The 120,526-nt window shown below is 62.4% G+C and overlaps 11 protein-coding genes across 18 annotated transcripts in view; 7 read left to right on the forward strand and 4 right to left on the reverse strand.

The window, feature by feature from the left end:
- The first annotated feature begins 2,350 nt into the window (after positions 1-2,350).
- MADCAM1 (mucosal vascular addressin cell adhesion molecule 1) lies at positions 2,351-7,221 on the forward strand. The gene is made up of 5 exons (XM_039248018.1): positions 2,351-2,411; positions 2,699-2,971; positions 3,608-3,931; positions 5,846-6,211; positions 6,869-7,221. Exons 1-5 carry the CDS (start codon positions 2,351-2,353, stop codon positions 6,976-6,978), a joined length of 1,134 nt encoding a protein of 377 aa, XP_039103949.1. The 3' UTR covers positions 6,979-7,221.
- Positions 7,222-8,280: 1,059 nt separating this feature from the next.
- Positions 8,281-14,523, forward strand: TPGS1 (tubulin polyglutamylase complex subunit 1). The gene is made up of 2 exons (XM_039248210.1): positions 8,281-8,660; positions 13,697-14,523. The coding sequence occupies exons 1-2, from the start codon at positions 8,323-8,325 to the stop codon at positions 14,232-14,234; spliced, it is 876 nt and encodes a 291-aa protein (XP_039104141.1). The 5' UTR covers positions 8,281-8,322; the 3' UTR covers positions 14,235-14,523.
- Positions 14,524-18,151: 3,628 nt separating this feature from the next.
- Positions 18,152-25,582, forward strand: CDC34 (cell division cycle 34, ubiqiutin conjugating enzyme). 2 transcript variants are annotated; one of them, XM_039248063.1, is made up of 5 exons: positions 18,152-18,397; positions 21,056-21,142; positions 21,248-21,345; positions 21,976-22,110; positions 23,367-23,980. In XM_039248063.1, exons 1-5 carry the CDS (start codon positions 18,221-18,223, stop codon positions 23,629-23,631), a joined length of 762 nt encoding a protein of 253 aa, XP_039103994.1. In that variant the 5' UTR covers positions 18,152-18,220; the 3' UTR covers positions 23,632-23,980. The 2 variants fall into 2 exon arrangements, with proteins under 2 accessions (XP_039103994.1, XP_039103995.1); XM_039248064.1 differs by lacking the exon at positions 23,367-23,980 and adding an exon at positions 25,054-25,582 and having other exon boundaries at positions 18,160-18,397.
- An 8,164-nt stretch (positions 25,583-33,746) lies between these two features.
- Positions 33,747-42,054, forward strand: BSG (basigin (Ok blood group)). The gene is made up of 8 exons (XM_039248069.1): positions 33,747-33,864; positions 39,154-39,310; positions 40,053-40,135; positions 40,263-40,399; positions 40,474-40,750; positions 41,121-41,145; positions 41,271-41,332; positions 41,445-42,054. The coding sequence occupies exons 1-7, from the start codon at positions 33,798-33,800 to the stop codon at positions 41,329-41,331; spliced, it is 807 nt and encodes a 268-aa protein (XP_039104000.1). The 5' UTR covers positions 33,747-33,797; the 3' UTR covers position 41,332; positions 41,445-42,054.
- A 4,720-nt stretch (positions 42,055-46,774) lies between these two features.
- Positions 46,775-68,533, forward strand: HCN2 (hyperpolarization activated cyclic nucleotide gated potassium and sodium channel 2). Its single transcript, XM_039248096.1, has 8 exons — positions 46,775-47,429; positions 57,747-58,170; positions 58,687-58,848; positions 59,371-59,589; positions 61,030-61,176; positions 64,607-64,847; positions 65,093-65,257; positions 67,080-68,533. Exons 1-8 carry the CDS (start codon positions 46,807-46,809, stop codon positions 67,781-67,783), a joined length of 2,685 nt encoding a protein of 894 aa, XP_039104027.1. The 5' UTR covers positions 46,775-46,806; the 3' UTR covers positions 67,784-68,533.
- Positions 68,534-68,612: 79 nt separating this feature from the next.
- Positions 68,613-82,958, reverse strand: POLRMT (RNA polymerase mitochondrial). 3 transcript variants are annotated; one of them, XM_039248092.1, is made up of 21 exons: positions 82,113-82,943; positions 81,529-81,627; positions 78,489-79,081; positions 75,353-75,483; positions 75,057-75,249; positions 74,225-74,374; positions 73,872-74,036; positions 73,620-73,787; positions 73,210-73,434; positions 72,293-73,081; positions 71,797-71,919; positions 71,413-71,535; positions 70,996-71,175; positions 70,623-70,709; positions 70,418-70,531; positions 70,288-70,340; positions 70,106-70,204; positions 69,236-69,308; positions 68,966-69,057; positions 68,809-68,885; positions 68,613-68,714 (listed from the first exon to the last, which is right to left on the reverse strand). In XM_039248092.1, exons 1-21 carry the CDS (start codon positions 82,198-82,200, stop codon positions 68,665-68,667), a joined length of 3,672 nt encoding a protein of 1,223 aa, XP_039104023.1. In that variant the 5' UTR covers positions 82,201-82,943; the 3' UTR covers positions 68,613-68,664. The 3 variants fall into 3 exon arrangements, with proteins under 3 accessions (XP_039104023.1, XP_039104024.1, XP_039104026.1); XM_039248093.1 differs by lacking the exons at positions 68,613-68,714; positions 69,236-69,308 and having other exon boundaries at positions 82,113-82,948; XM_039248095.1 differs by lacking the exons at positions 68,613-68,714; positions 68,809-68,885; positions 68,966-69,057; ... (3 more) ...; positions 70,418-70,531; positions 70,623-70,709 and having other exon boundaries at positions 71,002-71,175; positions 71,345-71,535; positions 82,113-82,958.
- A 383-nt stretch (positions 82,959-83,341) lies between these two features.
- Positions 83,342-87,457, reverse strand: LOC120242367. 3 transcript variants are annotated; one of them, XM_039248098.1, is made up of 4 exons: positions 86,756-87,034; positions 86,117-86,294; positions 85,796-85,980; positions 83,342-83,913 (listed from the first exon to the last, which is right to left on the reverse strand). In XM_039248098.1, exons 1-4 carry the CDS (start codon positions 86,930-86,932, stop codon positions 83,896-83,898), a joined length of 558 nt encoding a protein of 185 aa, XP_039104029.1. In that variant the 5' UTR covers positions 86,933-87,034; the 3' UTR covers positions 83,342-83,895. The 3 variants fall into 3 exon arrangements, 2 of the variants coding, with proteins under 2 accessions (XP_039104029.1, XP_039104028.1); XR_005531058.1 differs by lacking the exon at positions 83,342-83,913 and adding exons at positions 83,947-84,138; positions 87,287-87,457 and having other exon boundaries at positions 86,117-86,870; XM_039248097.1 differs by lacking the exon at positions 83,342-83,913 and adding an exon at positions 83,947-84,138.
- A 332-nt stretch (positions 87,458-87,789) lies between these two features.
- FGF22 (fibroblast growth factor 22) lies at positions 87,790-92,244 on the forward strand. 2 transcript variants are annotated; one of them, XM_039248068.1, is made up of 3 exons: positions 87,790-88,034; positions 90,541-90,644; positions 90,813-92,244. In XM_039248068.1, the coding sequence occupies exons 1-3, from the start codon at positions 87,821-87,823 to the stop codon at positions 91,005-91,007; spliced, it is 513 nt and encodes a 170-aa protein (XP_039103999.1). In that variant the 5' UTR covers positions 87,790-87,820; the 3' UTR covers positions 91,008-92,244. The 2 variants fall into 2 exon arrangements, with proteins under 2 accessions (XP_039103999.1, XP_039103998.1); XM_039248067.1 differs by having other exon boundaries at positions 90,836-92,244.
- A 104-nt stretch (positions 92,245-92,348) lies between these two features.
- On the reverse strand, positions 92,349-102,868 carry RNF126 (ring finger protein 126). Of its 2 annotated transcripts, none has more exons than XM_039248066.1 (9): positions 102,705-102,868; positions 95,630-95,688; positions 95,414-95,477; positions 94,887-95,131; positions 93,937-94,005; positions 93,792-93,861; positions 93,151-93,244; positions 92,956-93,071; positions 92,349-92,850 (listed from the first exon to the last, which is right to left on the reverse strand). In XM_039248066.1, exons 1-9 carry the CDS (start codon positions 102,777-102,779, stop codon positions 92,701-92,703), a joined length of 942 nt encoding a protein of 313 aa, XP_039103997.1. In that variant the 5' UTR covers positions 102,780-102,868; the 3' UTR covers positions 92,349-92,700. The 2 variants fall into 2 exon arrangements, with proteins under 2 accessions (XP_039103997.1, XP_039103996.1); XM_039248065.1 differs by having other exon boundaries at positions 95,414-95,495.
- Positions 102,869-111,142: 8,274 nt separating this feature from the next.
- On the forward strand, positions 111,143-117,077 carry FSTL3 (follistatin like 3). The gene is made up of 5 exons (XM_039248207.1): positions 111,143-111,338; positions 112,691-112,876; positions 115,051-115,266; positions 115,533-115,760; positions 115,861-117,077. The coding sequence occupies exons 1-5, from the start codon at positions 111,236-111,238 to the stop codon at positions 115,911-115,913; spliced, it is 786 nt and encodes a 261-aa protein (XP_039104138.1). The 5' UTR covers positions 111,143-111,235; the 3' UTR covers positions 115,914-117,077.
- An 868-nt stretch (positions 117,078-117,945) lies between these two features.
- PRSS57 (serine protease 57) overlaps positions 117,946-120,526 on the reverse strand; it is a 4,267-nt gene continuing 1,686 nt past the window's right edge. The window contains exons 4-5 of the mRNA XM_039248110.1: positions 119,294-119,557; positions 117,946-118,226 (exon numbers count right to left, since the gene is read on the reverse strand). Coding sequence (XP_039104041.1) covers positions 118,017-118,226; positions 119,294-119,557 — 474 coding nt within the window. The 3' untranslated portion in view covers positions 117,946-118,016. The remainder of the gene's footprint in view (positions 118,227-119,293; positions 119,558-120,526) is intronic.

Genomic DNA, 120,526 nt, shown 5'->3' on the forward strand with positions numbered 1-120,526 from the left:
GGGGGGGCTGGGACCCTCCATGGGGAGGAGGGGGGGCTGGGACTCTCCATGGGGGGGGCTGGGACCCTCCATGGGGAGGAGGGGGGGCTGGGACCCTCCATGGGGAGGAGGGGGGGCTGGGACCCTCCATGGGAAGGAGGGAGGCGGGACCCTCCATGGGGAGGGGGGGCTGGGACCCTCCATGGGGAGGAGGTTTCCTGCCCAGGCCACTGAGGACGTCCTTCTGGGGGGGCCAATGCCGGGAAGAGGGGAGAGCTGCGGGCAAGCACTGCTGGAAGCTCAGGTTGGGGGCGGGGGGATGGGGAGGGAGGACCTCAGTCCCCACCCAGGCGGCTCCGTGGGCTTGGCCGGCTTCCTAACAAGGAGACCTGACATCCCAGATGCAAGCAGGTGATGCGGTTCAGTCCCCGCTGGTGCGGGTCCTGGGCTCCCAGAGCCCCCCACTCCCTAGGCCCCGGCCCCATCCCTCTCTTCCCCTCCTCCTCCCTGCTCTCCCCCAGCCCCCGGGTTCCAAGTCCTCCTCACCTCTGCCCAGAACCCTCTTTGTCTCATCAGCCCACCCGTCCTTCCCTCTGGGCACCCACATCAGCAGCGATCAGAGCTGTGAGTGCCCCTGGGTGTGAAGGTCTGTCACCCACACAGGTAGAGAGCCTGGAGCTTGGACCGAGCACACGGAGCACTGGTGATGGATGGGGGGGTGCAGCCCAGAGAGCTCGGTCACACCCTCGAGAGGCCTCAGCGGGGAGGGAGGCAGGAAGCAGGGTCAGGGGCTGGGAAGAGGCCCATTCACCAGGCCCACTGCCCCCTGCCTGGGTTAAGAGTCCAGCTTCCCGAGAAAGGCCCACGCCTCCGGCCTGGGGAGGGCCGCACCTCGGAGTCCACCTTCCTGTGCCGGCCTTCCCGGCACAGGGCTGGGAGGGGGAGGGGACCGAGGAAGGTAGGAGTCTGAGCCCCACATTTGGACCCTCACCTCACTGATGCCTCAGTTTCCCCCTGTGCCGCCAGTCCCTGCTCTTGCGCCGCGTTTCCGCCTCTGGCAATTAAGACGCTGAGAAGACACGGGCGCAGGGCTAGAGACTCATCGACACATCACTGCCAGGGAAACCGAGGCACGAGCCACCCTGAGGTCAGCCCGAGGCAAACCAGGGCCCCTCCATTCTTTTCTTCCCCGCATGCCTGCTGTGGGTGGGGTCTGGGGTCCCAGGGAGGGGGCCACAGCGGACAAGAGCCACCTCCAGTAAAAGGAAAATGTGATTTCAGCCACAAGACTTCATTAAGGGCCACAAGGAAATGCACTGGGAGGCGGGGGTGAAGCTGGGTGGGGAGGCCCGAGCAGGCAGCATTTGGGCAGAGACTGAACAGGGTGAAGGCACAGCCCTGCCGAGTGCCTGAGGCTGCGGGACCCTGCGAGCCTCCAGCCACGGCAAGGGCTCTCCCTCTAGGCCCCAGGCAGCCTTGCTGCACCAGTCAGTGTGCTGAGAAGGGTGTCACTCCGGGTGCTGGGTGGCGCATGGCTGCGAACGACGGAGAAAGGAGGCCAGGCTGAGGGGCAGGCCGCACTGACGGCAGCCGTGAGTGGGGAGCCTGGCCAGGGTCCCTTCCCAGGCCTCCCGGTGCATCGCAGCACCCGCGGGGAGCCCAGCCGGGAGGTCCCAGGCTCCCAGCTGCCTCCGCTGTCTTACCTGAGGGGGGACGAGCTCAGAGGCATGTGTTAGGGTCTCAGCTCCATCACCTCCAGGAGACCCTCACGTCTAAGGTGACCACCATCCCCACAAGATCCTCATCCTGAAGGGCCCTTCTTTCAGGAGGCTACACTCCCAGAGGACCCCACCCCAGAGGCCCCTCTCCCCCAGGAGCCTTCCCACCCCCATGGGACTCCCGCCCCCCCAGGAGCCCACCCCACCCCTAGGTGACTCGCACCCCAGAGACCCTGGCTCCCAGGAGGCCCCACCCCGGAGAACCACCCCCCCACCCGTCTCTGCACTCCCTGCGGGAGGGGTCTGCTCGCGGCCGCGCCCCCGCGCCCCCCCAGCCTCACCGGGCCTGGTTCTGATTTCCATTCAGTTGGCCTCACTGCCACCCGCCCGTTCCAGCCTCCGGTCTTCCGGCCTCTCAAACGAGTCCGCTCAGCCCTTCCCGCCCCGTCTGTTCTGCCTTCGGCTGCGAGGTACCCCCCCCCGCCCCCAGTCTCTGGCCCCCTGCCCCTGCCTCGCTGTCGCCTCCAGGGTCGGGGGGTCAGGACGGGAAACCCCCTCGGGAAGCCCCCGGGGACCAGCTGGAGGAGGCGGCGGGAAGGAGCGGGCAGCACTATTTAAGCCCGACCCTGGCGGGCGGGGACCCAGCCGGCGGCATGGACCCGAGCCTCGCGCTGCTGCTCCCCGTCGTCCTGGGGCTCCTCCAGCGAGGCCGCGGTGAGCCAGGGAGGGGCTCCGTCGGGGCGAGTGGAGGAGAGAGAGGAGGGCTGGGGCCGAAGGGGGACGCGAGCGCGGGGTGGGGCTGGGGGAGGGGGGGCTGCCGAGGCCCCCAGGGCGGAGGGCGGAGGGGGTCCGCGGCGGGGGTGGCTGCCGAGGCCCCCAGGGCGGAGGGCGGAGGGGGTCCGCGGCGGGGGGGGGGCTGCCGAGGCCCCCAGGGCGGAGGGCGGAGGGGGTCCGCGGCGGGGGGGGGGGGTTGGCAGGGCTGAGCCGCGCTCTGCCCGCAGGTGGGCCTCTGGAGGTGGAGCCCCCAGACCCGGTGGTGGCGGTGTCCCTGGGCGGGTCGCGGCAGCTCACCTGCCGGCTGGCCTGCGCCGGCCCCCGGGTCCCCTCGGTGCGGTGGCGGGGCCTGGACACCAGCCTGGGCGCCGTGCACTCGGCCGCGGGCAGCAGCGTCCTCTCCGTGCACAACGCGTCCCTGTCCTCGGCGGGCACCCGCGTGTGCGTGGGCTCCTGCGGGGACCTGACCTTCCAGCGGACCGTGCACGTCCTGGTGTTCGGTGAGCTCCCACCCCCACCCCCTGTCGCTTCTGCACATTCCCGCCAACCAGCAGCCCTGCCTTACCTCTGTCCTGATACCACCTTCTCCTGGAAGCCTTCCCAGATTGCCCAGCCATACCCTCCCACCCCCCCACCCCCCACCCCCCACCCCCGCCAAGCCATCATCAGCTCAGCCTGGGTCACTCAGGAATCCATTCCCTCTTCTCCTCGCCCCCACCCCATCCCCCCACCTGACTCCCACCCTTACTGCTCTAGACCCCTCTTCAGTATCTTACATTCTCTCCCTTTATTTTTATTTATTGCTGAGAGACAGAGAGAGAGAGAGAGACAGAGAGAGAGAGTGTGAGCAGGGGAGGGTCAGAGAGAGAGGAGACACAGAATCCGAAACAGGCTCCAGGCTCGGAGCTGTCAGCACAGAGCCCGACGCGGGGCTCGAACCCACGAACCGTGAGATCATGACCTGAGCCACAGTTGGACGCTTAACCAACTGAGCCCCCCGGGCGCCCCAGCATCTTACATTCTCAACATACAAGCTGTAGCTGCTGGGTCTTCCCCTGACCCTCTCACCAGCAGCCCCCACACCCCCTCAAGCCCCCCCCCCGGGGCCCCACTTAGCTCCAACCCTCTGTCCGCAGCGTTCCCAGCCCAGCTGACTGTCTCCCCCGTAGTCCTGGTGGCCAAGCAGGCCCAGGAGGTGGCCTGCACAGCCCACAATGTCACACCCGTCGGCCCGGAGGCCCTCTCCCTGTCCCTGCTCCTGGGGGGCCGAGAACTGGAGGGGGTGCAGGCCCTGGGCCGGGACGTGGAGGAGGAGCCCCAGCAAGGTGAGGACCTGCTCTTCCGAGTGACCGAGCGCTGGCTGCTCCCCCCGCTGGGCACCCCCGCCCCAGCTGCCCTCCACTGCCGGGCGGCCATGAAGCTGCCTGGAGTGGACCTGAGCCACCAGCACCCCATTCCAGGTGAGTCTGCCGGGTTCTGGACAGCCTGCACTCGGGGTTCCCAGGGAGTAGGCGAAGTCACACCACCCCGCTCCTCTGGGCCTTGACGAGTGCAGCCCAGGGGGCTCTTCCGGAATCCTGGCTCCTCCCCTCCCCTGCTGTGTCCCTGTGTGGACCAGTCACAATTCCAATGGCAGGTGGGGATATCAATGCCACCAGAGCGATGCTCCTTCCTCATTTATTCAGTCATTCAGTTGGTTTACTGAGCACCTACCCTGGGTCAGACCCTCTGAGATCCGTCCGGCTTTGCCCACGGTCCTCCAGGACTCCCACCCTCAGGATAAAAACAAAACCAAAAAAACAACCATATCCTCCCTGCATTCAGGGCCCTGAATGACCTGATGTCACCTCCTCCCTCTTCCCCCATCATTCTACTCCAGCCACATGAGCCTCCCAGCTGCTCCTCCGAGAGGCCAGGCACGGGTCCTGCCCCAGGACCTTTACACATACTCCACCCTCCATTGGGAATGCTCTTCCCCCAGCTCTGTCCATTGCTCCATCACTCACTTTTCTCAGGTTGCCCTCCCAGTGAGGCTTTTCCTGACCTGTCTCAAGGGTCAAAGCACCCTTACGTATGTATGTGTACATCGGGTTACTGCCCCTTATATATGTATGTGTACACACATGCATATGCACACACACAGGCCATGTGACTTATTATATATTCTTTGACACCTTTTATCAATATCTGGCATCCTGGTATTTTCTCTCAATTTTTTTCCATTGTCTGTCTCCCCCATTGTTGGCTTCACTGAGACAGGAATTTTTTTTAAAATTTTTAATGTTTTATTTATTTCTGAGAGAGAGACAGCATGAGCAGGGGAGGGTCAGAGAGAGAGGGAGACACAGAATCTGAAGCAGCTCCAGGCTCTGAGCTGTCAGCACAGAGCCCGACGCGGGGCTCGAACCCATGAACCGTGAGATCATGACCTGAGCCGAAGTCGGACGCTTAACTGCCTGAGCCCCCCAGGCGCCCCTTAGATAGGAATATGTTTTATTCACAGCTATGTCCCCAGTGGCTAAAACAGCGCCCAACACATAGTAAGCATTCAAGATACATTCTGAATGAATGGATGGACAGATGGATGGACGGATGAAATCATGGTGCCTGGCACATAGTAGGTACACAGTAAAAACTTGCTGAATGAATGAACAAATGAAAACATTTAACTGGGGCTAAGAACACAGCAGGTGCTCAGTGCATCTCAGACATTATTAATTTAACAAGCATGTCTACTACGGGATGGGCCCTGCCTACATCATGAAGTCCCTGGCAGCCTCTCACTTAAAAAGCACAAATCCCTTCTCCAGCAAGACACCCTGAAACTCATGTTACTGCACTTGGAGTCATCAGGGTGGGTTTAGAGCAAGGGAGCTCCCAGGGGAATCGATTGGAAGGGGTCGGGACAGGGAGGGGGTGGTGGGAGGGCACCCAGAGAGGCCACTGGATTTGAAAGATATTTTCTGGTAAGATGTACAAACCCCTCCTGGAGCCTGGCCTCCCATATCCAACACAAGGAACAGACCAGAAAGCTCCAGCACCCCTTCACCTTGCCTTCTGTCCACTTACTAGTCCTATAATTTATAAAATCCAGTACTCCCGAAGCCCACACTCTGATCGCTCCCCATGGCACCCCAAGGATGGGTGGCTCTCACCTCCTTTGCCACTGAGGAAATTGAGGTGCAGAGGTTCAGAAGCTCACTCGGAGTGGGGAGGGGACCACGACAGACCCTGGCCCTGCGATACCCCTCCATTTGCCCAAGGGGCCCGGGATGGGGCTTCAACAGCTCTGGTCGAACCCTGTGGTCTAAATGGAGAGGCAGGCAGGAGAGGGGGCCCGGGGCAGGAGAAAAAACAATCCCCCTGTTTTCCAGTCCTGCATTGGCTGACCTCCCGGGAGCCCCCTGTAACGACCTCCCCAGAGGCCGCCCCAGAGCTGAGCTCCACCCACAGCCCCCGGAGTCCTGGGGTGAACAGCTCCAGCAGGCCCTGTCGCCCTGAGATCCACCAGGCACCGGCACCGGGGGGTCTGGAGCTACTGTGTGAGGCAGCCTGTGGCCCTGGTCTGTCGGTGAGCTGGACCCAGGCCCCCGGGGGTCTTGAAGCCTACGAGAGGCGGGAGGCTGGGGCCCTGGCTTGGCTGAGCGTGCTGTGGGCCAGGTGCAACCCTGAAGGCTGGTTTCAGTGTCGCCTGGACCCAGGGGGACAGATGGCCAGCCTCTACCTGGTCCCTGAAATCTGTGAGTTCTGGGGGCTAGGGAGGGGGCTGGGGGAGCCTCAGAGGGAGAGAAGCCTTGTGTCAAGACCTTAGACAAGGAATGGTCCTACCCAGCTTCAGTTTCACAAACTGTCCCGTGGGCTTCCCCAGCGTAAGCTCACACTTACCTGGCAGTGCGAGGACTGTACATTTAAGGGACTGTCGATTTCACAGCACTCTGTAAACTCTATAAACTTTATAGCCCACAACAGCGCATAGAATAGAATACAGCCACTTAGGTCATTTCAGATTTTCTAGTGGCCACATTAAGTATAAATGAGACATCCTACATTCTTTTCTTTTTTTCCCAAACTAAGTCCTCAAAACGTGGTGTGCGTTTCATGCTGACAGCACTCTCCATTCAGACCGGCCATATTTCAAACACAGGCGTGGTGGGCGGCCACCTCACTGGACAGCCCATTTCTGACTACAAGGTCCTATGTGCCTTTCAAAAGATTCACTCCAAAGTCCTTTAGATAGTCCAGCAGCTTTTGTACATTTCACAAGACATTCTAAACTGTGAAGTCCTTTGTAAAGTTTCAGGGAACTCAGTAAATGTGGAGGCCCCAGCAGATTCTACTAAGCTTCTCCCCCAAACCCGCCAAGAGGTGTTCAGAGCTCCTGACACTTCCTTCTCCAGGTCCCCCGACAGCATCCGTAGCCCTGTGGGTGGGCAGCGTGGCGCTGGGGCTGCTCTTCCTGGCGTTCCTCACCCGTCGTCTGTGGAAACGCTGCAGGCCTGCGGGCTGACCGCCAAACCCCGGCAGCCCCTCCGGGCCCCCCGCCGCGCGGGGACTGACTGAGGAGGACCGGCAGCGCCCCCCACCCGTGGCCTTCCACTCAGCTGTAGCCAGAGGACGTCTGCAGGGTTCTGGATCCTACACGGTTGAGAGCTGACCGTGACCTGCCCACCCTGACGGTCGGCATCTGAGCTTCCCCTCGGGGGACCCCCGGGGACCCGCCCCGCAGTGGTCCAGAGCCGGGGAATAAAGAGCACGTGGTCTGACCTCCGTGGCTTCTGCGGCGTTCGGGGGGTGCTGGGATCTCCCGCGCAGCTCCAGCCCCCTCTGCCCTGGCGGCTCCGCGGGAGGTGGGGGTGGACAGGCGCCCCGCCCCCACTCGGCCGGGGCTGGGGGAAAGGGAGCAGCAGGGAGCGTGGGTTCCGCCTTCCCCTGGATGCGGGAACCCTGAAACTTGAGAATAACTGGGAGTCCTCAAAACACGTGGGGACAGGCGTTGGGTGCGGGGCGTGGGGTGGGGTGGGGGGAGGAGCGCGAGCAAAGACACAGAAGTGGCTTGTTAAAGAGCATTTTGTTTCGCTCTTGGGGTCGCTTGGGGACTAAGTCGGTGGGGTGGGGGAAAGGCGAGGAAGAGGCTGGAAATGCGATCAGCAGGTGAAAGAACGGCCGTGGATGCCGAGGACTCCGCCTGCGGCGCCGCGCAGCTGCGGGAGTTCAGAGCTCCGGGGGCTGTGGTGTGCGCCCTCTGGTGGCGAGGAGACGTAACAGCATGGGGCGGGGAGACGGAGGCCGTAGTTGGCCCACCCACTCACCCACCCTGGTCGGCGGCTGCCGGGGAGAGGGGACCTCTCTCCGCCGGGTGGGCCAGAAACTCAGGCGGAGACTGGACTAGGCTGAGGCCAGGCTGAGCACAGAGGCAGCGGCAAATCGGAAAACGGGCGGGGGCGGCGCCCAGCCCCGGAGTCGGAGTCATCCCACACACGCTCCGCCGGCTTCACCGGTGACCGAGGAGCCCGGTTGCTAGGGGACCGTGCTAATGAAGGGCTCGCCCGTCACCAAGATGGCAAGCGAGCCAGCTTCAGGCCAGAAGCCATGCCCTTCTTAGAGAGCCATCTTGGAGTCTGGCAAAAATCAGGTTTCACCCTAAGCGTATAAAGCGATCCAGCACGCGTGACGCGGAACCGGAGGGAGAGTGCCGGTTAAAACCCGGGAGGGGAAGTGGATCGCGCCAGTTAGTTGCCAGAGTCGTCCTGCGGGATCCGGGCGCCCCCCTGCCCTTAACCAAGATGGCCGTCCGGGCGCCAGCGCGCTGTGGAACACGGCGGCGCTTCCGGTACCGCTGCCCTCAGCGAAGATGGCGGCAGTGGAGAAGCGGCGGCCGCCGGCGGCCCCCGCGGCCAGTTTCTCCGACAGCGGCCGGCCGGCGGCGCCCCGCGCGGCAGCGGCGGCCGAGAGTGAGGAGGACTTCCTGCGGCAGGTCGGCGCGACGGAGATGCTGCGCGCGGCTCTGCTGAAGGTGCTGGAGGCGCGGCCCGAGGAACCGATCGCCTTCCTGGCGCACTACTTCGAGAACATGGGCCTGCGCTCGCCCGCAAACGGCGGCGCCGGGGAGCCCCCGGGCCAGCTCCTGCTGCAGCAGCAGCGCCTGGGCCGCGCGCTGTGGCACCTTCGCCTGGCCCACCACTCCCAGAGGTGCGGGGCGGGGCCGGGCGGGGCCGGGCGGGGCCTGCTGCCCGCGGGCGTGCTGGGCCCTGTGCCGCACGGCCCCCGGCGCGGGTGCCCCGGGACCGCGGGTGGGGGGCGGGGGGCGCCGGTAGTTCTGGCCGGCTTCGTGTGTTGTGACGCCTTTCCGCAGATGCTGAGTTCCCCTTGCAGCCCACCCACTTTTTAAAAAATGAGGCGAGAGAGGTCCCTAGAAGCAGAGCCTGAGGCAAGCATCCATGCGTGGGTGATTTTATAAGGGGAGTGCTTCCAGAAGAACCCAGGAAGGGAGTGGAAGCCAAGCAAGAGAGTGCGCAAGCCTGACCTCCAGGAGGCCCCCACGTGTGTCGGGCGCCTGCCCGCCTTTGGGCAGCCTCCCAGGAGAGTCACGGGTACAGGCCGAGCGCACAGCACAGAGAAGCTGGGAAGGGGTCCCAGGTGTGGGAAGGGGTCCCAGATGTGGGAAGGGGTGTGGGGGGGGGCATCTGAGAAGAGCATGTATGTGCCCTGAAGGTCTGCAGGGGCTGGGGTGGGAAGGGAGTCCCAGGTAGCCCATGGGCCGTCCGCTGAGATGGGGGATCATTGGTTTGGGGAAAGTGTGCGGGGTTGCTCGGGGACTCTTAAGTCGGCGCCGGGAGAACTTTGTAGCTGGAGGGTAGACAGGCGGGTCTGCGGCCCAGATGGGAGGGCGTCAGGAGAGCCCAGAGGAGCCCAGGACCCAACCTTGCTGGAGCCCCAGCCCCGGAGAGCCCGTAAGAAAGCATGATCAGGCCAACCAGACATGAAGGCGGGAACCAGAAGAGAATGGCATCCTGGGACATCTTCCAAAGAGAAAAAGTCGTCAGTGGCAGGGCCACCATGTACAGTTCTTCAGCGCTGCTTGAGCCCCTCACCTATACACGGTCACAAGTGAGGACACTGAAAAGAAGGCTTTTTGCAGAGCCTTTTCCTAATTCCCACAGAGGCTTCGTGCACTGGCAGAGGCCCTTCGCCCAGTGGCCTGTAGATGAGGGCTGCGAAGTGTCGGTTGGGTTTAGGGCCAGGAGGGCTCTACTCCTTCCCGTGGCTGCTGTAACAAACTACCACCGACTTAGTGACTTAAAACAGCATATCTGGGGCACCTGGCTGGCTCAGTTGGTAGAGCACCTGACTCTTGATCTCAAGAGTTGTAAGTTCGAGCCCCATGTTGGGTGTAAGAGATTCCTTAAAAATAAAATCTTATAAACACACACACACACACACACACACACACACACACACACACACAAAGTTATTGTCTCATGGTTCTGGAGGACAAAAGTCTGAGATCAAGTGTCGGTGACCCAGGGCAGTGCCCCCTCTGGAGACTCCAGGGGAGGGTCCTTCCTGCCACTCTGGCTCCGGGGTCCCCAGGTGTCCCTCATCCCTCCAGGGTCAGCCTCCCTCGTCTTCTGTGTCTCTGTCCTTTCTCTTCTGCGGACTTGGGTTTAGAGCTACTTCATCTCCTCTCCACATCCTGAGTGAGTTACCTCTGTAAAGACTGTACGTATTTCCAAATAAGGCCACTCACAGGTTCTGGATAGACATGCATTTTGGGGGGACTCTGGGCACTGCAGTGCCGGGGCTCTGGGAGCCATTGGCTGGAGGCAGCTTGGAGCAGCAGGGGCACCAAGGGTGCGGCGACCAAGGGCGTGTCTGCCGCTGGCCCCGGGGCTCCCCTGGGCTCCCCAGACATGGGGCCAGCGCAGAAGACCGTGCAGTCAGGAGCCCCTGAACCTTGCTGGACGGGCCAAAAGCAGAAGCCAGGCCTGGCCAGTCCCTGCCTCTGAAGCGGGGCAGCTCCCCCCAGTGCGGATGGGCTGACTGGGCCGGGTTGGGGCTGTCGTCGGCATGAAAGGTTTGGGAAGAAGTCGTCCAAGATCCCCTTGTCCTGTGTCTTGCAAAATCAGAAGTGCTGGCCACCTGGACTGGTGGTGGTGGCAGCGGTGTCTAATCGGCCACCCCCCTGCCAACCTCAAGTCCCCAGGAGCACAAGACAACCTTTATGAGACCTGCTGAGGGACGTGTGGCCACTAAGGGGCAGAGCCAGGGTCAGGTCTGGGCAGGGGCCCCAGGGCCGGCACTGGGGTGGCTGGGTACTGTCTCTGGTCTCCAGCTACCCGGTGGTAACAACCAGAAGTGTCCACAGAGGTCACCAGGAGTCACCTGGGGACAGAATCACCCCTGGTCTAAAGCGAAATATTTCCATGTCTCCTTCTGGAGATACTCTACATGACATACACATCTTTTTAAAACAAACACACTCTTTACTGTGACGTGGATGGAGCCCTTGTGTGTGGCCGGGCTGGGTGGCGGCGGTGGGGAGGGGCTGCCGTGAGGCCAGTGCCCTAGAGATTGGGTGTCACCTTCCTCAGCACCCTGCCCAGAGCCATAATTAACTGTTAGGAGCCATAATCAATTAACTGTTAGCGTGTCTTCCTGCCCCAGAGGCCAGGAGGGTAAGACACACAGGCACCTGAACAGCCCTGGGCATGGCCATGCTGAGCGCAGAACCGGCCTCCCACGTGCAGGGCACTGTTTTAAGTACTTGCCACGAATTCCACCCTGCCATCCTCGTGAGAGCCATGCGATGCAGGCGTTAGGACCCTCATTCTCCTGACCCCAGGGTGGGGTCCTCCCGCCAGGCTGCCACCATTTCTGGGCAGGAGTGAACTCGCTCGAGGGAATTGGAGTCTTGGGCCACGTTGGCGTCAGTCAGGAGAGGCCGCGTCATGCGGCAGTGACAAACAGCCCTGACACGAAGGACTGCCTCTCACACCACAAGGCTGGGGCCTCGAGGGGCTGTGCTCACGGACTCTTGCTCAGTTTCCCCAAGCACGGCGGCAGTGAGCAGACCACGGGGACACCTGGCCGCGTAGCTCCACACACATGGTGGTGAAGACTCCTCATTTCAGGGTAGGGGGGTAGCTGGCCTGCAGAGCCCCCCACATGTCAGAAGGGGGCAGCTGCGTGGGGAGGGCGCACCGTGACCCTGAGACCCCATGGGCCGGGGTGCCAGGGTGCAGGTGTGTGAGCCTTCAAGGGACCCTGATGCTGATGGCAGCGTTGAGAGAGACCCTGAGCCACTGCCCAGTTCCCGACCCACAGACACTGAGGCCATAAATGTTTCCTGCCGTTTCAGGCTGCTGGGCTTGGGACGGTTTGTTACGCAGTGATAGCTAGCTGCTTGGGGCACCAGCAACTGCTAGGCTCGTTCACAGTGGGCCCCCCAAGCCTTTTCTCCTCCTGGTGGGGGGAGATCATGTTTCAAGGCCCTGAAGCTCCCGCAGGGGCCCCTGGGGGCTCGATCGGTAAGCGGCCCACTCTCAATTTCAGCTCATTTTGGCTCAGGTCATGATCTCACATTTTGTGAGTTAGAGCCCCACGTAGGGCTCTGCACTCACAACGCAGGGCCTGCTTTGGATTCTCTGTCTCCCTCTCTCTGCTCCTCCTCCACTTTCGTGCTTTCTCTCTCTCAAAAATAAGACAAATGCGAGGTGGGGGGGAGGAAGGCTCCTGCACGGGGCTGGTTGGAGGCAGCAGCAGCTACCGCGGGTGAGTCGTGATAAAGGAGCGAGCGCCGACAGACGGTACCCACAGCGCTTCCCAGGCGTGGTCTCCCTGACCGTCCGTTCCAGCCCATCGGGAAGCCCCATGAGTGAGAAGAGAAAGCGGTTTGTAGCCAGACAGATGGAGAAGTGAGTCCCAGCTGGGAGAGAGACCTCCCCTCCCCCAGGCTACTGTTCTGTAGCCCCTGGGCCTTGGTTTCCTCCTCTGGAATGGGGCTCTGATCCACAGAGCTAACTGGGTCAGCGCATCCGTCCAGAAGCCCCACACTGTGCAGCCGTGATGGCCATGGTGGCCAGCACATACTGAGCACCCACTGCATACGGGCCAGCATTTGCTGAGGTCCATTGCTTGCTGGCCCGTAGAAAGGTGAGACAACGTGCCCGGGTCACACAGGAGGGGAGTGGAGTAACTGCACCTCCCCTCGCCATGGGGCAGGGCTCCTAGAGAAGATGAGTGTGAACCTCAGGGTTGGCCGGCCCCCTCCTCTCTGGGATCCTTGGCCTGACGTGAGCCGGCACTGAGCCTCAGTACCTACTGGTCGTGGTGGAGATGCTAACGGGCCATCAGCCACGGGAGCACTGGGCCACGGTCCAGGCGCTAGGCTGCTAATCCCGTGAGGGAGTGAGACACAGGGTTAAGCAGCCACGCGGGTGCCCCCTGAGCCCACACCGGGCTCGCCGATCAGCTCGCGAAGCCCCCAGCACAGCCAGGAGAGCAGGGCCAGCCCCTCCTGTACCGGCGATTTCATGCATCAGTCCCCGTGGCAGCCATTCAGCTCTGCCTTTGCAGCAACCACAAGCAACGCGTCATGAGGCCACGTGCCAATAAGACTTTATTTACAGAATAGGCGGGGGGAGGGGGCAGATTTGTCGCACAGGTGTGGTTTGCCTACTTTTGGCCCGTGGGGCTGCAGCAGAGTGGAATAAGTTAACCCGTGTGAAACACTAGTCTCCGCGTTTGGCCGGGAGTGACTACCCCATAAGTGTAAGTGTGATTGTGGGGAGGGCCCTGTGGGGCGATGCCCACCAGGTGACTCAGCACATATCTGTAGTGCACCTGCTGTGTGCCAGGCAGTGCCCTAGGCACTGGGGCTCCTGGGCTGACATTCCGAAAGACATGACGCCTCACTGGGACATCTTATGCTGAGTTGGATGGTGGTAACTGCCATGAAGAAAAAGAGGAGGCAGGGGTGGTCCCCACAGAAAAGGTGACATTTTAGTAAAAACTCAAGAGGAGCTGGAGGAGCCATGGGGAGACCCAGGGGAAGGGCACTCCAGGCAAAGCACACAGTGTGTGCAAAGGCCCTGGGGCTCGACCAGGCCTGGTTTGTTGGAGGGAGATAAATGGGAGCCGGGAGGTTGGGGCCGGCGGGTGGGGGAGGCGTCCAAGGGCTGTGCCGGGCTCTGCTCCGCTGGCCCAACACTCCTGTCCTCCCGCAGGACGGCCTTCAACAACAACGTTGGCGTGGCCTATGAGTGCCTGAGCGCCAGCGGGCGCAAGAAGAAGCCAGGGCTGGACGGGCGCACCTACAGTGAGCTGCTCAAGCGCATCTGCCGGGATGGGGAGGCGCCCGAGGAGGTCGTGGCGCCGCTGCTGCGCAAGATCCAGTGCCGGGACCACGAGGCCGTGCCTCTGGACGTCTTCCGCGCCGGCATGCTCACCTGCTTCGTGCTCCTGGAGTTTGTGGCGCGGGCCGGCGCCCTCTACCAGCTGCTGGAGGACCCCGCCCTGGCCGTGGCTGACCGCCGCGTGGGCCAGGCCGTGCTGGACACCCTGGAGGGGGCCCTGCAGGCGCGCGACGGGGCTGCCACGCCGGCCCGCTTCCTGGAGGCCGGCTCTCGCCTGGGCCCCGACAGCCTGGCACTGGCCATGGACCGCGCCCTGGTGGCTCGGCGGCCCAGCTCCCCCATGACCCGGGAGGAGTTCCTGGAGAAGGCTGCCGCCCTCTTCATAGCCAAGGTCAAGCCGGTGGGCTGAGCAACCACACGTCTGCCCTGTACCCTCCACCCAGGCAGCTGGAGGCACCTCGAGGTGGGAGCCACCTGCCACTGGGCAGAGTGCAGATCTGGGACCAGAACTGGGGGGTCCCTGCATGCAGGGGGAGTGCGAGTGCAGGGAGCCCTCCCCACACCCGCCTTCCAACCTGGAATCATGCCCCAGCGCCTTCAGAGGCGAGGTCGAGGGTCCCAGAGAGTGAGCACCCCCTTCCCCCACCCCCACAAAGGTCCCTCTCCTCGGCAGTAATAAAGTCTGCGCTCAAGGCTGACCTGGTGTACGCGCTCCCCTGCCTCACCTCCACGTCGCTCCAGCCTCAGCTGCTCAGGGAGGCACCTGGGACCCACAGCCCTGAGACCCCGGAGGCCCTGCTGTCCACAAGTGCCCCCCCCAACCAGTTCCTCCCTGGCCGCAGGTTCCCCAGCTGTCAGAGGAACAGTTCAGCTGGGCAGGTAACCATGACAGTGATGATGAGGACAACTGACATGTGTGAGCCCCGCAAGGAAGGTAAACCACCACCTGGACTTCGTGGGGAAATCGAGGCCCAGAGAAATGAAGGGTCACCCTACCTGCCAGCACAGTGCGTACTCCAGAACCCACAATCTCCACCACCTCCATCCCCTGCACACTTGTGAGGTTCCCTGGTCGCTGCTCACCAAGCGCCTGCCGGCACCCTGTCCCCAGCAGGGGACTGTTTCCTGCACAAGGAACTCCTCTGGGAGCAGGAGGAGGGAGTCCGGGTCACATTCTCAGCCCAGAACAGTCGCTGGCCAGTGACTTCACTCCCACGGCCTCAGCCTCCCCGGTAAAGGGGACCCAGGACAGCCCCTGTTCTGATTGAGAGAGACCCCGTGGGAACAGAGCTTAAACCGTTTACAGGCTACTGATGGCAAGGACTGCCTTGTCTCCCTGTTTCCTGTCCACACACGCACACCCCCCCCCCCCCCAGCCCCCGGCATGGGCCGGGCGATCAGTGAACCAGTGAGTTGTGGCCGCTGAGTACGTGTTTTCCCAAACACACTTCCAGAACATCCGTACTCCCCCCCTCAAAAGGCGGATCGAGAGGTGAAACCTGCGTTCTCTCTTGTTGAATCTTGAGTGGCTTGTGTAACGCTACACGGTCTGCATGCCTAGGTCACAAAAGGTGGCTGGCCTGGCCCACTCCCCCCAGCCTCCCAGCGCTCACAGAGTCCCTCGATTCCCTCGGCAGCCGTGAGGGCGGGAGAGAGGGCCACTGGCAGCACCTACTGCAGATCCACGAACGAAACATTGCTTTCAGCCATGAAGTCTTGGTCATTTACTGTGCAGCAAGGGGCAGCTGGAGGGTTGAGAAGTGTTAGCTGGTGTCATGTGCCCACATCCAGGAAACTCTCCGGGAGTTTGCTACCTAGCTACCAGGTGGCCTGGCGGCAGCGGCACAGAACAAGGGCGAGGCTCCTGCCCACACGTGGGCTGCACACAGGGCAGGCGGGGCTAATGAGTGACGAGCAGGGGCACAGAGCCCAGCCCCCGCGCCTCAGGAGGCGCTGATTTGTGGCAGCTCGTGTTCCAGAGCCCCAGGATAGAGTGAGGCCAGTTCCAGCCAGGACCACGTGCCTGCCCCATCCAGCCTCAGCCACTGCCTCCCTGGGTCACAATCAAGCACACTCTTGGGTCCAGAAGTCCCGTTGTTATGACCCTGGCTTGACCTCTGCCAGAGCCCAGGGATGCTGACAAGGCCTTACCTGGCCTCGACCTCACCGCAGTGTGGACCACGGGACACTACAAACCTCCCCCTCTGGAAACACCCCCTTGCCCGCCTTGCCTTGCTCTGCTCCAGCCTTCGAGAGCCAACCACCTACCTATGACTTCCGGAGCCATCCCAAGGACACCCTGGGCCTGCCGTATCTGGGACGAGCCTCCTAGCTGACCTCCCAAACCTGGGGCTCCGCTGGAGTTCGTGGCCTCTGTGGAAGCCCCCTGCCCACCCAGGTCTGGGGGACTGGCTGGATTCCTCCGTGTCCTCAGATGGCCCCTTTCTGGAACAGCAGGTGACTCCTGGATGGCCAATGAGAGGCAGCCCTGGGACTGTTTTCTGAGGCAGCTGAGCTGGAAGGACCTGGTCCGAGGTCTGGAGCCATGATGTCACCACAAGTCCTACGACCCCTTGGGAGTGGGGTAAATTACACAGGGCCCACCCCCCAGGATTACCCAAAATAAGCTCCCCATCTTAAGATTCTATTTTTTAAAAATTTTTTAATGTTTTATCTATTTCCGAGAGAGAGAGAGAGACAGTGTGAGCAGGGGAGGGTCAGAGAGAAAGGGAGACACAGACTCTGAAATAGGCTCCAGGCTCCGAGCTGGCAGGCAGCACAGAGCCCGACGCGGGCCCTGAACCCACGAACCGTGAGATCATGATCTGAGCCCAAGTCAGAACTCAGATGTCTAACCAGCTGAGCCACCCAGGCACCCCCCCCCTTTTTTTTTTTTAATTTTTAAAAGCACTTTCAAATATTATCTCATGTAACTCATTTTACAGGTAGAGAAACTGAGACCTAGCTCAGCATCTAAGGGCCATTTCCAAAGTCATGGGAGAACTTGGCTTTGAATGCAGGGCTCTTCTGTGGCATGTGACAGGAGGCCCATGTCAAACTGACTTCATACGAACGAAAGTAATTTATCAGCTTGCACCTCTGCAGCATTCAGAGGTCAGTGCGGCTGCATCCAGGGGCACACACAGGGCCATCAGGATCCCAGAGTGCCACCTTTGTTCGTAGGGCTTGTGGTGATGAGCTGGCCCCCTAACTCCAGGCCGGGTCCCCACTTTGGCCACCCCAGCCTGTTGTTCTCAGAGAAAGTCCCAGAGCCGCATCTAGTCAGATGGTTGAGCCACATGCTGTTCTGGAACCCAGTGCAGCCAGGGGCCAGGAGCGCTCTGGTTGGGTGAACCCATCCCTACAGCCAGGGATTGGGGGGTCAGCCCAATTCAGACCTTAGAGACTAAGAATGGGAAGCCCCTAAAGGAAAATCGGCCAGGACAGGTGCTGAATCAACACTGCCAAACGAAAGCTGAAAGCGGGGGTGCGCTCATCTCCCAGCTTCTCTGGGGAGCAGCATCTTGCCCATCTCCGGATTCCAGCTCGTCCGACCGAATCGAGCAGGGTGGTTACTCCTCACCTCGACCTCGAGAAACTGAGGCATCGCCCATCGAAGACGAGGTCTGCGGATCCCACGCACCGCTTAACCACCACCCTCCCGCCTCCCACCTCGGCCGGCCGGTCCGCCCTTTCCGCTTGCTCAGACCCTCCCCTGAAGCGAATCCGCCTGCATCCGTCCCTGCCCGGCCAGAGGACGCCGCCCCGGCCCACCTCCCCAATTCCCCGCCCCCGGCCCCGCCCCGTACTGGGACGTCATAAAAAAAGACCCCAAAACCCCGGTGGCCCGTGTCTGGGCAACGCAGCCCAGCTCTGCCCGCTTCCCAGCGCAGAGGCGTCCGCGGTGGTCGTCCAAGCGCCGGGGGGGCGGCGGCGGCCTCCCGGGGGTGGGAAGCGTCAAGGCGCCTGCGCGCTCGGCCCCCTCCCTCCCGGCTGTCGCGCCTGCGCGCTCGGCGGGCCGGGGTTGGGGACTCCACTTCCCGGCGTGCCCCGCGGGCGGGCGCGCAGGTGCAGTCCGAGGCCGGCCGTGGCGCGCAGGCGCGGTCGGGGCCCGGCGGCGGCGGCGCGCAGGCGCAGCGTGGGGCGGGGTGCGCGGGTCGGGCCGAGGCGAGCGCCGGGCGGGCGGCGGTGCCAGAGCGAGTGGAGCGTTCAGGGGCCCCGAGTGGCGGCGGCGGCGGCGGCGGCGGCGGCGGCGTAGAGGAGGAAGGCGGCGGCGGCGGCCCCGGCCCCGGCGCCTCCCCGGCCGGCGCGCGGCCCGGCCCGTCCCGCGCCCCCGCGGCGGCCCCGCGGCCCAGCGCGCCTCCGACCCCGGGCCCCGCCGCCGCCGCCGCCGCCATGGCCCGGCCGCTGGTGCCCAGCTCGCAGAAGGCGCTGCTGCTAGAGCTCAAGGGGCTGCAGGAGGAGCCGGTGGAGGGCTTCCGGGTGACCCTGGTGGACGAGGGCGACCTGTACAACTGGGAGGTGGCCATCTTCGGGCCCCCCAACACCTACTACGAGGGCGGCTACTTCAAGGTGAGCGCGCGGCTCGCAGTCCCGGTTCCCACCGGGCTTCTGTGCCCGCGGCGGACCCCGTCTTTCTCTGCCCCGGCCCTTGGTATAGCTGGTGGATCTCTCGGCTACCCCTTCCGTCCCTGAGAAGCAGTTTCAGGTCCCCGCCTTCCCAGCCGGTCTGCTGGACCCCCGGAGAGGGGGCTCGGGGCGCTGCCTGCCTGTTTGGGTGGGGGCTCGGGCTTATCTCAGTCTCTGGCGGACTCGGGCCCTCAGCTCCCTTCCCCGCCCCCTGCCCGGAGGAGACAAAGAGCCTTCCCAGACCCAGCAAGCTCTATTGTTGGGGAGTACGGGGTTGAGGAAGGGAAGGAGGGAGGTCACGCTGGGGGGGCGGGGGGTGCTGCTCCGCCACTTGCTTGTGTTCCAACAAAGGCTCAGATGGGTCCTTGCCAGCTGGGGCCTGTTTGGAAAGCGGCCACTCTTCCTGATAGCAGCGAGCCGGGCCCTGTTGGCCTCCTCTGGAGCTTTATGTAAGCTGTTCTCTGGGGAAGGTTGAGGCAAGACTCATCACTGCCACCCTCCACTCTCCCTGGGAGCCGCACCTCAGAGAGCGCCCCGATGGACCCCGGACCCTGGCCTCAGAACCTCGGGCCCCCCTCTTGCCCCAACTTGCTTTTCTCAGGTTTTGCTGAGCAGCTGGCCTGTTGGGGCTCAAATCTCACTTCTGGGTCGCTTTCTCTGTCCCCTGTGATAGTTTGTTCCCGGGCAGTTCGTTTTGTTGTTGCTACCGAGCAGGGAGGGAGGAGGTGCTGGCCTGAGACCGGCTGTGCTTCCCACTAGTGTGACAGAGGATTTGAGCCAGGACCCAGGCAGCTTTCTTGACCTCACCGTCTGAGCGTGGCCTTGGAAGGACCCTTGTCAGATTGCAGGGCTTTGCTCTTTGGGCCAGAGCGACAGGGCGAGGGGTCTGCCTGCAGGAGGAGTGGGAGGAAGAGCCGGAGGCCTGGGAACACCCTCCACAGCCCTGCTGAGTCCTGGGGCTAGGCCAGGCTGTGGGGGAGGGGCAGGTGATACTCCAGGACAGATGTCTGCGTTTGCACTTTGAGCTCCTCTTTTCGCTGAGCCTGCTCAGGGGCTGTGAGGGAGCAGCCTGGTCTGCTGGGGTTGTGGACCGGTCTGGGCTGAGTGGTGCATCAGGAGTCCGGCCTCCTCCAGCACCCAAGACGTATTTGGGGTTGATCACCTAACGATTCAACTAGCTCCCTCCCCCAGCCTCTTGTGTGCTTTAGGCTGTAGGGAAGAGAGCTCCCATCTGAGCCTGAGGTGGAGTTCCACCCTGAGGCAACGCCAGGATCTGGAAGGAAAGGGTGTGGGCTTCTGATTTCTGCTCACTAACTGGTTGCGAGGGACTGGGGGGTGGACTCTCCACACTGGCGTTTTGGGGGATTGTCTCATTTTTCTGGAGAAGAATGGACTGGGGACGGGGCACTGCTAGATTTCTAATACATCTGCCATAGGTTGCTCTAAGTTGTGTCCTCAAAAGAAACCAGCTGGGACCCAGCTGCCACCCACCCTGATCCTCCTGTCCGAGGCGTGGCAGGGTGGGAGGCCCTCTCCTGCAACAAGTCTGGAACAGCCGGGCTGGGAAGTGCCTGAGGGCCACCGTCACTTCCCAGCCACGTCCTGCAGTGCCTTCCTTTTCCTTTCTAAGCCCAAGTGAGCCTTTGCTTTGGGCAACGCGGTGTACTGAAGGGGTGCCAGAGAGGTGCCGTTAAGCAGCCTCCTCCCCTTCCTTACCTGCTGTGTGTCCTTGGGTAGGGTACTTTCCTTCTCTGAGCCTCAGTTTGCTCAGTAGTGAGGTCATTTCTGGGGATGCCTGAAATGAGATGAGGTGGGCCTTGGTGGCTGTTTGAGAACAGCTGTCCTCAGGGCCGTCACTTAGAAACCCGTAGGGGAGGTTCTGAGTTCTGGGTTTGCTCTGCAGTCACTGGCTGGTTACCTGCCTCCCAGGCCTCAGCGCAGTCACTGAGAACAGAGGGACTTCTCCTAAATGCCCCAAGTGCCCTGCCCAAGAGGGTGATTCTCCAGCTTTGGCTCCCAGCACACTGGCTCGCCCCCAAGAGCCTGGAGCACCGCCAGGATCCTAGGCCAGACATCCCAGGGTCTGGGGCTGGAGCTTAAACAAGCAAACAAAGCCCCTTCACCTGCTGAAGCCTGAGCAGCTCTGCCACCTGGGCAGGCGGCCCTCCGCAGGCTGCCCCAGGACCTTCCCGTCTACCTTCCTGGCCCCCCGTGGTGGATACTTGTGGGCATAGAGCCCATCCGTCCAGTGCTGACTCATCTCCTCCCACAGGACTCGGCCCACAGTGGTGTCGGGAATGATTGCCGAGTGAACACACAACTATTTTTAATCTTCCCCACAGCCTGGAAACTGAGGCCTAGGAGTCACCGCCCTGCTGGGGTGCACAGCTCCCTGGGCCTGGCTCTTGGCTCCTCCACAGGCCTGGGCTGACAATGGCCTTGGAGTTGTTTCTCAGCAGCAGGGTGAGGGCCAGGATCGGCTCAGGCGGCCCTCCCGTGATGGGGTGTCTGTCCTAACATCCTTGTTTGTGTGTTGGTGGGCACAGTCCCCAAGCAGTGGCCGGCACTGGCTGAGCGCCTCTGCCGTCTGCCCCTCCCCAGGCACGCCTCAAGTTTCCCATCGACTATCCCTACTCCCCGCCGGCCTTCCGGTTCCTGACCAAGATGTGGCATCCCAACATCTATGAGGTGAGCCCACGGGCAGGCCGCTCCCCGCTTCCCGGTAGTGGGAAGGGCACCGCACTGCCTGCTGACAGTGCTGTGGCGCTGACCCCTCTCTCTGTCCCCACACAGACGGGGGATGTGTGCATCTCCATCCTCCACCCCCCAGTCGATGACCCCCAGAGCGGGGAGCTGCCCTCAGAGCGGTGGAACCCCACCCAGAACGTCAGGTGAGGCTGGGCCAGGCCCTGTGTGAGGGGCTGGTCGGCAGATGGACCCTTGTCCCCCAGCAGCATTCCTGCCCTTGCTCCTGTGGGGCCTCCTTGGGGCCCCAGGACCCCAGGACCGATTCTGTGGCCTCTCCTCGCATTTCTTGGTGCCCCCTGCCCCTTCCACCGGCAGAAATGGCCTCTGGGAGCCTTGGGTCTGTATCTTCCCTCCCACAGTCTCTCGGCCTGTCCTGGGGGTCTCCCCTCCTTCCTCAGTCCCCCACCAAGCCCAGTTACCTCCCTCTCAGGGCAGAGCTGCTCACCCTGAGTGGGCTGGCCTGCAGGGTGTCTCGGGCGTAGGGACACGTGGAACAAAGGTGTAGTAGCTTCAGCTGCCCCCACACGTCTCGTCCTGGGGTCTGGGCGGGCAGGCAGATGGTCTGGGGGGTCAGACCCTGCTGTTCTTGGGGCCTGAGACCAGCAGAGGCAGTGAGAAGTCCAGGCAGATGACGCCCGCGGGGTTGGGCCGGTGCTGACTTCAGGGTGTCCGGAAGCTCCCCGTGACTCTTGGGCCTGGGAGTAGTCGCCCAGCTCCTAGGTGGGGCCGGGGGGCCGGGAGCACCTGCACCTGTTGACTCCGTGCTCCCCCAGGACCATCCTGCTAAGCGTCATCTCCCTCCTCAACGAACCTAACACCTTCTCCCCGGCGAACGTGGATGCCTCTGTGATGTACAGGAAGTGGAAGGAGAGCAAAGGCAAGGACCGGGAGTACACGGACATCATCAGGTGAGGAGGGCTTCTGGGCAGGCCCGCGCGCCGCCACACGCTCTTCCCGTTGGTCTCTCTGCTCCCCACCCCGCCCGCTCTCTTTTTTTTTTCTTTTTAAGAAAATGGGTGTTTTCCTTGTCACATTGCAAGGTGCCCCAGCGTTTATCGCGTATGCGTAGCTTAACGCACGTAAGGTGTGTGTGTGCACGTTCAGAGCACACATGGTGTACGTGTGTCGTACCCAGAAGCCCCTGAGTGTTGACTGCCGGGCTCCAACAAGGTTTGAGTGCGTTTTCTTTGCTTTGAGACTAAGATGGCAGAGATCTTCCTGGTCCTCCCTCTGCCCCGCCCCACTCGCCTCCCGCCCGCGGTCTGTCCCCTGACGCCTGTCTAGCAAATGGGGGGGACGGGGCTCCAGGACCAGCGTCCTAACAGAACTGGCTCCTGACATCAACTCTGTTCAAACTGTCTTTTTGGGCGGAACCTATGTTTCATGTACTGCGGAGGCCTGGTTTGTGCCACATTCTATCTCTTCTGCTTATTGGTTTTGCTGTGAATATCATTTACGGTTGTAATTTTGAAACTTGGAATCATTTCCTAAAGGTAGAAAATGATCACAATACTAGGGAATTCAGAAAACCGCTATCTTTTCTGGAAAATAAATCTTTTGCTGCTTAGGGATCGGCCAGGACCGATCCTCCACCTGTCGGAGTGGTCATTTTCAGTGCTCTCCCTTTAGGAATAAACAGGTGAACACTTTGGAAAGAAAGCTTTGCACAGAACAAACGCACAGCGGTGCAGGGGCGGGACCAGGGTCGGAACTTGTCCTGAGGCCCCGCGTGTACACGGTGTCCACTTAGGGCCCAGAGCCGCTTGACCTCCTTTTTCTCTCTCCCGTGATTTGTGGCATTGTGTGAGCTGCTCTGTGTCCATTGTCCGTTGTTATTTCTTAATGAGAGTTTACTGACTCATTTCATGACAGACTTAACCCTTCGTTAGGTTTTTCCCAAATACCTTTGCAGTTTGTCATATTTTAAGTTTTATTTAAATAATCTCTACTCTTAATTTGGGGCTCGAGCCCATGACCCCAAGATCAAACATGCTTTTCCAACTGAGCCAGCTGGGCGCCCCCTGTCATTTACCTTTTAATTAAGAAATTGGATAAGTCACACACCTGCATTAGGACCCAGCCACCTGACGTCTGAGTATCTACCCAGGAGGAACCGGGGCATGTGTCCACACCAGTACTCACACGAACGTTCGGAACCATCTAGGTTTGCCAAAAGCCGCCAACAACCCAGCTGTGCAGCCGCAGGCCAGGAGGGAGCAAGCCGTGGCCTGTCCACGCAGCGCCAGAAAGCACGTCGGCGTCTGCCGGACAGAATTGAAAAGACACAGCAGAACCTCTGGGGGGAGGGTCAGGGTCAGTGTCCAGGACACCCGTGGGTCAGAACTCCCCGCCGTGCCCTCTACGCTGGCGTTTCCCGCAGACGCAGCCACAGAATCCACCTGTGTGCTGAGGCGTCAACCCGCTCGTGACAGAGGAGCACGCACGACCCACTAGGAGCGGAAAGGGAGCGCTGTAACGTTGGCGCCTGACGGGTTTCGTGTAGCCTTCCAGACCCCCACCCACCGCTACCTCCCTGGGCCACCACTGATCTTATGTCCTAGAAACGTGGAGAACAGCGCCGTCCACGTGCCTCACACACTATTCCCCGTTGTGGGTGAGTGCTCCCTGCCGTCCACACTGCATGGCTTCACACCGCATGGATGCAGGTGTCGTTGGGGAGTCCACATATGTAGCCACAGGCCTTCCGTCTGGAGGACCCGTTTCTGTTTATTTTAGTTCTCTTTTTTCTGAGTAAAGTTGTGCCAGTTTTCTCCTGTAGACCTGGCCTGTTTTTTGCTGCTTCTGTGGTATTTTACGTGAGCAGGATTTTCTGAACAGTTTCTGCGGTGTCGCCCCCAGTACCACACACACGGCCCCAGGGTGACCCGTGCGTGTGCAGGGCAGCCCCTTCCCACATTTGTTTATCCCCTTGTCCCAGGTCAGCGGACCCCAGATGACGGGCGGGGTCAGAGCCTTAGGTCTGTGGAAATGAGGAACTGAGCTGTGCGCCACTGCAGGTGATGCTGGTCCCAGGCCTCGGTGCTGCTGGGCGGGACCCTCACGGGGTCATGGGGCGAAAGCGCTGGGCTCAGCACCTTGGGGGGCCCTGCCCACATGGCCTGCTCCTCGCCCCAGTTTTTCCCAGCACCTCCCACGTGGTGCCAAAATTAAAGCCAGACTGTTTTTATCCCTTAAGACTCCCTGTGGGCTGGCTCACATGCGCCCACGGGAGCAAGGCTGTGATGGGTGTTCCTGCCCGCCTGCCCCCCCACCTTCCCTGCCAAGCTGTGTTCCCTGCGCGACTTGTAGGGCGACGGGGCAGAGCCCCGGCTGACGTAGAGGACACGCTGTCAGGGACTGACGCTGCAGGGTGTCCAGTTCGGGCGCCATTTGTGCCAGGACCTGGTTCTCGGCGTCTGCGCTGTTCCTGAGGGGTGCTCCGTGCTTGAGTCCCCAGGAGAGCCGTCTGCTCCGTCCTGGGTGCGAGCCATGGCAGCATTCACCTCCGGGGCTCCCATCCGTCATCCCTGTGGGCGTCCCCCCCCCCCCTCCGCGTTGGCCTCCTTCTGTCTGCTCCACCCCGTCTGTCCAGCCAGCCGGGCATCCCTCCGTGGGGGAGGGGCGGGGGGGAGCGAGGAGCACAGGCACCAGAGATCTGGGCACAGCCCCTAACCCCGTCGCCCCTGGTGGCTGACGTCCACCAGGTTACACAGCGCCCGTGGCTGGCGCGGGCATGGCTGTGCCGCGGTCTCAGGACCCTCTCTGGTGGCGCAAGTCTGCGCTCCTGCACACGCGGCGCCTGGTGCCGGCCCTGAGGGGACAGCCACGACTGCGGCCCGTGTCTCCCACAGGAAGCAGGTCCTGGGGACCAAGGTGGACGCGGAGCGGGATGGCGTGAAGGTGCCCACCACGCTGGCCGAGTACTGCGTGAAGACCAAGGCCCCGGCGCCCGACGAGGGCTCCGACCTCTTCTACGACGACTACTACGAGGACGGCGAGCCCGAGGCCGAGGCCGACAGCTGCTTCGGGGACGACGAGGACGACTCGGGCACCGAGGAGTCCTGACAGGGCGAGCCCGGGAATAAACGCACAGATGTTACCTCAGCGGCCCCGGGCCTTATGGCGTATGGGTGGTCCCTCCCGGGCGTCGCCCTCCCTTCCTGCGTGTGTCCTGGTCTTTGGAGCCCGCTGGGTGGGCGGGTGGGGCGAGCCTGGGCAGCGGTGGCCTGAGGGACGGGGACCCGCCCGTGTGCGCGTGTGGCTCCTGCTGGCCAGAGCCAGAGACTTGGGCTCGCGCTCACGACGGATTCACTCGTGGTCACATCTTCTCTCTGCTTTGGTCTGTTTGGAATCTAAATAAAATGACTTTATGAGAAGCTACGGAACCAACCTGTCCTTGGCCTTCCCGGAGGACTGCAGAGAGCGGCGTGTCACCAGGCGCCCTGTCCAGGCGGGGGCAGGCCCCTGGGTGCCTGCCCAGGGCCAGCCCATCGGGTGGGGCCGCTGCCGGGCAGAGGGAGCCGTCCTGACCGACACCCCAGCTGTGGCCTGCACCGCGCTGGCTGTCACAGCGCCACAAGTAGTCCTGGGTCAGGCTGGCGGCACCCTGTCCTGGTGGCCTCATTTTGGGGTAACTGGTAAGTCCAGAGTGGCCTGGGCTCAGGGTCAGACGGCATTAGGACGAAGGCCCACGTGAGCCCTGGAGGATCCCTTGGGTCAGACAAGCACACGCTCAGCCTGGGCAGTCCCTGCAGCTGGGACTGGACCACCCCACACAGGTGGGGACGGGCCAGAGGGGCAGACACATCCATGGTGAACACGGTCAGACCCCCACAACGGCCCGCACACCAGTGTGCCCACGGCCCTGTGCACATGCCTTTCACAGTCAGCCCCCACGGTCTGGTGGCGTTTCAACCGGAATGATGTTTCTCCATTAAAATGTGGAAGGTTTCACTCCTCTTCATCTCTGGCTTTTCTTAAACCTGGAGGGCTGGATGTGCAGGGCGGGCCGGGCCCCTCTGGAGTCAACCGCCGTTCTCGGCAGGCCTGTGGCAGCCCCTCCTGCACCCAATTCAGGCGTGTAACCCTCTCCCACGTGCTCAGCAGGGGCAGGGCCAGGCCAGCAGCTCATGTTTTTAACCTCTGTGGGGTGCTGAGGCCAGGCTGGGCCCTCCTCCACCTTTTTAGCCTAGAGGCATTTCTGGGGAGCAGGGCGGGGGGTTGTGTCCCATGAACCGAGCCAGGGACTGGCAGCCTGCACAAGGAGACCCTGATGGAAGTCTGGAAGTGGATGGCGCAGTCGGGGGGCCAGGGACTGTGCCTCCCACCTGGCCACATCGGTAGAGCTGACCCCGGAGGGTGGCGGAGTCAACACTGAGGGAACCTGGGTCGTGCACGCCACGGTGAGGCCCCCAGGTGAACCCACCCTGGAGCCAGTAGCAGCCTGACCGAACTGGGTCGGGTAATCAAAAGGCCCCTGTTGCCTCCTGTGATTGCAAAGGACACAGGCAGCAGGCACAGCTGGGTCCCAGTGCTCACGTGAGATCCTCATGAGCCTGTCCGTCTCGCAGCCATGGATCAGGACGGCTTTTCCAGGCCACCCCTTGGGTGCTGTGGAAAGAGCTTGTTTCTCCAAAGTTCCGGCAGTTCCCAGGCCAGTGCTGCCGGACCCAGCCCAGGTCTCGAGCGAGCCTCTGGACCCTTGCTGGCTAAGGCAGAGCCCTTGCACTGGACGAGGCCAGAGCCGCTGCTGAGGGGATCCCAGCCACCTTCTAGAGGGTGGGGCAGCGGTGGGGACAGGGGAAGCCTGGCCAGACAGGAGCCGGGCGAGGGGCCGCAGGCTGCGGGGCTCCCCCAGACACACCAGCAGCCTCACGTGCTGCCTCAGGGCAGCGGCCCAGCGCCCAGAGTACAAGCTGGCCCCCAGTCTGGAGAATACCCTCCCTCAAGATGCTCAAGGTGCTGGGGGGCAGAGGGGAGGGATAACAGCTTGCACCCCGGGACCGCACCCCTTCCCCTAGCTCTCCCATCCCCCAACCCCCCATCCTGTCACCTGGAGCAGGGCCACGGGCTCCTGGCCTTGTCCCCGTGTCTGCAGGAGCACAGAGCAGCATGGCAGGCTGGGGGCTGACCTACCAGGGTGCTTCAGGGCCAGACCTGCAAATGCTGGACATCCAGACATGCGTCACGAGTGCGTAATTCAGTGGGCATTCGTATGTTTATGGGGTTGTGCGACTAGCACCCCTGGAACATTCCATCTCCCCAAAAAGCAACTGCGTCCGCACGCAGTCACACACCCCTCTCCCCAGCCCCTGGCCCCCACGAACCCCTTCCCGCCCGTGGAGGAGCCTGTTCTGGACGCGTCACGCACGCGGACTCACACCCGCGTGGCCTCCCGTGTCTGGTTCCCTCCCTGAGCTTCGTGTGTTCAGGGTCCGTCCGCGGGGCGGCGGGTGGGGGCGCCTCGCTCCTGCTCGCGGCCGAGGGATGTGCGCGTGCGCGGTGGACACTGTGTGTGTCCTGACACCTGCCGATGGACATTTGGTCTGTACCTTGAATCTCGGCTGCTGTGAATTGCGGCCTGTCGTCCCAGCCACTTCCCTGCACTGAAGCACTTGCCTGCCGTCACGCGCGCCCACCAGCAGCCAGGCCCCTACTGGCTTTATCAGGAAGCTGTGGCTTTTACTGTTCTTTGACAGACAACCTCAGGTGAGATTGTGTTTAGAGCTGTGCCCAGAGGCACTGAGCAGCTCCCTTCCGGGCCGGGGCCTCCGGCCTTGTCAGGGGTCTGGTGAGTCTCCATTTGGCTGCAGATCAGAAGAGGCCAGGCCTGCTGCTTATGTCCCCGCCTGGCTGTTCCGTCCTGGCCCAGCAGGGCTCCCCCCACCCTCCAACGGACCCCCAGGTGAGCGGGAGGCCACCAACAGGAATGAGAAGTTGCCGCACCCTGCCTGGAGACTCAGAGCACCCGCCGTGGCCGTCTCTGATGGTGTGACAACAAAGCCACACAGCAGGCACTCAGAACAATGGGACTCTATCTTCCCACTTCTGAGGCCAGAAGTCAGAGATCAAGGTGGGCAGGTCTCCCTGCCTCCACCGGCTTGGGGAGGGGGGGCGGTTCCTGCCTCCAGCTCCCGGAGGCCCCAGGTCTCCTTGTGGCCATCTCAATCCCACGTCTGCCCCCACGGTCACATGGCCTCTGCTCTGGGTCTCTGTCAAGGGTTCCCGTTTTTACCAGGACGTCAGCCATAGGATAGGGCCTGCCCTGCTCCAGTGTGACCTCATTTCACCCCGATTACATGTGCGAGCACCCCACTCCAAGAGAAGGGCTCATTGAGGTTCCTCCGGACATGGACTAGGGGTCCTCTTTCAGCCCAACATGGGCATGGATGCTTGTCAGCCCACTGTAAACGCCAGCTCCCCTTCCCCCGTGTCCTGTGAGGGGCAGGTGGTCCTCGACTCTGGGAACAAGGCCACGTGTCCCAGTGGGAGGGGCCGGCTGGGGACTGGAGCCCGGGCACGGGGCATGACGCTGAGAGAGCCTGGCCGCCTGTGGTGTGTCCCAGAATGATGGATGCGAAGCCCCGGACAGCTACCTTCGGTGTGGGGCCTGCCCTGGCCCTGGGGTCTGGCTGGGGCCTCTGGGGAGACCTGACCGTGCTGCACAACGATGCCGATTTGCCGCCACGTGAAGCTCGGCTCTGACCCTGAAACTCAGTGCCAGGTCCTGGAAGAGGATGCAGAGGAGAGAGGCACAGAGCGGGCAGGAGGGGAATGTGAGGAGCCCCCCCCAGGGGGGTCCAGGCTGAAGCACAGGTAGGTCGAGAACTGGCCAAAATAAAAGGCTGAACAGCAAAGAGCCTTCCTGTGACCCCACTATGGCGGTGACACCAGCAGACCGGGTGAGGGAACCGTGAACCACGCAGAGCTCTCTAGGGTAAGAGGCACCCTGCCTCCTCCTGAGGAAAACCCTAGTTGGCCAACTCAGAATGCATGGAGGTGGGAGGGGGCCGCAGCCACTTGCTGGGCCTGGGTCCACACCCACAGGAGCCCCCCCCAGCTCACCACCTGCTGGGCACCCTGGGTGGCCCAGCACCTCTACCCCCACACCCACCTCTGCCCCTCCCCCGTCCTCCAACCCTCCCAACCTGCCTGCACCTATCCCCACCTCACTCCCATGCCTCTACCCCACCCCTCCCCACCCCTCCCCTCCCCGCCCTCCACTGCCTTCACCCTCATCCCGCACCCACCCCCACCCCGTCCCCCCAACCCCCTCACACTTAGCTCCTGAGGCGGAGGGAACAGAGTGCCCCAAACTGGATGGCTTATAACAGAAATTATGTTCTTCCCATTCTGGGGCCAGAAGCCCAAGATCGAGGGGGGCTGTGCCCGCTCCAGCTGGAGGCTCTGGGGAGGGGCCTTCTGCCTCTTCTAGCTCCTGGGACAAGGGGTGACGCCCCTGCACCTGTGGCCACATCCATCTGGTGTCTGCCTCCCTCTTACCAGGCTGTCTCCCCGTGTCTCTGTGTCTCTGTTGGTGTCTCTTAGAAGGACACCAGACATGGGATTTAGGGCCACCTTAATCCAAGAGGAGCTCATCTCAAGCCCCTTTCTCCAAGTGAAATCCCATTCGCAGGACCTGGGCGGCGCCAGTCAACCCACTGCACCTCCTGGCTGCTGGCTGCCCCTCCCCCCTCTGCTGCCGGCCCCCCCAGGCCCCTTTCCCCTCGCAGCTCAGATGTCTCCCCAGAACACAGCAGAGGACTGACCGGCCTTGCTCAAGCCCCTCCCAGGGCTGCCTAACACCCGAAGAATAAAACCTCAGTCACTGCCTGGAGGGGGTGGATTTCAAAGCTTCCCACTTTGAGAAAAACGCACATAAAAAAACTAAGCTGAAAGATTTTAGCAGTGGACAGATGGGTAACAGAATGAAAATCTGATATCATCTCCTCATCTGTGAGTTTGAGGGTTATTTTTTTTAAGTTTATTTAAGTGTCTTCTACACCCCAAGTGGGGCTTGAACTCATGACCCTAAAATGAAGAGCTGCACGCTCCTCTGACTGAGCTGGCCGGGTGCCCCTGAGAGGTTTTAGAAGAAAAAGTAGAAGGCAAACGAACCAAAGCAGACGCCCTGTCCTGTGATGGGGCAGGGGTGGCGTGCTGGGGATGAGGTCCTAGAGACAGGCTGCCCAGCACAGTCTGCTGATTGTTGTGGTGCCGGGTGGGAGCCGGACACCAGACTCCCAGGTAGCACGTGGGCCAGTGAGGCCTGAGGGGCCGCAGGGGCAGGGCCTGCGGGTGGCTCGGCCGCTGCACACAGCAAAGCTGCAGAAACAGGCCAGAGAGCAGGGCTGGGTCCCTGCCTTCGTGTCTGCGGAAGTCGTCCAGATCCGGAATCGGGGCCCCTCCCAGTGAGGGTGCAGGCCTAGAGGCCAGGGGTGGGGGGCCGCTTGAGGAGGGTACCCTGTGGTGTGCAGGCGAGGTCCCCTCTCCCCGCCGGACACGAGGTGAGAAGTGACTGGTGCAATGAGGGAAGTTACAACGGGTGATGGAACTGGGCTGCTTTTGAGCAGGTCAGATATAGAACGGATACATTTTAGCATAACTCCACCCCGGATACTGCATGGGATAGACTGATACTTCAAAAATCGCTCATTTTTTAAAAAATCTGAAATCAAATGTAACTCGGTGTCCTGCATTTCTATTTGCTAAATCTGGTAATGGAGTGGCACCAGGTTTCTCCTGCCCCAGGTGGGGCCAGGACCCAGCAGGACAGGGATCTGACCAGTAGGAGGGAACAGGGAAGACTCTCCAGAGCGCCAGAGTGGGGACCAGAAAACTGGGTCTTGGAGGGGACACAGCTTGATTTTATAAACAAAAGCAAAGACTGCCTGGTGGCCCTAATATTTCCCACGAGATCTGTCCTCAGCTCGGCCCAGGGAGGGCAGGAAAGGAGGCCGTGGAATTCCACCCAGGCCAGAGGGACTTTGACGCCAGCTGGCTGCTTTCCACCTCATTCTGCACGTAGCTCTCCTCCCCGTGCCTGACTGGCTGTTCTCAGACTTGCCACTCACCTCCCCACACATCGCAGCCTTCCAGAAGCTGCTCCAATCTGAAGCAGCCCTCCCTTTACCCAGATAGGGAACAGAAGACTTTCCCTTCTTCCCTTCTAGGTACTTTGGCTGGTCTAATAACTAAATGGATGAGTGGGAGAAAAACAAACACAAGCTTAATAACACATGTCCTAAATGGAAAACAGCCATGAAAGCTGAGTAACACTCAGAAATTCGGAAGCCATCACCTTATGTGCCATCTTCAGTGAAAGCCGAAAGCCGACAACACTGGGGTAGGCAGTGTGTTATGGGGAGGTGACCCAGAAATGCACAGTAGACAGGGTGAGGCTGCAGCACATTCAAGTCTTCACCTGCTCCCCAGATACAGGTTTCTGGAGGGACACACCCTTACATGGAACTTTCCCTTGTAAATGTAAATGACTCTTGCAAAAGGGTAACTGCTCCTGGACTCTTCAGAGCGTCCCTGGTATCTGCAGGTCTTAAAAAATACCCAGTTGAAAACAATCAGGATGCAGACGGGGCACCGCATGCAGCCACGAACGCTGGTATGCAGGCTTCTGTTAAGTTTTCAGTTCTCGGGAGGGATGCTGGTCAGATGGTAACTCTGTTTAACCTTGTGAGGACCTGCCCGGTGTTTTCCACAGCAGAAGCCCCATCTTCCCTTTCTATCAGCAGGGTGTGAAGGCTTCAGTTTCTCCACCTGGCCAACACCAGCCATTTTCTGCCCTTCTGACTGCAGCCATGTCAGCGGTGTGACCTTCTCTCCCTGATGGTGCGATGGCGGGCGTCTTCTCGTGGGCATGTTGCCCATTTGTTGGTCTTCGGAGAAATGTTGCATTCAGATCCTTCATCCATTATTTTTTTAATATTTATTTTTGTAAGCGGTGGGGCGGGGGGACAGAGGGTCTGAAGCAGGCTCTGCACTGACAGCAGAAAGCCCAAGGTGGGGTTCGAACCTACAAACCGTGAGATCACGATCTGAGCCGAAGTCAGATGCTCAACTAACTGAGCCATCCAGGTGCCCCTATTTGTACTTGTTTTAAATTGAATTGTAAGTACTCTTTATATATTCTAGATGTGAGTCCCTTATCAGAACTATGATTTACCAGTGTTTTCTCCCATTCTGTGGGTTGATTTTTCACTTCCTTCTTGGCGTTCTTTGGAACACAAAGTTTTTAATTTTGATGAAGTCCTGTTTATTGATTTATTGTTGCTCAGGCTTTTGGTGTTACAAGTAAGAAACCACTGCCTACCCAAGATCATGAACATTACACTACCTGTTTTTGTTTGAAGTTATTTTGTCATTTAACAAGGTATTTGTTGTAGGGGCACTTGGCTGGCTCAGTTGTAAGAGCATACGACTCGGGGTCATGAGCTTGAGCCCCACGTTAGCTGTGGAGATTACTTAAAAATAAAATCTCAAAAAAACAGTCGCACCTGGGTGGCTCAGTCCGTTAAGCCTGAAAGGAGCCTGCTTGGGAATCTCTCCCTCTCCCTCACTCTGCCCTTCCCTGCTCGTGTTCTCAATCTCTCTCTAAAAATAAACAAACTTAAAAGCATTTTTAATAAATAAATGAAATCTTAAAAAGTTAAAAAAGTATTTGCTGTAAAGCATAGGGATGGGGCGCCTGGGTGGCTCAGTTGGTTGAGCAGCCAACTTAGGCTCAGGTTACGATCTCGGGGTTCATGAGTTCGAGACCTGCATCAGCTCTGTGCTGACAGCTGGGGGCCTGGAGCCTGCTTTGGATTCTTTGTCTCCTCCCCTCTCTCTGCCCCTTGCCCACTCTGTCTCCTAAAACTGAATGAACGTTTTAAAAAATCTTATAAATAAATAAAGTCTAAAAAAAAAAGCATGGGGAGTCTCAGGATAGATTTTCGAGACAAAATACAGTACAGCCAGTTACTGTGAATTTCAGATAAATACAAATGTTCTCCTTGCATAGCTATATCCAAGTATTGCACGGGATACTTACGTTTAGAAATTACTGGCTCTCCACCTGAAATTCACACTTAACTGCCATCCAGGTATTTTTATTTGCTAAATCTGGAAGCCCACCCGAGCCCAGGGTATACATCCCACCTGTTCATAGGGATCCCTACCGCCTCCCTTAATGCTTTTTTTCTTTTGTGTATTGTGGTAAGATACACGAAACATAAAGCGAATATTTTAATTAACTTCTTGGGAGCAAGCACGGTCCGGTCATCACACTCCGAGAGCCTGAGGAAACAGGCGGGGCCCAGCCCAGTCCTCGCAGGCCCCGCCCCCGTTTCCTAGCAACACAACCACGCCCCAACCAGTGGGCGTGACCTACAGGGTCACGTGGCGGCGGCGCGGGCGCCCGCTCAGGCGGCGCGTGCGTGCGTGCGTCCGCGCGCGTGCGCAGGGGGCGACTGGCGTGCCGTGCGCGCTCCTGGCCCGCCCCCTCCGCGACGTCGCCCTGCGCGCGCGCGCCCGGCCCCTCCCGGTTCTTATAGCGCCGCGGGCAGCGGTTGGCGGCTGGGACGGCACGGACGGGGGAGTTATGGCGGCACGGCAGCTCGTGGTCCTGGCGCTGGCGCTGCTCAGCGCCGAGGGCGACTCTGGAGCAGGTGAGGGTTCTGCCCGGCGCGGGTGGAGGCGCAGCGGGGCAGCAGGGGCCCGCCGGGGCGGCCCTGCTGGTGGGGTCCCTGAAGCCCGGCGGCTCGGGGACGCGAGGAGTCCGAGGGCTGGCCTGACCCCTGGGTGAGGGGACCTGGGGAGGGCTCTGGAGGCGGAGCCCCGCCCTTCCGCCGACCCCGCGTCCGGTGACGGCGGGTCCCCCCGCCTGCGCCGTGCCTGTGCCGCCGCGGGGTGCAGTGGCGCGGTCTCGGGGTCCCCGGAGCCCTGGCGAAGCTTGTGTGGCCTGGAGCGGTGGCCGCCTCCGCAGGCTCTCACGTGGACGCGGACCCTAGGGCTGAGGAATGCCCGCCCCAGAAGCCGGCGGGCTGTCTGGCCCTGGAAGGGATTGTCATTCTTCCCAGGATTTAGGTCCCGTGTCTGGCTCGGGTAGGCACCTGCCCCCTGGTGTTTGCCCAGACCCTGAAACCCTCGTCGGGAAGCGAACACGCTCTGCTTCTTTGATTTTGTCTGATTCCAGGCCACAGAACGAGAAGGGTCTGGTCCACCCTCTCCCTTTAACAGGAGTGTAAACTGAGGCCCAGGGCGCGAGGGGACTGTCCCAAGGTCACTGTGAGGTCGCTTTGGCAGCCCAGTTCTGAGCAGGACGTGTTGAGAGGGTGTATTTTAGCAGAGTCTCCAACAGCACTTATTTCTGGGAGCTCTGCACAGGAGTGGGCAGTGTTTGGGGGGTGGTGTCGAGAAGCTCAGGGAAAATGGATGGAAGCGTGTTTTTCAGGGGAAAGCAGGATAGCCTTTCTTTGCCTGGTAGAAATTTTCTTCCTCGAGTGGACTTCCGTTTCGGTTTGGGTTAAAGATTTATAGTGATGGGCTTGCAGAGAGCAAAGTGCAGAAAAGGGTCTGGGGAGGCAGGAGCGCAGGGTGACAGTGTCTGTGACCAGGTCTGGGAGGGGCTGCCTCTTGCAGAAGCTTCACCCACTTACTCCTGACCCACTTCAGGATCTCAATTGGCCTCTTTCCTCTTCCTTATGATCAGAATGACCCTTTATTGAACGCCTGTGGGCAGGGGCCTTGGCCGCAGGCGGGCCCGCAGATCACCATCCGCCAGCAGGTCTCTGGGAGCCCCAGACAGGAGCCCGCAGGCAAGACGAGTGCGGGCGACTTGCTGCTGTTTCTGGCTGGAGCCCGTGAGGAATCGCTCTTCCTGGCAGGAGGTGGCCACGGACCGCCCGGCGGGGAGGAAGTCCCTGGTCTGCTCCTCCTGTCGCGGGGGGAACCCTGGGTTAGCGCTTCTCTGCCGTGTCTGAACCCACCTGGGACCTTTTCACTTCTGTCACCTTTCCGGGGGACTCTCACAAATGCCATGCGTCCCTTTTCTGGCCGGGACACATGGATTAGTGACCGTGTTCGCCTCTTGGGGCTGGGTCAGCGAGCTCCCCAGAAGCAGTGCAGGAGGTCTGCAGGAGCCTGTTTCCTCACCTTGAGTGGCAGGCGCCTGGCGGGTCAGCACCTGGGTCCGCTGAGGCCCCAGCACAGGTCTTCTGCCAGGAGGACCCCCGCTGTCCCGGCGCGCCCCGTTGGGAGGGCACATGTGGGCACCAGGTTGCTAGCCAGGTCCTGCAGGTTGGTGATTCGGCCTGAGCCTCAGGTGAAGGGAGCAGGAGCAGCCTCCTGGCCAGAGGGAGGGGAGGGGAGGGCGGAGAGGCCCAGAACCCTCAGCTGGCATCCCAGAAATGTTCTCTTGCTCCTCCTACCTGAGCAGAGCTGCTGAGGCTGGTGGGGAGGAGGGTGGGAGCTGGCGGCCTCATCCCCTAGCTCCTGGGCTGTTTTCCATAAAGCCTGCCTGGCCCCGTGCCCTGCCCAGCTGCCTGAGGTCAGGGAGGAGGGGCGGCTGTTTTTAGATGAAGGTGACCTTACTTGAGAACATGGGTCACAGTCACTTGGCGAAAATTGTCTGGGGGAGCCGAGTATTCTCCCTCATTTCTCCTTCCTGTCCCCATGGCCTTTGAGGGTCTGTCCCTGTGAATCCCTCGGTGCCCTCCCCTGTCAGTCTTCTGGGCCAGGTAGGACCTGTTTCAGTTCCCTGCTGTGTGTGACCCACACACAGGACAGGGGTGTTAGCCTGTGGTTGTTCAGACATGGGCGGGGGGAGGTGGGGTGGGGGTTCCGTGCCCTGGCCCGTCTCTGAGAGCAGAGACCCTGCGCCCCTGCTCCCTTCTGTAAGTGGCCCTTTCAGGCCTCTGGCCTTTGGGCCCCTTCGTTCTCCCCGAGGGAGGCAGAGCGTAGCTGGGATAAGATCGGGCTGACCTTTCTAGCAGCCTCTGGGTGAGGGGACAAGGGCACAGATGCCTCCAGGAGGAGGGCAGTCGCTGGCTCCACTTCCTGCCCTGACTCACCCTCCCAGCTCTGCACCCGGCTGTGGGTTTTGCAATCTTGGGAAATCTTGACTCCGGAGAAATGTGGGTTGCCAGGGGGTGATCCTTCTGGAGAGACGGTGCAGCCACAGGAGGGTTCGGTGCAGGAGTGGACCCCCCCCTCCCCCCCGCCCCGGCTTCAGCCCTCTTCCTGCCTGTTGTCATGCCAGTGGATGGCCTCTGGGCCGCCCCAAGTGGGTGGGCATGAGGGTCCACTCGTCCCTAGGACCTTGGGCCATGTGCCATTTTGCTCCAGAGCAGCAGCCTGTGCCTTCCCACACAGCCGTGAAGCTGTGAGTGTGTGCACTCATGTGTCCCTGCATGTGCATTTGCATACACTCATGGGCCACATATGTATCTGAACCCGTATGCCCACACGTGCATACATGTGGTGCTGCGTGTGCATGCGTGCCCGTGTCCACCCCTGTGTGCGCTGTGTGTGCACCTCTGTACCCATGTATCCACACGCACATGCACGAGGTCCTGGGTGTGTGCGCACACGCCAAAGGTAGGTAGTGCCCAGGGCAGCAGAAGGGAGCCTCCCCGTCGTTCCTGTGTGGCCGGGATGCCTGCCTCCCTTTTCCCCTGCCGGGCTAGAGTCCTGAGGCCTGGGTCCAGCCTCTTCCACACACAGAGGCCGCCCCTCCCCAGACTGGGAGTGCCTGCCTGTGGTCAGTCTATAGAGGGACAGGGGAGGGGAGGACTGAAGTGATCTCTCTCCAGTAAAGACCACCTGCTGCCTTTTTGGGTCTTCAGGTTAAATTTTCATGACTGACTGGGTCTCTGTGTGGACGAGAGCCTGCTGCTTGCTGCTTGCTTAGCACTGTGGCTTTTCCAGATACGGCCTCACGTTCTGATTTTTCATCCAATTTTATGCTGTAGGATTCTCCATACAGACTGCATGGAAAAGAAGCTTATTGCCAATAGCCCTGGGATGGATCTCTGCGCCTAAATCCTCTGGGCGTGGTCTTCTAGAAGGGACGCCTCTGGGGCACATGAGCTTGGGGGGTGGAGTTGCACTCCCTGCCCTGTCTGGGCACCAGCTTTGTCAGGTCACCGCCCTCCCCGGGGAGGTGGGTTGGGGATGGTGTGGGCAGCCGTTGGGCGCCCTGGGTTCCAGGGAGACCTGATGGGAGCGTCCCGGGGACAGGGGCGGCTTGCTGCCCCCTGGGTGGTCGGTGTCTGGTGTAGAGGGAGTCCTGGTCCATTCTCACAGCTCCATGCCCCTCTCCTTCCACCCTGGGGCCCCTCGGCGCCTGGCAGTCTTCCTGCCTGAACTCTGGCCCTTGGCTCAAGCCTCCTTGCCTCAGCAGGCTGCTCTCCATTGGGTTCTAAGTGATTTTTGATTCCTAAAGAGAATGTCTCACACCAGTGGGGAGTTTTGCCTGGTTGGAAATTGAATGGAAGGGCGGCCGCTGGGAGTCTGGCAGCAGTGTCTGGGTCTTCAGAGTGGAGCCAGGTCCTGCCCGGCCCAAGTGGAAGATAGCGCGTGGAGTATGCTGGTCCCCACTTCGGATGCCCTTGCCTTGATGCGGGGGAGCAGGTCTGCAGGAGCATCCAGTGAGGGAATGGCGGCCAAGACAGTGCCAGATGCAGCTTATTTTAATTTTTTGTGTGTGTGTCTTATTTATTTTTGAGAGAGAGACAGTGTGAGCAGGGGAGGGTCAGAGAGGGAGGGAGGTACAAAATCCGAAGCAGCTCCAGGCTCTGAGCTAGCTGTCAGCACAGAGCCCAATGCGGGGCTTGAACCCACAAAATGAGATCATGACCTGAGCCGAACTCAGACGCTTAACCAACTGAGCCACCTAGGTGCCCCGCGGACTTTTTTTTTTAATGTTTATTTTCAGAGAGAGAGAATCCCAAGCAGGCTCTGCATTGTCAGCACAGAGCCTGACTCGGGGCTCGAACTCCTGAACTGTGGGATTATGACCTCCGCCAAAATCAAAAGTCAGACGATTAACCAACTGAGCCACCCAGGTGTCCAGTAGATTTATCTTTTCTTTTTCCATTTCTTTTTTTTTTTTTTTTTTTTTAATGTTTGTTTATTTTGAGAGAGAGTGAGAGCATGAGCAGGGGAGGGGGCAGAAAGAGCCGGGGGAGTGAGAGAATGCCATGCAGGCTCTGTGTTTTCAGTGCGGAGTCCCATGTGGGACTCAATCTCACCAACTGTGAGATTCTGATCTGAGCCAGAACCAAGAGTTGGAGACTTAACTGACTGAACCATCCAGGCGCCCCTAGATTTATCTTTTAAAAGAGGGATTTCAGAGGCGTCTGGGTGGCTCAGTTGGTTAAGGGTCTGACTTCGGCTCAGGTCAGGATCTCATGATTCATGGGTTCAAGCCCCGTGTCAGGCTCAGTGCTGACAGCTCAGAGCCTGGATTCTGTGTCTCCCTTTCTCTCTGTTCCTCTCCTGCTCGTGTTCTCTCTCTCTCTTTCTCAAAACTAAACATTTACAAAAATTTTTTTAAATAAAGGATTTCAGACTGCGCTAGGCCTGGACTCAGTAGCCAGTGTCTTGGTCCTGGTTCTGGGACCCAGGATGGTCACTGGCTTTTGTTTCCAATATCTGAGGCCCAGCTGGTTAGAACGTTTCCCAAAAGAAACCTGCCATCAAGCCCTCTTCTCTGCAGCAGTAGCACTTCAGACCCGGGGCTCCTTTAACTCTGCGGAAGGTGTCCTTCCAGAAGGAGCCACGTGTGATTCAGGACTCCTCTCCTCTGGGACCGCTTGTCGCCAGTGTGGACGGCCTGGAGTGTCTGGGCCATTGCAGGCTTGCCATGGGGATGAGTGGGCAGGCGGTTGAGGGTCCTGGGTTTGAGTCCTTTCTTGCCCTGACCTTTTGCCATTGTTCTTTCCTGTGGCCCTTAGGGAGCGGGATCTGGACATCTGTAGATGATATCGGCTCCAAAACACGCCTTACCTGTGCCTTGAACCACAGCACCACTGAGATTGTCGGCCACCGCTGGGTGAAGGGGGGCAAGGTGCTGAAGGAGGATGCGCTGCCTGACCTGAAGACGGAGTACGAGTGAGTGGGGCCCGGGGTGGGCGCCGCAGACACCCTGGACCCCATTTCAGCCTGCAGGTGTCCCCCCCGGGCCCCCTCCTGCGCCCTGCAGGCTCGGACACCTTGTTGCTGCTCACAGCCTCTCTGGTTGGTCAGAACTAAGGTCATAGTTGTGGGCTTGCTTTGGACAGACATTAGACACGAGCCCTGCTCAGACCCCTCAGTTGTGAGAAGCCCAGGTAGGGATCGGAGATGACCAAGGCCTGGGATCCAGCGAGGGCCCCGGGGCTGCTAAATGGAAGGCTGGCCTCCAAGACCCTTCCCTTCTTTCTCTAGGGTGCTGGCTGGGGAGGGCGGGCAGACCTGGGGTCTCCCGGCTCGGAATCCCGGAGTGCCCGGCTCACTGAGGTCTCAGGCTCTCTGTGCCACCCTGCTCCGCAGCCTGGTCCTAGGCGGTGCCCGAGGCAGCTCCAGAGCCAGGGTCTGCTCTCAGAGGTGACTGGGCACAGAGGCTCATCGGTGCAGGAGCCGGGTCAGTTGAGGGGATCAGTTCCGACTGCTACCCCACACCTCGCCTCTCCTTGATGGGAAGCGGGCAGCCTGTACCCTCCCGCCCTGCAGGGACCCCTCAGTGGAGCCACCAGCTGGGCCTTGCTCTGGCCCCTGGTGGGGTCCCCTGCGGCTCGCAGAGGTTTGAACTTCACTCGGGACAGGATGGTGCTCCTGCCACGTGCCCTTCTCATTGCTGCGCGTCCGCCTGCAGGGTGGACCTGGACGCCCGCTCCGGCGAGTACTCCTGCATCTTCCTCCCCGAGCACGCAGGCAAGACCAGCATCGAAGTGAAGGGTGAGCTCCGCCGGCCCTCGGGCACGTCCAGGGCAGGGGCCAGGGCCAGCAGAGCCCCCCAGGGAAGGACAGCTCCTTCTCCAGGGTCCTGGGCTCAGACTCCTGCCTTGCTGGGTCGCCCCTGTAGGGCTCCCCAACATCAAGGCCGTGAAGAAGTCTGAGCACGCCACTGAGAGGGAGTCCGTAGTGCTGGGCTGCAAGTCGGACTCCTTCCCTCCGGTCAGCGACTGGGTGTGGTACAGGGAGGACAGCTCCGGTGAACAGGTGAGGCCCACGCCCGCCCGGGGAGGAGCCGGCCTCCGCCTCCTCGGTCCCTACAAAGTCCGCCCCCGCCCCAGGTCATCAGCAACAGCTCCCAGAACAAGGTCTTCGTGGTGTCCTCGGAGACCAAGACCGAGCTGCACATCTTCAACCTGGACCTGGAGACGCACCCCGGCAAGTACATCTGCAACGGCACCAACTCCGAGGGCACCAGCCAGGCCGTCATCGTGCTGCGCGTGCGAAACCGCTTCGCTGCCCTCTGGCCGTTCCTGGGCATCGTGGCCGAGGTGCTGGTGCTGGTCACGGTGATCTTCGTCTACGAGAAGCGTCGGAAGCCGGACGAGGTCCTGGACGGTGAGCCGCACGCCGTGTGCTCGCTGGGGTGCAAGACCCCGGGGGGCTGAGGGGTCCCTGGCTAGAGGTCGGCTCGCCCCCCGCCCGCCACCCTCCCTCAGTCAGCGGCTCTGCCCCCGCCTGTGGCAGCTGCTTGGGGCCCAAGGGTTGTGGCACCAAACGTGCTCAGACATCTGAGCTTGGCGCCTGCAGGCCGCATATGAGGGGAACGGGCAGGGCTCCCGGGCGCCCCCTGGGCCATGGCTGCGGACAGCTCATTTTGAGGCTGCACGTGCTGGCGGCCGGACTGGCGCCAGCCCATAAGGGGCCTCGTTTGGGGACAGTCCTGACCGCCTGTCTTCTCCTTGCATGTGGCCGCGCGTCTGCACAGATGAGGACACGGGCTCTGCTCCTCTGTAAGTTGTGGCCTTGCTGGGCGGGTGGGCAGGGCCTGGACAGCCTCCACTGTGTGTGGGGGGAGGTGGGGGCAGGGACGCTGTTGTGTCCTCCTGAGCATCGTCAGCCCCCTGTCCCTCCCCAGGAAGAGCAGTGGACACACCAACGACAAAGGCAAGAACATTCGCCAAAGGAACGCCAACTGAGGTGGGGGGGGGGGGGGGGGGGGGGGGGGGGGGGGGGGGGGGGGGGGGGGACTGCCCTGCCCGGCCCGGCCCGCCTCGGGCTGGAGTCTGAGCATCGCTCCTGCCCCGCACAGGCCTCCAGCCTCTGTCCGGAGCAGCTCAGCGTCTGCTGGTGGCAGAGTCCACGTCCTTTCCTGCAAAAGCAGACCACACCGTGGGTCACGTCAAATTTTTTTCCTTTTTTTTAAACTAAACTAGGGTTTTCTACATATAGGATTCTGTTTGTTAGAAGTTTTGTTTTTCCTTTGTAAACACCTTGTGAGCGCCTTGGGGAAGCCATGAGCTTCCTGTGAGACTCCCACGTCCTCTGTCCCCTCGCTGCCCCCCATCTGTCCCTGCCATCCCCCCAACACATCCCCTTGTCATCCCAGCCCATCATTGGGGTTGTGAAGGGCAGACTGACCTTTTCCTGGGGCTCTGCCTCCTGAGGGTGCTGGGCCTCTTTGGGACCCTTTGCGGAAGGTCAGGGGTTGTGCGAGTGGCCGGCCTGCCTGCCTGCGGTCCGTGCTGACGGGTTGCTTCCAGTCTGCTGCTGTGTGTCGGGATGGCTCAGGCCCTGCCTGCCCCTTACCACCCCTGCTGTCCACACGCCCGGCTGCGGAGGAGCCGCGGGCCCCCGCCCAGCGTCGCAATCCACCCGCCACCTGCCTGCTCACCAATAAAGGCTGACCCGTCACCTCTCCAGACTCCCGTGTGCGCCGGTCCTGGGTCTCAACAGGAAAAAAGGAGAGGGGGGGGGGGGGCGCGCGCCATGTGGTGCTGCGTCCAGACGGGGTGCACTGGGAGCAGAGGGTCCGGGCCTGGGAATGCGGTACTGACCAGCTGGTTCCTCCAGACAGCAGCCCTTGCCTCTGAGCTTATTTCCCACCTTCAGAAAGGACTAGACAGGGGAGCCTGGGAATCCTTCCCGTGGGCTCCCCTGGAAAGCACAGGCACCCCACCCACAGCGGCGTGGCACCCTCCTGCCTGGGCAGGAAAGCCCCCTGTGGTCTGAGTGAGGTATGATGGGGAGGCTGCCCCTTGGGACTTTGCTGCGGCTGAAAAGGGGCCACCGAGGCCTAGAAAGCCCTGAAGGGCAGTGCTGTGGGAGAGGTGGCCCTTCTAAGGCTGGCCCACAGGAGAAAGAGGTCCCGGTTTGCGCTGCACAGCCTGACAAGTGCAACAAGCGGGGAGACCTGGACGGGGCAGGAGGCACGGCTTCGTGAGCCACAGCCTCTCCAAGCCGGGGTGCCCTTGCCCGTGCCATCTAGGCCTCCTGCCTGGTGTGAGACGGGGAAACCCCCAAAGAAAGAAGGGCTTGTGCAGGGTGACCCTGCAGCACGCCTCCCCTCTGGGGTCAGGAGGAGCCAGAGGCCTCGCCCCCAGCCAGCCCACTCTTCCCAAGTCTCTGGAGCAGCCAGAAGTCAGGGCTTGGATGTGAAATCCTTAGTTTCCACCGCGGGCAAAAACTCCAGCATGATGACGCCACAAATGCTGAAGACAGGCCTGGCCACAAGCCTCCAGTTTGAGACTCCTGGGCTCTGAAAGGGAGCCGCCCTGGGTGGCAGGGAGGAGCTGAGCCGGCTGGAGCGGTGGGCCCCGCCCTTCCCTCGGGCTGTCAGCAGAGGGCGCTCCGCACTTGCTCCGGAGCCGGCGTTAGGGGGCGGTGGAGCCCCTCCCTCACAGAGGGCTCTTGGGGCCGCACCAGCCTGGCCCTGGACACGCCTGGCCCACCCTCCCTACGACCGGGAGCTCGTTGGGGGCACCCACCACTTACACTTTGAGGTTTGCTGGGCACCCATGGCGTGGCTGGGCTGTGTTGGGGGGGGAGGTGGGCTGGCCCCTTGCTGGGTAGGCCCCGGGGCTCGGGCTCGGCCTCCCTCCTCCACCCGAGGTCAGAGGCACACGGGGGCATTGGGTTGCTGGGGGTCTGTGTCCCTTGGGAGGCCAGGGCTCTGTCCCTGTGCTTCGGGCTGCGCTCTGCGCTGGGTCCAGACAGGAAATTCGAGGGCTGGGGCAGGAAGAGCCTGGGGCATGATGGGTGGTGTGGGGAGTGAGGCTCGGTCTCCTTAGCTGACCCGCACTGGTCCTCCTCGTCCAAAAGACCCTCCCCTCGTAGATGCCTCTCACGTGGATGAGTAATTAGCGAAATCGGGACCACTCACAAGCAGCTTTGTAAGCTTTCTTTTGTAAGTACTTAAGTATTCATCCTTCTACCTGTGAGCATTTAAGGAGCACCACAGTGTGCAGCCCTGTGCTACTGGAGTGTTCTTGTTAACAGCCTGCTGAAGCCTGCCTCAGTTTCCCCAGAGTGGGATGAAGTGATAGCAGCCACTATCTCCATACTTGGCAAGTGCTTGGGGGCTCAGGAACCAATGTCTCGGGGGTCCCAATCTGTGGAGGGCACAGGAGGGCTGTCCAGTAGACGAAACAAGGGCACGTTCCGGGTGCCACTCGGAAGTCACCCATGGGCATCTCTGGCCCCACGGACGGGGGTGCCCATCCTCTCCCTGGGACACCCCACCCCGACTAGCCTGTGATGGAGCCCCAGAGCACCTCCCCCAGGCACACCGAGGTCTCACACTGGTTGGCAGCAAGGGAGGGATATGGGGTCTCGCCCAGCAGCAGAAGACGGCTGACACGAAGTAGGACAGACGTGCCGGGGGGTCACCTGGTTTGGCTGTCCTGTCCCATCCTTGCATCCACCGAGGAGAGTGATCTCTGTGGGGAAAGGAAAACCCTGCTGTGCCCTAGGTCAGCAGACCTGGGGACGTCCTCGCTGCAGACGCCATGAAGTGAGGTCACTGGCCACTCTGGGAGGGACCCCCCAGAGCACAATGGTGTTTGCACGTGTGGCTCTAAGACCTCGGACACGCCGCCCTCTCTTTCCTAACCCTGACACCCGTGTCTTATCGGACATCTCCGTATTCTTTGAGTCCGGCAGCCCCTGAGGCTGAAACCGCAGGACCGTCGCGGGCCCGGGGCCTGCCGCGAGCGCTGGCCTCATTTTGTCTTCTTGGTCTTCAACTATTTTTCACGCACGGGTGCGCAAACCGTATGGGCTTCAGGGCTTTCAACCTGGACTTGCCCCAGCTAGAGAGGAAGCAGGCTTGTGGGTGGAGGTCCGAAGATGGCCCCCAGAGTCTAGGCAGGGGGTAGCGGCAAAGGAGGTACCCGGGGCTCAGTGTGGCAGACACACTGTGTGCAGAGTCCAAGAATGGTGAGGACAGATGGGGGGCAAACTGGATGGTGCGGAGCCATTGGGGTTTCCTTCCAAAGGCACTGGGGAGTCGAGAGCAGTTTTAGGCAACAGACCCGTCCACACGGTAGCCCTGCCCTGCCCCACTGCTGTCTCTCAGCGCCCTCATCTTCAGCCACCCCCTGGCTCCTTGGTACGCTTTCTTCTCCCACATGCCAGGCACCATCCTGCCTCAGGGCTTTTGCACGGACCATGCCACCTTTTGGACGCTCTTCCCACAAATGTTCACATGACAAGTGTCCAGCCCTCCCTCCCTTCTGGTTTTCCCTCGGACATCACCTCCTCCAGGCCTCGGGACATATCGCACCCCTCCCCCCCAGCACCTTTTTCCTCCCTTTCCTAGCCTGAGTTGTGTAGCACTGGTCACCTTCTAATTATCTATTAAATGTAATGTTTATTGTGTTCACTGTCCCCTCTGCTCAACTGTCAGCCCCAGCAGGGTAGGGGTGGCCTGCGAGGTTCACTTCTAAATCCCGGCCCCTGATCAGGTGCTTAACGAAGATATGTTGAATCAATGAATTGAGTGAATACTAAGAATACTCTGTCCTGGGCAGGTGGTGACGGGGTGGGAGAGGCACGCTGGTGGCCATCTGGCCCCCGGGGGGGGGGGAGTCTGTGGTATGAAGAGTCATCAGGACCTGCGGACAGGGTCCTCAAGGCTCAGGAGGAGCCTGGACCCCCAAGGTCCAGGCCTGCCTCTTCCACCGCAGGCCTGGTGGGTCCTCAGGCTGGGCCCTGGGTCGGCCTCCTCCCTGCTCTCAGCGGCATGCCCCGGGGCTCTGGCGGCCTGCCCAGACTGACATGCTCCCAGGGTGAGCATAAAAGATCCCCCTTCAGCTGGAACACACATCTGCCTGGGGCGGGCTGCAGCCTGGCACTGCCAACTCTACTGCCCGCCCAGCTTCTCTCTCACCCCCTCAGGACAGAGAGCGGCCCTGCCCAGCTGGGCTGCAGGTCTGGCCAAAGGCAAGTGGAAGTGACCCCCTGGGAGGCCCGACCTGCCTGACGGAGCCACAGGAGTCCCCGGGGCTTGAGGCGGGCGGCCTGGTGCGGGCTCAAGACGGCCTGGCTCAGCCCCTCCCAGTGAGTACCCACCGTACGCAGGGACAGGTTACATCTCTGCTCTCACGGACCCCACACACCAGCAGATGGATGTGCCCACTGAACAGTGCTATGAAGGTGGGGGGCTCCTCTGTCTCCATCACCTGCCTCTCAGGACACCCACCCCCCCGACCTCTGGTTGAGCCCAGAAAGGGACCAGGGGCAGGGACAGGGTCTTGGGCCCGTGCTCCCATGTCACCTAACACCACATAACTCCCTAACCTGGCTCTGGGCGCTGGCACAGAGCCTCAGGTGTCCTTCCGAGGGTGGGGGCTGAGCCCAAGGGGCAGAGAAATGGGGCACTCCAGTGGGACTCCCATGTGGGCATCAGTGGGAAGCGGGGAGGGACTCTGGGTCCCCCCTATGATCCTGGGACCCACCAGCCTTCCAGGAGACCCCAGCCCTCCACTGAATTTTAGGGCACCGCTTGAGGGGTAGGTGCCCACAACTTCGGGAGGCCCTTCCTATTGGCCACAGTTTTCCTTACACGCAGGAGGCAAGAAAGACCTGGAGACTGGCCTCAAGGACTCCATTTTGCCCCTCTGCACACGACACATTTCCGAGTCTTTCCAGGGCCCTCAAATTACAAAACAAGGGACCTTTTGGCCTTTAAAAACATCCTTTTATTACGGAAATTCTAACTTACAGAAAAGAGAGAGGCTGACACGGGGCGCTATCACTTCCCCCGCCCTGGTTGCCCCCTTCAGGCAGGTGAACCCTGGGGACGGGAAGGGCCCCTGGCCAAGGTGGCACGCGGAAGCTCTGGCCCCGCGGCGGGGCTGTGACCTTGGGCGTGTCCTTCCGCCTCGTGGGCCTCAGTTTCCCTTTCCAGAACGAGGCCCGAGCAGGTCTCCAAGGCCTTCGGCCGCGTGACCTTGGGCGGTCACCGACCCCGCGGCCTCAGTTTCCAAGGCGCGGGGTCTGGGCGCGGCGCGCCGGGAGGGGGCGCGGGCAGAGGCGGGACCCCCACCGCCCCTCCCCCCTGGCCCCGCCCCCGGGGCCCCGCCCCTGCCCAGGCCCCGCCTCCCCCCTCCCTCGGGCTCGGGCCGGCGGCGGCGGCGGCGGCTCCGCTCCGCACTGCCCGGCGCCGCCTCGCCATGGACGCGCGCGGGGGCGGCGGGCGGCCCGGGGAGAGCCCGGGCGCGACCCCCGCGTCGGGGCCGCCGCCGCCGCCGCCGCCCGCGCCCCCCCAGCAGCAACCGCCGCCGCCGCCGCCGCCCGCGCCCCCCCCGGGCCCCGGGCCTGCGCCCCCCCAGCAGCCGCCCCGGGCCGAGGCGGCGGCGCCCCCGGAGGCGACGGACGAGGGCGGCCCGCGGGCCCGGCTCCGCAGCCGCGACAGCTCGTGCGGCCGCCCGGGCACTCCGGGCGCAGCGAGCACCGCCAAGGGCAGCCCGAACGGCGAGTGCGGGCGCGGCGAGCCGCAGTGCAGCCCCGCGGGGCCTGAGGGCCCGGCGCGGGGGTCCAAGGTGTCGTTTTCGTGCCGCGGGGCCGGCGCGGGGCCGGGGCCGGCGGACGAGGCGGGCAGCGAGGAGGCGGGCCCCGCGGGGGAGCCGCGCGGCAGCCAGGCCAGCTTCATGCAGCGCCAGTTCGGCGCGCTCCTGCAGCCCGGCGTCAACAAGTTCTCGCTGCGGATGTTCGGCAGCCAGAAGGCGGTCGAGCGCGAGCAGGAGCGCGTCAAGTCGGCGGGGGCCTGGATCATCCACCCGTACAGCGACTTCAGGTACAGCCAGCGGGAGGGACCGGCCGGCGCGGAGGGGGCCCCGCGGGCGGACGCGCGCGCGGGGGGCCGTCCTTGGAGGACCTCGGGGAGGGCGGGGCTGCGCGCCCCGTGGGTGACCTCGGGGCCCCTCGGTGACCTCGGGCGCGTCCGAGACCCGCCCCATAATGGCCTGGGCGCGCGAGGCTCCGCCCCTGGCGGGGGGGGGGGAAGCACCGGGAAGCGCGCGCAGGCTCCCGCGGTGACCCCTGAGCGCCCCCTCCCACGCGCCCTGACATCCGCCTCCCTGCGGGATGGGCGCGCGTCATGAGCCGCAGGACCAGGGTCTGAGCGCGGAGGGGCGGAGGACGAATAGAGGGGAACGTGGGCGCCCGGGAGGCGGCAGAGCGGAAGGAAGGCGGAAGGAAGGGCGCCCGGGAAGGACGTGCCCGCGAGAGGCTGGCGGAGAAGGGGTTAAGGGAACATGGCTCGCGCCCAAGGTCTCCACCTGCGCCCCACACCTCAGGGAGGCGCGTTCCGGTCCCCGGGCCTGGGTGTTGCGCGAGGAGAGGGCGCTGTGCGTGCTGGGGTCCCCAGGCTGTCTTCCCTGAGCCGCAGCAGCGGGAGCCACTGGGTGGCGTGTCCATGTGTCAGTGGGTGTGTAGACGTTGATATGTATTAAAGCGGTTGATAGGTGGAAAGGCTCAGAGCAAAGCCCAGCGCAGGGTCACGGCCTAGTGTGTGTGTGGTTCTTGCTCGTGGGTGCGCGCCCTGTGGCCTGCAAGTGTGAACCGTGCACATCACTGCAGGCTGTGTATGTGATCCGGAGCATGTGACTGCAGGGGGCGTGGGCCCTTGGGCCGTGGGCCGAACGATCTAGGGGGCAGGCGGGTCCCTAGGGGTGTGTGTGTGTGTGTGTGTGTGTGTGTGTGTGTGTGAAGTTGTGTGTCCATGAAGGAGGTGTGAGTTGGCACGCAGAGGGTCTGCGGAGGGCCTGCCCAGGTCGCCCGGCCTGGTTCTCCGGGCCGGCGCGGCTTCAGCACCACGGACAGCAGCCCAGGAGCTCCCGCACCGGCCGGTTTTATCAAGCCCCGTCTCGCCCGGAGCCTGAGCCGCCCCCGCCCCCCCCCGCCCCCCCACCCCGAACCTGCTCCGCACTTGCTCCGGATCTGCAGAGCTGGGAAAGGGGGCTGTGGGATTCTCCCTTGTCCTAGCTCTTCCGCAACTCCAGTGCTTGACAGCTTGGGAAACTGAGGCCCCAGGGGCACGCAAGTCAGGGACAGAGACAGGGATTCCAACTGCTTACTTTTCAGACCTTCCCTGGGGGTGTGTGTGTGTGAAAGACACCCTTGACTAATGGCTTGAGTTTGGGGAGAGGCCAAGGGTGGGGGGGATCTGGGGTGTCCGAATGAGGTGCATTTGGATGGTCTTGACCTGCACCGGGGCTCACCATCTCGTGTAGGTGGTCCAGGCTGGAAGAGCTTGGGTCAGTGCCTCTGCTCGTGTTCCAGCAGCCTGGCCAGCTGGCCGGGAAGGGACACCAGGAACATGGTGGGCAGGGAAGGTGGCCGAAGAAAGTAGCCATTGCCCTGGGTCTCCTCCACACGTCTGCCTGCAGCCAGCCTCTCCCCTCCACCCCCCACCCCCGCCCACTGCCAGCGGTGGGTGGCCCTGGGCTTCCTCTTGGCTGCAGAAGGGGCAGCTTGTGGCCTGGGAGCAGGGATGCCAGGGGGAGGAGCCAGGCTTCCCAGCCCTTGTGCCACTTGGAGATAGTCACCTGTGAGAATCTGTGCGGGACACGTGGTCCAGGCTGGGCAGATAAACTGCAAAGCAGGGCTGAGCAGGCAGGGGGACGGTGAGTGTGTCCTGACCGGGGACTAGAGGAGACATTGTCAAACTGAAAACTTAGGGTATCTCCAATCTGGGATGCAGTGGAGCTTCTGCAGCCGCCCCTGTTTCAGTGGAGGGCTGATTCCGATGGGGACAGCCACCGAGCTTCCTGAGGCCCTTGGGCTGGGTGCCGTGGCAGCACCTTACTCATACTGCTTCAGTCATGTCGGCTGTGAAGTGGAAAGGGAACACGGAGAGGCTAAGTCACTTGCCCAAAGCTACGCAATGAGTCAGGGGCAAATTGGGGGTACGCACCAGGCTGGCAGCCCAGCCTCTGGCCGCATCCCATCCAGATCAGGGAGATATGGGGAAAAAAAGGCTTTCTGGGGATTGGTCAAGATACTGGGGTACCCGAAGGCGGGCTGTGGATCATCGCTATGCTTCTAGGTGTGTGTGAGTTTTCATAAAACTACTCAAGGAGTGAGTAGTTTTAAATCTGACCCAGGGGTGCAGACGCCATCCTCATTGGTGCCTGCGTCCACACACTGTGAGGGACTTAAAGAGGAAAGAGATTTTGAGGTGCAGGCCCCCGGGTTCGGTGCCCAACATCACAGTGTCTCCACTTCCTTGAGCTCTGGCCGTTGCTTGCCTGTGAAGCCCTTCCCGTGCCTGGCCCGGCCCCCACCTGGCACGGAGAACGGGACAATGAGTGCCCAGTGAACTGGAATCACCCTGGCACCGCCTGGCCGCGCGCAGGCCACGGTGCGCCTTCCAGCAGGGAGGGGTGTTTGCGGAGGCTTCGAGGAAGGGAAGACACGTGCGGATGGACAGTGGAGGGTGTCCGGGAGGAGAGAGCGTCCTGGGGAAAGGCCAGAAGGCAGCGGCTCTGGAGGGAGCCTGGGGCCGTCTGCAGAGGCCCCTGTTGCCTGCTGCTGGCCTGAGTCCTCTCTGGGCCTCCCTGCCTTGGTTTCCCCAGATGTGAGAGGTGGCGGTGTGAGCAACAGGGAGCGTGTGACGTTCTACGCCACGCCGGCCCTCCTCCCTGCTTCCCCGGGGTGACCAGCCTTTGCACACGCTGTGCCCTTGGCCACAGCCGCCCTCAGCCCGGCTCCGGCCCATCGCCTTCCTGCCGCGCAGGCGCGCCCCACATTTGTGTCCTTTTCCACTTCGCGTTGCTTGCTCGCCTCTCAGCCCCTGCCACGTCCTGGGGTCTCGGGGGTGTGTGAGCCCGCTGCGGGGCACGGCCGGGTGCTGGGCAGAGGTCGTGCCCCTGACGCCCATCCCTGGGCTGCTTTGGACCAGCCCAACCCTTTCTGAGGCAGTTTCTTCACTTGGAAAACGCAGGCGTGTGGGTGGCACCGCTGTTCCGGGGCTTCCACGGGGGGCGGGGGGGGGACAGTGGAGAAGCACGTTCAGGGGACAGAGGGAGCGGCTGGGATTGCTGTCCCTTCTGGGCACCTGCCGTCCGTGCCTGAGTGGCAACTGGCGTCCAAACAAGAGTGCAAAGCAGGGAGGCCCCAGTCACAGCCAGCACCTCACGGGGCCCCCAGGGGGCTTCTGCCCCTCCCCCCCAGAACAATAGGGAAACAAACAGGCAATTCCTGTTCCCTTCACCTGGACCAGCACTTAACGGTGGGCGGGCTGGGGACCCCAGGAAGGGTGGGTTGTTCGCGTTTTCTGCCGCCTCCCGCCACCTTCTCACATGACTGTCACTCGGGTACCAGAGGCAGCCCGGGCACCGGGGGCCTAGGCAGGTCTAGAGAGAAAGTCTGCGCCGGTGGCTTGCAGCCTGTCCCTAAGTCTGTAGGTGCCTCTGAGGTCTGACTGGCTGCCACTGACTTTCTGCGCAAGGGTCCCCAGTTTTCCGCCGCTGGGAGGCCTGGTGCGAGGGAAAGAGATGAGCCGGTCCCTCTCCTGCCCCTCGGAGGCATTTAGACAAAGCCAGGACGAAGGGACGCCGGCCTGTATTTGTGTCACACCCCCTGGAGTCCCCAAGGGACGGGGAGGGTGGAGGGGATGGTCTAAAGAACCGGGCGGGACTGGAGGCCCCTGTCTGCCACCCCAGATGGCCTGGTGGATCCGAGGGAGATGAGGGTGGGAGTGCTCCATGCAAATCCCTGCATTAGCTCACGGGAATAAATCCTGCATTATCCGGGGGGGAGGGGGGAGCAGGGGTGAGACAAGGGTTTCCCTGGCTCCAGACCTAGCACGGAGGCACGTGGGGTGGGGACGGGGGACAAATCCATTTCCCCAGGTGAGGGTTGAGGCCCAGGGCCCACCTGGTGGAAGGAAGGAAGCTCCATGGTCCATATGAAGGGTGAGGGACCATCTGTAGCCGAGGTCCCCCCCCCCCCCAGGAGCCTCCTGCCAGAATTTGGAATTTCTGGTCCCTGCTTTAAAAACTCCATGTCTCCTTGCTTCAACATCATGGGGCCTGGGCATGACCCCAGGGGTTCAGGGGAGTGCTTAGGGCAGGGAGGGGCCTTCTCAGGCCAGACCCTGCTTCCTTATCCCACATCAAGAAACCAGCCCCAGGGGCGCCTGGGGGCTCAGTCTGTTAAGCTTCTGACTTCGGCTCAGGTCATGATCTCACGGTTCGTGGGTTCAAGCCCCGCGTCGGGCTCTGTGCTGGCAGCCAGCTCAGAGCCTGGAGCCTGTCTTCAAATTCTGTGACTCCCTCTCTCTGACCCTCCCCTGATCATGCTGTCTCTATATCTCTCTCAAAAATAAGTAAAACATTAAAAAAAGAAAAAAGAAAAAAAAAAAAAGAAACCAGCCGCAAATCCAGGCCACTCCATCTCCCTCCTGGACCCTGCCTCCTGCCCCCCTCCTAAGCTTCCCACTGCCAGCACCGTCTTCTTAAGGTACATTTGTCCGTCTTACCTCTCACTTAAAGCCTCCCGAGGCGCAGCAGAACCCAGCTCCACCCTTGCCCATTTCCTTTCATGCCTACTCCAGCATCAGGCCACCTGGCCCACCTTGAGAGGGAAAAAACCCCACTGCAGCCACAGGACCTTTGCACTTGCTGCCTCCTCTGCCTGGGGGGCAGGGTCCCCTGAACTCTCTCAAGCAGCTACTTCTCCATTGTCTGCCCAAGTGCTGTGCCCTCTGAGAAGCCCTCCCTACCAAGTCTGAAGCATCCCACTCACTTATCTGTGTGGAATGCCTGTCCCCTGCCCAGCCTGGGGCTCCGAGGGAGAGCTGGGTCTGTGGAGTCACCAAGTGTCCTCCCGGCCTGGCACACGCCCTGCCCCCACAGCCTGCCGACTCGGGCTTATCCGGAATCCGGTGATCTTTCCGGGAGGGAGGCGTCTTCTTCCTTTCCTAATCCCTGACACTCAACTTGGATCTGTAACCCCACATGGGAGGGCTCAGGCCCCTAACCCTCCATCCCCTGCTCGCCCTTAATCACCCATCTCTCCGGGCCCTAATCCCTTCAGATTTGCCGGATTTGTAATTCCTGGACTGCTGCCTGCCAGGTTCTTAGCGCTGGGATCCTGCGGGGGTGGGGGGGGTGGGGGGGGTGGGGGGTGGCGGGCTGCCTTTGTTCACCAGCCCTTATCTGGCCTGGAAGTCTGTGCACCTGGGTTCTGTCCCTCAGGGTGGGGGCCCCCACTGAGTCCCAGGCTCATGTGGGTGCACACGGGTTTATCTGGGACAGGGCTCCGGGACCTTCTGCCAGCTGGGCACTGGAGCTGAGACGGCCTGCGGCCGGGGCTGGGGGTCATTGCTGCTGAGCTCCGCACTCCCTGGGAGAGCCTGCATCGCCCGTGTCCCTCGGGGCTGGGCCTAGCTCACTGTGAACGAGGCCGCGGCCCTCCCGGGGCTGGAGACAGAACGAGGGGCCCTTGTGTTCCCACAGAAGCAGGGCCCCACTGGGCCTCATTGTTATTTGTTAGGGAAGATTTTATTTATTTTTTAATGTATTTTGAGAGAGAGAGACAAAAACCGTGCGAGCAGGGAGGTACAGAGAGAGAGGAAATCCCGAGCAGGCTCGAAGCTGTCCGCACAGAGCCTGATGTGCGGCTTGATCTGACGAACCGCGAGATCATGACCTAAGAGCCAAAATCAAGAGTCCGACGCTTAACCGACTGAGCCATGTTAGGAAAGATTTTTCTTTTTTTTTTATAGTTTGTTTATTTTTGAGAGAGAGAGAGACAGAGCGGGAGCAGGGGAGGGGCAGAGAGAGAGGGAGACACAGAATCTGAAAATGCTCCAGGCTCTGAGCTGCCAGCACAGAACCTGATGCGGGGCTCGAACCCACGAACCGTGAGATCATCACCTGAGCTGAAGTCGGATGCTTAACCGACTGAGCCACCCAGGGGCCCCAGGAAAGATTTTAAAATATGGGATTTAATTATGGTCATTGAAGGCCCCGAGTAGCTGAAAGCTGACTGTGAGCCAGGCCTCTGCTGGCTGCCTGGGGAGGCCCGTGCAGTCCCTGGGCCCCAGCCCTGCTGGCGTGGCCCAGTGAGGGAGGGGCTGCCAGGATTGGGCAGATGAGGCACTGAGGCTCAACGGAGAGTGAGTAGTCCCAGGCCACTGCGGCCCAGGAGGGAGGTCAGGGGAGGGGAAGAGGAGGGGTCTGGGGGAAGACCTGGGTGGCTCCTCTGCCTCAGTCCTCACGTTCTCCTTGGTCGGTGTATACAGGGCCCTCTCCCTCCCTCTGTCCCCTTCCAGGGGGCCAGGGGGCTGGCGAGGACAAGGGTCAAGGCCTTGGGCCCCTTAGGGGCATCCTGGTTGGAGCAGGCGGGTCACCCTAGTGATGGACCTGGGGCTTGGGCCACTCTGCCCCAGAGCTGCCTCGAAGCCCTGTTCTCTGCGGTCTGACTCCTCAGTCCAGGGGACACCACCCAGCCTGGAAAGACAGGCTGAACGGAGTGACAGCGCCCAGGGGCGGTGGACAGGGCTCCAGGCCCGCAGGAGGAGGGCTAGCCCGAGCCCCAGGCGGGCAGGCGGTAGTCCGAGGACAGGTTCTGGGAGCGCCAGGCCTGGGTCTCGGCCCTTTGCCCCCACTCCCACCCCAGCAGTCAAGGGAGAGGATGTCTGTGAAGAGTCACCGGTGAAGCACCTTACACTCTGCCATTTAGATTGTTTCCAGGCCCCCCTGGTGGTTTCTAGGCGCTTGAGCCTTCTCAGGCACTTGGTCCCAAGGCCTGTGCGGAAGGCGGAGGGGGGGGGGGGCAGGCCTCAGTTCAGAGAGGGTGTGGGGGGATTAGAGGCTGTAGGAGGGGGGCTGGGGGTTGAGGATGGGGGGCAGGGGCAGCAGGCAGGTGGGGCCCTCATCTCCCCCCCCCCCCCCCCCCCCCCCCCGCCCCCGGCACCTTATCTAGATTCAGGCAAAGGAAGGTCTTGAATTTTTAGCAGCCATTTGATTTGGCCCTTCACACCCACCCCAGGTCACTCAGTCCTTTTAGCTCTCAAGGTCCTCAGGTCTTCGAAGCCACCCCCCAGCCCCAGGCCCTCTAGTCACAGCCCAGCTGGGGCCTCGGAGCCCGAGAGGAGGCTCTGCAGTCAGGGGTGGGTGGACAGGCTCCCGGAGGACCCTCGCAGGCTGCCGTTCCCTGGCTCGTTCCTCCCTGACGGAGAGACAAGCTGGGGTCCCTGGGGGCTTCCGAACTCGCCCACGGCCACACCTGCCAGCAGGCCAGAGGACTGGGTGTCAGCCCGGGTCTGGCTGCTGCCACTGAGGTGTTAGACGTTGGGTGCCTTCCAGCCTTTGGCTCTCGAAGACTGAGTGACTGTGAACATCTTGGTACAAATTGCTTTTTAATTTTTTTCTCTTCCTCTTGGACAGTTTCCTTGGAATCCCTTCCCTGAAGTGGGGCGCCTGGGCCGCCCGGCACCCGGTGCTAACTGCTGCCCCCTGCAGTGCTGCCCAGAAGGGAGCTCGCTGTGGCCTAGCCAGCGCTGCAGCTTCCAGCTTTTTTTCGTTTTTTTTTTAAGATTGTTTGTTTTTATGTTTATTTATTTTGAGAGGACAAGCACGTGTGTGTGAGCCAGGGAGGGGTAGAGAGAGAGGAGAGAGAATCTTAAGCAGGCTCCTTGCTGAACATGGGGCCCAAAGCGCGGCTCAATCCTAGGACCCCAGGACCATGACCTGAGGTGAAATCAAGAGTCAGACGCTCGACCCACTGACCCCGCAGGCGCCCCTGGATCTTACAGCTCTGTCTTTATTTGTGCTAATTTGGGCGAAACCTACGGCCCCGGGAACCGGCTCTGCTCCTCCAGCCAGCCAGCAGGCCGAGCCGGGGAGCGGCAGCCTGGCGGTCCTCGGGCCGTCCTGCCCACACCTGACAGAGCCTTCTCTAAATGGATGGGGGACCCAGCCATGACGGGGGCCGCACGGGCCTGCGGGAGAGCCCTGCACGAGCCTGCCTGCGAGGGTGAAGACCCCGAGAGCTCACAGGGCTGCTCTCTCCGCGGTGTTCAGTAAGCGAAGAACAAAATAAAATTCGAGACTTCCTTCACCTGGATCTAGACAGGATGTGGGGACCCAGACCCCAGATCTGGGGATTCCGATCATCACTGAGACCCCCGGCCCCACCAACCCGTAGCCTCAGAGTTTTTTAGAAGCCTTTTTCTTTTCTTTCATAGTGTCGGCATACATATAACATAAAATCTGGCATTTACTCATTTAAAAGTGTACAATCGAATGTCATTAAGTACATTCACGATGTTACGCAGCTGTCACCACCATCCATACCCAGAACTTTCTCACCTTCCCTAAAACCCCCCCGCCCCCGCAAGCCCCTCCCGCCCGTGGAGGAGCCTGTTCCGGACGCGTCACGCACGCGGACTCACACCCGCGCGGCCTCCCGTGTCTGGTTCCCGCCCTGAGCGTCGTGTGTTCGGGGTCCGTCCGCGGGGCGGCGGGTGTGGGCGCCTCGCTCGTGCTCGCGGCCGAGGGGCGTGCGCGTGCGCGGTGGACACCGTCCTCTGTGGACGTGCGCGTGCGCGGTGGCCGCCCCTGAGGGACGTGCGCGTGCGCGGTGGACACCGTCCTCTGTGGACGTGCGCGTGCGCGGTGGCCGCCCCTGAGGGACGTGCGCGTGCGCGGTGCATACGGTGCGTATATCCAGTCACCCACTGAAGTTTCCACCTTTGGCTTTTGTGAATCGTGTTCCTGTGAACGTGCGTGCGCAGTTAACCGTTTTCAGTTCGTAGGGTTCACACCTAGGAGTGGAATTGGCGGGCCAGACCATGAATCTGTGTAATTGGTTTTTTTTGGTTTATTTATTTTGAGAGACAGAATGAGACCATGGCGGGGGGGGCGGGGCGGGGGGGGACAGAGTCCCAAGCAGGTTCCTCGATATGAGCGCGGAGCCTGAGAAGGGGCTTGATCATGACCTCAGCCCCCTGAGCCACCCAGGCGCCCCGCTTCTGTTTGGGTTTGTGAGGAGCCAGCGGAACGGTGATTCCTTGGAGTTCTCGGCCGCCGCTGCGCTGGGCATCCGTGGAGCTCACGCCCCGGGGCGCCGCCAGCGCGTGCTGCTGGGGCGGACGGGCCTTCTTCCCAGCGAGCGCTTCCCGGGTGGAGCTTGGAGTCGGCCCCAGGGACTTGGGAGCGGAATCTGCCAGTCAGCACTTTTTCAGGCGAACTTATCCCATGAAAGGTCCTCTCTCAGCCTCTCCCAGCGGCCCCGCCCCCCCGCCCGGGGGCCTAGGCCCCTGCCTCCCACTCCCCAGGGTGCTGCCCGAGGCGGAACTTGGGCCAGGAACCCCTTCTGGTGCCTCACACGAAGCCCAGCTACTCAGGACGGGGTGCGGCCCTGCTTTCCCGTCCCCACCCTGCCCCCAGCCCCCGTTGCCCCCACTGTGCCTGCCCCCCCCTTGCATGCCCATTGCCCCTTCCTCCAGAGCCCCCTCCTCCCTGCCACCCAGCTCCTCCTCACTTGTCTCCCCTTTTTTTCATACAGAATGTTTTTTTGGACGCTAACCCTGTGTTTTGCACATTGGTCCTTTTTGGTCATGGGAAACAACCAATTTTGGGGGGACCTTTTGGGCTCTGCCAGGTCTCCCGTTTGTTTTTTTTTTTTAATTTTTAAAAATATTTATTTAATTTTGAGAGAGAGAGAGAGACAGAGTGGGAACAGGAGAAAGGCAGAGAGAGGAAGACACAGAATCCAAAGCAGGCTCCAGGCTCCGAGGCTTGAACTCACGAACTGTGAGATCATGACCTGAGCTGAAGTGGGAAGCTCAACCGAGCCACCCAGGCGCCCCTGTCCGGCTTCTGCAAGGAGGGAAGGTTAGAGCTGGGCCAGCCGGAGGAACCCAGGCTGTGGGAGCCCAGCGGGCAGTGGGGGGCCGTCAGGGGTGGTAGGGCTTCCTGGAGCTGGGGTACACACTGTGATTTGGGGCCCGGGTCATGGCTTGGAGGAGGCGAGACCCAGGCTGGTCCTTGAAGGCTTGTGTGCGTGTGTGTGAGAGTGCGGTGGCGATAGCACGCCCCGCAGCCAGGGCTCTGTGGGCAAAGGCCTGGAGGCGTGATCGTCCATGCTTTGCCCCCAGGTTCTACTGGGACTTCACCATGTTGCTCTTCATGGTGGGAAACCTCATCATCATACCTGTGGGCATCACCTTCTTCAAGGACGAGACCACCGCCCCGTGGATTGTATTCAATGTGGTCTCGGACACATTCTTCCTCATGGACCTGGTGCTGAACTTCCGCACGGGCATCGTGATTGAGGACAACACGGAGATTATCCTGGACCCGGAGAAGATCAAGAAGAAGTACCTGCGCACGTGGTTCGTGGTGGACTTCGTGTCCTCCATCCCCGTGGACTACATCTTCCTCATCGTGGAGAAGGGCATCGACTCCGAGGTTTACAAGACGGCACGCGCGCTGCGCATCGTACGCTTCACCAAGATCCTCAGCCTCCTGCGGCTGCTGCGCCTGTCGCGCCTCATCCGCTACATCCACCAGTGGGAGGAGGTGAGCCCCGGAGCAGGTGCAGGCGGGTGCGGCCGAGGGAGGCCTGCGAGGGGCTTGGGGGGAGGGGGGCGGGCATGGCGGGCACGGAGGACACGGGCCCTCCACGCATTCGCGCCCCCTCCCTTCATTCTGCCCTGTAAGAGGGGGATCACACTGCTCCCCTGGCAGCAGGGAAACTGGCCCAGAGGAGCGAGGTCACGCCCCTCTGCTCCGATGGGACCCCACTTCCGGACTGGCCTCTAGCCCGCTGCCGGCTATGTTGCCCCCAGTTTCGGGGGCTCTAGCAAGGCTCTGAGAGTGGCAGCAGGTGGGGGAATGGGTCTGGGGAAGAGGCGGCTGACCTGGGCCGCGCGCTTGCGTCAACCCGAAGCGCAACGGGGTGGGGGTGGGGGTGGGGTGTGTGATGAGGCGCCCCCCCCCCCTCGCAAGTCTCAGGGCCTGGGGTTCTGCCCGCCCCGGGGCGGTGGAGGGGGGGCGTCTTCCTCCAGCTCCCCCTCGCGCCCGCCCCGCCCGCAGATCTTCCATATGACCTACGACCTGGCGAGCGCGGTGATGCGCATCTGCAACCTCATCAGCATGATGCTGCTGCTGTGCCACTGGGACGGCTGCCTGCAGTTCCTGGTGCCCATGCTGCAGGACTTCCCGCGGAACTGCTGGGTCTCCATCAATGGCATGGTGGTGAGCCGCCGCCTGCTGCGTTTGTCCCCACACTGCCCCCCCTCGGTGCCCCGCCGGACCCCCAGACCCGCGCCGGCACCCGCGGCGCGCAGTCCCCCCTTCAGCGCCCCTCTCGGTGCTCTGGCAACTTTGAGCCCCTCAGACCCCGGTCACGGAGCACCCCTGGGACAGCTTCTGGCACCCGGAGATAAAGTCACCTGCTTGCAGTTTTCTTCTGATTGTTTCCACTTTTCATTTACGTACATTCTGTAAAAGACAACTTCATCGCGCCCAACCCTGAAATGGGGAAGCCGTATCTCGGCCTTAAGAAATGAGAACGCACTGAGGGAGGACGCAAGCACCTCTGTGTGGATTCCTGGCTGAGATGCTGACCGTTAATACGGGCGAGTCTCGGGTGCCAGACAGGCCTAGGTGGCAGGATGGGTGGGTGGCGGGGAGGGGCCTGGGCTCAAGGGACTCCCTGGGGGAGGGGGGACGAGCTCGGCCCACCTGCCCCCCCGCCCCGGCCCCGTGGCTTTGCAGAACCACTCGTGGAGCGAGCTCTACTCCTTCGCGCTCTTCAAGGCCATGAGCCACATGCTGTGCATCGGCTACGGGCGGCAGGCCCCCGAGAGCATGACGGACATCTGGCTGACGATGCTGAGCATGATCGTGGGCGCCACCTGCTACGCCATGTTCATTGGCCACGCCACCGCCCTCATCCAGTCGCTGGACTCCTCGCGGCGCCAGTACCAGGAGAAGGTCTGAGGGGAGGCAGCGTCTGGAGGTCTGGGGGCCCACCCCCCTGTCCCTCGGCCCCCTGTGCTGTGCCCAGGACAGGAGCCGGCAGGGCATGTGGGGGCTGAGGACACTAGGGGGGGTCTGTGGCTGCGGTTAGGAGGAGTTAAAAGGTCCCCCAGGCGGTGAGGACGCTCAGGGCCCTTCGGGAGGAGGGAGGTCTGGAGCCTGGGTGGGAGACAAGGTGGGTGGGTTGGGGGAAGACACAAGCTGAGAAGAGGATGGGAGCCGGGGGGGGGGGGGGGGGGGNGGGGGGGGGGGGGGGGGGGGGGGGGGGGGGGGGGGGGGATGGTCCGAACACAGCAAGGCCGGTCCATGGGGCGTCAGGGAGCTCCCGGGGGCTGGAGATGCTGGAGGGGCTGCCTAGGAAGTGGGGTTCACCCCCAGGGGCCTCTGGGCCAGCTTGGGAGGGGCCAGAGCAGGGACAGCACAGAGAAGAGCCCAATGATCCTGGGGTCGCTTGCGGACATGCTAGGTGACTGAACCCACAGAGGAGGCCCCCAGAGGAGCCGAAGGGTGTCTGGCCCCTCAGACCTGGCCTCTGGGTGGGAACAGCCTCCACAGAGCCAGTCCTAGGGCTGGGGGTGGGGGGTGCCAGGGCCAGCTGGGGGCCAGGAGGGGCAGAGGGAGAGTGGGCGACAGCCGTTGTGCTGACCTTTTCTAGAGTTGCCCCCTGCCTTAGTGTCCCCTCCAGCGCCGAGGTGTGCTCGCCTCTCCTGGACACAGCCCAGCTGCCCTGCCCTGCCGCCTAGTGGCTGGTCCTGGCTGGGCAGCTGGGGTGCCCCCCCAACCTCCCAGCAGTGCCGGCCGGGTCAGTCGGGTCAGCTGGGCCGGGCGCCAGGCTCCCCGGCTGTCCGGAAGCCACGGCCCTCACACCCAAACATGAGCTGGTGCTGCCACCCGCCTGGCATCACGGGTTCCGCTGAGCTCAGGGCAGCTGTGTCCAGGCGGAAACGGGGCTGGGGGCAGCCTGGGGGCACTGTCCTGGGGACAGCAGGGCCTGGCACCCCTGTCCTGAGCAGGGTGGGGCTGAGCCGGCGGTTTCTGGAAAGATCTCTGGCGGGGGAGGGGGCAGGGCCACCGACAGAGTCAGTGCCTCTGGGATGGGCTCTGGCATCCTGGGGGACCGAGGAGTCTGGCCCAGCCTGCTGTGAGGGCCAAGAGCCAAGCTGTGCACCCATTTCCCAGATAAGACTTAGGCCATAAGGAACAATTTCTCTCTGTATAAGCATGTGCCAAGTATCACTCGGGTTATCGTTACAGCTTTCTGCTGTTTATTTGAAATTCAGATTTAACCAGGCACCCGTGTTTGTGGTCATTATTGAGCCTGGCGGCCGTGTCTGGGCTGCAGCAGGGGCCCTCGAGGTGGCAGCCGCTGACCCGGGCCCCCACCCCGTTATGTAGTACAAGCAGGTGGAGCAGTACATGTCCTTCCACAAGCTGCCCGCTGACTTCCGCCAGAAGATCCACGACTACTACGAGCACCGGTACCAGGGCAAGATGTTCGACGAGGACAGCATCCTGGGCGAGCTCAGCGGGCCCCTGCGGGAGGTGAGGCCCCTGCGGGAGGTGAGGCCCCTGCGGGAGGTGAGGCCGTGCGGGAGGTGAGGCCGTGCGGGAGGTGAGGCAGCCTCCATGGGGCCTTCCCTCTGCCAGGCTGCCCATCCTGGGGTTGAGCGGGGACGGGCCCAGCTCTGGCTGGGGCACTCAGCAGGCGCCCCTCGGAGAGCCTTCACATACCGCGCCCCCGCCATGCCCCTCGACGCCCCAGACACTCCCCTTCTGCAGAAGTCCTGGGCTCCCCCCGCAGCCCCTGCCTGATCCCACTTACCCCGTCTGGGGTCCGTGCTGGACACAGGGGAGGCGGCTGCAGCTGCCGAGCCCAGGGTGGTCGTTGGCCTTTGCTAAGCACAAGAGCCCTGCCGAGCGCCCGCATGAGGCACGAGCTTTGCCTGTCACGGCCCGTGTGACTTCGGGCAAGGTTCCGGGCACAGTTGTAATCAGCTCCCGCCTGCTGGGTGGCTCAACACAACAGAGATTTATTCCTTCATCTTCTGGAGCCTAGAAATCCAAGATCCAGGTGTGCCAGGGCCATGCTCCCTCCCGAGGCCCCAGGACGGGGCCCTTCTTGCCTCTCCCAGCTCCTGGTGGGAGTCCTGGGTGCCCCTCGGCTTGCAGCCACCTCTCCCCGATCTCTACCTCTGCCATTACGTGGCCTTCTCTCCTGTGTCTCTCCTCCTCTTGTGTGTGTGTGTGTTTAATGTTTATTTTTGAGAGAGAGTGTGAGCAGGGGTAGGGCAGAGAGAGAGGGACAGAGGATCCAAAGTGGGCTCTGTGCTGACAGCAGAGCCTGACGTGGGGCTCGAACTCACAAATCGTGAGATCATGACCTGAGCCGAAGGCAGACGCCTAATTGACTGAATCACCCAGGCGCCCCTCCTGTAGGTTTTTTTTTAAGCTATCTTTGTTTAGTTTAAGTAATCTCTACACCTGATGCGGGGCTCGAGCTCACAACCCCGAGACCTAGTCGCGCGCTCTACCCACTGAGCCAGCCAGGCGCCCCACGGTCCGGTAGTTTTTAGTGTGTTTACAATTGTGTGGCATCACCACTATCTGGCCCACCGCACCCTCAAACGCCAGGGCCCCGCTGGCTGCTGGCCGTCACTCCCCATCCCACCCCCCCGGCCCCTGGCAAGCCGTATTTGATCAGTATTTGTTTACACAGTTTCAAAGTCAAATTTATAAAAACACGTACATTCAGACGACTTCTGGTCTCTATCCTGTGCCCCCTGATTTCCTCTGGCTGCATCTCCCATTTCCGTTTTCAATACGCAACAAGGCACACCCTCTGCTTTCAGCTGCCTTCACTGGGCTCCCGCTGCATGGTCCTCTGGGGGCCCTCCCTTCTCCCTGAGCTCCACGCGTGCACCCCTGGGGCTTTGCTCGTGCATTTGGGACGGGGCTGTGGGGTGAGGGCAGGGCCTAGTCCCCCTCTGTACCCCCTAGAGCTCTGAGCACACCCCGCCCCAAATGACAGGGTGAGAGGGGCGTCTGGGGTTCGTAATGTGATCAGAAGCTGTTTTATTTGTGTATCTCTTTCTGTGGAGCAGCTACGGGGTTTGTTTTCTGTGTTTCTACAGCATGTTTTGTTATTTCACAAATCCTTTATGTGATACGAATCTGCCTCGCGATGGCTGTCCTTGAACTTTGCTTATTGTGGGGCTTGTTTTGTTTGCCACGTGGGACTTTCATGCTGCATGAGGGCTTGCTATACACAGTAGGTGCTAAATGTGTGCCCGCTGCACAGAGTGGGTGTGCAGTGGTCAGTATCTCTCTTCTGTACACAGCAGGTGTTCCGTCTGCTTCTTCTACACAGTAGGTACTGGTACCTAATTGCTGCAGACAATAGGTGTTTAATACCTACTCTCTGTATACAGCAGGTGCACAGTACATACATGCCGTATGTAGTAGGCCCCAATACCTGGTTACTGTAAACACCCAATTTGGGGGTTCGCCCACGCTTGCTTACTGCACTTCTGCAGTTTCGCCATTTGGACTCCTGGAATATCCTGTGAGGACGGGATTCGGCCTCACCTCCTGCGGCAGGGCTGAAATGTCTGGTTTTGCCTCGTAATTTGTGGGCAGCCTTCACCTTGCTGCATCGGGCCCGAGCACATGTCTGGCCTCCCCGTGTGCCCCGCGCACCGAGCCCGTGGAGGCCGCGCAGCGCGTGTCAGTGCGGAAGCTTAGCCGCCCCTTCTCCTCCTCCCTGCTGCGGGCTTTCCTGCTAGTTTTGCTCATTTGTTCTAAATGACCTCGCGTAGTTTCAGTAATTAAAAAGCAAACCTGATGGTGTTTTCTTTGGGAGCGTGTGACGTGTAGATGAATAGGGAGAACGGATGTCTTTGGTCCTCGCGATGGTGAGGCCCTCTGCCCGACGACGGAGTGGGCCGGCCTCCCATGTGCCTCCCAGGGGACTCTCCACGTCCCCCGCCTCTGGGTCCGGACATTTCGTAGCCTCGTGCCGAGCCGTTTCACTCCGCTCTCTGTGCTGGTGTCAGTGGGGTCTTCTCGTCTCTGGGGTCTTCCTCTGAGTGGTTTTTGTTTGAATACATAAAAGCTGTTGATTTTACTTTTAAGGTTAAGCTTCCTTTTTAAATGAAATGTATCTTAGAGAAAAAGTTTCCCCCCGTCGTCAGGGCTCACTGGCCGGACGAGAGTAAGACCCTCACGTAGCCCCTGCTCGGGTGGAAGGTGGAGCAGCTTCCCCCGTCGGAGATCATCACCCTGGTCTCGGCCGCCACTTACTCAGTTTACAGTTCTTGGGTTTTTATGTTGATATTTTTCTTTTTAAATGGCTTGCTAGTTTCATCCTTATTAACGTTGTGCTCTTACGTGGAGTCTTTTGGGTTTTCCAGGTCGTCATATCAAAAAAGACAGTAAAGAGATTTAGTGTCACTTTTTCTTTCCCGGTTCTTATGTCTCCAATTGCTTTTTCTTGCCTGACTGCGCCGGCCAGCGTTGCTGATACAGAGGTAGAGGCAGTAATCACTGCACGTGTTTTCTGGCTCTTGTCCTTGGCAGCAAAACCGTCCAGTGTCTGCCCTGTAAGTAAGATGGTGGCTCTCAGGCTCAAGTGTTCAAAACTCCTTTCATAGGGGCGCCTGGGGGCTCAGTCGGTTAAGTGTCCGACTTTGGCTCAGGTCATGATCTCGCGGTTCGTGGGTTCGAGCCCCGCGTCGGGCTCTGTGCTGACAGCTGCTCAGAGCCTGGAGCTGCTTCAGATTCTGTGTCTCCCTCTCTCTCTGACCCTCCCCTGCTCATGCTGTCTCTCTCTCTCTCTCAGAAATAAATAAGACATTAAAAAAATTTAAAAAATAAAAATAAAACTCGTTTCATAGATGAAGAACCCGAGGGCCTGGAGGACGAGATGGAAACAAAGGCTTGCGCCCTGTGTCACCCCTGCTTCCCGCCCCTACAGGAGATCGTCAACTTCAATTGCCGGAAGCTGGTGGCCTCGATGCCACTGTTCGCCAATGCCGACCCCAACTTTGTCACGGCCATGCTGACCAAACTCAAATTCGAGGTCTTCCAGCCGGGTGACTACATCATCCGCGAAGGCACCATCGGCAAGAAGATGTACTTCATCCAGCACGGCGTGGTCAGCGTGCTCACCAAGGGCAACAAGGAGATGAAGCTGTCCGACGGCTCCTATTTCGGGGGTGAGCACCTGTGGGGACCAGCGGCCGGCGACAGAGCGCGACCCCCTTCCTGGGACTGGGGCAGGCAGGGAGCCTGCAGGGGTGATGCCGTGGGCGCCAGGAAGGGCCTGTGGAAGGGCTGTCTTGGCGGAGGGTCGGGGGCTGGGCGGGCCGTGGGGACGGACGGACGGACGGGGGGGGGGGGGGGGGGGGCAGGGGCGGCCCAGCAGCTGAGGCCTCTCCCTTATCTCCGCGGCCGCGCGCAGAGATCTGCCTGCTGACGCGGGGCCGCCGCACGGCCAGCGTGCGCGCCGACACCTACTGCCGCCTCTACTCGCTGAGCGTGGACCACTTCAACGAGGTGCTGGAGGAGTACCCCATGATGCGGCGGGCCTTCGAGACTGTCGCCATCGACCGCCTGGACCGCATCGGTGAGTGAGCCGCTCTCAGCGGTGGGGGGGTATCAGGCTGGGGTGAGGTCGTGTGTCCCAGCTGACCCTCAAGTCCCCTTCTAGTCCCCAGACCAGATTCTCAGACCTTCTTTGTCCCTTGGCCAAACGCAGTCCTGATCCCCAAGGAAGAGCAAGCGTGGAGGGTTTCCAGTTGTGCAGAAATTCTGTTCGCTCGGCAAATGATTGTGGAGCACCTACGGTGGGCCAGGAGGCGTGGGTGCTGGGCCAGGAGGCTGGCTCAGAGGCCACCCTCAGGCTTGTGTCACAGAGGAAGGGGCGTAGGGGCGACGGGGGCTTCCCCGCGATGCTGAGTAGAGACCAGGCTGAGTGGCTGTTGCCAGGTACATAGGGATAGAGCGTGTTCTAGGGGTGCACGTAGCATGTGCAGAGGCCTGGGGGTGGGAAGGAGGGCCTGGAGCCCAGGGGCCTGGAGAAGCTGGGAGGAGGGAGGCTGGGGGGACCGGCAGGGACCAGGCACACGGGCCCTACCACACGGCGGAGAGAGGAGTTTGGACTGTACATCAGGAGCAGTAGGGAGCCATGAACGGTTCAGGCAGGGGAGGACCTGATAGGGTTTGCACTGTATGACGCTGGGTAGCGTACAGGAGAGAGACAGTGGCCCGGCCTTGGGTGCAGGGAGAGCCAGAGGGTAACCTCAGCAGTGGTTGGGAGGTGGGGCCCTCCGCACTTGCTGATGACTAGACACAGGAGTCAGGGAGGCGGTGGCCCCTGTTCTATTTTTGGAAATAAAGACACCCGGAAAAGGACTGGGTGGAACGCAGAGGTGTTGGAGGAAAGACTTCCCAGCATACAGAAAGCATTCATGTTTACATACAGCAGGCACTCAACAATGCCCTCTATACATAGGTGCTCAGCATATCTGCGAGTGACAGGTGCTTAGATGTACTTGCGATATACAGTAGGCTCTCGACACATGCTTGCTCCATATGGTGCACACTCAGCACCCGGGCTGCGTGCAGGCGAGCGTTCTAGGTGTGCTGCTGTATACTGCAGGTACTCAATACATGGATCACTGTACAGGGGACGTACATTGCACGCTTGCTACAGTGTCTCATACCTGCTTTGTGTACACAGCAGGCACTTTAAGTGCTTGCCTAGACTGTGGGTGTACATGTCTCCTGTATGCAAGAAGTGCCCCCGGCATGCTGAGAATAGACAGTAGGTGTCCCATGTCTGCTTTGCCTGTGCAGTAGGTGCCCTAATGTGCTTACTACACACAAGTACTTGATGAATAGCATATACAGCAGGTACTCCATACCTGCTTGCTACATACAGCGGCAGGTCTCGCATGCTTATTATATATAGCAGGTGCTCAGTTTTGCTTGCTACACTATACATAGCAGACAGTTGGTACCCATTCGCTGTAGGCAGGAGGGGCTCCATGCACGCTTGCTGTATACAGAGTGCTTGTATGCAACAGTTTCTTGATCAGTGTGCCAGCTGTATACAGTAGGTACCCAACACCTGCTCGCCGCTCTACATAGCACGTTTTCCGTGTGCTTGCTCTATACAGCAAGTGTTCAATACATGCTCATGTGCACAGCAGGCGCTCAGTCACAGGCCTACAGTTTGCAAAAGATGCTCCGTGCCGTTTGCTCCCCCAGCAGGCAGGTAGGTACCGCAGGTGCGGGTGCAGAGTGGGCGCCGACAGCTGTCGCGGTGCAGGCAGCGGTGTGCGCGCCGGATGCACAGAGCAGGTGCCCGGCACCGCGGACGCACACTCCTCGCCACCGGCTGCCGCAGGCACTGCAGCGCCCCTGACCCCCTGCCCCGCCCCCAGGCAAGAAGAACTCCATCCTGCTGCACAAGGTGCAACACGATCTCAACTCGGGCGTGTTCAACAACCAAGAGAACGCCATCATCCAGGAGATCGTCAAGTACGACCGCGAGATGGTGCAGCAGGCAGAGCTGGGCCAGCGCGTGGGCCTCCTCCCGCCGCCGCCGCCGCCGAAGGTCACCTCGGCCATCGCCACGCTGCAGCAGGCCGTGGCCATGAGCTTCTGCCCGCAGGTGGCGCGCCCGCTCGTGGGGCCGCTGGCGCTCGGCTCGCCGCGCCTCGTGCGCCGCCCGCCCCCGGGCCCCGCGCCCGCGCCCTCTGCGGCCGCCTCTCCGGGGCCCGCGCCCGCCGCCAGCCCCCCGGGCGCGCCCGCCAGCCCCCGGGCGCCTCGGACCTCGCCCTACGGCGGCACGCCCGGCTCCCCCGCCGCGCCCCGCGCTGGACCCGCGCTGCCTGCGCGCCGCCTGAGCCGCGCCTCGCGCCCGCTGTCGGCCTCGCAGCCGTCGCTGCCCCACGGCGCGCCCGGCCCGGGCCCCGGGGCCTCGGCGCGGCCGGCCAGCAGCTCCACGCCGCGCTTGGGGCCAGCGCCCGCTGCCCGAGCCGCCGCGCCCAGCCCGGACCGCAGGGACTCGGCCTCGCCCGGTGCCGCCGCCGGCGGCCTCGACCCGCTGGACTCCGCGCGCTCGCGCCTCTCGTCCAACTTGTGACCTTCGCCGCGCCGCCCCGCGGGCCCCGGGCGGGCCGGGGGCGGGGCCGTCATCCACACCAAAGCCATGCCATCGCGCGCTGCCCCGGCCGCCGGCCGCCCGCCCGCCCCAGAAGCCATAGAGGAGTCCTAGGTAGTTGTAGTCGGACGGGCGGGCCCGGGGCGGCGCGGCGGCCCCCTCCGAGACCCCGCCGTGCCCGTCATCGCCCTGCGCCCACCCACATCGTCCTTGCCCCCAACCCTCCCCGGCGGCGGCCTCGCCTGCCTGCGAGCGTGCGAGGGGGCTCCCTTCACCTCGGTGCCTCAGTTCCCCCAACTGTGAAACTGGGACGGGGACGGCCCCGTGGCCGAAAGGAGATGGCTGTGGAGTCCTGCCCGCCCCCACCCTTAGGTGGCCCGTCCGATGATTCTGTTTTTCAAGTGCAATATTTGGCCCGCCGGCTTCCTGCTGCCCCCATCGCGCTCACGCAATAACCGGCCTGGCCCCCCCCACACCCGCCCTGTCTGCGCAAGCGTCCGCGGTGACCTACCCGAGCGGGCACACCCCGCCCCCTCCAGCGCCCAGGGGCGGGCAGTCCTGGCTGCGCCCGGGCACAGGCACGGGGTGGGGGGGAGGGAGGGGTAAGGCCTGAGGCCGGGCCGCCCTGGAGATGAATGTACTCACGGCCGAGGCAGCAGCGCCCCCACCGCGCTCCACACCCCTAACCCCCACACCCCCATTCCGCGCAATAAACGACAGCATTGGCGTTCAGCCTACCGGCTTCTGACTGCTTGGTGCCAGGTCCCAGGTGGTCAGGACCCCCGAGACCGGCGGAAGACACTCGACCCCCCACGGGTGGCAACAGCTTTATTTACACTATGGTCCAGGGTGGTCCAGGTGCATCAGCTGAAGAAGTAGGTGGAGTTCTTCACCTGCTCCAGGTCAAAGGCCCCTGTGGAAGGCCCAGGGGAGACTGTGGGCAGGGCCCTGGGCTGCATCTCCCACCCCACCCCCTCCAGGGAGCCCTCAGGGTGTCTGAGCCCTACCTGTCTTAGGCACCGACTTCAGCGTGTCCTGCAGCTTGTCGATCAGCATGCTCTTGGAGTGCACTGGGGACCTGAGGCTGAGGGCAGGGCAGGGGTGAGGCCACGTGAGGCAGGGAGGGGCGGTCCCAGCCGCACTGGGGGAAGGGGGGCCCTTCACCTGGCGCCAGAGCAGAATCGGTTCATCAGGAACCTGGACAGGTCGTGCAGGATGGGCTGGCTGTGCAGGCGCACGAACTGCTCCCGGCACACCTGGGGGCAGGGGCGGCGGGGGCGGGGCATCAGAGGGAGAATGGGGTGGGGAGGGGGTCTTCCCAGGTCTCGCCCCAACCCTAGAGCTGATGGCCCAACTGAGGCTGCCAGGTGCCCCGTGCTGCGAGGCCGGGGCGTGGGGTCAAGGGGGCCTGGCCGGGCGCGGGGTGGGCAGCACCTGGTTCATGACCTCCACGTCGGCTGCGTGCGTCCAGAAGCAGTCGTGCACGGAGACGAAGGTCAGGCCTCTCCTGCGGAGCAGTAAGGGCCTCCCGTGGGGCGGGCTGCCCTCCCAGCTCCCCTGCCCGCCTCGAGCCCCCGCCGCTGGTGGGACCAGCGCCCTGCCGGTCGGCTCAGGTGTTCTCGGTCCAGCCTCACACACCCTCCTCACACCTCCCAACCCCCCACGTCCCAGCCACTGACTGTGCCCCGTCTTGTTCACACAGGTGAAGGGTTCTCCTCTTAGTAAGAAGACCCTGTCCCACGTCGCTGCCCCCGCCCGTCCCCAGCTGCTGCAGCTGATACTGTCCCCCAACCCCCACTGCAGCGCTGTGGAGGTGGGCACAAGTGTGGTATGTCCGTGAACACGGACTCCTTTCTAACACACCTATCCACACACCTGCCCTAACTGCCACGCTGGTTACCTCCGAGGGGCTCAGAAGAGAAACCCAGACACCTCCCCGACCAGACCCACGAATACGTCAGGACCGACTACTCACCTGGACGGAACCACAAGCACTTTTCAAAGCAATGACACCTTTCCCACCGGCCAGCCAGCTCCTTCCCCCTCACGCACGCCTCGCTGCCTCAGGGCCTTTCCATGTGCTTACGTGTGGTCCTTGGCTGGGCACCAGCTCCAACACCCCAGGCGACTAGGGTCCTCACCGGCTGTAGGCCTCTACCCTGGTCCCCTGACCCTGTTTGACTCAGCCTCACCACCTGCCTTTGCCACTCTGCGGGTCTCCACTGTGTCCCCAACACCGAGAAGAGGGTGCGCACACAGAAGACGGCCCGAGAGCACAAGGCGCGCTGCAGACGCGGGGCCCACCTGTGGCAGTGCAGGGCCGTGAGCATCATGTGGGAAGAGTCCAGCGAATGAATGAAGTTAGGCGGAAAGCCGTTCTTCTGCTTCAGCGTGTTGGGCTTCCTGGGGAGAGGGAGGGCTCAGCCGCCTCGAGCCTGGCCTGACCCGGGGGCAGCCCCCAGCCCGGCACCGCGCCCAGCACTCACTGGCTGGTGTCCCCACTGTTGCTGAAGGTGAGGGTCTGGATCCCACCGCTGATCTGCAGGAGTGGGGTGGGGAGGGTCAAGAATCCCACCCCGACACGGAGCGGGGATGGCGGGGCGGGGCTGCACGTACCAAGACCTTGGAGTCGCGGTGGTAGGGCTGGATGATGGGGATGCCCAGGGGCGTGACCCACTCCACAGCCGAGCCCGCGTGGGCAATGAGCCGGGCGCTCTCAGTCAGCCAGTGCTGTGGACACAGGGCGCGGGGCTCACTCAGGCGGGGCCCTCGGCAGGGACAGCCTGGCGGGCCCGGGGAGGGGGAGGGGGAGAGGGCACACCTGGATGGCCCGGGTGCCCGAGAACATCTCCTGGAGACTGTTGAACACCTGGCGCACCAGGTAGTGAGAGGCCTCCCACACGAACTCCTGGAGGGGGTGCGGGACGGCGGTCAGCGGGGGCACGGGGGGGGGGGGGGGGGGGGGGGGCAGCACCTACCCACCTCCTCCCAGGACAACGGCCTCCCAGGACCGTCTAAGAACCCGGAAGCCTGGCACCATCTCTCAGAGGGAGAAACGGGAGCCCGAGGCTGGGGGGCGGGGGGCCCACCCCAGGGCTGCTCCTGCCCAGTGGCCAACTGTTCCGGGGAGTCGCTGGGCCGGGGCCTGTGGAAATCCCGACATTGCCATGGAGCCAAGCGTCCAGCAGGCGCACCTGGGGGAAGGTGCTGAGCTCCCGCAGGCGCCTCTCGATCTGCAAGCGGCCCCCGTAGCGGGTGACCCCGTACACCACGGTCATCACCGTCTGCTTCACCACCTTGCGGCTGATGAAGCCCTCGAGCACCTGGGCGACCCGCACGCCCCGTCTGGCATCCTGTTTGCGGAACACCTCCACCTGCGCAGGCGTCGGGGTCAGCGGGTGGGTGCGCACACCCTCCCCCTCCCACGCCGCCCGGCAGCCCCTCCTCCTCCCAGGGACCCCACAGGTCCCTCTTCTGACACCTCCTTCAGGGAAGCCCGCCCTGACTGCCCGGTCCCATCACGGGTGATAGGGGCCACGCGACCTGCAGATCCAGGTGTTCACAGGACAGAGGCCCTGCGCGTGAGGCCGGGCGGGGGACGCGGCGCCCACCTGTGCGGCCACTCCGCTGTACACGTCCTGCGGCACGTCCGATGGCAGCAGGTTGACGGAGGCGGCCCCGATGCTGTCCCGGCCGAGGGCAGCGTAGTGCTGCAGGCCATTACAGGAACCGTCCTGGGGCCGACAGGAGGGTGAGGGACCCCGGGGCTCGAGCGAGTGCTCCAGGGTGCCCCGGGCACCGCTCACAGCACCGCTGAGCCAGGTCACACTGCAGGGCCAGACGCATCCATAGCCCGGCCCCCGCAAGGGGATACCAGCCAAACACACGAGTGGGATTTGCAGAGAGGCTAGACGCCCGCACTTCTGCGACCTCACACCTCCAGCTGAGCCACCCTGAGCCAAGCACACCCCGAGGCAGGGTCCCCGCTGGCTCACCTGGTGGACCGGGAAATGGGAAACGTAGGCAGCGGGGTCGGGAGCGCGCACGGCCCGAGCGATCTCCATGCAGCAGGCCAGGGCTTGCCAGGGCTCGTCCACCTCCATCCACCACTTCCGGCCCTGAGGGAGGGCAGCATGAGGCCGGGGCCAGAGTCCCCGAGCCTGGTGGGGTCAGAGTGGGGCTCAAGCCAGCCTGGCTAGGGCAGACAGGCTGGGACAGAGCCCCCCAGAACAGCAGGGGCGACAAGAGCCATGGGCAGGGAGGGACGCCCGGGAACAGCCCTGAGTGAGCAGGACAGGGATGGGGAAGGTTCTGGAAGAAGAGCTAACCTGGAGAGAGAGGCGGCAGAGCCGCTGAGGGACTGGGGCCAAGGAAGGACGATGCCAGGAGTCTGTGCCGAGGGAGGGGCCGGGGTAGCCGGCGCAGGGAGCAGGCTGGGGGAGACAGAAACGAGGGGGAAAGGGCCCCAGACACCGCCCTCCCCACCCCTACCGTCATGGGCCGGTCCGCAGAGTCCAGGATGTCCTCCATCACCTCATTGGCGAAAAGCAGGCGGGCCCGCAGTGGCTCGTGCTTCTTGAGCCCAGTGAGGTTGACCAGGTGGATCTTGAGCCAGTCGAGGCCATCGGGGCCAAGCGGGCGGCCCTGGGCAAACTCCAGCAGGGCCCGCGCCAGGTCGCTGCCCAGGTGGTTGAAGTGGGGCGGGCAGGGGTAGGTGCGGCCGCGGAAGTCCATGTTGTGGGGCAGCCAGAAGACGCGGTGGCGCAGGTGCTGGGCCAGCGAGAGGCGGTACAGCGCATCCGACCGCAGGCTGTGCATCTCCCGCGCCACCTTCAGGCAGCGGGCCAGCTCCCGCCGCAGCTCAGCCTTCTGGGCAGGTGAGGCACCGGGCGGCAGGCGGCCCTCGGGCGGCCGGGGCGCCTCAGAGGGCGGGGCGGGCACACCCAGACGGGGACAGCCCTTGGCGGTGAAGAGCTCCAGCACCAGGTCCAGCACACGCCCGTTGACGCGCCAGGCGCAGTTGCCCAGCTGGGTGAGGGCATCCAGGGCGCCGTGCAGCTCAGCGGGCGGGCAGCTGTCCAGCAGGCGCTGGTGCTGCGTAGTCCCCTCCAGGGAGCGCATGAGCTTCGTGGGACTCAGCAGGAAGGCGCCTGTGTACGGTGATGTCCAGGGCACTGGCGGGCACAGCATGGGCACCTCGGCTGCCTCAAAGGTCAGCGTGTGCTCCGCTGCGGTCGCCAGCAGCTGCGTGAAGGCTGGGTGGGGCTTCAAGATCCCAATCTGGGGGCAAGGTGGGCACATACAGATAAAGAGGTCGATCGCCCCAGTGGACGCACAGTGGGCAGAGGGCACCCCAAGCCCCGGGAATCCCGCAGCCCCCAGAGCCCCCAGCCTCCTGCAGGGCCCACCTGGCGGAAACTACGGAAGGAGTACACGTGATACAGCACGGGGATGAGCGTGCAGGAGCCCTGGGGGGCGGCCAGGCTGCCGGGCATGCGCACCACCTCTACCAGCATCTCGGCCAGCTGCTTGCCCAGCTGCACCAGCACAGGCAGGGGCCAGGGCTGCTCATGGGGGGCCTCAGGCGCCCCCAGCGTCTCCCAGTACTGCCGTGGTAGGCAGGGCACCGCCACCTGGGGATGGGGGAGTGGGTCAGGGGCTGGTGGTAGTGGTCCAGCCTCGCCCTCCCCCACGGCCCTCACCTGTGGTTCCGAGGCCCCCCGGCCCCCCGCGGGCCTCACCTGGGTGTCCGAGGCCCCCCGCTCCCCCGCGGGCCTCACCTGGGTGTCCGAGGCCCCCCGCCCCCCGCGGGCCTCACCTGGGTGTCGGACGCCAGCAGGTGCAGGTACTGGTAGTAGCGCTGCTGGAGCGCCTGCACGTGACGGAGCTGCTGCTTCTGCACCGCGTGCCGGTTGAAGACGCGCAGGCCCAGCTGCTGTGCCAGCGAGAGGAGCGACTCTCCCTGCGGGGGCAGCACCTGCAGGGTCTGCGGGCAGCACAGTGAGCCGAGCCTGCCCGGAGCCCCACCCCCCGTGCCCCGGCCCCCGCCCCATGCCGGTCCAGGGCCCACCTGCAGCAGCAGCTGGGCGAGCTCCTCCTCGGTGAGCAGGCACAGGTAGGGGAAGAGCGTGGGGCGGCCGGCGCGGGCGGCGCGGGCCTCACTGGCCTTCATCTCCTGCAGCCCTGCGCACAGCGCCTCCACCCACACAGCACGCAGCCGCGTCAGGGTGTTCCTCTGGGGGGGGTGGGGGATGCGGGTGTCACCACCCCTCGGGGCCCCGGCCCCCGGGGAGTGGGGGGTACACCCCAGAGGAGGGCCTCTCACTCTCCCGGCAGCAGTGGGCGACCCCACGGGCCGCCCCACGCGGGCGGCCAGCCCACCTCCCACACGCGCGGGGCTGCGATCGGCAGTGGGCTCCTTACCGCCTGCAGGACCTCCGTGGTCAGCAGCTCGGGCTTCTCCACCGACTCCACGCTGACGGTGGTGGCCATCTCCACACGCAGCTGCTGCTGGAAGAGGGCCTTCAGCTTGTGCAGAGGCAGGTGCAGCTTGGGATAGGACACGGGGTCCTCCTGTGGAGGGGGGCAGGCAGGTGGCAGGCCCCCCACGCGAGAGCAGCTGCTGGCCTGCGCTTCCAGGACCTCCACCCACCCGCGCCGGCAGAATCACATCTGCTGCTCGAGTCCCCGGAAGATCGTCCCTCCGAGAGGCTGGGAGGTGGCGAGGTGCCGAAGAGCACGTGACAGCTGCCCAGCATCTGCCTCACTGGCAAAGGGGGGGGGGGGCGGGGATCGCCTGGGGAGACAAGGCTCAAGTCCCTGACAGCGAGCTTTTCTGTTTAAACTGGAAACTGTGCAAATCTGTGACCCACCCAAAGACAAACCGAAAACTGCAAAACACATGGCGCTGAGGCACACACAGGTCCTAATCACCGAGCAGGGGACAGAGCCCTGGCCTTACTGCCCGCTCTGCCCACCTGCCGCCCGAGGCCAGCTGGGCATGGGCTGTCTACACCTGGCTCTGTCCTCAGGGTGGGAGCGCAGCAGCATGGCCGTGGCACCTTGCAGCTTCAATCTTTTGGGTTGGGGCCCTGGTGGGGGCTGGACTTGCCAAGTCTGGCTTGTGTGGCCTCCAAGGGCGATTCGGAGAGACAGGCAAGGAGGGACCGGGACCAGGGAGACGCACAAGGGCAGGGCGGTGCGGTCTCACCCCCAGCAGGACGCGGCCCTGCCTGTGGGTGTCGGGCCCTCTCACCTGGGCGTAGATCTCCCTGAGCAGGGGTGAGGTGTTGACCTGGGGCTCAGGCTGGGGCCGCGGTGGGGGGCTGAAGGCGGGCTGGGCCTTGCGCACCGCCTGCAGGAGCGCAGCCTGCTCCTCCGGGCACAGCGGCACGCTCGTGAAGATCTCCGGCAGCTGCAGCCCGTCCTGGGCCATCTGGTCCAGGCACCTGGGGGGCGCAGGGCGCCTAAGGGTCGGGCAGCCCCGAACGCCCTCGGGTCCCAGCCCCCAGCAAGCGCCAGGCTGCCCACCCGTGCCCGATGCCCACCCACCTCTGGACGGTCCTGGCGCCCTGGTCCAGCCGTCCCATGCACTGGAGCGCAGCCGCATAGGACAACAGGTCTGGGGTGAGGCCGGCGTCTTTCACCATGAAGAACACGTACACCAGCTCTTTGAAGGAGCCCTGCGGAGACCAAGTTGGGGTGAGGGTCCGCGAGTGGCCGGCCTGTCCCTCGAGACCTTGCTCTACAGCCAACAAATCAGGGAGGAAAAGGCTTGCTGGCCAAGTGCAGTATGGCGCTTGGTGGCACCTGGGCAGGACCGGGCGGGGTCTGGGTTCCCGACAGGGGCGGCGCTCGTGTGGACTCGAGCGTGCACAATTCCAGCTGCTACAAGGGGCCCCTTGGTGTCTCCACGTCTGTCCGCCGACTCTGGGGTCGGCCTGCCTCTTCTCCATTTCCAGAAGTGCAACCCCTGTCCCCGATTTGAGTGCAGCCTCTCTCACACAGGCGCCCCGGCCGTCAGTCTCCCTCCGACGCCACCCCCCCACTGGAGGCCGGCCCTGTTCACACTTCCGTTCATTTCGGAGTAAAGGAAAGCCTTGACTTGTGAGCGTTATTTGTGACACGCTTGAAATGCAAAACGCTTGTACGTCAAAGTGAATTTCCCCATAAGAACTAATGGAAACTCACAACCCAAACGTGTTCACATAAAAATGATTACAGGGGCACCTGGGGGGCTCAGTGGGTTAAGCGTCCGACTTCGGCTCAGGTTATGGTCTCGCGGTCTGGGAGTTCCAGCCCCGCGACGGGCTCTGTACTGACAGCTCAGCGCCTGGAGCTGCTTTGGATTCTGTGTCTCCCTCTCTCTGACCCTCCCCTGCTCACGCGCTGTCTCTCTCAAAAATAAACAAACGTTAAGAAAATAAAAATAAATAAAAATAATTACAATACTGTAACATAAGATAACAAAAAAAATACTCAGTATAAAGGAAAACACATTAACCTGCACTTATTTTTGAGACCCTCCCCCGGGTGTGAGGGGACCAGAGAGAGGGTGACTGAGGAGTCCAGTGTCACTGAGGGAGTCGCTGCTGTCTCTCGGCCCGACACAATCTTCCCCTCTCCCTGCCGCTTTAACAGGGAGCCTCTCCAGGGACACTTGCTTCGCTTCCTGAGGGTTTCGCGGAAATGGGACACTGTGTTGTCGTTAAACACAGTTGCTGCTCGCATTGCTACAGCCTTATTCGGGTGGTGCTTTTCTACAAACTTTTGCATTGCTTCCCACCTTTTACACATCTCCCTAACGTAATCTGAAGCAAGGGGTCCCCCGCCTTTTCTCTGCCTCCCTGCCTCCTCTGCAGACAAGGTACAGGAGCAGACTTCTCATAAAATCTTGCGCGATTTCGGCCACTCGCATTCCTCACTTGTGCTTCTCGATGATTTCCTTCTCGACTTCCACCGTAATGAGCTTCTTTGTACCCGCTTTCTTTTCAACTTTCTTCTGCGTGGGGGCCGCTGTATGAGCTCGCACAGATGCCGACTCCAGTACAGTACTGATGAACTCGTCTTGGGCTGTGTTTAACGTAACTGACAACGAGGCAGCAGAAGAAAGGCTGTCTGCAGGCAGCCTGGCCCAGAAGGAAGCAAACCATTCCTAAGCTCGCTCTTGGATGGAAAAGCAAAGGACTGTCCACAGGTGCTTTGAAGGGACAAAAAAATACACCAGTGCGAACATTCTGAAAAATCACTAATTTCTGCTAAACACAGTGGCCAGACACCAAGCATCGAGCATGGGCGACGATCACCCAATCCCACAGAGACCCACTGGCTCGGCCGTGATCACGTGACAGTCGCCGTAGACCTTGTTCATTTATCAAGTCAAGGAGATCAGGAATGTCCGCCCGCCTTGCAGACACTCGCAGCACAGCGCCCTCGCGACCCCAGGTTCTGCCGCACGAGCCGGGGCCCTGGAGGGAGGTCTGTGCCGCTGCAGATCCGTGTGTTCCGTGCAGCGCAGAAGGGCAGGCCTGGGGGTTAGTGCCGCCCCCAAGCCCCCGCCTACTCGGAGCCTCAGACCAAGGCCCGGGTCGGAAACAGGAGCTTTGCTAACGGAATGGGTTCGGAGGAGGCCGCGTGAGGAGTGTGACGACAGGGGCTGCGGGAGCAGGAGGAGGCAGGAAGGACGTCCCCAGAGCCTCCGGAGCGGGTGTGGCCGCGTCCCACTTTGAGACGGGACTGAGACGATAACTCTCTGTCACTTTAAGCCACCCAGGGTTTGGTCATCTGTCCAAGCAAGCGCAGGAAGCTTGCGCAGGTGCCAATGGCAGAAACATCCGGCTGTAACGGGCTCTCCGCGGCGGGGCCTGGAGGGCTTGTGACCTTGGGTGGGAGACCACCACCTTCTGGTCTTCACTCACTCCCTGAACCTAGCGCACGAGCCGGTGATGAATTAACTGCCACCTGTGGGGACCAGGCATCTCCATGTCACCTCACGTCACAACACGGGCCAATGCTGAGGTCAAAACGATGGTGGCCCCTGGGCCTGCTGTTCAGTCCTCGGGTGAGGCCGGTCCGTGCCCACCACAGCCCTCCCTCACGTGCCACAGCCTCGGTCCCCGCACACCGGTGTCCGGCTTGGGTCTGAGCGCCAACCCTTCCCCGCGGGTCTCCAACCAGGGCTGCGGATGCACAGGGAGGGGGCGAGGAGCTGCGCCCCTGCGCAGACACGTGAAGAATACTTGAACGACCAGCCAAGAACACCACAAGGGAAATTAAACTACTTGGAAAGACACAGGGCACGGCTGGAGCAGAGCCTGTAGGGAACCCCGTGGCCGCGAACGAACGCCCACGTGAGAAAAAGGATTGAGAAGCTCTAACCTAACGCCCACCAGGAAGCCCCACCAGAAGTAGCAAAGTCACTGTCCAGACAAGGGTCTGGAGGCTTCCTTGGAGCCCAAAGGACCCCTCACACCAGGTGAGAACAGAGGCCCCAGTCGAGGCGTCCAGAAGGAAAGGCACGAAACCGTTTGGGGGGAGGCCTGGGGGGCTCAGTCAGTTGAGCATCCGACTTCGGCTCAGGTCATGATCTCACGGTTAATGAGTTCAAGCCCCGCGCTGGGCTCTGTGCTGACAGCCGAGAGCCTGGAGCTGCTTCGGATTACACCCCGCCCCCAGGGCCAGCACTCACCTCGCGCGCCCAGCCGAGCATCACGGTGTTGTACATGGCCAGCGTGAGCGTCCGCCGCTGCCGCCACCTCCCGTGGCAGGTGACCAGCACGTGGTGGGCAAGAGGCAAGTGGCCCGAGAGCAGGCAGCACTCCAGGAAGGCCAGGAGCCTCTGCTGCTGGGTCTCCAGCCGCACGGAGGCGCCCCGCGACTGGTGGGCCTGCTCGGCCTCGCAGCTCAGCTTCCGCGGGGCCTCCTGCAGCAGCCGCTCCAGCTGCTCCTCCCACGGGCTCCTGGGGGTGCCCTGCTCCCAGCGCAGCAGGCGCTCCGCCAGGGGGGCGCTCAGCAGCTGGGGCACCCTCCGCAGCCGGTGCTCACAGGCCGGCTGCTGGGCCCGAACCTGCGGCTTCACCTCCAGCCGCTGCTTGCGCCCCTGCAGCGTCCACCTGTCCTGGTCCAGTTTCTGCGCCCAGCGGCCAGTGCCCTCGCCCCCCTTCTGGGCCTTCCTGCGTGGCTGGAAGCCGGCCGCTTCTGGGAGTCGAGCCTGGCCGACCCTCTTCACGGTCACCTCCGACACACACTCGGCCTGCAGCTGCCGTACTCGCGCTTCGAGCACTGTGGGGACAAAGGGCGAGGATGTCAGGGGGACCCCCGTGCGAGCACCAACCTCTCCAGACCCTGCGGCCCCGGGGAGCAGCTGGTCCCGCCAGCTCTCGGGGCCTTGGTTCTTTTTTTTTTTTTTTTTTACTGTTTTTTTTTATTTTCGAGAGAGACAGAGTATGAGCGGGGGAGGGGCAGAGAGAGAGGGAGACACGGAATCCGAAGCAGCTCCAGGCTCCGAGCTGTCGGCACAGAGCCCGACGCGGGGCTCGAACCCACAAACCGTGAGATCATGATCTGAGCCGAAGTCGGACGCTCAACTGACTGAGTCCCCCAGGCGCCCCTCGAGGCCTCAGTGCTGGATGTCCCCCAATCTTCAGGGGCCCCACCCACTCATTCAGCACAGCCTCCCTGACTCAACTTCCCAAAATCTGCTCCTCCAGGTCACTGTCATCATGGTCCTTGCAGGCGCTCAGCCAAAACCTCTAGGGTCGTCTACGTCTCTCTCCCTCTACATCCAACCTGTCTGCACACCCTCAGGGGTGTACTTCAGACTCAAAATCCATCCTCGTGCCTGGGGGGGCCCCTCCCCCCACTCTCCCCCACGCTGCTCACTGCGCTGCAGCCACAATGGCCTCAGGGCCTCTGCACATGCTATTCCTGATCGCTATGATCAGTATGACCGGACTTTCCTGCAGAGCCAGGTGGCCAGCCCTGCGTCACAGCGACTTCACAGATCACGGCAGTCCCCGACCGATCAACACGTAACCTTCTTCCATGTCCCTGTGTTTAAGATGCCTTATTTCACATATATTGTTAATCTGTGAACACTGAGCCCAGAGCCAACAGCGCTGTAAGTGTATACGAACACGTACCTTTGGGGCGCCTGGCTGACGCAGTCGGTGACGCGTCTGGACTCTAGATTTTGGCCCAGGTCATGATCTCCTGGCTTGTGAGTTCGAGCCCCGTGTCGGGCTCTGTGCTGACAGTGTGGAGCCTGCTTGGGATTCTGTGTGTGTGTGTCTCTCTCTGTCCCTCCCCCATTGGCGCATGCATGCTCTCTCTCTCTCTCTCTCCCCCCGTCTCTGTCTCTCTCAAATCAATCAAGTAAACGTTAAAAATATAAAACCGCGAACGTGTATTTTCCCCCAAAGGCACATCACAGCCTTCTCAAGTTTAGGACACTGGAAAACACCTTTGTACCACGCTTGGAGGCCACGTTAAACAGCAAAATCACCAACAAAAACCCCCAAAATGCAAAAACGTGGCCCTAAACAAACCTCGAGAAGGACGCGCTACAAGAGGCCGGTGTCGCGCGCTCCAATCCCGGCTGGGACAGGACAGCGGCAACTCCGGTACTCGCTGCACGTGTCCACAAGTGACTAGGGTCTGGGGTTACGGACGGAGTTTAGTTCGTAGGCGTCCGAGGGCAGCCGTCCGCCCCGTGTCCGGCCTCGCCGGCGAGAATGTCGCCTGACAGCAGGGCCGGCCTCACACAGCGGGGGCCCAGTGAAGACTCAACGGGCAGGGCGGCCGTGGCCCTCACAGGAGCCAACACGTGGGACGTGTGGTTGGGATACACAGGTCTGTGGAGGAGGTGAGGCCGACACAATGTGGCCGTGCGCACACTTTTCTCCCTGCGGGGGCCACAGCGCCTTAGGCTGACAAGGCAAAGGCCACAGGGATATGTGACCGGGGGGGGGGGGGGGCAGGGGGAGGTATGCGATTATCTTATGCTATAAGACAGAGTTGGCGCAGTTTTAGGCTGGAGAGTGATGTAATGTGAGTCAGACTTCCAGAACCTTCCTCCATTGAAGGTATGATACCCGGGCTTTCCTTTAAGATACCGAGGTGGTGAGCGAGGAATGAAAGAAGGTAGCTGCTGGGGATGACGGTGCTCTACTTCTCTATGTCTAGAGTTTCCTCAAATAACGGTTTCCTTCTCAGACTCACACTGGAGACGTGAGGCAGTGGCCACGGTCCAGAGGCTGCAGTGACAGGTGACACATGCCCCCACCTCCCCGTGCCAGGCCAGGACTGGGCCATCCTTCCCACGCTGTGAGGACGGCAGGACCCCGACTGGACGCCGCGGGCGCCTGTGCCCAGAAAGCCACGGAATGTGTCTCAGTTCAGGGTTCGAACCCTGACTCTGACGAGCAGTTCGTGCAGCCTCGCCAGCTACCACGCTGGGCCTCAACCGCCTCACGCGGGAAGTAGGAGCGCCTGCCGGGCTCAGGAAGCGGGGAGCACGGCTCTCTGTGTACGCACATGCTTCCTGTCACCACCTGCCCGAGGGCACGGAGGGGAGGGAAACCGTTCAGGTACCCTGCTTTGCAGAATGACAGCACTTGTCATCGGGTCCCTGTGAGGAACGGGCAGGTGACCCCCAGCAGAGTGCCTGAGGCTGGGAGGGGACAGAGAGGAAGGGCTTCAGGCCCCGAGCCTTGGGGGTCCGGGCTCACCCTCCAGCAGCTCCGCATGGCCCCAGTCCTTCTGGCGGTCTTGCTCACAGGGGCTGGCGGACAGGCTCCTTCTGCGGCCCCAGACACCGCTGCGGGCCCCTGTGGGCAAGAGAGAGAGGCTGAAGGAGGCAGAAGGAGGCCCCGCGGCCTGGGGGCCTGGGAGGGCCTCCTGTGGACAGAAATCGCAGGACCCTGGGGCAAAAGAGCCCTGAATTAACAGGAAACCTTCAGTGGTCACGGGCCTCCCACTGGAAAGAATCCAAGAGGTCAAAGGTGAAGGGGAGCTCACGGCTAAGAAAATTTGGGCGTGGGATTGAACGCGAAGGGGTCCTCCAACTAAAGGTGCTGGGAGAGTTCAAAGATCAAGGGCCCTAAGTCGGGTCAGGGGGCTCAAAGGGAAGCCAAGGGTCAAGCGTCAGAGCGCCGTGCCGATCTCCGTCGGGGGAACGGCCCACGGGCGAGTGAAAGCGGGGTCCAGTCAGGGGGTTCCCCAGAACTACACAGGGCAAGGGGCGCCTAAAGGTCACGGCCGCAGGGAGGGGGGCAGCGGCAGCGCTGTCGCCCCCGGGCCTCCCCCACGTTACCTTCCTCGGCCAGGAGGCCGGGGCGGCCCGCACGCCATAAGACCCTCCGGAGACCCGACGCGCCGCGGCCCCAGCGCAGCGCCGACATTTCGCACGCCGACCGCCGCGCCGTCCGCGCTGCTCGCACCGCCCACACCGCGCCTGCGCCGCCTGCGCCTGCCGGGAGTTGTAGTTCCAGAGGCTACGGCGGCTGTGAGGGAACCGGACGGCCAGAGGAGGCAGCCGGAACCACAATTCCCAGGGAGCAGCGGGGTCCCGGAGGCTCCGAGGCATGCGTCGACGGAGCCCTCTAATTGGCTCACCCTTCCGTCAAGGAGGGGCGGGACAGAACCGTTGCTAGGGTAACCCGGGGTGACTCCAAGCTACCTTTGGGAGGGCCGGGAACCCAGGCTGGTTTGTTGTTTGTTGTTTTAAAGGAATGACCTCCGAATAATTAGGACAGCGTTCTGCAATTTAGAGATTCCTGTCTGCGATCTTCATTGCTCCAACTTCGACTTTGGAGCGCCAACTATGACTAGCCCCAGTTTATTGCAGAGGAAGTTGAGGCTGGGGGAGGTCGAGCAAGTTGCCACAATATTAGGGAGACCGCCGCGAAGGCAGAGCCCGGTCTGACTCCCAGCCCCAGAACAGAGGCAGCTGGTCCGTCGTTTCCAGGACGTCTCCCTCGTCCACTCCCTGCAGCCCCAAGGACAGGAGCAGAGCCGGGCGCGAAAAGCAGAGCAACTTACTAAATTGATTTGATGACGAATGGAATGAGCCTGGAGCCTGGAGGTTCCCAGCCCTGATCTTCAGGGTGGTCCCATTTGCGAGTAGTCAGAGCCAGAGCTTTAGAATCAGACCAGGAAGGTGCTGGGGAAACTGAGGCGGGGGAGGGGAGCATCAGCTGCCATGGAAGGATGAGACTAAGACTGTCTGGGGTAACTGTGTTCCAGGCAGAGTTCACAGCAAGTGCCAAGGCCCTGAGGCAGAGTCAACTGTGGGTAGCTGGAGACAATTGAGCAGAGTGGGGGTTAGGACGAAGAAGCAAAGTCAAAGCTGGAGGAATTCATAGGGGCCAGGCCAGTGGGCCTTATGTACTTCAGCTCAAGCTGTCACCTGCCCCTGGACTCTCAGATTTGGTTACTCCATTAGCCCAGAGTGGAAGCTGGACCTGTGCTCTAGGAGGGCCAGTCTCCTCAGCCTGGCGGCCTCTTGAAAGCACATTCCAGACGCAGCTGCCCACGCGGGCCTGTGCGTTATGATTCCAGCGGCTGGGAATGTTTTCAACAGACAGCCGCGTCCTCTCAAAACCTGCCCCAACCCACTCCAAGATGCCCCAGGGGCCTCGACCTCAGATTTGACTCACACCTGGGATGGCCTTCCTGGCCCTGGGGGGCTGAATCAGTTAGACCTGGTCTCCCCAAGACCTAGAGACACCCCCTCGAGCCCCCTCAGTCTGGCAGAGCCAGGAACCTGGCTGGAAGCCCAGACTTTGGAATTTGTGTGCCTTTCTTCACGCCTCAGTCTTCTCTTCTATTCGATGGGGCATCAGATGCCCTAAACCAGTATTTGCCCCGGAGCCAGGGTCTGGTAACTTAGCAGTGAGAAAGTTCTTTCTGCTCCCACTCAAGCATGGGAGGTCTCACTGAGCACTGCCTATATCTGACTCCTACCTCAGCTCTCTGGCTGTGATCCTATCGGTCTGGGAATGTGTCACATGGTCATCTCCTCAAAGTGTTTCTTTTTATGGCTTATCGTCATTATGTCTGCGTATGGTTCTGGCTTTCCACTCCTGATGGTGACATCAATTTTCCTTGTAAAACTTAAGTAAGAAAAATACAAATTTACACAGAAGACAGGTGGAGACAAATGTAATTAAACAGGGAACACAGCGTCAGAGGTTGGAATTTGGGCAACACCGTGTTTCAGAAGCTGTTTGCTTATGTCGGGTTCAGACCCAGAATGTTTTGTCTGATTCATGCCCTGAGATGTTCAGATGAACCTGGGTTGTGTCCGTGTTGAGAAAGGTAGAGAAAGGCCGGGATCTCTAGATGGAAGGAGATGGTATCAGATCCCTGGGGCTGTGTGGACTTTCAACAACAGAAAGTTATTCTCACATTTCTGGAGACCGGAGGGTCAACATCAGGAGCTGTGGGCTGAAATAAAAGTGGGGCGGGGCCGTGCTCCCCCTGGAGGCTCCGGAGGAGGGGGTCCTTTCCACCTCCTCCAGCTTCTGAGGGCTCCAGGCGCCCCTTGGCCTGCGGCCGAGCCCCTCCAGCCTCTGCCTCTGTGGTCACGCGGCCTCCTCTGTGTCTATGTCAAATTTCACTCTGATATTTCTCTTATGAGGACACTTGTGACTGTATTTGGGGCCCACAAGGACGATTTAACTGTATCTGCCAAGACTCTTTTCCCAAATGAGGTAAAACTCACAGCTGCCTGGGGTGAGAACATGGACCTTTCTTTGGGGACCATCAATCAGCTGATCAGAGACTACCCTGGGTTTGTGATCAGGGGGAAAAAAAAAAAAAAAACTATTGAAGGACACTGTGGTGACAACAGAGGCCATCTGAGCGTGGATGGTGGATTAAATTGCAGCTTGGTTATGACAGATAACCTTGCCTTTGGAAGATACAGCCACATGTTTAGAGGGTAAGTGGCACCATCTCTGTGGCTTATTCTCAAATACTGACTTACATAAAAAGATTACGTGTGTGTGTGTGCGTTTTGAGGCATAATGTCAACAATGCACAGGTCAAGAATATAGCTCAGTTTCCACAAACTAAACACATGGGTGTTCCAAAAAAATGCGCAGCACCTAAAACCGCCTCACGATCTCTGGCGCTGGCCCCAAGAGTGACACCCCCATCCTGGTGCCTCGCCCCATAGTTGGCTGTGCCCTGCTGTAGACCGTGACGCAGACGGCCCTCCTTGGGTCAGGCTGCTTCTGCTCAAGTCCATCCACATTGTGGTGTTTCTGGGGTAGAGAATCCCCAGTGCATATATGCTACGTGTATGTACCCACTCTCCTGTTGATGGGGAGCAGAAAGAAGATAGAGAACTGGGGAAGGCAGGAACATGGTGCTCCCTGCACTGGTTTACAACTTTTCTGTAGCTCTGAGGTCTTTCAAAAAACCGCAGTGAGACACCACTCTGCCCCCGCCTAAGATGGCTGTAATCAAAACAATGGACAACCGCCAGCAGCAAGAGGATGTGTAGAAATCAGAACCCTCTGCACGGCTGGTGGGACGCAAGATGGGGCAGCCACCGTGGAAAACAGTCTGGCAGTTCCTCAAAAAAACTAAACATGGAATTATTATATGACCCACTAATTCTACGACACATATACACAGGAGAAATGAAAACACATCCACACACAAACCAGTACACCCACGGCCACGGGGACATAATCCACAGCACCGAAAAGAACCAATGGGGCGCCTGGGTGGCTCAGTCGGTTAAGCGTCCAACTTCGGCTCAGGTCATGCTCTCACAGCTCCGTGAGTTCGAGCCCCACATCAGGCTCTGTGCTGACGGCTCAGAGCCTGGAGCTGCTTTGGATTCTGTCTCCCTCTGTCTCTGTGCTTCCCCAGCACACACTCTGTCTCTCTCTCTCAAAAATAAATGAACACATTAAACTAAAAAAAAAAAAAAAAAGAAGGTGGAAACAACCAAATATCCATCGATAGGTAAATGGTACATACCACGTGTCCACCACGCATGTCCCTCGGCCTCGAGCAGGAGCGCGGCGCCCACACCCGACGTGAACACGCGACGCTCAGGGAGGGAACCAGACACGGGAGGCCACGCGGGGTGTGAGTCCACGTGCGTGAAACGTCCAGAACAGGCTTCTCCCCGGACGGGAAGGGGGCTCGTGGGTGTGGGGGGGCTGGGGGAAGGGAAGTTGAGGCGAATGCTAATGGGGCCGCCTTTCTTTTTAGGCTTATGGAATGTTCTGGAACTAGATAGAGGTTCTAGGTGATGGCTGACAACTGTGTACTGAAAACACTGAGTTGTGTACTTACGTGGGTGAATTGTGCGATGTGTGAACTGTATTTCAATGAAGCTGTTATTAACCTCCATCAACACCCGGGGCAGGACGGCTTCCTGGGCGTGGGTCCCACCCCCGGCACACGGAGCCCAAAGACTGTCCTCCTGGGGGGGAGGGTGGGGACACTCCAGGAAGGGAAGACCCAGTTTTGCCTGGTGGGAAACAGGATGTTATTCCAGGTTTGTGTAATGCGCCCTCTGCCCAGCAAGGTCGTGGATTACCTCGTTCCGTCCTTACAGCCTTCCCTTGCTGGCCCATTTTCCAGAGACACTGAGGCCTGCGGACGTGATACGATCGTGCAGGGTCCCTCAGGCGCTGGCCTCAGGGCTCCGAGTATGGAGACATCCTCTCCCATCTGGAGAGATGCACGGGCCCCCCGGGGCCTGGAAGAGGGAGCAGGGATTCCCCAGAGCTGGAGGGAGGCATCCCAGCTTCTGGCCAGACCGGTTACGCTTCCAACAGGTCAGGCTTATCACCTTGTCTTCGCCCGGGTGCTATTTAAAGGTGCCAGCGGGGGCCCTGGCTGCAGGACCGGGTCTATAGGAGCAGAGGGACAGGGACTGGAGCCCTGGGATGTGGCCTGTGTGGGGCCTTGGGGAAGCTGCTGGCTCACTCGGCCTTGGTTTCCCCATCCGTCAATCCTCTCTGGGCTCTGAGTCTGTGAAGGTTCACTGTGCTCTTCCCAGGATCCAGGGCGCAGGGCGGCTCCCAGTGGGGCTTGGGTGTGTCTGTGTATGAGGAGCAGGTGTGGGTGTAAATGGAGCCACACCATTCCCACCTCCTCGGACATGCCGCTCTGAACGCAGGGGACAGGGTGCTGGCCTCGGTCACCACCCAGGCCTCCTGTCAGCCGGCTACAGACAGGCTCATGTGTCCACCCACCCTCAGCCACCTTCCGGCCCGCAGCTCTCCACCCGCCCCCGCCCCGGCACCCCGCCCCGGCACCCCCGCCCCGGCACCTGTGCGCACAGGACTCCCTAGGCGTTCGCTTGCTTCCCCGCCCACATGCTTCCCCGTGCCCACCCCTCAGTGCAGACCATGCGCCTGCGCCTCTCGCAGAGCCCGGCCTGGCTGACGCGCGCCGGCCAGAGCTCCCCTCCCGGCCTCTGACCCCTGAGCCGCCCCGTTTCCCCCGGTGTCTCACAGATCGCTCGCGCTGCCTGTCCGTCTCTCTCGGCTGCCTTCCCTTGTGTGCCTCAGCCTCCGTCTCTGCAGCTCCGTCGGTCTCTCCCCGTGCTGTCTCCCTCCTCGTCTCTGCAGGCGCGCCCCTCCCACACCCACACCCCCGCAGCCCGCGCCGGCTGGCCCGGTGACTCACGAACGCGCGCCGGCCTCCCCACCCCGCACGACAGGCGCGCGCGGAGGCCGGAGGGTTTTCCCGAGTGGGCCCCGCCTCGCTCCCAGCCCCGCCCCAGTCGCCTCGCTGCCCCGCCCCCGCCCCTCTTGCCCCGCCCCCGAGCCGCCCCATTGGCCAGCCCCGACCTCCCCATTGGTCGGCTCCTTGGCCACCGCCCTGGCCCGCCCTCTCTCCGCCCCACTGTGGAGCGGGCCCCACCCGCGGGGCCCCCTATTGGCCCGCGTGGGCCGGCCCCTCCGGGCGCCCCGCCCCTGCCCCGGCGCCGGCCCCGCCGCGGACGCGCGGGGAAGCAGGAGCTGGCGGCGAGCCGGGCGCGGGGACATGCGCGGCCGCCTGTGGCTGAGCCTGCTGTGGCTGTGGCTGGCGCGGGCGCCTGGAGCCGCGGCGACCGCAAACAGCCCGCGGAGACCGCGCAGCTACCCACACCTGGAGGGCGACGTGCGCTGGAGGCGCCTCTTCTCCTCCACCCACTTCTTCCTGCGCGTGGACCCCAGCGGCCGCGTGCAGGGCACCCGCTGGCGTCACGGCGCTGACAGTGAGTCCGGGCAGGGGGCGCAGGGCAGACAGGCCGGCAGTACCAACAGGGCGGCGTGACAGCGACGATGAGCCGGGCCCTCTAGCGCGCATGGGAGCGACCCAGAGGCTCCTCTGGCTGTGTGCTGTTGGCCAAGTCGCTTCCCGTCCGGAACCTCAGCATTCTCGACTGTGAAATGGGCCCAGCCCACACGGTGGGAGGGTTGGACAGTTAAAGTAAAGGTCACCGAGGAAGCTCCTGGTTCTGGGCCTGGCTCAGCAGCACAGAAAGGTCTTTGCAGAATGGTTGGGGCTGGGGTCACTGGGCCCATTTAAAGAAGGGTGACTGCTGCTCCTGGAAGAGCCCCGGGACGGGGGGGCAGTTAAAATAATGCAGTAGAGACAGAGCTGGGGTCTGGACTCTGGACTCCCCACACTGCAAATCCAAACTCAGGACCTGCCTGAGTTAGGGACCCCTCTATTTCTTCCCAGACACCCTTCTGGTAGATGAGGAAACTGAGGCACAGAGAGGGGAAATGACCTTTCTAGGGTCACACTGCTGGGGTGGGGTCGGGGGTGTTGCTGGGGCTCCTCAATGCCCAGAACCTTGTCAAGTTGGAGTCACCGTCCCTGATGCCCTGCTCAGCAAACGGTAGGCACTCGGTGTTTGTGGAATGCGTGAGGGAAGAGGAAGAATGTATGGGGCAAAGCGAAGCAGGAGCCAGAGATAGCTGGGGACCTAGAACAGCGACCCCACGGGCCCGTCCCAGTCTCTGGAGAGCTCTGAGGCCCAGGTCAGGGAATGGGGTGGGGGGGGGTGGCTAATCACTGGCCACTGCCTGAATCACCACCATTAGGGATAATCACCCCCTGCCCTTCCAGTTGCTTTCATCGGGCTCCCAAGGCTCTCATTAGGTTCACTGGACATGGGCGATGACAGGGGGACTGGCTGGGCCGGTCGATCAGTGGTGGGCACGGGCAGGCAGGGTGGCTTCAGGATGCGTGTGGGGCGTGGATCTGCCGGGTGATTGGCACTGTCACTGCTTCTGTCTGAGCCGCACTTTCCCATCTGGGCAGCAGTGGCGGTGACATGGTTGATGGCTCCATGGGAGGGGGGCGAGGGGGGAGGGGGGAGTTGGAGCTCTTCTCTCCTTCATTAATTCCGTGGTTATTAATTGGGTACCTATTGTATGCTGCCTTGGGCACAGGGGACATAACAGTGATCAGAACAGCCCACCTTCGTGGGGTTCCCACAGCAGAGAATAAAGCAGTAAAACAAGTGAACAGCTAATATGGTAGTTTCACAGGAGGCCACGGAGGGTGCAAAGAAAATGAAAACAGGGTGATGTCCAGGAAATGACTGGGTGGCAGCTTTATCTGAGAGGTCTGGGGCCTCTCCAAGGAGATGGGCTTGAGTTGACTCTCATATAGAGAGAAGAAGCTGGCATGGTGACACATGGGACCACACAGACCCTGTTGGAACACCCCAGAGATGTGGGGTGACCAAGAGGCAGGAAGCACACTCGAGCCAGTGTGAAGGCTCACCCTGGCCCTGCCAAGTGGGAGGACGTCAGCAGGGACGAGGACCACTTTCCTTCCTGACAGAGGAAACAGGAGGGACACAGGCCCCATGCGACATGGAGTGAGCTCCCCATCACCCCAGGCATCCAAGTCCAGGCTGAAGACCAGAGGGCAAGACCTTGACTCCAGATTGGGGCCCAGTACACAGGTCAAGGGTGTAGGCAGCTGCTCATCCCACAGTTCTACCTCACTAGACAGCAGCTCAGAGTGGGGCAGGGCTCATCCAGGGCCACCCATCTGCAGGCCAAAAACTGCCACCCAGTGGCAGCCCAAAGCTGGCTCTGCCACTTCCTAGGCTCGGTTTCCCTCTCCAGGAAGTGGCACAGGAGGCACCTCCCACCCGGGGTTGATGTGTGGGCTTGGTGTGGTGCATACAGTGCTGGCCATACGGTTGGCGCTCAAGCAGTATCAGGGCTGTGCTCACGGAGTTGAGCACAGTGTGCTACGGACACCCCGTGCCCCGCCTCCAGGCCTTTATCTGGACCACGCCTCCCATCTGGAGTCGTCTCCCCGTAACCATGGAAGACGGGGCAGGAGGCCAATTTGGGGGTTGACATGCATCACGTCCGTCACTTGTTCTGACATCATGGCTTGCCCTGGCCGTCCCCTGCCTCCTCTGGGTTGGTTTTCTCAAGCTTGACCTAACTCAGTGCCCTCCTGAGAAAGGCCAGCCCTGCCTCGCTGACTTCCTCCCACTTGGCAGGCGCAGTCCTGCCTTGAGCCTTCACACTGGCTCGAGTGTTCTTCCCGTCCCTCAGTCACCCCCACATCTTTGGGGTGCTCCTGCAGGGCCTGTGTGGTCCCGTGTGTCCCCACACCCAGCACAGGACCAGGCACACAGTAGGTGCTTGGTAAATGTCACCTGAATGAATGAATGAATGAATGAACGGAGAGTGCACAGGTGAGCCGATGGTGGCCCGTGGGCCCTGACTGACCCCCGCCCCCAGGCATCATTGAGATCCGATCCATCCGTGTGGGCGTTGTGGCCCTCAAGGCTGTGCACACCGGCTTCTACGTGGCCATGAACCGCGGGGGCCATCCCTACGGGTCGGTGAGTGCACAGTGTGTGTGGTGTCGGGGGGCAGGGTGTCCAGTGGGGGGGACGGTGTCTGGGGAGCAGGTGGGGTGTCTGGTGGGGGGTGGGGGGTATCTGGGGGCGGGGTGTCCAGTGGGCGGGCAGGTGTCCAGTGGCCTGCCTCACACACTCGACCCCCCGAAGCGGGTCTACACCACCCACTGCAGGTTCCAGGAGCGCATCGAGGAGAACGGCTACAACACCTACGCCTCCCTCCGCTGGCGTCACCACGGTCGGCCAATGTTCCTGGCGCTGGATGGGCAAGGGTCTCCGAGGCGTGGTGGCCGGACACAGCGGCACCACCTGTCCACCCACTTCCTGCCCGTCCTGGTCTCCTGAGGACCCCAGGGGCCACAAGGAGCGGCTGGACGGAGATCCCACAAGATGCCTGAGCTGCGTGCCTGGGGGCCGCGGAGCCCCGGGGCCCTGGCCAAGCACGTCTGGTCCCTCTTCTCCACAAGCATTAACGGGTGTGTGCAGTGTGCCGGGCTGGGGACACTGGAGGACCCCCACAGATGCGGCCTGACCCCCGGGGAGCTCTGGGCTGAGTCTGCGGGGCGGTGGGCGCTGAGCTGAGCACAGGCCACAGGTGTCTGTCCACAGGCTGGGGGGCATGGAGGCCCCACTCGCCACCCCGGCTGGAGACCGAAGGCCCGGGAAGGGCGCTCCGGGCCGGGACACCGCCCAGGGCAAAGGCTCTGAGGCGGGAACCCACTGGTGTCCAAGGCAGGGGGGGATGTCTGAGGGCCAAGGGAGACCGGGCGACATGGATGTGCTGCGGGTCGCGGGTCCCTGTGGCTTCTGTCACCTCACGTGGCACTGGGGACCTTGTCAAGACCTCTGAGACGGGGTGACCCTGGGTTGGGGGGGAGCTGCGTCGTCATGAGGTCCTCAGGAGAGGGAGGCAGAGAGACAGGCAGACCCCGTGCTGCTGGCGGAGAGGACGGAGGAGGGGCCGCGGGCCAAGGGGGCTTCACGTCAGCGTCCTTCGGGGGCTCGGGGGCTCCAGAGCAGCCGTGCCTGCGGCCCACCCGGCGCTCCTGAGCCCTCACCCCCAGCTGAGCCCCCGCAGAAGGAAAGGGGCGGAGCTAAGAGCCCAGGTCCAACCCCCAGCTCTGCAGCCTTGGGTCAGGGGGCCCCACCCTGGCCGCTGTGGGCCGCTCTGCTTGGGGAAGACCGTCCCCAGAGAGGGGGCATGTGCGGACTGGACGCTCCCTGGGGTGAAGGCTCCCCCCGCCCGTGGCCACCCAAACAAATACGCAGTCAGCCGCGGAGCGGGCAGGGGGCTGGGTGGCGCCCCGACAGGCCCTGCCTTGGCTCTCCTTCCGTGACCCCGTGAAGCTGCCGCCGGCCGCCGGGGTCCCGGGGCCGGGCCTGCGGCCGTGGGGCCCGCCAAGGCTGGGGAAGCTGGGCCGCCTCCAGCGCCGACGCAGAAGGAAAAGACGCCAAACTACCTGCTTCTCTTTCTAAGTAGGTGTATTTTTAAATAGCTTTCAAGATACACATATTTTTTCCTTTAAAAAACGTCTGTCGGAGCAGTTTTGTTCTTGTTTGGCTGGTCATCCTGTGGTCCCGAGCCCCCGGCGCCTGGGTTGGGGACTGGCGGCCTGTCCAGGCGTCCCGGAGACCCCGGCCTGGCGGCTCCACCCGGTCTTTCCACAGATCATGCAGGGCCGCACGTGAGCTAAAACGTCCATTTATTTCAAAGCAGTAATAATTTAAAATTATAAAAACCTTTCCGCCGTTGACTGTAGAGGGTGAGGTTAGAGACGAACGGGTGGGGGTGGGGGGCGACGCGCACCCAGGCCCCTGCGGGAGACGCTCCGCGGGGACGGCTGAGCTGGCTCCGGCCTGGCGGCGGCGGTCCCCAAGTCTCAGCCGGCGGCGCGGGGGCGGCGCGGGAGTGGGGGCAGGCGTGGGGGGGCCCTCCAGGCTCCAGCCCCGCAGCGCCCCGACCCCCACCTCCCCCCCACAGGGGGGCCTGGCGCGGGCCGAGGTCCTGGGCCCTCTCTGGGGGGCCGGCAGGGGGCGCTCAGGAGTTGCCGGCTGGGTTCTCGTTGCTGGGCGAGCTGGATGACGATGAGGACGAGGACGACGAGAAGCTCACGCCCGTCAGGCCCGGGGGGTTGGTGGCCGTGTTCTGTCCCGTGAGGCTCTTCCGGCACACGGGGCAGCTGTCGTGCTGTGTGGGGACAGAGGAGGAGGCTGGCGGTTGAAAGGCGGAGCGAGCAGGGTGGGGGTGGGGGTGGGGGGCCCTGGGCCGCAGCGGGGGAAGGGGGCAGCTCACCTGCTGCAGCCAGGGCACGATGCAGGCGTCGTGGAAGAGGTGGCTGCAGGGCAACTGCCGCACGCGCTCCCCCAGCCCGTAGTCGTCCTTGCACACGGGACACTCCAGCCCGGAGCCTGCGGGGTGGGGAGCCGGTGACAGCCAAGACCCGGGGGGACCCTGCCCCCGGTCAGGAAAGGGGGGAGGGCCACTCACCTACGTGTTCCTCGGTGACAGGGACGGTGGGGAGGGCCTGGATCTTCTCTTTGTCTGCAGGCGGGGGGCCCGTGTTTTCAAACTGATTGAGGAGCTGAAAGACAAGAGCCAGAGTGCGGGGAGCTCGGCAGGCAGGCGCGGCCCCTCGCCCCGTGCGGCTCTGAAACGCGAGCCTGGGTTACCTGCAAAAGCACCAAGGCTGCGTTCTCCCGGGTCCCTGGACACCTCCCTCTCCCTCCCCCGCCCCGCCGCTGAAGCTGAGCCCCCACACGCCTGCCCCCTATTCTGCTTGTTCAGTCGGGGTCACCTGGCACCCAGCGCGGAGGCTCCCACCCCGCATCCTCTCGTCGGCCAGACCAGACCAGAGAGCTGGGCCCAGCTTTGGCCAAGTTCACCACCAGTTCACCAGCTGAAGGCCACAGAGGTGGCAGCATTCCCACCTCGCTAGGGCCACCAAGGTCATGGTGAACACCCCGTCCCCGGGACAGCTCAGGAGGAGAATGTGGAAATCCACACGGGGCGCCCCAGCCTCAGACTGGGAGTTATGGGGAGCAGGGCATTCACACAAGGGACATCCTTGTCCCCAGAAGGAAGATGGCGACACCCCGGTCAGTGCCCGCCTCCGGGAGGCCACCCCGTACCTGCGTGATGATGGCATCCAGGCCGTTGGCCCCCCAGGCGTAGTCCATCGGGTTTGAGTGCAGGACACCCCTGGGCAGAGAGGTCTGGGGTTCAAGTGGCGGAGGGGCCGGGGCAGGGCGCGAGGGGACCCGCCCACCTACTCACCAGGGGCCCAGGCCCAGGCTGGGGATGCTGGCAGGAGTGATGATGCCATTGACCAGCTGCTGGATGATCCTGGAACAGAGCGGGGCCAGGCCTGTGGTCAGCGCCCTCCAAGGCTGGGCACCCCCAGGGGAGGCAACAGAGGACACACGTGTCCAGCTTTGAAATTCATGATGTTTTAAATGTTGTGTTTTCAACCAATAAGATTTGCAATCAAACGAAGACCCAGAAAAGCGTCTACCTTGCTGATTATCGGGCCAGCTCTCCCCAAGGCCCGGACAGTGCCCGTCAATGTACGGCCACACCTGCTATCTATTTTATAATTTGGGGGATGGGGATCCCCAGCCCTGCTGTTTGCAGGGGCCCCCCAACGTGCCGGCTGAGGTCACGGTGAAGCCAGGCGGGCGGGCGGGGGAGGGCCCGTTACAGGGCAGCTCACGAACACGAGACACCTGGGCCGGCGGGGCAGCCCAGGCCACGTCCCAGGCACCGGGCAGAGCAGAGCGTGTTGGGCTCCCTGAGACACAGGCACTTCTGCACACGGCCCAGTCCTATCTGTGACGACGCTGGAGAAGCCTGGCCCTGTCTTCCCTGGGGAGTGGGGTCCTCAGAGGAATGTTTCTCTTTTATCCCAAGTCCTTCTGAACAAGCCTCGGGTTACGGAGAAGCTGTTTGCGGTGGCGACGCCGACACAGAGGGGGCTCGGGGCTTTTCGGTGGAGCAGGGGGCCAGAATGGAGGGCACGAGTGGACGAGAGGCCCCCAGACACCCCTGCACACCCCCATTGGCATGGGGGCTCTGGCTGGATGCACAGGGGAAGCGCCATGCCCACAGGTCAGCCCAGAGATAGCATCTGCCCCTTCGTGCCCACAGAACCTTCTGGAAGGGCAGGTGGTCAGGCTGCCTAAGTTGGGGTGGGGCAGGCTGTGCAAGACTCTCAAGAGCACCCTCACCCTTCCAGCGTGGGGACGCCTTCGTGCCGCCCGGTGGCTCGTCGTGCGGTGAGGCGGGCGCGAGGCTGCCGGGCGCCGTACCGGTGCCGGGAGTGCTGCTCTCTCTCCCGACGGCTCTCGGGGTCCCTGCCCTCATCGGCCTGCACCCCAGGAGGGAACGTGGGGATCTCAAAGCTGTCGTCGAAGATGCCGAAAGCAAACTGCCCATAGCCCTGTGGCAGTGTGAACAGGTGCTGGTCCACGTTCTGTGGGGAGGAGGACCGTGTGACCACGGGTGGGGTCGGGAGCCCTGAGCGGCCACCTGGGTCCTGCTCCACCCGGCCCCTTGCTGGGACCCCACGTCTCCTCCGTGCACCACAGGGCACCGTCCCGGGGACACAGCAGGGGAGCCTTGGTGTGTGTGTGAGAGAAAGGAGGAAGGGCAGGCTCCGGTGGCCAAGGGTCAGGTGGGAAGAGCAGTCCACGTTGGGAGGGAGGGGAGGGGTGAGGAGGGCAGGGGAGGGAGGGCAATCTGGGGCCTGACTCACCTCGAATGGTGGCCTGCTCTGGTCCGTGGGGGCTGTGGAGGGGGCGGAACCATTCTCCGTACTCCTGGGAGGACGGGGTGTCCTGGGTCAGGAGAGAGGGAGGCCCTCTCCACCTCTCACCCCTGCCCACCACGGCCCGTCCAGGCTCTGCCTGCCCACAGCCCTGCCCATCCCGAGGGGCCTGGGTGCTGCCGGCATGTGCCTGGGCTGCGTTACCTGGTCTCTTCTGGAAGCTCCTCAATAAAACCAGACTCGCATCTGGGGCAGATGTAATCCTGCGGAGGAGAGGGCGGGTGAGTGCAATCTCGGGGGTCCCGGCCTCTGTGCTGTTAGCAGTGCCTGTGGGGTCCCCGGACACCCCCACCTCAGGCTGCACCGCAGCTACCACCTCTGTGTGGTATTGACTGGAGCCACCTCGACCTGCCCCTCGGTGCAGCCGAGGCCTGACTCGGGTGACGTCCCTGCCGTGCCTCAATGCTCCTGTGCTCCTCAGGTGACGAAACTTACCGAGGTTCCAGGCCTCCGCTCAGCCACTCAGCTGCCGAAGGCTCTGACAGCACCTGCACCACACAGGGCAGCTGGTGTGGGTCCACCTAGCAGTTCCCGACTTGTGCGGATGTGACAACACTGTGAGTGACCCCCTTCTGCACGTAAAGGCGCCTGCCCTAAGCTCCTGGGGGTACAGGACGGGCTGTCACCCAGGACTATCGAGGCCTCAGCAGCTCAGCTCCCAAGAAGGAGGTCACTGAGGGCAGGAAGCGCCACCTGGGCCAAGGGACCAGCCTGTGGGTGTCCCGTGGTGGCGTCTCCGGAACATTCCAGTGGCCCTGGGACAGGCCCTGTGGCCCCAGACTGCAGCGTGACCCCACCCCCCGGCCATGCTCCCCCAAGCCCACCAGTCAGATGGGAGAGAAGTGACGTCCCGACTAGAGACTGCAAGACGGGCCCTGTGGGCCACAAGGTGTGCGAACACCAGCACCACACCTGTGGGTCAGGGGCTTGCACAAGTGTCCAAAAGCCACACAAACAGGAAGACACAAGACACAAGCGCAAGCTGTGCTTCTACCTAAGGTGACGTTTCAGAAGCACTGTCCCCACGTGCCGAGCAGGAGACAAGGAGGGGTCGCCCACGGCCCCGCGGGAGCCCCCACCAGGGCAGTGTGGCCGCCGCAGCATGTGCCGTGGCCTCCCCGCTTCCCCTGCCGCCAAAAGCAAAGGAGGGGGTCTGGGGTCAAAGGACAATCTGAGTCAAGTGGGGGGGACAGGAAGGAGCTGCACCAACCACAGCGGCTGGCAGCAGAACACATAAAGAGCTCTAAGAATTCAACAACAAAAACTCAAACAACCCAGCTAAAAAATGACCAAAGAATCAAAACAGTTCTCCAGAGACCTACAATCGGCGACAGGCCCGCAGAATGACACTCGACGCCGTCGGGCAAAGGCAAACCCGACCCGTGAGACACCGCCTCACGGCCGCCAGGACGCCAGGCTCAGGCGACAATGGTTACGCGTCCCTCGCGAGGTGGAGGAACCAGAAGCCCCGCCGCCCGGGGGGCACGAGGAGCGGCGGCCTCTCTGGACGGCAGGCCTGCGGGCAGTTCCTTGTCAGACCAAACCCGGGGTCACCGCACGACACTGGGACCCCACCACACGGCCCTGGCACACACCCGGGAGAAACGGACACGCACGTCCACGCAACCCCACGTGCACAGATGACAGTGCCCACCGCGCACGCGCACGTCCCTCGGCCGTGAGCACGAGCGAGGCGCCCCCACCCGCCGCCCCGCGGACGGACCCCGAACACACGACGCTCAGGGCGGGAACCAGACACGGGAGGCCACGCGGGTGTGAGTCCGCGTGCGTGACGCGTCCGGAACAGGCTCCTCCCGGGGCGGGAAGAGGGTCGTGGGGGCGGGGAGGCAGAGGGGGAGTGCGGGTGAATGCTAACGGGGACAGGACTTCCTTTTAGGGTGAGGGAATGTTCTGGAAGTGGATAGAGGAGGTGGGTGCAGGGCTCTGAGTGTATGGAAAGCGCCGACTTCCACACTGTGACAGAGGGACTGTAACTCGACAGCCACCAGGAGGCGCGGGGACAGCGACCCTTGTCCTCCCAAGTGGGGACGGGGGGTAACGGGCAGCCCTCGGACTGTTCGCCGCAGTGGGAGACGGCCGTGTGAGGGTCTGTGGACAAGCCAGGGCTCTCACCGCCTGGTGCAGCCCCAAGAGGGCGATGTGGCTGCAGGTGTCTGCGATGGTCTTGGTCAGGACGCTGGGAGCCAAGCCCTTAGCGTGGCCACGTCACAGACGACAGCAGGAGTCTGCCCAGGGCTCCCCTTGGCTCAGGGGCGGGGGAAGGTCCCGGCCCCCCGTGGACCCTGCTGGAGCCCACCCCCGCCCCCGCCCTACACATGAGCCGTAAATCCGACGTGCGCCTGCCCTCTGCAACCAGGATGGTGGCGTTGGGGGGGACCTTCGTGAGAAGCGGTCCCTCCTTTCCTCTGAGCACGCCGCCTGCCCCCAGCCTCCGCGCTGCCCCGGGCAAGGCTGGAAGAGCCCGCGCAGGACTGGTGAGCCAGGCGGCCTCCGCCTGAACCTCAGCCAGACCTGCTGGAAACACAAGCTCTTCTCCCGCTACCAAGGCTCGGAGGCCCAGCCCACATGGCGCACCAGAACCTCATCCGACTGCCTGCTCTGCACTCGCTCTGTGGTCCGCTCCGAACACCCTGGCCCGCCCACTCCCACTTCCCTGCCCCGTCCAGGCCGCCGCCACCTGCCCTCTCTTCTCAGGGCCTGCACGCCATCCCCCTTGCCGGAGCATTCTCCCCCAGATAGCTACCTGGCTTGCCCCCTCTTGGAAGTCGGGTCTCTGCTCAAACGTCACATCCTGGCTGCAAGCCTCGGTCTCCCCACCTGTAAACGGAGGATGGCCTCAACCCTAGGGCTCTGAGATCCAGCAGCCACTGAGGACGAGAGCCATGGCTCAGCTGCTGGCTGCCGGCAGGGCCCTGCCTCCATGCTCTCTAGCCCCATGCAAGGCCCACGCTGAGCCACGGGCCACCTGACACCTGGGATTTCAGGCAGGGCTCCGGCCTCGGCTTGTATGCAGCGGGGAAGGGACCAGATCTGGGGGTGTCCCAATGCTCTCCTCTCCTCCAAGGGCACACCCTTCTGCTTCCTGTTAAATCAGAGTAGCCAGGAAGAGCAGCCTGCATCCAAGCAAGCAGACACCGGATGGACGTTTGCCTCCCACGGGGCAGAGCCTCCGTCCCGAGCCCAGGTCCAGGCGGTGACAGCCCCGCTTCCAAGATGCTGGCTGGCCCTAACTCGGGAGCGCCTGTCTCCGGCTGACGGCTCCTCACCATGAAGTAGTTACTTCTCCTCCTGGGAGGGGGAGAGGGAGCCAAGGGGACCGCGCCAGCATCATCAGCAGTGCCAGAGCACCAACGGCAGGACAGACAGACACTAAACTCACTGAGCACTTGCTCCCTGTGCTCGGCCCCAATGACTTGGCTAGGAGGTGTAATTCGGCCCCTCCTCGGTGACAGGGAGGACACGGGGGCTCAGACCAGGGAGTGGCCTGCCCAGGTCCCCCAGGGTCAGCCCTTGGGAGCAGGCGGCACCCCTTATTCAGGTACGCCTTCACACCACGGCCAGGCTAGAAGGGTTAAATCAGGGAAACCTGGGCGGGGGGTAGAGAGGTGGCTGGCCCCACGGCATCGCCTCTGGACAGGGACCCAGACCTTCGTGGGCCCCAGCCCCTCTGGGCCCCTCCAGGGGAGGCAGAACCCAAGTGCAGAGGTGCATCCAGGGGCATGGACTCAGCCCCAAACACAGACCTGACGGGACACCCAGGCCCCAGCAGCCCGTGGACCCCAGGAACGCACTCGCTGCCCCACACAGCCCTCCTCAGCTGCCACTGGGCAGAGAGGTGCCCAGAGCCCACGGAAAGGCCCACTCTGCTCCCACCACATCCCACATTGACCCCACCTGTCCCCCAAGCGTCCCCACTGGAGGCCAAGGTGCAGAGCCGAACCAGGACCTGGCAGCGTGGGAGGCCCGCTGGGAGCCAGTGATGCTTCCACACAGAGCCCAGCAGATGTTTCAACCTTCCTGGATCTTCCCAGGGTGCTTCTGACACCACTGCTAGGGACGGGGACCCCATGTGACACAACACGTGTGCCCACGGTGCTGGGGGCCCCCTCCTCACTTCAGCCTCCCAACAGTGCCATGTGACTCAGAGGCCTGGGCGCCCTCGGACATGGCTCTGCCCAGCATCCGGCCACCTCTTTGGGGCTCAGCTCACTTCCTCCCCAGCCAACTTCAGAAGCAGAGCAAACGCTCCCCTCCCCGAGCACCCACTGTGTGGAGTTGCAGGGCGGGGTCTGTGTCCCCCAGAGGGGCAGCCCACACATCGGGGCACCTAGGTTTCTGCAGCAGAAAATAGATGGTCGGTCACGGGGCGGGACCTCGCCGCCACAGCGCACAGCCTGCAGCCCATGCACACACAGCCGTCAAATGGCTGCACGGTGCCTGGGGAGGCAGGCCTGGGCCCAGGTGCCCCATAGGGAGGACTCCACTTATTCTGCTAAAAATCGGGGGCCAGGACTCCTCGATGCCCCTCGAGGGGCAAAGAGGACGTGTAGCCTGAGGTGTGAAGAGAGCAAGGGCAGATGCCCACGGCCACTGGGCGCAAACCACGGGCTGGCTCCCCTCCTTCCAGCGCCTTCCAGGTCCACCTCCTGCCCATCACACACTCGGGATGTTTCTGAGAAGGACACCAGTCACCAGCAATGAGACGGCGGCTGGAGTAGGGCCATCGGAGGCACCACCTGCAGCGAGGAGCTCAGGACGCAAGGACCATGGCTGGCGGGGGAGGATGCAGCCCGGACTCTGCCGCCTGCTCAGCCCACCTGCTGGGAACCTGTACCTCCTAGGAGTCGGCCCGGGACGGCCCTGCAGTCACCCCACACAAACCCGAACACCCAGCGCATCGCGAGCGCTGCCGTTTCCTGGGCAGGATCGAGTCTGGGCTTGTGCACCTGCCTCCGAGGCCCTCAAGCCAGCCGGCCCGCCTGGGTCCTGCTCCCACATGCCCTGCTCGGCTCGGCCGCCTCCCGTTCCCGCGCCCTGGGAGGTGCGCCCTGGGAGCACGGGGCTCCCCTATGAACGTGTACTCCCACAGGGCCCCACCGAGTGGGCACAGGTTATCTCGTCAAACCCATTTTGCAGACAGGAAACGGAGGTCCTGGGAAGGTGAGCACCTCACCCAGAGCCTGCCGAGAAGCACCTGGAAACCAAGCGCGATCTCAGTGCCTCACAAGGTGACAAAAATCAAAGGTAAGAACTGCACAGAAACCAACCCCAATGCCCTACAGCAGACTTGACCCTAGAGGGGACCGCCCTACAGCACACCGGCCCTACAGCAGACCAAAGTCGGCGCTACCTTCCCATGAACAGAACACGGTGCGTGCTGGCTGGGACCTTCCACCGCTACCAGGTTAGGAGGCAACCTTCCCGCTCCCAGAACAGCAGGTGTGCCCTTACTGGTAACCAGCCACCCTGTCTACTGGGCCGCATGGAATCCTCCTTCCAACCCACAAACAGGCACACAAATAGCTTACTGCCGTTTGCCTCCGTAGAATTTACCAGCATTCCTAACTGAACATTGGCAATCACTTATCCAACACTGGCTCCCTGACCAGCCTATAAACTGGGAGGACAAAGGTCAAGGACACCTTGTCACCACTGGATTCTGTGCTGAGGAAGGTCCTCCCCAATCCAGTGACAGCTGCAAGAGGTCAGGGTGCTCCGGGTCCAAGGCCACATGGCCAGGAAGTGGGCACACCTGGTCAGGCCCCAGGAAGGGAGGCCCAGAACAGGCCATGCAGACTGCCCAGCCCCAGGCCCCCCTCGGCTCCAGGCAGGCCACCCTGTGGACAGCCTGGGTGCCAGGGCCTGTCCTGGGCTCACAGCAGCCACAAGGGGCTGCACGCAACTAACTTGGGCTGGCGAGCTGTCAGGCCACCAGCCCCCTCCTGCCGTGGTCGCGGTAGAGAAAGACAGAGCTGGGGCTGCAGAGAGCCGGAAGAGGCGGGACTGGGGCAAGTGTCAGCTCCCCCAGCAGGTGCTCACACAGCTGAGGTTTCATTTTATTCCTCCCTCCTCCTGGGGAGGAGGCAGCCTCTTGTTTCTGGAAGCTGCGCCTCCCTACCTTTTCTTGCTTTCTGGGCCTACGCACTGCTCTCTACTCCCAGCCTGACTTTAGCCCGCTTCCTTCCTCTGTGGTTGGGATGATCCTCAGGATCCTTCCCCTGGCCCCCTCCTCCCAAGGGTCCCCACTGCTGGAAAAGGCAGAACTGAGTCTGACTCTGAGATGAGAACAGCCTCCACCCACCACCCAGGCGACTGTGGGGAGCATGCGGGCCAGAGATAAAGTACAAGGAGCACCTAGAAAGCGCTCGGTAAATCCTCCCCACCTGCAGGACCTCCCCAATCCCGTGCCTCCCTCCTGCCGCTCGGTGGGAGCGGTGGGAGCGGGCCCTGGGGCAAATGTCAGGGCGTCAAGGCCCCGGCTGCCCTGCCCTGCCCGGCGCTTCCCCTGGCTTCATTTTTCCCACCTGTAACGTAGGAGACGGTCCGACGAGACCACCGCTTTCCCGGCGGCCTGGAGCAGGGGGGCACGGGCCCCAACCCAGACCTGGACCCGCTGATTAGGCACTTCTGGGGTGCGGAACCTGGAACCCCTCCCGCACCACACGGTTTGGGAAACGTTGGCCTGAACGAGCAGAAAGCAACACCTGGCCGCAGGCGGGCCTCAAGCCGCCCCTCACCCCCACCCCCGACTCCAGGGAAGCACAAGAGCGCAGGCTCGGTCACAAGTCCGCCCGGGGCCGTCAGGCCCGGCCAGGTACACAGTCGTCCGGCCTCGACCGCGGCGAAGCGGGCAGGAGGGCTCGGCGGGGCGGCCCGCAGCGCCGGCCACGCGCGCCGGGAACGGCCCCCGGCGACACCCCCGGGGTCCGATTCCGCCACCTCCCGCCTGCAGGGCGACGCGCCGAGCGCAGGTCACGCGGCCTCGGCGGGCCTCAGTTTCCCCGTCGGGGACCCAGCGGCCTCCCCGCCGCGCATCTGGGATCATTCGCCCCACTGCTTCCCCGGGGGCGGGCCCGGCCTCCAGGCCCTCCGCAGAGACCCGGGCCAACGCTGCCCAGGCCTCAGTTTCCCCGTAGGGGCCAGCTCGCCTCAGGCCGAGGGAGAGAGCCCCCGCCCGCCGCCCCGGCCCGGGCCTCACCGGCAGGCGCGGCACGATCTCGACCGAGCAGCAGTGGCAGAAATACCGTCCGGGCTGCGGCGACGCCTCGGCCATGGCCACTGCCGCCGCCTCCGCGCCGCCCGCCCCCCGCGCGCGGCGCCCGCCGCCCGCCGCCGGCCGTTTGCTGCTCCCTTGCCGGCCGACGCGCCCGCGCACGCTCACGCAAGGCACGCAAGGCACGCACGGCGTGGGGTGGAGGAGCGCGCGGGAGCGGGGCGGGCGGCGCGCGAGGCAGGCGCCTGCCGGGGCGACGGTGGTCGCGGAGGGACAAACTAGGTTACGGGCGCCTCTCGCACAGGGCTCCGAGTAAGGGGACCCGAGCCAGGCCTGGAAGCCCAAGGACGGCGCTGGGAGAGGCGGGGCCGAGTCTCCTTGGCAACCCGGAGCGGGGAGCGGGGGGTGTGGCTGGGGGGCGAGGCCTGGCGCCGCGGCCGCGGGGAGGCCGAGGGGCGGGGCCTGCGCGGGGCGGGGTCGAGCCCCTCCTCTCCGAAATACTGAAGGCCTCCACTTCCCTCCAAGCGTCTTCCGTCCCAAGTGGCACCTTTGTGGCCCCCCCCGCCGTCCTCACTGGTTCTGGGCACCGGGCGCACTCTCACCTCCGGCCTTTGCACTTGCTGTGCCCCCGCCGGCTGCGCCCCAGACACCTTGCGTCACTTTCTTCCTCATTTTCTTCTTTCCACCTGGCGAACCGGAGGGTCGGCTCCACAGTGGAAGGGATGATCTTCGTGTCTTGTTCCCAGCTGGGCTCCTAACAGCGCCTGGTGCGCAGGCAGTCCACAGACACGCGTTCAGTAAATGCAGCGGCCGGTCCTGGGTCCTGCCCTCTGTGCTTCAGTGTGACCCCTGGGATAAGGCGGTGCGAGGCCTACGGGGCGTAGCCTCGGTTTTGAGAGCGAAGGGAAGCTAACCACTCCCCTCTCCAAAAACTTAATCAGCAAAAGCTGCATTATCACCTGGTACAGGCCCGGAACATTTCTGAGGTCAATTCCAGCCCAATCATGCACTTGCTTCTTTTATCTACTCAACAAAACGTTCACGGAGCACCTGCTACGTGCGACACTTTGAGATGGGTGCCACAAGGACACAACACGGAACACAACTCAACAGGCAAAGAAAGTGGCTCCGTGGCGCAGGGAGACGGAGCTGGATGCAGACACCTCAGCCCCATGAGACTGAGCCAGAGGATGGGTCCCTAAGCTGGTACTGGTTCTGCCTGGGGAGACAGACAGGGTTTCCTAGGGGAGGGGGCATTTGAGCCAGGGCTTTGAGGAATGAATAGGAGTAGGTTGGATTTGGGCTTTCCGAAAAAGGGGGCACAGGAACCAGAGTGTCAAGGAATTAAAAATTGGAGCCTGTATACAAAGGATCTTGAATGTCAAGAGGCTAGGGACAGGGACTTCTCTGACAGCCAGTCTTGTCCCCCTCAAGGTTCAGGGGTGATTCCAAGCCATTCCTGCTCTGACCACTAGAGAGCATGTGGGTCCCATCACTGGGAACCCAGGAAACCGCAGGTCCAGGGAAGGCAGTTCATTTCAGGCCGCTCATGCCCAGTGCCTAGCTCATTTCATACCACCAACATCATTCATGCATGCATGCATGCATGCATGCATTCATCCTGTACAAGCTTATGAGGTATCCAGTAAGAGGCCTTACGTGCCTGTGTTCAAGTCCCACCAGGTCATGCTGGCTGTGTGACCCTGGGTAGGTCGCTTAACTCCTCTGTGCAAACGGCAGAACCCACCTCCCGGGGTTTGGGATTGGATGAGGCTTGGAGCACACATGGGCGCACACAGCACCTCCTCGGTCCTCACTGGGCCCTGTTGCCTGCCCTGAGTTCACCTGCCCCTTGCCCACCCTCCCCTCGCCCAGCCTCACTGGCCCCCTGGGGTGGGTCAAGCTGCATCCTACCTCACCACCCATCTGGTCATGCCCTCTGCTGGGCACACCCTTCTCACTGTCCCTTCTGTTTCCTTGCTTCTGTGTCCACTCCCTTCCTGAGGGAGCCCCATCCCATAGGGCACCTCGCTGCCTGGGACCCCGCTTCTCCCACAGCTATCCCCAAATGCATGACGCCTGTACTCAGCATGTAGTAGATGCCCCATAGATTTTTGAATAAATGAATAATTAGTGAATGCCTGCTGTGTGCCAGGCCCAGGCAGGGTTTGTATACTAGAAAACTAAGAGCTAGGTATGTGCCAGGCCTGAAGTTTAATTTTCATGTAAGCACCATGACGTGAGGAAAAGTAAGACCCCCCATTTTATAGGTGGGGAGACTGAGGGCTCAAACATGATCATGCAGCAGGGCCAGGACTCAACAACAGGCCCCTGGACCTCTGTGCCCACCGCATGGGCTCTTGCCTGCTGGCCAACCTGGGACTGTGACCTTAGCATGCAAGCACTCAGGTGGCGTCTGCAAATGACCCAGTGTCTCTGCGATTCTGGGGCCCTCGGGTACCCACTTGTGGCCCAGTGACTACCTTGCTGTTGCTGCTGCTGCTGCTGGGACAGGCCCGAGAGGGCGCTCCAACTGCTGGGCACAGTGAGACACAGGCGGCACCTGAGGGTTGCCCAGCACTTCCTTAGAAAAGCTTTGAAAGTGGGTTAAAGGGGTAGGCGGCATCTGGACGCCCACACATCCCGAGGACAGGGCCACGCCTGCCTCCTCAGACCTCCCACGACACGGTTGTGCTTCCCCCCAGACACCGCCGCACAAGGACCTACAGCCCCTCCAAGACTCAGTCTTTCATCTCTAAAATGGGTCTTCGTCCCACCTCCCAGGGAGGCTGCCTCTGCAGACTGTGGCTGTGATTATAGTTTCCCAGCTGTCTCTAGTTGCTAGACCTTTCATGCCCCTTCCCCTGTGCCTGGAGCACCCTTTCCTTCCGCCACTGCTGCCACACTGAGGCGGGGGGCCTCCGGGGCAGAGGGGAAGTTGCCCTGACGGTGCACACCCTTCTGAGTCCCCACCTTGGGCAGGTGACTTCTGCTCTTGCTAGGTTTCCTCGCCTGTCACCCAGGGGATCCGTAGCTTTATCCTCCATGTGGGGAGATTTCGGGAAGTGGAGCCTGTACAGGGACAGGAGACCCCTCCTCCCCTAATCCTCCGCCAGGCTCACTCTGTTCCTTTTTTTTTTTTTTTTTGTGGCTTTGTAGTGTGTTTTGATCCTGATTTGGGGTAAGTGACCATGTTCGAACTTCTTTCCTATCTTGTTTATTTTCCCAGATGAGTCTCAGAACAGTCTGGAGTCATTCTCTCCGGTGGGACACTGCCATGGAAATTTTGGTTGGAGCCACATTCAACTTAGCGAGCTGGTAGCATTAAGGGGCCCGTCCTGACCAGGTGGCCAGGTGTGCCCTCATGTATTCACCTACTTTGTTTAAATCAAGCCTCAGGGAGGAGCCTTTGGGGGCTTCGGGGCTGGAGAAAGCTGTTAACCATGCATGTTGCAGGCGAGAGGCTGAGGCGCCGAGCAGGGAGCCCACTGCCCCAGCAGCCAATACTCCTACGGGTGTGAATATGCCGCCGTCTGCCTGTGCAGTTTTTGTCTTTTTAAATTTTTTATTTGTGTATTTTCAGTTCTTTTTTTCCATTTTAAAAATTTCATTTGAGAGAGAAAAGAGAGAGAGAAAATCCCAAGCAGGCTCTACACTCAGCCTGACTCCAGGCTTGATCTCATGACCCTGGGATCACGACCTGAGCAGAAATCAAGTCAGGCACTCAACCGACTGAGTCGCCCGGGCTTCCCTTCCCTTCTCCTGTATACTTGTTGGTGTGTACTTTCTGTTTCTTTTTTCATTTTACTCCTACACACCCAGGTGTATCTCTAAAAGCAGGCTCCTTGCTTACCTGAACCAAACGCACATTTACCAAAAACACAGCCAGAGCCAGGGCTCATCTGCAGCCTCATCCAGGTCTGCGCTCGTCCCCGTGGTTTCGTCTCGGTTCCGCGTCGGTTCTCCCACGTGGGACGCTTCTGGGCCTCGATCTCGCACAGGGCACGGGCTTGGCTGCGGCCAGGCGGGTTCCGGCGCTTTCTCTCCCCATCCGCACCCCAGGGCGCTGCGCACCTGAGCTCACGCCGACGACGGGCCAGGGTGGCGGATGGCGACTCGGGTGGGGCCACGGGGGGGCCCGACCCTGTGGGACCCCGTTGTGCCGGTGAGGGGTCGCTCGCGGGCGCCCCGGGGGCGAGGACGCAACGGCCCCCGCGCAGCGGCGAGCGCGGCGACCCCGGGCGCACCGGGTTTGGCCGCCGAGCGCCGCCTCCGAGCCCCGGCCCCGGCCCCGTGAGGCGGCGCGTTTGCGCGGCTCGAACTGCGGTCACTCGTTAAGAGCAGCAAACGGGACCCGACACCGGGCTTCGCGGGCCACGTGCGCCCCGCCCCTCCAGGCCCCGCCCCGGAAGGCTGTCTCTCCCACCATTGGCCAGATCTGGGTCACACGGTCAGGCCTCATCCAATGGCCAGCCAGAAGCGGGGGGGGGGGGCTACCTTCAGTTACAAATAACACGGCCGCTCCCCGCACAAGGTCTCGTCGCTTTGCAGGGACGGGGTGCGGCCGGGGCGGGGGGGGGGGACGGGGAAGAGTCGCAGCGGGAATTGCACGGATGGAACCCAGGCTGAGAAGTCCGGGCTTCATCCCGCGGCCATGGGGCGCCACGGGTGGCGCTTGGGAGGCGAGGGCACATCCGATGAAGGCGTCGTGACGCCCCCCGGAGCACCCACCTGCCGGCGTCTTCAGCTGCTGCCCGGTCACCGGCATCACATGCCCTGTTACAGAACCCGCAAGGCCTCGAGGGTGTCGGGTCCTCGTGCAAGAGCTGTGGACGCGAAGTTACGTGGAGTCCATCACACGCCTTCTGGCTTGAGGAGGGTGAGGAGGTGGGGGAACCCTGAGCGCTCTGGACCAGGCTGAGACCCATATCCTGGAGCCAGAGGTCTGCACTTCGGGGGGGGGTGTGATTCCTATAGCCCCTGCGGACCCCTGCTCCGGGTCCTCAAGGCTCCACTTGAATGAAATGTAAATGGGCTTGTTGAAAGCTGGTTTCGTCCACTGTGAGCGACAGAAACTCATCTTAAATGGACTTCATCTTATTGGGGTGGAGGGGTTCAGGCGCAGCTGGATCCAGGGAACCTCTGCTGCCCCCTCTTCGCTCAGCATGCCACTGGACTGGCCTTCCCTGGCCATTGGTAGGAGCCACGCTGCGCTCTAGGCTCACACCCTCCAGCTCAGGCAGGAAGAGGGTGTGCCTATCCCAGAAAAAAATCTCTTCTCGGCTTGCTGAATGTCAGATGATCCTCACTGGTTGAGCGTGGGTTGGTATCCATTCCTGGGGTCATTTGGAAACACAGGAGGTGATTTCTCAAAGGAAAACCCAGTGCTGGGACCAGGAGGAGATGCCAGCCACAACCTGGGGGCTGGCCCTCATTGTCCAATCCAGAATGAGGAGGGCCCTGCCCCAGAGTTCAGCACCGGGTTCTGGAATCTTGCTTCTCTGGTACTGACTCTAGTCCCAGCACCGTGGGGCTTTGCGACTGCTGGAAAGTCACTTTCCTTCCTCCAGCTTCAATGACCCGCTCTGTAAAATGGGTGCCTGCCTCACAGCAGTGCAGTGAGTGGGAGAGGAGACTCGTCACCCATCTTCCCTGGACAAACACCTATCTGCTAATTAATAAGAATCTGTGCGCACATGTCATGCCCCCTACTGTCCAGGGCACTGTCCCTGGTGTCCTGCCTGGAATCTGCAGTATTGGGATCTGTGCCCGTTTTGCAGATGAGAAAATGGGGCACAGAGAAGTGACACTTGGCCTAGTCAAAGCAGCACATCCTCCTTCTGCCAGAGGCCCCTTCTTGCTCCAGGCTTCGGGGTCACTGCCTTGGAGACACCACAGCCTTCCTGCTCCTGGGCCTCTATACTGATGCCTGTCTCACCCCTGTCATCACTCCCCTGTTTGTCCCCAGCCAGCGGGGACCCTATCACTGTGGCGCCAAACCCAGTCTGTAGGGCCTGCTTGTACTAGTTGCCTGTTGCTGCTCTAACAAACCAGCACAAACGTGGTGGCTTCAAACAACACACATTTTTCTCTTCCAGTTCTGGAGGTCAGAAGTCCGACACAGGTGTCACAGAACTAAAATGAGGGTATGCGCTTATAATTTAAAAAATTTTTTAAAAATTTTAAGGTTTACTTATTTTTGAGACAGAGAGAGACAGAGCACGAGCTGGGGAGGGTCAGAGAGAGAGGGAGACACAGAATCTGAAACAGGCTCCAGGCCCTGAGCTGTCAGCACAGAGCACAACGTGGGGCTCGAGCCCACGAACCGTGAGATCATGACCTGAGCCTAAGTCGGACGCCCCACCAACTGAGCCCCCAGGCGCCCCAGAGGTGGGCTCTCTCTTACCTTTAGCACAAACATCCCATCACTTCTGTCCCCACACCCCCGTCCTCACCATCGTTCAGTCCAATGTGATTTAAACCTCCTCCTCTGAGAGGTCCGCCTGGATCCCCCCAGTCTCCATTGGGTACAGCAGCCTCCATCACAATGCTGATCACTTTGGATTGTCATTGCCTGTTTTCTGTAGGGTCTGGAGGAGTGAAGATGGGGAGTCATGGTGGGTGTCTGAGCTGGGGAGCAGCCTTATGGTAGACAGCCGAGGTAGGAAGTAGGCTGCAAGGAATGAGGCTGAGGCCAGTTCAGAGGCGACAGGAGGGGCATGAAAAGGAGAGACCGAAGAGGGGGGCTCCCCAGAGAGGGCCAGTGTCTTGTTTAAGGTCACGCAGAACACGGCCTCTGGGTTGGAGAGACAGGCCAGGATGGGAGGCAGAAGGCTGCTGGCAACTGGTCTGTTTCGAACCCACGCCAGGCCAACAATGACCCTTTGGTTTGCACAAACCCAGGCTGGGGCGGCTGAGCCCCAGCAGGGTCAGCTCTCGGCCAAGGCCACAATGTCCAGAGCTCTTGCACACCCCTGGTGAGAACACAGGGCCCCATCCCTGCGCCATCCCCAAGCAGGGGAGAATCCCCTCACGTACTCAGAGGTCAAGGACGGTAAGAAGCTGGGTGTCCTCCCTCAGTGCCACTAGGCAGGAACGTGGCCCTTGGCCATGGTGGGAGCACCCGGGTCAGGCTGAGCAGCTGAGATGGAGGACGGGGTCTACGCATGGCACGCTCTGCTGACAGATCTTGTGCACACAGAAGCTTTTTGCCGTGTGGCCACAGGGGTCTTTGGCATCCATACCTGAGGATGGGGGGGTGGGGGGGTAACATTGTTGTCAATCGTTTTTATCTTCCTGAAAGCATTTACTCTCTTTGAAGTTATATTTAATTTGTTTACGTACATATTTTGTTTTCATGGCCCCTACGAACCACAGCTTGGTGATGGCAAGACTGGGCATCCCTCGGTCACTTGGGAGCCCAGCACCCCTGAATGAGCCCTGCCACGATGACACGGTCACCGATGATTTCTCGCAAACTCAGAGAGAGGCTGCACGGGACCCCTGAGCCTTTGGAGGATGCCCTGACGATTTTGGAGGGGGGGCTCCCCAGCAGGAAGGGCATCTGCGGCACTAACACCCCACTGGATTCGGTACTTTCCAGGGCCACGCTGATGTCTGATGTCACTGTCACTGTCACAAACTGTGGACAGCCTGGGAATCCAGATGGTCAAGGGCTGCAGACACAGCACTGAACCCGAGGAGAGGAGAAAACCCTAAGCCAGTGAGTTCTTTTTGATGCGACCTGGGAGGGCAGTTCGCAGAGGTCTGGGGGGCAGGGGTGCGGTCTCCCAAAGGGTGCGGGGCACACTTGGGAAGTCTTGGGGTAGGATCGCTGCCGGCCACGACGCTGGGACCTTTGGTGGCTCCGGTCTCCCCCTGTCGCACCCTGCACCCCTCCGCCTCTGCTGCCGCTCAGCCGCACTCGCTCACGCCCAGCTGTGCCCACTGGCTCCAGCGGCCAGGTTGGGGACCCGGGGTGCGAGTGCGCGTTGCGGGGGGGGGGGGGGGGGGGGGGGGGGGGCTTAGGTCTCCGGAAGTCTGTGGGCGCATAGGGGCGGGGAAGAGGCTGGGGGCGCCACGTGAACGAGCGACCACAAGCGAGCCACGACGCGGTTAACGCAGAACCGCGCTCTGCGTGCGTCTCCGGTTAGCTCGGCCACAGCCCTCGGGCCGCAGACCCCCCCCACCCCAACGCACGGCGAGCCCGGGAACTCACACCCGGGGCCACGGGGCCACCTTTCCAGACGGGCTCCCCGGCTCCCAGGTCGGACTCCCGCCCCCCACCAGCAGCTGCCCTCGGGGCGGCCAGGCCCAGCCCCGGCACACACCGTGCGCGACACGGCCCCGCGCCCCGCCCCGGCCCGGCCCGGCCCCGCCCCGCCCGCAGCCAGCGGGACCTTTATAGGGAGCGCCCGGCCGCGGCGCTGGGAAGTCGGTGCCGCCGCCCGCCCGCCCGCCGCCCGCCGCCCGCCCGCGCCTCCGACGCGGGGGCCGCCGCCGTCTCTCCGTCCACCATGCGTCCCGGGACGCCGGGGCCGCTGTGGCCACTGCCCTGGGGCGCCCTGGCTTGGGCCGTGGGCTTCGTGGGCTCCGTGGGCTCGGGGGACCCCGCGCCCGGTGAGTGGGGCGGCCGGAAGGGGCGGGCGGGGTGGGCCACCCACGTGGGCCTGCCCGGAATGCGGGCCTTGGGGGAGATGTTGGGGGCTCTGTGGCCGTGGGAGCTGGTGATCAGCGGCCTCCTCCGGTTCATTCCGGGAGGGCTTGGGGCTCCCCTCCCCCAGCCCCAAAGGGCCCGAAGGAGGGTCACCAGGAGGTCAGCAGAGCAGATGTGACTCTCTTTCACAATTGTCAAGAGCAGTAGTCACAACGACGGCTGACATTTATCGAGTGCTTAGTGTCTACCTTTTCCCTCCTTGAATTCATATGATAGCCCGTTAATGTGTGTACGCTCGTGCCCATTTTGCAGATGGGGAAGTTGAGGCGCAGGGTCATACAGCCCGCCAGTGGCCAAGTCAGGATTCATACTGGGACCATCTGAGTCCCGAAGCCCCAGGGAGGCAGGGGGATGGCAGGCCCCGGGACCTCCCCCTGAGGTGTCAGATCCTCTGGCTTTGGCTTAGGCGGATGGGCCATTTTTACCCCATACCTGTCACTTGTTGGGGGATGCCAGGCAAGGAACGTCCCCACTCCTATACTCAGTTTCTCCTTTTAGAAGATGGGTGCCAAGAGTGCTGAGTTCCCAGAGCTGTTGCCTGAAAGGCGCTGTGCACGGTGCCCAGGAACCAGTGAGCTCCCTGGGATGGGGGCTGTGGCCATTCCTGCCCCCATTTAAGGGTGAAGGGACTGAGGGCTGTGTGCCTTCCTACCCCACCCGGCAGCCCCACCCCAGCCCCGCATGAAGGGGAGAGCCGAGCCCCCTCCCCGAAGGCCGTGTCCCCAGGGAGATGGTGAGCTCATGCAAGGGGAATGTTCCCAAGTTGGAGTGAGTAAGAGGCGGGCCGGCAAGGGGGGGGGCTGCCAGGCAAGGGGGGCTCTGCGTGCCCTCGGGCCCTGTCTAGACAGAGGGCAGAGGCGGAGAGGGGCTCCAGGGCCCACTGAGCCTGACGTGTCCAGCTCTGAGTGTTTGACTGGTCAGGCAGGACGCCAGGCCTGGGCCTGGGGGCCTGAAGCGGGGTCGGGGGTGGGGTGGGGAGAGCTTCCCACTAAGAGTGAGGGCTGTGTGTGGGGTGGAGCTCAGAGAGGAAGAAGAATGCCAGAAGGATCCAGACCAGAGCTGGATGTGAGCACCTGTGCAGGTCTCTGCCCCTGCTTCCCAAGTTGGGAGCAAATCATCCCCTCTGTAATTACTGAGCCACAACTGTATGCATCCCCCGCGGGCAGGGAGCTGGGCAGAAGGTCAAGGCCTGGGTGTTGGCAGTGACATAGGAGGGCACCTCTGGTCCAGCGGTACCTGTGCCCCTTGTCCACAGGTGGGGTCTGCTGGCTCCAGCAGGGCCGAGAGGCCACCTGCAGTCTGGTGCTGAAGACTGACGTGAGCCAAGCCGAGTGCTGTGCCACCAGCAACATCGACACGGCCTGGTCCAACTTCACTCACCCGGGGAACAAGATCAGCCTTCTGGGCTTCTTGGGCCTTGTCCACTGCCTCCCCTGCAAAGGTGAGCCCGGGGCATCGGCCACACGTCAGGGTCACCGTGTAGCAGGTGGGGCAGCCGAGAATGAGCTCCCCACCCTGGGGGTACGCAGGAGGAGGGTGAGGCCACCGGGAAGGGTGTTTGTGGAGGGACCCAGGGCTCAGAGAGAGGAGTGGACCCGAGGTTCCAGGCCTCAGCCTCCCTGCGCTGAGGATTCAGGACGCGGCTCGGAGGGCTCCCCAGCTTGGTCCCTAGCCTCTCGGCCCTTGCTCATGCTGAGCCCTCTGCCTGGATGGCCTTTCCCACCTGCAGTCCTCCTGGTACACTCGACTCACGCCCAAGTCCCGGGAAGACGGATTTTCCTAACTGGCCCTTTGGGTTTGTGACTCCACAGCTGGTGTTCCCAAACACGTAATCTGCCCATAACCCCAGATTCCAGTGATCTGTGGTGAGACCACAGATGCGTGTTTAATAAGTCTGTGCCTTCTGGATCATGTTCTGAGAAATGCTGCCTCTTTCATCAGACTAGGAGCTCTCTGAAGGCAGAATGATTGAGTGAATAAGCCAAGACGTATTGTCCGTCCCGGAGAAGGGGCTGGGGATTGTCCCAGGGCTCTCTGGCCAGGGCTGAAACTGTCAGGGCCCAGAGGTGGTGTGAGGCATGGCTTAAAGGAAGTGGGCATTAGTAGTAGGGTGTCGGAGTGTGTTTAGGAAGGAGTTTGCCAGACAGAGAATGTATGGGATCAGGCCCTAGTGGGTGGGGTCAGGGCAGGGGAGCAGGGAGGAGGCCGGAGCGGAGGGCCAAGCCCGGAGCCCAGCTGGCCACCGGGATGTGATTAATCCCTGATCAGCCTGGCTGGGTGGTCTTGGACTCACTGCCATGTGCCCTGACTCCCTCCAGAACCCACTCTGGGTTCTGGGAGGAGGACAGACTTCAGGAAGTGCCTGGCCTGGGCGTGAGAAGGTCCAGACCCCCCCCCCCCCCATCTCATCTGGCCTTGGGGAAGGGAACACAGTTCTCCCACTTCCGTTCTGCTTGTGAAGCCACCCAGGGGGAGTGCTTCCAGATGTGTGCGGGCAGGCGGCGTGGGAGGCGTCCAGGTGCTGCCCACATGCCCTGCCTCTGCCTGGGTGGGGGCACCAGCGCACCAGCTCGTGTTATGCTCATGCTCCTCCCTAGGGTGGGTGCCCCCGTCAGCTTCACTTACACACAGGGAAACTGAGGCCGCTCTCTCAAGAGCTCAAGCCTAGCCTCCAGGCCCACAAGTAACAGAGGTGGGGCGTCTCATCGGGGGTCTGGCCTGGAGTTCTCATGCCGAGGGGCCCCTGGCCCTCCTCCACGCACAGCTGTGACAGGGCCTCAGGAGCCCCCTTTTGTAAACCGCTAGCAAAATGGCATCACCTCCTAGGGGTGGTTGGGAGACTGCAGGGAGCCCGGGAGTGCCCCGTAAGAGGAGCAGCGCATTAATGGGTGTGGGTTTCCGAAGGTCCTGGGCTGGGTGGGGGCGGAGACCCCAGGGAGAGACCTGCCCTGGCCGGGCCTGTTTCCCTGCCAGAGAAATAGGGCTGGCGGGGAGGGGGAACCCCCCGGTTCACAGGGCTCGGGAGGTGGGAAGCCCACTCCCCAGGAAATGAGCCTCAGGCCGGTTGCCAACGCCCTGCCCTCCCGGATGCGGATGCCTCCTCCGGGTTGGTCCCGACAGGGGGGGGGGGGGGGGGAGCGGGGGACACAGACGCCGCCGGTCCTCCCCTGACCCGCGCCGGGACGGGGTGGGGCCCCGCTCTGCTGACGCAGTCGGCCCCGGGCCCGGGCCGGCCTTCCCACGACCGCGCATAAATCCGGGAACGGACGCCAGCCCGAGCGGACGGCCCCGCCGCGGAGCGGCACTGGCAGCTCGTTCCCGCACCCCCAGAATCCGGGCAGGACTCCCCACTCCCGCCCGCTCTGAGCCCCGCCTCCAGACCGAGCCCCAAGCCCAGGCGCAGCCTCGACTCCAGCCCACCGGGCCCCCGGCTGGTCTCGGCCCCGACGGATCCCGCACCCATACTTGGACCCAGGCGCCCTCCCCGGGGTTCCCCGACCCCCGCCCGGCCTCTGGCGTCAGAGCAGGGGGCGGGAGCGCCTCGGGCTCCGAGGACGCCCGGCCCCGGCCACGCGCTCCCCGCCCCCCCCACGCGCGCGTGCCCTGTGTCCGCAGATTCGTGCGAGGGCGTGGAGTGCGGCCCCGGCAAGACGTGCCGCATGCAGGGGGGCCGCCCGCGCTGCGAGTGCGCGCCCGACTGCGCGGGGCTCCCGGCGCGCCTGCAGGTCTGCGGCTCCGACGGCGCCACCTACCGCGACGAGTGCGAGCTGCGCGCCGCGCGCTGCCGCGGCCACCCGGACCTGCGCGTCATGTACCCCGGCCGCTGCCGCAGTACGTGCGGGCGGGGCGGGGGCGGGGCCCGGCGACGGGGGAGCGCCGCCGCCCCGGGTCTTCCGCCGGGTCGGTCGGAAGGAGGAAGCGCGGGGCGGGGCCCCGGGACGGGAGGCTCTCACGGGGTGAGGGACTGCGGTGCGTGACTCCGGGAGGGGTTCGCGGGTGCGGCCGGCGGGGCGGGGCCTGGCTGGGGGACGGGGGGGCGGGGGGGGGGCTCCCGGCGCGGCCCGCCCCCCTGACGCGCCCCGGCGCCCCGCTCGCAGAGTCGTGCGCGCACGTGACGTGCCCGCGGCCGCAGTCGTGCGTGGTGGACCAGACCGGCAGCGCCCACTGCGTGGTGTGTCGCGCGGCGCCCTGCCCCGCGCCCTCCGGCCCCGGCCAGGAGCTGTGCGGCAACGACAACGTCACCTACCTGTCTTCGTGCCACCTGCGCCAGGCCACCTGCTTCCGGGGCCGCTCGATCGGCGTGCGCCACCCGGGCAGCTGCGCAGGTGCGGCGCGGAGCGGGCGGCGGCGGCGGCGGCGGCGGCGGGGCCGGCCTCCGCCCCCGGCCGCGTCCCCACGGTTCTTTTCGCCCCTCCCGCGCTTCAGGCACCCCTGAGCCGGCGGCGGCGGCGGAGGCGGAGGAGGAGAACTTCGTGTGAGCCCGTGGGGCCGGCTTGGGCCTGGCGTTCAAGGACTCCCCGTTTTATTTATTGCCACTGCCGAGTCTAATTTATGTCCCGTGGACACTCTCCAGAGCCTGGGCCGGGACCACCTGGGAGGGGCCCTGGAGCCCCCCCCCCAGTACCTTGGAAGGCTTGGGGGGAGGGGGCCTGGGCGTGGGGCTGGTAGGTGGGGCTCCCGCTCCAGGCGCGAGCTGCCCCTGAGGACCCCATGCTTCTCCAGGGGGTAGCTTTATTTTCGTCACCACGGAGAGGCCTGGGCATTGCCCGCCAGCGGTTAATGAAGAGGCACCCCGGCCTGCTAGACAGCCGATTGGGAGTAACGAAGGGTCCCCAGCCTGGTTTTGTACACATGAGTCGCAGAACCTGCCCAGGCCCCAGATAGGTCAAGGAAGCAGCCGCTGTCCACAACCCGCTCGAGGACTCCAGGCCTTGCCTTCCACCTGTGCCTCCATTTATGTCCCCAGGACGTCCCGTGGTGGCGCCTGAGGGGTGGAGGAGGGGAGGCCTCTGGCCAGAGAGGCTAGAACAGAACACCGTGCCTAGTGTTGCCCAGTGCACTTTGGGCAGGACCCAGTGGGACCCATTAAGAGCCCCCGTTCACCCACCGTGGGGTGTCTGTGCCGAGGCCCACTGCACACCTGCCTCCTAGAGCCATGTGTCTCAGTGCCCACCCCCCCCCCCCCCCCCCCCCCCCCCCCCCCCCCCCCCGCAGGTAAGGCCCAGTCCAGGACCCCTCGTCCCATGAGACTTGCCTTGGCCGAGCCTCTAAGCTCAGTCTCCAGGCAGACCTGCCTCACCCACCAGCTGGCCCCGGGGTCTGGGTGCTTGCCACACGCTGGCCTGGGCCGAGTTGCTGCCTTCTCTCTGGACTGTTGCTGAGTGTCACCTCCTCACGTCTGCATGTGGCCAAGGCTCGGACCTGACACGGGGGGCCCAACAGGCAGGAGCCCACCTCCCCGAGCTTAGTGAGCCGTGCGGGGGGCGGTTGTATTCATCCTCTCCTGGCCCCTCGGAAGTGCCTTACCTGTGATGCCCAGAAAAGTGCCTTTGAGTAGCGGGGTTCACCCGAGCCCCCCAACAAGGCCACCTCCCCACCCTGGGGTCCTGCCTCACCAAAGAAATAAAGACTGTAAAAAGCTACTTTGGAGGGTCCAAGTCTCGGTCTACCTCTCTCTGAGCCTCTGTGTAGCCCCCCTTTGGTAGCTGGGAGCCTAGTGTGCTGTGAGGGTGGTGAGCGGGGGGCTCTGTCTCTGGGCCTCAGTGTCCATCTCTGGGCAGTGGGCAGCAGCCACTGAGGGGGCTGAGGTAGGTGAGGAGCGGGGCGAGGTCAGCAGTGGGGAAGGAAGCCTTCACAGGGCAGGAAGAGGGGACTTCGGGCACTCGGGAGAAGCCAGCTGGTTTAGGCTCCAGAAACAGACCCGGCCTGGAAGGGCTGGGGGTATGATCATCTCGATAATACCATTAATAATAATACGGCAAGGGTGATGCCAGCTGGGACTTGCCCGAACACCCCCCGTGCTGGGCACTGGATTCTAAGCACGTTTCAGAGGCAAGGACAGACTTCATGTGGAGCCCGGCCGGCCTGAGAGTCCACACTGAGGACCGGGAGCGCCCCCACCCCCGGCCTCGGGTCCCCACCTCCGCGTGGGTGTGGTTAGCTGGAGTCTTGAGAGAAAGACGCAGCTTGGGCAAAGGCCAAGGGGCTGTCCTCAGTGTAGGCTGTTGGGGGGGAGGGGCCTGGGGCCTGAAGCCGGGGGACCAGCTGAGGCATATGAGCGGGAGGCTCGGGGTGGCTCAGGGAGGGAGGCAGCGGCAGCGGCAGAGCCCCGGCCTCGCTGCCAGAAGAGACCCTGGAGGTGAACTGCTGTTCAGAACCGTCTGGCGGTTCAGTTAACATTTTATTTGGTCATTTTGCCCCTTTGCGTTTGGAACTGGTGCCGACCCTGCCCCCCCTCCACCCCGCACACACCAGGCTTCCTGGGGTTTGGGGGCCCCAGGTGCCCTCCCCCAGCATGGACCTTCCAGGCGGGAGCTGTCTGAGTCGTCACCACCTCCCTGTGCGCCCAGCTCTGTTGTGGTTCAGGCGCTTCCTTCAGGAGCCCAGTGGCTCTGGGCAGGGGACTGGGCTGCGGGCCATTTGGGCCTTCGAACCACATCCCATATCCAGCTTACGAAGGCAGACACCTGCGTGTACACATCGGGGGTCTTGGGGTCGCCGCACCAGAGTCCAGAGAAGGAGACCAGGCCATGTGCCCGGTTCCTGCACACCAGAGGCCCCCCGGAGTCTGCCTGGGGGTGGAGGGAAAGGCAAGGTCAGGGGTCCATCTCTGGGCCTCTTTCTCTGGCCTCCCTGCCTCGAAACCCTTCCAAGGCTTCCTAGCCCTCTCCCAGCAAAAATTAAACTTCCAGCCTTCAAGGGACTTGAGCACCTAGAGCCCCCCTCCCCCACCGCCCACCTGTCTGCCCTCCTTTCTCTGGGTGCCCACCCCACCAGCCTTCTGGGCTGTTCCTGCAGCAAACCAAGCTTGCTCCAGCCTCTGGCCTTTTCCGTGTCCTTGAGACCTGTTCCGGCCCCCGCTGGACTCTGCTGGTGTAAATACGCAAGGCCGCAGTACTTTGCGCAGCACGCGACTTGCGTGGCTGTCCACGCGGCCCTGTGACGGGTGTCTGTGCCTGGCACGCCTTCCCTCAGGTCTCCTCCAGGCTCCTTCAAGTCTCGGCTCCAAGGTGCTCTCCGCAGAGAAGGCTCCCTGAATACTCACTCCGAAATGCCTGCTCTCTCCCCTCCGGCCCCTTTCCCAATTCTACCAGTGACTGTAATCTGGAATCACTCTGACCCTGGGAAGTACGTGCTATTAGTGTGGCAGTTTTACAGATCATGACAGGCCCAGAAGAGTGCGGGGACTTTTCCAAGGTCACACACCTGGGAAGAGTCACAGTCTGGATCTGGAGGCAGGCAGCGTGACTCCAGAATGTTTTGCATCACTACACCCTCTTGCCAGGAACCAAAAATCCTTCAGGTTGCGTTTCTCCCTCAGCCCCAGGGCCAGGGCTGCCGCGAGTCCACACAGGGCTTCGGGAGCGGGAACTCCTTGATGGGAATGTCACTGCTCCCTGCTGAACACGGCTTATAAATACACAAATATGTAGCCCTTAGTGCGATGTGCGGTCCACACAGCTGTCCGCGACGGCTCTGTGACCTTGGAAAAGTCTTTCTTCTCTCAGGTATTATTGAGGCCTCATCTGGTCAAAGGTGAGCTTAAGGACGTAGTTCTCAAGCCCCTGCCTATCTAACCCTCTCTGCGGGCCTCGGTTTGCCCATATTGCAGGAAGGTAGGCTGGGGACCGTGTCTTACCGAGCAGAAGCCACGCCTCCGGCGGTCCCCGCTGTGGGTGCAGAGCATGGCCGGGCTCAGCTGGCCCTTCCAGGAGCTGTTGCAGATGTCCAGGCCCAGCACGCGGACGTCAGCCTCCATCAGCCCCGGCGGCAGGTCCTCGAAGTCGGACACAGAGCCCCAGCCCGCCACCTGGCAGCGTGCGCCAGCCCGGGGGGGCGCGGCGTCCCTCCGTGGCAGCCTCAGCAGCCCCACCGCAGGGCCCAGGGCGGCCGAGCTGTTGAGCTGCAAAGAGACCGCTGATTTGGGGTTTACCCCCAACCGCCCGTCCCTCTTCCTGCCGCAGTTCTCCCGTCGTGACCTTGTCTCTGCGTGGCCTCGTGGGGAGAAATCAGCAGGGCTGTCACAGGCTGTGAGGAGAACGTGCCCAGCAGGCCTCCCCACCTCAGACCCGGACGCTGGCCGACCCGGCTGCCAGCTGCGTCCTTCTAGCCAGCATCTCCCCTGCTTGTAAGCCTTGCTGTGGCCCCCGTTGTTCTGGGACAACACCTCTTGGCTCTCCGTTCAGCCGTCCCTCCAGCCAGAACGAATTTCTTGTCTTTCCCTGTCCCTGCCCTCCCCAGCTGGAACGCCCTTCCTATCCAGCCTTCAGGTCTCAGCTTAGATGTCACCTCCTCCAGGGAGCCTTCCTGGACTCCCAGGATAGGACAGGAGCCTCCTCTGGGGCCCCACGTGCCCCTGCCACGGCCGGTTTACCCAGATGCCAGCCAGTGGACCAGCCCTGGGGCTGTTTGTTCATGGCTTTGACTCCAGTGCCCAGCACGCAGCTGGCGGACGCACAGTCAACGTTTACGGGATGAATGACTCGGGCCCCTGGTTTGGGTGCGCCCTAACCGCGGCCATACTCCCGACCACACCCCAGCCTCAGTTTCCGCAGCTGCATAATGGGATGGGTGACCAGAACCGTGGGTTCCAGGTTTTGGGGTTTCCCAGATGAGCAAAATCCACATGCAAGCTTTGGCCGCCGACACTCGCTGCCCCCTTTTCATCTTGCTACGAAAACACCACCCCCCAAACCCTTTTGTTCCCAGGAACCTATTTCTGTTACGTTGAGCATCTCTGTTTTGACTTTCACCACATTTGGAGGGCAGGCCTGAGGAGTTTTCCCTTTAAAACGGAGGCCCTGGCGGAGGGAGTGCCTGGAATTGAATGTGGGGCCCTAGAGCCTGGGCTGGGGGGGGGGGCCCGGCCCCC

The sequence above is a fragment of the Hyaena hyaena genome, unplaced genomic scaffold, assembly GCF_003009895.1.
Source record: "Hyaena hyaena isolate Hyena2069 unplaced genomic scaffold, ASM300989v1 scaffold_302, whole genome shotgun sequence".
NCBI lineage: Eukaryota > Metazoa > Chordata > Mammalia > Carnivora > Hyaenidae > Hyaena > Hyaena hyaena.

Bases quoted from the DNA above. Each gene is read 5' to 3' on its own strand.
- MADCAM1 (XM_039248018.1), top strand. From the start codon at position 2,351: ATGGACCCGAGCCTCGCGCTGCTGCTCCCCGTCGTCCTGGGGCTCCTC. The intron at 2,972-3,607 runs GTGAGCTCCCAC...CTCTGTCCGCAG, and splicing joins CGTGCACGTCCTGGTGTTCG to CGTTCCCAGCCCAGCTGACT. The intron at 3,932-5,845 runs GTGAGTCTGCCG...CCTGTTTTCCAG, and splicing joins CCACCAGCACCCCATTCCAG to TCCTGCATTGGCTGACCTCC.
- TPGS1 (XM_039248210.1), top strand. From the start codon at position 8,323: ATGGCGGCAGTGGAGAAGCGGCGGCCGCCGGCGGCCCCCGCGGCCAGT. The intron at 8,661-13,696 runs GTGCGGGGCGGG...GTCCTCCCGCAG, and splicing joins CTGGCCCACCACTCCCAGAG to GACGGCCTTCAACAACAACG.
- CDC34 (XM_039248063.1), top strand. From the start codon at position 18,221: ATGGCCCGGCCGCTGGTGCCCAGCTCGCAGAAGGCGCTGCTGCTAGAG. The intron at 21,143-21,247 runs GTGAGCCCACGG...GTCCCCACACAG, and splicing joins GGCATCCCAACATCTATGAG to ACGGGGGATGTGTGCATCTC. The intron at 22,111-23,366 runs GTGAGGAGGGCT...GGAACCATCTAG, and splicing joins GAGTACACGGACATCATCAG to GTTTGCCAAAAGCCGCCAAC.
- BSG (XM_039248069.1), top strand. From the start codon at position 33,798: ATGGCGGCACGGCAGCTCGTGGTCCTGGCGCTGGCGCTGCTCAGCGCC. The intron at 39,311-40,052 runs GTGAGTGGGGCC...GTCCGCCTGCAG, and splicing joins GACCTGAAGACGGAGTACGA to GGTGGACCTGGACGCCCGCT. The intron at 40,751-41,120 runs GTGAGCCGCACG...GCGTCTGCACAG, and splicing joins GCCGGACGAGGTCCTGGACG to ATGAGGACACGGGCTCTGCT.
- HCN2 (XM_039248096.1), top strand. From the start codon at position 46,807: ATGGACGCGCGCGGGGGCGGCGGGCGGCCCGGGGAGAGCCCGGGCGCG. The intron at 61,177-64,606 runs GTGAGGCCCCTG...CCGCCCCTACAG, and splicing joins TCAGCGGGCCCCTGCGGGAG to GAGATCGTCAACTTCAATTG. The intron at 65,258-67,079 runs GTGAGTGAGCCG...CCCCGCCCCCAG, and splicing joins CGACCGCCTGGACCGCATCG to GCAAGAAGAACTCCATCCTG.
- POLRMT (XM_039248092.1), bottom strand. From the start codon at position 82,200: ATGTCGGCGCTGCGCTGGGGCCGCGGCGCGTCGGGTCTCCGGAGGGTC. The intron at 71,536-71,796 runs GTGAGCCAGCGG...TGTCGGCCCCAG, and splicing joins CCCATTTCCCGGTCCACCAG to GACGGTTCCTGTAATGGCCT. The intron at 70,532-70,622 runs GTGTGCCCTCTC...CTGTGTCCACAG, and splicing joins CGGGCACCCGGGCCATCCAG to CACTGGCTGACTGAGAGCGC.
- LOC120242367 (XM_039248097.1), bottom strand. From the start codon at position 86,932: ATGTCCGAGGAGGTGGGAATGGTGTGGCTCCATTTACACCCACACCTG. The intron at 86,295-86,755 runs GTGAGCCAGCAG...GTTTCCCACCAG, and splicing joins GATGGGGAAACCAAGGCCGA to GCAAAACTGGGTCTTCCCTT. The intron at 84,139-85,795 runs GTATGTACCATT...CCTTCCATCTAG, and splicing joins ACATGCGTGGTGGACACGTG to AGATCCCGGCCTTTCTCTAC.
- FGF22 (XM_039248067.1), top strand. From the start codon at position 87,821: ATGCGCGGCCGCCTGTGGCTGAGCCTGCTGTGGCTGTGGCTGGCGCGG. The intron at 88,035-90,540 runs GTGAGTCCGGGC...CCCCGCCCCCAG, and splicing joins CTGGCGTCACGGCGCTGACA to GCATCATTGAGATCCGATCC. The intron at 90,645-90,835 runs GTGAGTGCACAG...CACCCACTGCAG, and splicing joins GGGGCCATCCCTACGGGTCG to GTTCCAGGAGCGCATCGAGG.
- RNF126 (XM_039248065.1), bottom strand. From the start codon at position 102,779: ATGGCCGAGGCGTCGCCGCAGCCCGGACGGTATTTCTGCCACTGCTGC. The intron at 95,132-95,413 runs GTGAGTCAGGCC...TCCTCCCCACAG, and splicing joins AGAGCAGGCCACCATTCGAG to AACGTGGACCAGCACCTGTT. The intron at 92,851-92,955 runs GTGAGCTGCCCC...GTCCCCACACAG, and splicing joins TCGTGCCCTGGCTGCAGCAG to CACGACAGCTGCCCCGTGTG.
- FSTL3 (XM_039248207.1), top strand. From the start codon at position 111,236: ATGCGTCCCGGGACGCCGGGGCCGCTGTGGCCACTGCCCTGGGGCGCC. The intron at 111,339-112,690 runs GTGAGTGGGGCG...CCTTGTCCACAG, and splicing joins CTCGGGGGACCCCGCGCCCG to GTGGGGTCTGCTGGCTCCAG. The intron at 115,267-115,532 runs GTACGTGCGGGC...CCCCGCTCGCAG, and splicing joins GTACCCCGGCCGCTGCCGCA to AGTCGTGCGCGCACGTGACG.